Raw genomic sequence first — 127,679 nt, 5'->3', positions numbered from 1 at the left:
TACCACTATCAACTGCCTCAACAATGCTAGAATAAAAAGATAACAAATTTGTTAAACATGAACGGCCATTTATAAAACCATGTTGCGACTCAATTATTAATTTATGTTTTTCAAGATGAAGACGAATTTTATTTGCTATTATAGATTCGAGTAACTTTCCCACAATAGACGTTAGGCTAATTGGTCGATAGTTAGACGCAAGTGATCTATCTCCTTTCTTAAAAACTGGTATCACATTAGCAACTTTCCAAAACTCTGGCACTCTGCCTGACTCTATTGATTTATTAAATATGGTTGACAGTGGGTCACAAAGCTCCTCTTTGCATTCTTTAAGCACCCTGGCAAACACTTCATCCGGCCCTGGGGATTTGTTTGGTTTGAGTTTTACTATTTGTTTAACCTCATCACTTTCACCAAGGAATGTTTAAATGGCTTTAATATACTTAGATATAGTTATGTAAATAAACTATGTGGTAAGCCTGTCACTGATTTGATCATCAATTGTGTACGTGTGTGAATTTCTCTGTTAACAACTAGGATATTGATTTTATAAACATAGTTTGGAAATGTGTTGGTTTCCCATTATCTGGGATAGGAAGTGTGTTTAAGTTATCCTGGTCACCCCCAGGGACTAGGCCAATGATTGACCTTCACCAGGATGCAAACTACAACAGTTGCCTAACTCCCATTTACTGCTAAGTGAACAGTGGCATCAGGTGTAAGTAAACGTGACCAAACATCTTGCCCTTCCCGGGACTCAATCAGCAACCATTGAGTTGTGTTGTAACCCATTGTGATGTGAGGTATGCACTATAGCCTTAGTTCAATGTTAGAATGTACATCTTTGCATATCACTGAATATTTTGTAATGACCATTCATTAAGTGCATGTAGTTGATGTTATGAAGCATTGTAAATAAAATTATTTATGTATCTGTACTTTGCAACTGAGGCATAATTATTCCAAGTAAGACCAGCAGGTGGCTTAATACCTGCTACACTTAGTAGCAGGTATTAATACCTGCTACTGCTACCATACCTTAATACCTGTAACTACACTTAGGTAATTACCTAAGTGTAGTTACAGGATGAGAGCTACGCTTGTGGTGTCCCGTCTTCCCAGCATATAATCCTTTGAAATTACTGACAGTCTTGGCCTCCACCACTACCACCTCACCTAACTTGTTCCAACCGTCTACCACTCTGTTTTTACAAAAATGAATTTTCTTATACTGTAATCCTCCGGCAGCTTTGTTTTGTAAGTTTAAATCTATGACGTCTTGTCCTTGAAGTTCCAGGTCTCAGATATTCTTCCCTATCAATTTTATTGATTCCTGTTACTATTTTGTATATAGTGATCATATCGCCTCTTTTTCTTCTGTCTTCTAGTTTTGGCATATTTAATGCCTCTAACCTCTCCTCGTAGCTCTTGTCCTTCAGTTCTGGGAGCCACTTAGTAGCATGTCTTTGCACCTTTTCCAGTTTGTTGATGTGCTTTTTAAGATATGGGCACCACACAACTGCTGCATATTCCAGCTTTGGTCATACAAAAGTCGTGAACAATTTCTTTAGTATTTCTCTATCCATGTATTTAAAAGCAATTCTGGTTAGAAAGTGTAGCATAGGCTCCTCATACAACGTTCTTAATGTGGTCCTCAGGTGGTATTTTTTTTTTTTATCTAGAACCACCCCTAGATCTCTTTCTTTTCAGAAGTCTTTAAAGATTTTCCACATAATTTATAGGTTGTGTGGGCTATATGTTCTCCTGTTCCACATTCCATAACATTGCATTTATTTACACTAAATTCCATTTGCCAAACGGTGCTCCGTATACTTATTTTGTCCAGGTCTTCTTGAAGAGCATGACAATCATCTAAGTTTCTTATCTTCCCTATTATCTTAGCATCATCAGCAAGCATGTTCATATAATTCTATATTCCATCTGGTAGATCGTTTATGTAGACAATGAACATCACCGGTGCAAGAACTGAACCCTGTGGTACTCCACTTGGCATTTCTCCAATCTGATACATTGCCTCTGATACACTGCCCTCCTTTTTCTGTCTGAAAATTTTTCATCCATGTTAGAAACTTATCTATCACCCCTCCTATATGTTCCAGTTTCCAGAACAACCTCTTATGTGGAACTCTGTCGAAAGCCTTTTCTGGGGGAAGCCCTGTCGGCTCCCCAGAGCTATCCAGCCTGTTATTGCAAATATTAGACATTGGCATTATTCAGTGTAAATGGAGTTCTTTAAGCCTACCGGGGACCACGAGCCAGAACCTGGCCCCCTCAGAGAGGCATGAGGATGGCCTATAGAAACCCCCCCATGTGGTTGGAAGCATTCTACTGTTTAACCCAACAGGAAAATGCGTACCTGGATGGTAAATGATTTTTAGCGAGGTTGTATTCCAGGGAACATAGGATTAAGGACTTGCCCGAAATGCTACACATACTAGTTGCTGTACAAGAGTGTAAGAACTCTTGCATATATAAATAAATAAATAAATGTCTGCCATTGACCGGGTCAGGCACCCAGAAAGGTAAGCATCCCCTATGCTGGTTAAGAAAATTGCTACTAAGAGCTGAACTAGTGGACAGAACTCTACAAAAACGAGCTAACGAGCATGATGTCGCCGCTCTGCAATCTGCACAGGGAGGGCGGAAGGGTGAGCCCCTGACCCCTGGCACCGGCTACCCACGACTCCAGTTCTAAGGGTGATGCACTAGGCCAAAGTCATGTGCTCTGGCTCCGGTTGTTTGTCTTCAGCTATGTGCCCTTGTGGCACATAGGGGGCGCGCGAGCCAGGAGTAATTCGTCAGTACTCGGGCTGCGTGCACCTAGAGCTCCCTTCCCTAGGTGCCCTGTAAGTACTGCCCATGGGGCTTGGGGCCCACCTTCCACAAGTAACTTGGGTTCTGCCTCTGGTCATTTGCTGCTTGGCTTTCAGCCACCCTTTATGTGTTGGGGTGTTCTGACTCCCTTGTTCGCCTTACGGTAAGGGGCAATTTGCACTGGCAGGGAATAGGGTACTGCCCAGTTAGTTTTCACCTATCATGGCGGCCGGCTTTGTCCCGCCTGGGTACATTGTCCTCTTGCAGGGTTTTAATTTTGTTTCTGTTTTCACTGCCAGGTGGAGGGTGTGCCTTTGGATGAGTATGGGGTGCACAATAACTCGCTCACAGGATGAGTATGGGTTGCACAATAAACTATCGATCACAGGATGAGTATGGGTTGCACAATAAACTACCACTCAGGATGAGTATGGGGTGTACAATAAACTTGCAGAATTTGTATGGGGTGCACAATAAACTACTCACAGGACGGGTATGGGATGCACAATAAACTAGCACTCACAGGATGAGTATGGGGTGCACAATAAACTAGCACTCACAGGATGAGTATGGGGTGCACAATAAGCTAGCACTCACAGGATGAGTATGGGGTGCACAATAAACTAGCACTCACAGGATGAGTATGGGGTGCACAATAAACTAGCACTCACAGGATGAGTATGGGGTGCACAATAAGCTACCGCTCACAGGATGAGTATGGGGTGCACAATAAGCTACTGCTCACAGGATGAGTATGGGGTGCACAATAAGCTACTGCTCACAGGATGAGTATGGGGTGCACAATAAGCTACCGCTCACAGGATGAGTATGGGGTGCACAATAAGCTACCACTTTGCCAGCAAACTTTAAGATTAAAGTTCTTGAGGGGAAAAAAAAAAGACTAATCCTCATCTGCTACGTAATACTGCACATATGCATATAGAAGCAAACTCTGCATTTGACAGCTTCACATACTTCACAGATGGATCAGTAGACCAGCAGGGACAAGAAACCAGAGCTGGAGTTAAGGCGAAAATTCTGTAAATAGTTGGAGACACTCAAACGAGTGTTCGACTTTACAAACAGAGATGCTAGCCATTCAAAAGGCTTTGGAACATGATCTTGTTGAACACCATCAACATGTTATCATACATACAGATTCGAGAACTGCCATTGAAACCTAGCAACAAGAACACATAAGTGATAACATCCATCTGATCACAAATGTCATATCATTAGTGCAAACAATCAAACGTCAAGGTCGTTGGGTACTTATCAACTGGGTGCTAAGTCATGTGGGAATAATAGGAAATGACATTGCAGACGAAGCTGCAAAACTTGCAACTAAGCGAAGAAATGTAGACATTTACATACCACAGAGTCTATCACATATTAAGAAAGTAATTAGAAACAGAGCAATGCAAAAGATGTACAGTGACCACAACACAGCAGTTGCAACATCAGGATCTGCGGATTGGTACAAAAATTCAACCAACTATGAACCACTTATGTTGATGCAAGGAAGCCGTAGAACAACAGAAGTACACTTACATCGCATCAGGGTTGGATACCCATGTGCATGGGAAATAGGTTTACAAGTTCCAGAAGATGAGAGGAAATGTCAGAGAGGCTGCTGGAACATTATCTAACACAGTGCAGAATTACAACCACAACAGACCAGTGGAACATTATCTAACACAGTGCACAATTACAGCCACAACAGACCACTGGAACATTATCTAACACAGTGCACAGTTACAAACCCATTAAGATTTCAACTTAGATTCAACAAAGCAGAAGTTGATGTTAAACACAAAGGAGAAAATCTTACTGAAGCGACCATACGAGTCATAAATACTCATACTCCGCCCAAGCAAAACAGAAACAAGCAACACTTAGTGGGCCAGCCAGAGGCTTAGGGCCCGCACAGGAATATCCCTGAAAAAAAGTCTGTTTTAAAATTGGTACAACTACTTCGCAATGTTTTTTTGTGCCAGCTGTTTAAATTCGGTCCTAATAATTCAGATTTTCAGTGCCATCTATTTTTTATATTCAGTACACATACTGGTGAAACTCATAAGAATGAAGTAATATAACATGACTGATCTCTTGACATGTGCTCAAACTTTATCCACCAACATAGTTTGGTTAAACCAGTGTACATCGCATCTATAAACTAGATTGTAGTGTCACTTGATAAATCAATGTCTATTTTCAAATCCAAATTATAATACTGATGTTTATTATAAAGTTACAGCAAATGTGCTCGATACTCCACACTGAAGACAACAGAGGTTACCATAGTCAGTTGTGCTTGATACTCCACGCTGAATACAACAGAGGTTACCATAGTCAGTTGTGCTTGATACTCCACACTGAAGACAACAGAGGTTACCATAGTCAGTTGTGCTTGATACTCCACGCTGAATACAACAGAGGTTACCATAGTCAGTTGTGCTTGATACACTCCACACTGAAGACAACAGTAGTTACCATAGTCAGTTGTGCTTGATACACCACGCTGAATACAACAGAGGTTACCATACTCAGTTGTGCTTGATACTCCACACTGAAGACAACAGTAGTTACCATAGTCAGTTGTGCTTGATACTCCACGTTGAATACAACAGAGGTTACCATAGTCAGTTGTGCTTGATACTCCACGCTGAATACAACAGAGGTTACCATAGTCAGTTGTGCTTGATACTCCACACTGAAGACAACAGTAGTTACAATAGTCAGTTGTGCTTGATACTCCACACTGAAGACAACAGTAGTTACCATAGTCAGTTGTGCTTGATACTCCACACTGAAGACAACAGTAGTTACCATAGTCAATTCACATCTAACGGTAATTACAAGAAGGCACCAAGCTGGGAAAGACTAACTCCGTCACAATTTAAAATGTCCCGAATTTGAATTCCAGGCCAGATTCCCATGCACACTTGGGCATGTTTCCTCTTACCTGGTGTCTTGGTCCTCCTAGCAGTAAATGTGTACCGAGGAGTTAGTCAATTATTGTGGAGTGCTTCCTGAAGAATTGGTCTAGGGAAAACCTTGATAAGCACAAGAGGCATCCTGTTCTTAAAAATTGGGAAACCAAAAGCCATTTCTCATTTCATGTTTAATCCAGCTGATGAGCACCCTATTTTCTGGCAGATAGGACACATTTTTCAGCCAAATATATATATATATATATATATACTTCAAGTACATGGAGAAAATCATAAGTTTTTCATGCAAAACCACTTAAGCATCACTTTCAATTAATATATGATTAATTGAATTATTTACTAAATTATAATAATTTACTAAAAAATGTTGACAAATAATCCTTATGAAATAAGTTCATTTAATACCCCAGAAAATACGATGCTTATGTTCATACTTACGTTCACTCATAGGAATGGGGTACGATGCTTGATACATGCATAAAGTACTGCTTAGAGTACAGTATACATTTTGAGGGGGAAATAAAATAAAGTTCTTCATATAACTTTACAATTCTTACATACACGATGCCCAATATTCATACTCTATTTACATTTAGGGCACTTGTTTAATACAACTCAACTTCTTATCATTTGATACAAATAGTAAAATTAAAAGATAGATTATGAAATACAAATATCCTATGCAAGATGACTATTTGCAACATAAATTATTTTTAATTTGAACATATATAACCCTAAAACAATCAATATTATCTATCTAATATATTGACAAACATACGTACCATTTAAAGAAAAAAAAGTCACCAAGCGTACACTGGGGACATAACACAAGTTCCATACAAGTGTTTCTCGCCACCAAGTTACGTAGATCAAATTGCTGTATAAACTCATTATGTACAAGTATGGGGGTAATATACATACAGTATAAATATAGAAGCTGTGTGGTGAACTATGTGCTAAATGGATTACGACTGGTTGTGTGAAGAGCGCCATTCTCTGCATAAGGTGGCATCGCAATCAACTACCACTGTGATAAGTAAATGAGTAATTATCAAAAGAAGGGCCATGCTGGTCACTGTGATAAGCTTGTGAATAAATCATGTATTAAAGGTTAGGTAATATTGAGGAGAAAGTGCTCGGCAAGTATGACTATAGAGCACTCGGAAATGATACAAGGACAAGATATAAGGATGGTGAGAAGGAGCAGTGCTCGACACCTAGACCATTGGGTGTCATATACTGACAGCAAGACAATATATTGACTGTGCCAACCAGTCCAAGTGAATTGGTTCATGTTCCGAAGGTATTCCCTATATGGTAGGCATATATCTTGAATGTCACCAAAAATGTAAATACCTAAACTATTACTATTATATTTCATTTTTGAAAGAGAATTAAAACAAAACAGAAAAATTAAAAAATATGACACTTGTTTAAAGTCACTGACAATAAATCTTAAACCCTGCTTGACCGATACAGCAAAATCTGCTTGTATACATTCAAATATTCCCATCTTGAATATTGCTCAGTACTCGCTTCCCCTTTCAGAGTAGGAGAGATCTCTGAATTAGAAGGAATACAGAGAACATATACAGCACGCATAGAAACAATAAAACATCTAAACTATTGGGACCGTCTCAAAGCTCTCAAAATGTATTCTCTGGAAAGGAGACGAGAAAGGTATCAAATAATATATACATGGAAGATACTGGAAGGCCAGGTCCCAAATTTGCACAGAAGAATAACAACGTACTGGAGTGAAAGGTACGGAAGAAAATGAAGAATAGAACCAGTGAGGAGTACAGGTGCCATAGGCACAACCAGAGAGCACTGTCTTTACATCAGGGGTCCACGGCTGTTCAACACCCTACAAGCCAGCATTAGAAATATTGCTAGAGCAAAGGTGAATATATTCAAGAGGCACTTGGACAGGTTCTTGCAAGAAGTGTGGACCAACCAGGCTGTAGTGGACATGTGGGCCTGCAGGCTGCTTCAAGCAGCAGCCTGTTGGACCAAGTTATCACAAGTCGAGCCTAGCTTCAGGCCTGACTCGGGAAGTAGAAGAACTCCCGAAACCTTGGGGAGTAAAAGAACTCCTGAAACTGTCTCTAGGTATGCTCCAGGTATGTCTATTTCATTACAATACTTATTTTTAACTTTAAAAACATGATTACATCATGTATAATTACAAGCAATTTAAAGCAAATAGTTAAATATGGTCAGGAAACAGTACATTATAAAAACAAATCTGAGTATTCATTATGGCATTATCCTTTAAACTGCTCTTTTTGCCATCAAGAGATAGAATGATGACGCTCTTGTCAAAAGTCCTAAAGACTGTATGGACGTAATTCAACACCAGAGACCTCTGGCAATTGTCTTCCATATTTCAAAAAGTTTTGAAAGCCTTAGTTGCTTTCCTGGGCATTATTAGGATTTACCAATCATGTCATGCCAATCACACCAAGAGTAGGAACCAATCATGTCATACCAATCACACCAAGAGTAGGAACCAATCATATCATGCCAATCACACCAACAGTAGGAACCAATCATGTCATGCCAATCACACCAACAATAGGAACCAATCATGTCATGCCAATCACACCAACAATAGGAACCAATCATGTCATACCAATCACACCAAGAGTAGGAACCAATCATGTCATGCCAATCACACCAACAGTAGGAACCAATCATGTCATGCCAATCTCACCAACAGTAAGAACCAATCATGTCATGCCAATCACACCAAGAGTAGGAACCAATCATGTCATGCCAATCACACCAACAGTAGGAGTCAATCATGTCATGCCAATCACACCAACAGTAGGAACCAATCATGTCATGCCAATCTCACCAACAGTAGGAGTCAATCATGTCATGCCAATCACACCAACAGTAGGAACCAATCATGTCATGCCAATCACACCAACAGTAGGAACCAATCATGTCATGCCAATCTCACCAACAGTAGGAACCAATCATGTCATGCCAATCTCACCAACAGTAGGAACCAATCATGTCATGCCAATCTCACCAACAGTAGGAACCAATCATGTCATGCCAATCACACCAACAGTAGGAACCAATCATACCAACAGTAGGAACCAATCATGTCATGCCAATCATACCAACAGTAGGAACCAATCATGTCATACCAATCACACCAACAGTAGGAACCAATCATGTCATACCAATCACACCAACAGTAGGAACCAATCATGTCATACCAATCACACCAACAGTAGGAACCAATCATACTAAATTTCCAGAACTTTTATGGACCAGGACGATATTGATGACGATGAGAAATTTATTACAAATGGTTTATACGAAAGTGAGTTGTCAGAAGTTGACGTTTGCAACATTTCTTCACCTCACTACGGCCAAACTAAAATGATTAGAACTATTTCTGACATTAGAAAAAAACAAATTTTCAATTTACAGTACAAAGAAAATATAATACTGTATATATTTTTTATGCACACCAGGAGATCGACCTAAAAACGAATGCACAGTTAATAGGGTTATGGGATGCAACAAAATTAACCCCATAAAACATACTGCTTTAATATTTATACAAAACTAGCATTGCCTGTATTAAAGACTTTTCAAGTACATTACATTTATAAATATGCTGTTACAAGCAGCTTTTTACATAATTATAAATAACTTCAACCCAACTAAGATGATATGTATTTGGATGGTAAAACTGAATTATGCCGCGGAGAGCTTTTTTTTATTGTATATTTGTACATCATTTGCACGTTTCTTCTCCGAATACCACGATTAGATAAAAGTCGGTCCACGTTAGTTTGTCGTCATTATCGTGGCATCCAACTTGAGTCAAAACGGGAAACTTGCGTCTACAACAGCGGGTTATTTGGATCCTTAGGAAAAAGGCCAAGGGACTGAAGATATGCTGCTGCAGCATTAGCTTTTGCCATTTTCTTGGTTGATGCTGCTACTGATGGTTTAAATTCTTGGCCATTCACCATTACCTTTAAAAATAAAATATATTTTGTGTACAGTATATTATTATTATTATTATTATTATGTGATAAGTAGTAGACAAAAATTTTCAAATTGTTATTATTGTAAAAATAGTTTCTTTGATAAAGATGAGAGATGGGCAACAGAACGCAGAGGCTTTACACTGGACATGAGAATACTACCAACACGGGCAGCCTGAGTAGTCACATGGCAACCCTGTCTTTGTGGGTATAATTGTAGTACTCCTCGTGGTACTGTACTTCTCCCCATAGAGTGATGACAGAGAGAGGGGGGAGTGGGGGAAGGAAAAAGAGAGAGAGGAGAAAGAGAAGAGAGAGGAGAAAGAAAGAGGAGAGAGGAGAAAGAGAGAGAAGAGAAAGAAAGAGGAGAAAGAGAAGAGAGGAGAAAGAAAGAGGAGAGAGGAGAAAGAGAAGAGAGAGGAGAAAGAGAGAGAAGAGAAAGAAAGAGGAGAAAGAAAGAGGAGAGAAAAGAAAGAGGATAGAGAAAAGAAAGAGGGTAGAGAAAAGAGAGAGGATAGAAAAGAGAGAGAGAGACTCCAAGTGGATGTTTAGGTAGTACTCCAAGTGGATGTTTAGGTAGTACTCCAAGTGGATGTTTAGGTAGTACTCCAAGTGGATGTTTAGGTAGTACTCCAAGTGGATGTTTAGGTAGTACTCCAAGTGGATGTTTAGGTAGTACTCCAAGTGGATGTTTAGGTAGTACTCCAAGTGGATGTTTAGGTAGTACTCCAAGTGGATGTTTAGGTAGTACTCCAAGTGGATGTTTAGGTAGTACTCCAAGTGGATGTTTAGGTAGTACTCCAAGTGGATGTTTAGGTAGTATGTACTCCATTTGGCCATAAAAGAAGCACAGTTCATCTCACACAAGACACTGGAGCTGGATCATATAACAACTTTCGAAGCATTCAGAGAGATCTGGGAGGCTAGTCCCAGATCTGGGATGGGATGTTCGACAGTCCAAGACCTTTCTTCACTACAAGTTCTCAGGTAATTACAAGAAATAGACAATTTCTTCAGATGCACCCTATGATTAGCACCACTCTTAATGTCTCAATTAATGCCATCTTACATATGAAAATGTGCAAAGAGTAAGTCACGATAATATGGGAGAAAATGAACAAATCAATGCCACACATGAAAAGAAAGAAAATGGCAACGTTTTGGTCCAGCCTGAATGTTTACAATGATGTGTCTGTCACAGGTATTGTTACTCTAAGTTTACATCACTTGAGACTCCATGTATGGCAACATCACTCTAGACTCCACATATGGCAACATCACTCTAGACTCCACATATGGCAACATCACTCTAGACTCCACGTATGGCAACATCACTCTAGACTCCACATATGGCAACATCACTCTAGACTCCACATATGGCAACATCACTCTAGACTCCACATATGGCAACATCACTCTAGACTCCACATATGGCAACATCACTCTAGACTCCACATATGGCAACATCACTCTAGACTCCACATATGGCAACAATACCTAAAAGTTGGGGGTGGTTAGTTGTCTATAATGAGACCTACAAGTGGAATGTGTAGGGCTCTACGGTGAGATCTACAAGGTACTACACTCTACTGATACACACTTTCTCTCACAACTTGTATGCGATAATGAACTAACCTTCATGAGAAAATTCTTTTTGTGATCCGGACCACAGTCGAACACCATCTCAAAGTCGGGCGGGGACCACTTTCTTTTGGAGCACAGCTCTACCAGCGCTGAAACTGGATGTTTACCTGAAAACACAAAGTTAATCACAGAAGGTGAAATGAAGGTAATTCATGTCAGACTGAACAACATCATCTACAGCCTGGTTAATCAAACCATAACCAGAGTGCCTGGTCAGAGACTGGGCCGCAGGAAGATTAGTTGTAGGAACCGTTACAACGTTTACCATTTGAAAGAAACAAGTCCAAAATTGCCTAACACTACAAGCAGAGGCAAGTGATCAAAAAATCCACCACTGAATGTAGTAATAATATGCCATTTTCTGGTAGTGTGCCAGTGGCTCCCTGAAGTTATCTTGCTGAGATTGCTTCCTCCTATTGGATCACATTAGTCAGAGGAGTTGTGTTTGGCCAATTCCCTATCACTAGCACACGACAGGGAATCAATGTACACAAAGCACTAACAGCATGCATCGAGCACAATCGTACATACATACACCATAGGCCACTGTGCATAGAAACAATGCTTTAATGTAGAAAAACGTCACATAATGAAAGAAGTGGCCATCTGCCTTCATAAAGATAAGCAGACTGTGACATGCTCTAGGTTTGGGATGCCAGACACCTCACACGTAGTGTCTGGAGGTGCGTTGGCAGGTTGGCTCAGCCTCGTAACTGAGAGGTTACGAGGCTTTACTTGCCACTTGCTGCTGACACAAAGTAAACATTGGAAGGATCAGAGTCATTATAGATGTGCCTCTGAAACACATTCTGCCTCAAAAATAAGATTTTTCTCCACTCTCCCCCCCCCCCCCCCCCCATCCCCCCATATAACTTAACTGTATATGATTCTTCTGAGATGTTTGTAAAGTTTCCAGTGGTGCGTTCAAGCTCCTGAGTGTCATCCTACTTAACTGTTAATAAATATTGTCTATAAGACAGTAGATTCTTACTTTATGGAGCAACCATATGGATGGGCTAAGAAACATACTTGATCACTAATGTTTGCATCAAAGCTTAGGAATACAGCTTACCAGAGAGATCCTTAGCTAAGGGTATCGGTTGTTTCTTTGGCGTCAGTTCCTCTTGAGCATGAAAACCTGAAAATAAAAATCCAGTGTTGAAATAGAATGAAATGCCTCTTTCTGATGGGTCCCCCCAGACCCCCTATGGAGGTGATAAGACACCTCCAAAGGATACCTGATCAACAAGGCTGTGACTCATACGTCAGGATGCGAGCAGCCGCATCCAACAGCCTGGTTGACCAGACCAGCAACGAGGAGGCCTGGCGAGGACAGGGCGGCGGGAACGCCGAGCCACAAAATCATCGCAAGGTAAGGTTCCCTCATTGGCTTGCTGAGTTAGCTGCCTTGTACATCCCAAGCCTCTTATACTCCACCAGGCTCTTCAGTCATAGGCGCCTACCGCAGCCACAAGGGACTGGTAGGGTATAAGACTTGGAGTTAAGCAGGTGTCTAGCTCACACAGCCTTCCCAGAAAACAAAATATTTTGCTTTATACCAGCTAAAAATCCAAAAATTCAACCTTAAATTTTTAAATACTGCATTACAAAATCAAGAATGTAATGTTTTAAGTTGAGTGCAAATATTGAGGCCGTACAGTGGGATCAAACCTCGCATTACTGGACTCTCTTTCTTCAATATTGTATATACGGGTATTTTATATACAGTCACAAAAGAGATTCTTATTGTTGCATCCCACTCTAACCATCGTCACTACAATATTTACCTTTTTTATCCATTTTGACGTCCAGCAGCAGAGGCTCAATTGTTCCTTCCTTGTTCTTTCCCAAGCCTTCCCCCGGGGACCAGCCCATCTTCTGCAACATCTTGAGACCAAACTGTGGCTTAATAGGTGCAGCTTCTTTTAGTTGTTCCTAGAGGGGTCACCAGGGAATACAAGGATGACGAAGATTAGTGCGTGAAGTATACAGAGCCACAACTCTTAGAGAAGTTGCTTTACTGTCTGGCAAATGCCATGAAGCCTTAGCAAGAATACTGTATACACAGGTTTCACAGATTTAATGTGGTCAACATCATCACAAGTGACAATACTAAGTATATTCAAGCTGCACAAGTTTACTAGGATCAGCACCGTTACCGGAGCAACACTGCTCACATTCCAACACACTGCACATATATACTCAGGTTCTGCAGGTTCAATATGATGATGATCATCATCATGCCAATGTCAATGCTGAGATTCAAGCACTACACAGTACTTGGGTCCCACAGGAGCTCATCATCATCATGGTGATGAGCGATCATGATGATGAGTGACAATGCTGAGATACCACAGCACTGGGTATACTCAGGCTCACAGATGTAATATGACCAGTATTGTTACGAGCGATGATGCTGAGATACCACGGCACTGACAGCTTGGCAGTTCTTTAAGAGTTTTGGTTTTAGACAATTCTCTATCCTAACAAGGTATCAAACCTTTTGACTAACATTTACAATTCAGCAGCACTGATAAAAGCTTTTAAAAATCTACTACATTAACTTAATGTCTCACATTTCAGTAAATAATTTTTAAAAATCATATTTTAGAATTTAACAATTAATAACTACCACATAAATGACACATTAGAGAAAAATCTAGAGAGCTTAAGAATCTCGTCCAAGAACAATGACTAAGAATGCACAAACAATGATGAGAACGATCACGTTGTTAAGAAATATAATTAAAGAAAGAAAAATTCAATACCCTTTCCCTCGAGGATGAACAATTAGCTTGGCTTTCCAAAACTTTTTTTATAGGAAAATATATGCTTGCCATTTAAGAAACAAATTCTTATGTTATTTAAGTCTCATTTGTTAAATTTTTTCCATAAATAATAAAGAAAAATAGTCTAAGTTATGAATAACCTACAAAGAAATTTAATTGCTAATCTCCAAAGCAGCAAATTCTTGCCTACATGAGAAACATGCAACATAACGACAACGTTGTTCAGCGTTATTACATCGTCACAACACCGTAACAATGTAAAAATGATCAAAATAGCATCGTGGTTACATTGCGTGTTTGCTACAATTAACGCTACTTATACCTGGTGACTCACCAAAATGCCGACTCACTCACCCGTCACCAGCCGCCGCCAGACAACACCTTAGGCCCCACAGCTGTCTGTTGCCAGAACCCGGATGCACTAACGAGATGGAGCGGAGGCTTGGGAGGATCTGTAACAAGCTCTCTCTTCACTGGGCCCAAGATGGGAAGCCAGCGGGATTTTCCCTCTTATGATTCATCCTGCCAAGATGCACTCTTACGAACTCTCATATTCTCTCACATTTGTGACTACTCAACATGAACTTTACAAATATTTGATATTATCAGAAAATCCCAATCAATAGTAAGATGAGAGCTTGTTACAGACCCCATTCACGACAGACTAGGGGTCAGTGTACCAATGGTTCCACTGGCCCTTATCCTGCGTGAACACTGTTGAAATAACCATAGATTGGTTCAAATTATTTGAGTGCCGACACTACTAGGAACCAGAATATTGGATCAACTCAGGAGACATTCTAGCAAATAAAAACTTTTTTCATTGGAAAACCAATAAAATTATATATTTTCTTTCTGACAACAGACTGTCATACAAGTGGGAACAATATCTATAAAAAATGAAATTAAACTAAAAATAAATAAAAAGTAAAAATGCTTCATGTCACGACAGAGTCCATCAATATCCTGGTTCCTAGCAGTGTCTGTAGACTCGGGTATCCTCTTGCAGTGCGGCAGGACATCACGGCCCCGGAGCTGATTTTCCCAGCAGCTTCACCTCGGTGACAAGTTGGGACCTGAAACACAACAGTCTAGGGGCTGGAGTGGACCGGAGGCCGAGTCAAATACCCACAAGGGAGCTGACACTTCCTTACTAACAATTAACCATGACCTCTACCCTGACCAATTGAAACGCTAAACAACAGATTACCAAACATCGAGTCTAAGGATAATCAAACAAAAATGACGGAGGAAGCTGGAAACAGTACTTCATGGGAACCAAAACAAAGAAACTGTATCTACACACATCAGTGCCACTCAAATGGATATTACTCTGACCCAATGAATCACTCAATCAAGCTTCCTGTACAAGAAAAAGAGCTAAAAATACAGGAATAATTTTGTGAATCGTACAAATGATATATATATATATAAGTATGCATATATATATCAGACCTCAGTGACACATCCAGCCCCCCTAACATCCCAGCGTGATAAGAGCAAACTCAAGAGTACGCAGCATGCCTACCTTCCTGGCCCAAGCTTGATGACCCGCTGACAGCTCTTCCTGAGATAAAACCTTCACCCCCGTTGTCCCTGTGAACTGACCTGGTGCTGGTTCCTGCTTACTCAAAGCCCAGTTTTGCATCTGTTGAAACAAAAGTCCCTCATCTTCATTCACTTCATGCCCAAAACTGGTACCTTTATATAACAAGTGTTCTCTATTGTCTATTAATAAAGCCGTATTATTATCATTCTTACTCTGATCATTGGATATTCAAACTCCAGCCTAAAAAGTATGTGTGTGTTGCAGGGTTGGTAAAAAAAAACCTTGGTATTTTCTTATAACCCAACCAGCCTGGTTTGGGGTGGGTTGGGTTAAAAATAACAGTGATATACCAGTGAACAATAACAGTGATATACCAGTGAACAATAACAATGATATACCAGTGAACAATAACAATGATATACCAGTGAACAATAACAGTGATATACCAGTGAACAATAACAATGATATACCAGTGAACAATAACAATGATATACCAGTGAACAATAACAATGATATACCAGTGAACAATAACAATGATATACCAGTGAACAATAACAATGATATACCAGTGAACAATAACAATGATATACCAGTGACCAATAACAATAATATACCAGTAAACAGTAACAATAATATACCAGTAAACAGTAACAATGATATACCACCAATAAGTATCCATAACACTACAACAACAGAAGTAATTTGCCGGCAGCAAAACACTCACCTCTTTCTGCACATTATGAAGTGTCTTAATAGCTTCACTATCGTGAGGGTTGTCCTGAAGCTTCCGCATGGCGCTCAGCCGCGTTGACACGATCTGCGAGATGTCCACGGCCTGCTGAAATAAATCCAGGACTGAACGTAATGAAATGCCGCTTTCTGGTGGGTCTGTCGGTGGTTCCTAAGCCACTAAGGAGAGCCTTCAGAGAAACAAGACTGGTTACTATGAATAAAATGTGCGTGTGAATACCAGGAACAGTGTAATACAACTATTGTCTTATAATACATAAATAATCAACCCTCCTACACTTGAAAATATGTAAGTGAATGTGACTACATTTTGGTCCGTTCTGGACCCTTATCAGGTCTTATATTCTTATTCTTTCCTTAATTTACTACAGCACAACCACACACTTTACATATTAATTGCACTTATATGTTGCACTTTCGAGTTCTAGGTTGAATTATTGTTTGATGCATGTTTTAAAGTCTGAATGGAAAATACAATATACAGTACTGTACCACATTTAAGATTATGCATGCATTCAAGCCTTTAACGCGGTCATGGAGTAAATGTTAGAAGCATTAGCATTATTATGATTCGCACCGCTGCACACAATAAGAGACTGGGTGTGCAACCCGTTCTCCTAACAGAGCGTCCCATTTTGACGTTTACTCTACCTAAGGGCAAAAATTGTCATACTAGAAAATGGTAGTAGCTCGCAAAATTGACATACTGTCCTGTTTTCTGTTTTAAGTCCTCTGGTAGGTTAGGATAAGGGCACTTTAGTACGACAGTTTCTTGACGTTGGGGAAACCTTAGGGGGTGCGGCCTGTGGTGAAACCCCAGCACGATCACGGAACACTGAAATAACTGTACACACTAAAGACAAGTAATTTCCTTGTTTAAATTTGCTTTGGATTTTTGTTTTATTTTGGACAGATACAGTATAAGCCCTTCATGTTTGGAAGGTCTTATAATTATTAATATAAGACATTTAACATGGTAATGATTGTGACTGTTAGCAAGCTCTTTCCTTGTCCCATGGTAATGTTTGTGACTGTTAGCAAGCTCTTTCCTTGTCCCATGGTAATGTTTGTGACTGGTTAGTTACAACAATATCATGAAGAAGTTAATATAGGAGGGAAGAGAACAGTACGTCTATTGTCCTTACCTGAGGTTGTGTAAGAGAACAGTACGTCTATTGTCCTTACCTGAGGTTGCCAAGAGAACAGTACGTCTATTGTCCTTACCTGAGGTTGTCAAGAGAACAGTACGTCTATTGTCCTTACCTGAGGTTGTGTAAGAGAACAGTACGTCTATTGTCCTTACCTGAGGTTGTGTAAGAGAACAGTACGTCTATTGTCCTTACCTGAGGTTGCCAAGAGAACAGTACGTCTATTGTCCTTACCTGAGGTTGTCAAGAGAACAGTACGTCTATTGTCCTTACCTGAGGTTCCGATTGAGGAAACACTTTGTCCTCCTCTTTCTTCTCCTTGGGAGGGACGGGAACCCAATCACTCTCTGGAATGCAGCACAAATAGACTTGCATGATGGCAAACCATATTTAATTTATATAAACAAGATTATGTGTTCTCTCGCTACGACTCCTTCAAAGTCACTTTCAATAAATACATCATGAAACCTACTATACTTGATTCTCCACAAAATGCGCGGGTAAATTTGGTGTCTTATATACCAGCAAATACAGTAATTTATGAGAATGGTTATGTTGATCTGATCCTATTTATAATTACTGTACTGTACATGATACTATATGAATAGAGCAATTTTCTTCCGTTATTATAAAGAATACCTAAAACAAATCACACACACATGACAAAACATTATACAATATTGTATTGAATATGAACCCCAAAGGTATAATGATCACAGCTTACCTAAATAATATTACTTGTTCAGCACTGAAAGCAATGTGGCATAAATAAAATAATCAAACAATTCATTTTCTGACCATCGTTATACACTGACGACTCAACACCTGTATCCAAAACCCTGGCTCCAGACTTTTGAAATTTGGCCAACTGACTGTCCAACTCATGCTTGAAACAATCAAGGGACCCCACCTCCACCATGTTACACGGTAATTGGCTCCACAAATCAACAACCCTGTTACTGAACCAGTATTTACGCAGGCTTTTCCTAAACCTAAACTTATCCAATTTATACTTAGAGTTTCGTGTTCTGTCTTGTGTTGATACTTTTAATATCCTATTAATATCCCCTTTGTTATGCCCATTCATCCACTTGTAAACCTCTATCCCTAAATTTTTGTTTTTCTAGAAAATGTAATTTAAGCTTTGTCAATCTTTCTTCATATGACAGGTTTCTAATTTGGGGGATTAACTTTGTCTTCCTACGCTGGATGCGTTCTAGTGAATTTATATCCGTTCTATAGTACAACGATCAAAATTGAACTGCATAATCTAAATGGGGCCTAACCAGAGCAAGATATAGCTGAAGAACAACACCAGGTGTCTTGTTAGTAACGCTTCGATTAATAAATCCCAGTGTCTTATTTGCCTTATCGTAATGTCCCTGATAATGTCTTCATTGTTTGTGAAGACCAGATCTAGAATATTTTTGTTCCTAGTTGGCTCTGATATCTGCTGGTCGAGTGAAAATTTGTCACAGAGTCTAAGTAATTCTCTAATCTGTGGTTGGTTATGTCCAGATAGATTTCCTGGTATAATATTATTGTTTGCTATTATTGTTACTATGTATTATTATATACTATTTTCACCTCTGCCCCTAGGTGAAATACCCTCTGCAGACAAAGGGTTTAATGATACTTTGGAACATAAGAACATAAGAATCAAGGTAACTGCAGAAGGCCTATTGGCCCATATTTAGAATTTACCTACTTAAAATTATCTGTTAGATTAAGGACCTGCCCGAAACGCTGGGCGTACTAGTGGCTTTACAAGAATGTAAATACTATGCTATGTATTCTCACAAACCCAATGTACCTTCTTTGTATATAAATAAATAAATAAATATGAGGCAGCTCCTACCTCCTGAAGAGGAACCCCTCCTCCGGCTTCCCTTCAGCCCCGGAGTTCACACACGAAGACTCAGGAGCAGAGCCATATTCCACATATTTTCCAGCTCATGCCCGACCCATATCCCAAGCAGGAAGGGACCGCTCATCAGTCTCCGACATTGAAGTGGATGGAGCAGACCCCAGGGGCAGCCGAGTTACACCTACACGCGTTGCATCCGGGTGAGCAACCAAGCGAGGGCGTTGCAACAACCAAAACCTAGGATGCAACGCCTGCGCAGCCTGTACCCGAAGATGATCATCCTCAGATTGGGTAAATTGAGTTACTAGCAAGCAACAATACTCACAGGACTCAGGGTCGAAAGTGTCACCGACCCAACAGGCTGCGTGACTAAGGCAAAAACAGTGAGAGTCACCCTGAAACAAGGGGACCGAACAACCCTCAAACTCGTACGAAGTGAGGGGGGACCCCGGGGTCACATCCATCGGACTCACGCATCCCCTAGGGGATTCCCAGGGTCCTGAGCGTTTATTTGAAGAGGACTCGCGCTCAGGTAAACCCAGGCAGGGTACTGCTAACCGGCGCCCAAAACTACCAAACAAACTGTCTAAAGCCGAACCCCAGGGACGTGTACACTCACGGGGACCAAGCAGGGGACACCATCAAGTATCAGGGTGAGGCCAAACACCAGTGGCAAATAGGGCAGAACCCCCCACCAAGGCAAAAAGAAAAAGAAAACCCCACAAGAGGACAACGTACCCCAAGGAACAGAGCCGGCCGCTGTGATAGGCGACAACTAGCTGCACAGCACTCTGCGCCCCTTACCAGTGCAAAAACTGCTTCTTACCCTAAGGTAAACTAGGGAGACAAAACACCCAAGTACCCAAAGGGCGGCCGAAAAACCAAGCAGCAAAACGGACACACAGAGGCAGACCCCGAGGAACTTGTGGAAGGTAACCCCAAGCCCCAAGGGCTGTACTTACAAGACACCTAGGGAAGGGAACCCTAGGTGCATGCAGCACCTAGTACTGAGTACTAAGTGCTGAGGAATATTCCGAGTACTGAGGAATAACTCCTGGCTCTCACACCCCTGGAGAACAGCCGCCACACACAAGGCACAGCGCCGTAAAAATCTGGAGCCAGAGCACACAACTGCTGCCTATAGCATCAGCAGCAAGAACTGGGGTGTGGATCGCCGGCGCGACAGATCTGGGGCCTCCCCCTTTCCCCTCCCGGGGAGGGGGGAGCTGCACAAACGGCAGCGCGGCAACGGGTGACGTCACACTAGTTTGCTCATTTTTGTTTGGGTGAGTTCTATCCACTTGTTCGGCTTTTGGTAGCAATATTTTCACCAAAATAGGGGTTTGTTTTGGGATGCTTACCTTTCTGGGTGCCTGACCCGGTCGATGGCAGACATAGAATGTTTCCAACCACATGGGAGCTTCTATAGGCCATTGCTCCCCTTGCCTCTCTGAGGGGACCAGGTTCTGGCCGTGGTCCCCGGTAAGCCCAAAGAACTCCATACACATGATTGATGCCAAAGTCTGACATTAGCATATCAGCCTGGATAGCTCCGGGGAGCCATAAGGGCTTCCTCCAGAAAATGAAGTTATTTGATAAAATAACTATGACCAAGATTACCATCAAAGTGCCGTCGGGATGATGGGCAAATAGCCTCGGCTACCATCATCTTTTGTACGGTCACTGATGGTCGAGTGGCTAAGGTCTCCTGTACACCAGTTGCATAGTGCTATTGGCAGTATGAGTTTGAGTCACTTCTGGGGTGTGGAGTTTGTTTATATATATATATATATATATATATATATATATATATATATATATATATATATATATATATATATATATATATATAAATATATATATATATAAATATATATATATATAAATATATATATATATATATATATATATATATATATATATATATAGGCCCGATTAGGCAAATCGGGCCTTGCATTGTAGGCTGAGAAGTGCGTTCTGGCTACTAGGTACAACATATATATATATATATATATATATATATATATATATATATATATATATTATTAAATATGACCGAAAAAGTAAGATTAATAATTCTAACACGAATTTTCTCAATCTTTCGTACATTTCTTTTCACTGTTGGAGGTAATTCAAAAATCAATTCTCCAAAATTCATTTTTATTTCTAGTCTGACACGACACTTGAGCGCATTTCGTAAAACTTATTACATTTTCAAAGACTTTACACATACACAACTGAATAGAACTTACATATCTCCGATTTGTTTATATGAATGAATACCCTATTAAATACCACCTCACCCCATCCACCTCACTCAAATGTAGATATAAACAAATCGGAGATATGTAAGTTCTATTCAGTTGTGTATGTGTAAAGCCTTTGAAAATGTAATAAGTTTTACGAAACACGCTCAAGTGTCGCATCAGACTAGAAATAAAAATGAATTTTGGAGAATTGATTTTTGAATTACCTCCAACAGTGAAAAGAAATGTACGAAAGATTGAGAAAATTCGTGTTAGAATTAATAATCTTACTTTTTTGGTCATATTTAATAATATATGTCTACAGGAAAGACTGCTACCAAAATATACTAATATATATATATATATATATATATATATATATATATATATATATATATATATATATATATATATATATATATATATATATATATATATATAAATATGTATGTATGTATAAAATGAATGAGTGTGAGGGTGGATATAAACAGGAGCTGCCTCTTATGGACCAATAGGTCTTGTGCTAACATTACCTTACCTTATCTAACCTAACCACGGTAGCTCCGTTCTGTAACATACCTGGTTGATGCTTTCCATCGTTGTTAGTCAGCTCCCCTGTGGAGTACACATGACACCAGTTACTACAATTACATGAACAAAAAGTAAAATTATACAGCACACCACAATAGTTCACTGTTTTCATGTAGCATTGTAAACTAGTATGCATGGAGCTAGTGAAGTAGATATATAAAAGAATGAAAATATCACGGAGAGATGAGGAGGACAAAAGTTAACGAAGAGTAAGACTGAAAACGTGCCGAGAAGGTTTGTGTCGAACTTAAGAACGATAATAAATTAGCAAGGAGTATATTGGAATAAATGTGAGGGGGGGGTATACCTGGAGCATACCTGGTGAAGGTTTTGGGAATTCTTCTACTCCCCAAGCCTGGCCTGAGGGCAGGCTAGAATCGGGTAGCAGAAGGAAGCTGAGTAAAAGGTGGGCAGACATGGTATGCGTGTGAGAGAGCAGAGAGTGGATACTTGGACTTAATTCCCAATCCAGTAAACAGGAAAATCAGAAGAAAATTGGATGGGAAAATTTGGGGAAATATGAGTAAAGATACAAGATAAAAAGTGGAGTGAATGGACAGTAATCCAACCACTTTATATAATGGAATGAAAGATAGCAAGATGTAGTTTGTCAGCAATTTTGTATTCATTATTTATTTGACAAACACATATACTACAAAATAATGTACAATACAGTAATGTATCTTCATTGTAATGCATCAATGCAACTGTAGGAACTAATCAATTTTTAAATGTTGTACTATAAATAAGTGTCCTTAGTGGCTAAATAATTCCAAGACATCATATAATAGGGGGTTAAAAACCAAAAATATATGTCCAGATAATCTAAGGTCATGTAAAACTGGGATTGGGATAATGGGGGGATTCTACTTTACTCCAGTCCCAGAGGCAGTCCCTTAGGCAGTCCCTTAGGCAGTCCCAGAGGCAGTCCCAGAGGCTTACTCACGAAACAAGTTGCAGTGTGCTACTATTTTCAGGAAAAAGTCAGACTTGCAAGACCTGGCACCAAATGTAGTGAAACACCTCTTTCTGAAGGGGCCTCGGTGGGTCCATATAGTGGACAAGGCCATTCACAGTGGCCTTGTCACTGTGAATGGCGCCGTGCCTATAGTCACATCAGGCCCTGGCAGCAATAAAAGCCTACCAGAGACCACAGGCCAAAACCTGGCCCACTTCACAGAGGTAGAGAGAGAGAAGGGGATTAAATGATCATCCTTACCAGGAAACTAACCACCAGAAAGATGTAGCAAATCAAAACAAACCACACTAAGGTAAACCTAAAGAAAGTAGTTTCTGATACAAGCACAACGACAAAATGAACAAGACCACCCTTACAGAAACCGATGATGACGATGATGATGATGATGATGAAGAAGAAACAAGAGACAATACGAACACCAGGCAACGTAATACTCCCATCATAAAGACAGACGTAGACACATCCAAACCAGCCTCGTGCTCACTATACCAATGGCAATAGACCTGTGACAAAAACTCCAGATGCGTAAACCAGAGAAAGAGTTCGAAGCAGCAAAATGTGGAGGCGGGCAGATCTGCTGATAAAGGTGTAGCCATGGAAAATGGAGCAGGGGGTTCAGACAGTGGGCTAGAAGCACCAGAAACCAAGGCTGAGCCAGCCACCAATGAGCCACAAGGATCACCCTCCCTGAGTATGATTCCAGACAGCCACCAATGAGCCACAAGGATCACCCTCCCTGATTATGATTCCAGACAGCCACCAATGAGCCACAAGGATCACCCTCCCTGAGTATGATTCCAGACAGCCACCAATGAGCCACAAGGATCACCCTCCCTGAGTATGATTCCAGACAGCCACCAATGAGCCACAAGGATCACCCTCCCTGAGTATGATTCCCGACAGCCACCAATGAGCCACAAGGATCACCCTCCCTGAGTATGATTCCAGACAGCCACCAATGAGCCACAAGGATCACCCTCCCCGAGTATGATTCCAGACTGAACAGAACTCGGAGCAACAGGTCAACCAGGGTAAATAGGTAAATGCACCTATACTTCAACCAGTCCAGCTGGAGGGCATTCACCACGAGAGACCCGTGATCTGGGAATGGTGCCTATAGGAGGGAAGGTCTCGCCAAACACACAACGAAACTACGAAGTTTCTACAACATTCGAACAACTAGTAACACCTTCTAACAAGTAGTAACAAGTATCTAGGAAGTTGTAACAACTTTCTAACACATTGTAAAAAGTTTATATCAAGATGCAACAGCTTTGCAGTAAGTTGTAAGGTAACAATAGGGACAGTTACGTTGTGTGCTTGCAGAGGTGCTGGTTCCATGCCGATGTGTAGAGGTCCACATCGGGGTGACTTTGCACACTGCAAAGTGTGCAGAGCCACGAGTGGGATGCGTCGTCAATGGTTTGCTCCATGGAAATATGATGGAAGTATGACAACCAGATCACGAGAACATTGGACACACCCCACTTGTGAACTTTGCAAAGAACAAAATCTCAAGAATCCAGAAACTGAACTACACGAAGTATCCAGTCCCAAAGAAGGAGGGACCTAAGCAAGCCTCATGTTCAGGCAATGAACCAATGGGGAACAGTTGGAGTGGAGTCAGAGCATGGAGGAAGCCGAATCCTCTTTAAGGTATGCCACACAGCTGCAAACTCACACACCATGCTGTGTGCCTGAAGGAATAGACCTGACCACCGACCCTGAGGGACCTGGCAAGTGGTGGTCACAATGCTCCAACCTGTAGCCGAGGTGTTCGTGAACACATTGACCAATGGGTAAACATGGCGCCACAGAACCAAACCCCGAAGTGCCAGAAAAGGAAGCTGGTGAAGCGATAGCCGATGAAGGGCAGAACAGGTCAAAACCCACCAGTCCCAAAAGGGGCGGAAAGGCTGGAAATGGAGAAACTTGAATGATGCCTAGCGAGAAAACCATGCAGACAAAGTTCAAGCTTCTGCACAACCACTCAACCCACTCACAAGTAACCTTGAATCGCTCCAACACCTGACTGGGATGAAGCTGCAGGCTAAGCACTGCTGCTGGAGGCAGGGAAAGAGAGAGAGAGATACCATCATGTCTCAAACAAGCCCAGTCAGGTCTAACTCAGTCAGGAGTCATTTCAATTAAGAAATTCCAGGTCTCACTCCTGAGACCTGGAATTTCAAGAACAAGAGGTCATAGATTTAAACTAACGAAACAAAGCTGCCGGAGAAATATAAGAAAATTCACTTTTGTAAACAGAGTGGTAGACGGTTGGAATAAGTTAGGTGAGAAGGTGGTGGAGGGCAAAACCGTCAATAATTTCAAAGCGTTATATGATAAAGAATGCTGTGGAGACGGGACACCACGAGCGTAGCTCTCATCCTGTAACTACACTTAGGTAATTACACTAGTTCCTCTGATGTACTAATCACAACATAAAACACAATAAATGCAAAACCTATCAGAGGGAAAAATACATCAATATTTCAAGTGTAAATGTGACCGATGACAGCAGAATGATGACACAAAATGTCATGACAAAATGATGACAAAATACCTTTCGTCCGATGCTGCGAGCCACTGGACACTGGAAACTGCTCCCGAAGCTTAGCTTGGCCAGCTAGTCTCTCTGCATTTGTTTTTGTTGGTAGCATGGGGGCATTCTGTAAAGAATGATAAATACATTTTCATTTGCAAATTCTAAATTAAATTGGTTAAAAACAAAAAACATTGAATGTAATGAAATGCCTCTTTCTGGTGAGTCCTTGTTGCAAGTTACCTGGATAGTGCTACCCAATTCAATTCAATGCAGACCCTTGTGAGTCATTGTAAGCCTAACAGGAACCAAAGGCCCCTGACTCTAAAGAGGTACACAGAGCAGAGGATACTAAAGTAGATCATTTAAAAAAGTACTAGCTTGATACCTGGTTGATGGGGTTCTGGGAGTTCTTCTACTCCCCAAGCCCGACCCAAGGCCAGGCTTGACTTGTGAGAGTTTGGTCCACCAGGCTGTTGCTTGGAGCGACCCGCAGGCCCACATATCCACCACAGCTCGGTTGGTCCGGCACGTCTTTTAGAAAACAGTCTGGTTTTCTCTTGAAGATGTCCACAGTTGTTCCGGCAATATTTCTTATAGTTGCTGGGAGGACGTTGAACAACCGCGGAACTCTGATGTATATACAGTGTTCTCTGATTGTGCCTATGGCACCTCTGCTCTTCACTGGTTCTATTCTGCATTTTCTTCCATATCGTTCACTCCAGTACGTTGTTATTTTACTGTGTAGATTAGGGACCTGACCCTCCAGTATTTTCCATGTGTATATTATTTGGTATCTCTCTCGTCTCCTTTATCTCCTCCACAGAGGAGAGGATACTACTGTAGATCACTTACAGCGGTACACAGAGCAGAGGATACTATTGTAGATCACTTACAGCGGTACACAGAGCAGAGAGTACTACTGTAGATCACTTACAGCGGTACACAGAGCAGAGGGTACTACTGTAGATCACTTACAGCAGTACACAGAGCAGAGGGTACTACTATAGATCACTTACAGCGGTACACAGAGCAGAGGATACTACTGTAGATCACTTACAGCGATACACAGAGCAGAGGATACTACTGTAGATCACTTACAGCGGTACACAGAGCAGAGGATACTACTGTAGATCACTTACAGCGGTACACAGAGCAGAGAGTACTACTGTAGATCACTTACAGCGGTACACAGAGCAGAGGGTACTACTGTAGATCACTTACAGCGGTACACAGAGCAGAGAGTACTACTGTAGATCACTTACAGCAGTACACAGAGCAGAGGGTACTACTGTAGATCACTTACAGCAGTACACAGAGCAGAGGATACTACTGTAGATCACTTACAGCGGTACACAGAGCAGAGAGTACTACTGTAGATCACTTACAGCGGTACACAGAGCAGAGGGTACTACTGTAGATCACTTACAGCAGTACACAGAGCAGAGGGTACTACTATAGATCACTTACAGCGATACACAGAGCAGAGGATACTACTGTAGATCACTTACAGCGGTACACAGAGCAGAGGATACTACTGTAGATCACTTACAGCGGTACACAGAGCAGAGGGTACTACTGTAGATCACTTACAGAGGTACACAGAGCAGAGGGTACTACTGTAGATCACTTACAGAGGTACACAGAGCAGAGGATACTATTGTAGATCACTTACAGCGGTACACAGAGCAGAGAGTACTACTGTAGATCACTTACAGCGGTACACAGAGCAGAGAGTACTACTGTAGATCACTTACAGCAGTACACAGAGCAGAGGGTACTACTATAGATCACTTACAGCGATACACAGAGCAGAGGATACTACTGTAGATCACTTACAGCGGTACACAGAGCAGAGGATACTACTGTAGATCACTTACAGCGGTACACAGAGCAGAGGATACTACTGTAGATCACTTACAGCAGTACACAGAGCAGAGGGTACTACTATAGATCACTTACAGCGATACACAGAGCAGAGGATACTACTGTAGATCACTTACAGCGGTACACAGAGCAGAGGATACTACTGTAGATCACTTACAGCGGTACACAGAGCAGAGGATACTACTGTAGATCACTTACAGCGGTACACAGAGCAGAGGGTACTACTGTAGATCACTTACAGAGGTACACAGAGCAGAGGATACTACTGTAGATCACTTACAGCGGTACACAGAGCAGAGGGTACTACTGTAGATCACTTACAGAGGTACACAGAGCAGAGGATACTAAAGTAGATCACTGTTACAAAAAAAAAGAGGAGCAGGGAGGCAGACAAGAGGGACAAATACCAAGCCAAATCTAAGGCTCGGACTAGCACAGCTTGTAGGCAAGACAAATGAGAAGAATAGATGCCCACCTCCGCCTCCCAAAGGAGTATGAACAAGCAACTTGAGCAGTGCTCCCAAGGCCCCTAATGTAAACACAGCCGACAAGACATCCAAGGCACCCTGGAGCTGGTCAAAGAACAGCTCCACCATACAGAGTTCAAATATGCAAAACTGTAGCCAAGTGTGCACGGAGCCCAGAAAGCATAGGCAACTAAACATACAGCTGCCACATGCCCACATCACGGGGCAAGGATGGCACAGACAAGCACAAAGAAGTGCAAAGGTAGCACCACCCAACAATGCCCGCAAGACCATACTCACCTTATGCCGCTCGAGTGTTCAGTTACGGAGAGTGCCAAGCCAGACCCCTAAGGACATGAGAGGGTTGCTTACAGGGCAGGATTAATTAGGAACCTTGTGTAGTGACCACAATTCAGAGGAAGACAGGTCCAGGGGTGAAAATTGGAATTCGGAACCTCAACACACAAGATGCTTCTGGCAATTCTAAGCCAATCCAGAAGTGCACACATGGGGAAGCCATTGAAGAATATATCTTGAACATTGAAGGTGGGTACCAAACTCTAAGTTGCCCCCCAGCCCCCAGATATTCAATAAATGGGGGGCACCAGAGCCGAGCTGAGGACCATGCCAGATGTAGTAAACAGAAAAACATCTCCCTACACGAAAGGATCTATGGCCATAAAACCTCCAAAAAGCAGAAGGCAGCAAGACATGGTGGTTCAACTACTTCTACTGTTGACCAGACCACACACTAGAAGTTAAAGGGACGACGACGTTTCGGTCCGTCCTGGACCATTCTCAAGTCGATCTACTGAAGAAGGGGAGGAGGTGGTTCCCAGAGAATCACCAATTCCAGAGACCAAAACTCTCAGATGTTTTAGTAGACCCAACACCACCAGATCATAGTTAGCCAGAGGTGGTGACTGAAGCAACCACATCAACACACAACACCAAATGACAGAGGAAAACCAGCCCTGTAGTAGCAGCCACCTGATAACCTTCCTCCAGGGACTCAGTTTAAGTTAAGACCAAGACCCAATGACAACATATTGCAGACCTCAGAGTGGAAGATATTCCTCGTCCAGCAGGAGGTATGGTGAAGGCAGTCAGAGTGGCCATTTAAATACAGCAAACCCAAGGCCCACCAAAACTACAAAGGGCTTGCCAGGTTCCGAAGAATACACCAAGTAGAAAACACCGGGCACAGCGGCCGCTCGTCAAATGTCACAGATGCGGAAAGTAGTCTAGGATCATAAGAGGTGTAAACTGCATTCTGTAGAACAAGCACACTGTGTGACCCTTAAACAAAAATCATAACTGCCCTCTATCCACATAGCCTTGTATTGCAAAGGGTGTCTTTCCCCCGAAGGAGGATGGCCTCTCAGAGACAACCACCTAAACTCACCAGGGAAGAAAGCCCTGCCAGCACGGACGCAACACACACCAGCAAAAACCTAGTAGTAGTAGTAGTAGTAGTAGTAGTAGTAGTAGAAGTAACGCTAGGAATAAGTACTGTAGCTTGAAGCAAACGGTGAATCAGTCCACACGAAAAGTGAGACATTGATATACTGTACATGCATGTGAAACAAATATTAAAATAATGAACAAGTACACAAGCAAATGGCCCCAGGAGGACAAAATCCAAGATGGCCTTACTACTCTGAATAACCGGTACTCGAAGAACACGCAGTAGGAATTAGCATAATCGCTGCCGACTGATATAACACGCCATGCAAAATGACCAAGGTGTCTAGCCGAGGCATTGAGAAGCTAGGTGTGTGACCTCGTGGAAGCATGCAGGTGCAATTAGTAAGTAAACTGCTTCACAACCGGGTGGTTCGTCCAGTTCCACATCTCATGCCTCATCTGCCATGTTCATTTATGTCGGTGATTGTCTATTTTTGTCGTTTGCCTTTCTGGCATTTTTTTTTAAAGTTAAAAGTGATTTAATATGCAATGCTCCTTGTGCCTCTATACTCCTTTTTTGTTTTGACTTCTGGTCCCTGATAGGTTCACAATGACTCACATGGGCCTGGCATGGATTGAATTGGGTGAAGCTATTCAGGGAGCCACCATGTGTGCCCATTTAGACAAATAAATAGCCATTAACTATTAAACCATTCCAGTAACTACATGAAATTACCGCCTGTGCTCGAATTGCTAGAAGCAAATTTTTTAATTACGCTTCCCAATTCTGTTTCGTGTGCAACATGTTGTGATAAGGCTTTTAAGAAATTCAGGTGTTTGTTTCTTTTACAGTTTCTCTAAAAGTTTTTGATTTGTTAATTGTGAAGTACTAATTTTTCATGACTATTTACTCGACCAAGTACAGTATAAATTGTCCTTGTCATTACTGTTTCAACATTTATTTTTGTAACTGTTAGATTCTAGTGTTTTTTGTATTCTATATATGCCTGTGCCTTTTCAGTTTCTCTGAAAATGTTAAATATTTTGTTACTTGGTAAATTGCCCAGAGTAGCTATGTTTTCTGGCCTTTTAGATAAGCACCGGGTTCTATCATTCAATCCCCCAGTTTCTACCTCAGAAATCCTTCAATCTGGCTAAGTCAATAAAGTATACAAACATTATTCCAGAAACCAATTTTTTGAATAATGTTATCGGAAGACTATTAAAGAAAACAGCATCTGAGCACAGTTACCATTTTCCTAATACTGTATATACCTAATTTTTTTTTTTTTTAGTTAACTTGTTTTGTTTGAAGGGAGGAGGACAAGCTCTTCCAACTACGAACATTTCACTTTACATTTAATAAAAGTTCATGTACAGTACAGTACTTGCATTCAGTAAGGATGAAACAAAATCCCCGCACCCTTACGACATTTTCCTGGGATGCAGCCTACAGTAATTCTGGATGCCTGTTCATTGCTAGGTGAAAAGCCACATCAGGTGAAAGGAAATGTGCCCAACCATTTTTGTCCCAACAGTAGATCGAACATGGTCCCTTGATTGTGAGCCGAGGATGTAGACCACTATACTATAGCACCCATTTAGTTATTTATTATTAAATTGATTAAAAAACATTCCAGCTAACAAGACAGTTAAAGTTATATGGGATTTTTTCTTTAGAAAAAGGTAGTCAGGTAGGTGGTGAAATTGGATCGAAGTCAAAGTGAAAAGCAATATCATCAACAGGAAGGTAGTCAGAAAATATGCATTTTAGGTGGCACTGAGCAGGACCTTGAGATGTCCAAAACGTGCGCAAAGGTACACCTGGTTGATACCTGGTTGATGGGGTTCTGGGAGTTCTTCTACTCGCCTCGCCCTGCCCGAGGCCAGGCTTGACTTGTGAGAGTTTGGTCCACCAGGCTGTTGCTTGGAGCGGCCCGCAGGCCCACATACCCACCACAGCCTGGTTAGTCCGGCACTCCTTGAAGGAAACAATCTAGTTTCCTCTTGAAGATGTCCACGTAATGACGGGTCTGAATGTTAAAGTGCTAACACAGTCATGGCTGGAAAAATGAGTGATAAACTTAACTAGCAAGACTTATAATTGATATATTGTACAGTACTTTGTTCTGTAACTTATCATAGAGACACCAATTAGAAGAGCTGTAGATGTAACCTATGCTAACCTTCAGAACCAGTGTTGGATGTAATGAAATTCCTCTTTCTGGATGAGCCCCGGTGGCTCCGACCTAATAGGTCACATCAGCCGTAAAGTTCTGTTTGGCCTACTGTGGACCACGAGCCAGAATCTGGCCCCCCTCCCAGAGAAACAGAGTGGATGACATTCCACCACCCTACTGGTAAAGCATCAAGAAATTCATCGAACCAATACAGATCCCTGCTAGGTTCCTGGATCTCACCTGGAGTGTGTCTAGGGAGTTCTTCTATTCCCCGAGCCAGGCCTAAGGCCAGGCTAGACTTGTGATAACTTAGTAAAACAGGCTGTTGCTTGCAGCTGCCCATAGGCCCACATATTGGAGCAAAAGATACGGAAGGAAATGTAGTATAGAACCGATGAGGAGTAGAGGTGCCAGGGGCACAATCAAAGGTCCATGGCTGTTCAATACTCTCCCAGCAAGCATTAGAAATATTGCCAGAACTAAGGTGGACTTCTTCAAGAATTAATTAGATAAGTATCTACAAGAAGTGCCAGATCATCAGAGCTGTAGTGGATATGTGGGCCTGTGGGGTACTCCAAGAAACAGCCTGTTGGACCATGTTATCACAAGTTAAGCTTGGCCCCCATGCTGGGTTTGGGGAATAAGAGAGCTCCCAGAACCCTCTTCCAGTAATCACAAACTAGAAAGTAAACATGCTCAAGAAGCTAAGTAGAGAACAATACTAAGCAAATGCCCCCGTGTAAAGCAAAGTCCAAGGAGGGCCAGCACTCAGCAGCACAGAAGCAGTGGTACCTGTACGACTGGTTGACAACCCAGGGGTGAGTAACCAAGAGTGAGTGAGTAAGCAAAGTGAGTAACACAGTCGATGACCCTAGTCATGCACACACCAACACCAGTGACAGAACTGATTTGAAAGACTAGGCAAAAACCTGAAACTCAGCCCCCCCACCTCCCTCCACGTGGGGGGTTACTGTTAACAAACTTGCACTACTTTTAAGAGATTCAATCGTTTGTTTACATTGTTTCGAGGCTACAGTTCTTTTGAACCCAGCAGTGGTCTGTATTGGTTCGTTGACTTGTTGGATGTGTTCCTGGTGGGGTGGCAGAATGTCACCTGCTCTTTGCACTTGTATAAGTGGGTCAGGTTCTGGCTCATGGTTCCCAGGAGGCCAAGCAGAATTCCATGGTTGGTGTGACCTAGTGCTTGGGAGTCATCTCAGTGAGATAAGTTTCAGGGAGCAACATAGGGCTCCCCCACTAATACTTCTATATTTTAATGCAGGAGTCACAAGACAGTTTGAAAGCTGGAAATGAGGTCAGAAAAAGACACATTCCAGACATATATAAAGACATTAATGATAATGTAAGCTATATATTTTTCAAGACAAAATATATACACACACACAATTTAAAACATGGAAATGAGATAAGAGAAAGACACATTCAAGAAATATATAGAAAGACATTAATGATAATGTAAGCTGATATATTTTCCAAGACAAAATATATATATCACATAATTTGCACTATTACAAAACTGAATGAACTACTGCACCTACAACCATGATTGTTTCGTTAAAGTGAAGCCGATGAAGCCAAAGTGATTTAGACTTCTCATCAACTGAGAATCAAACCCAGAACATTTCGCAAAAATATTTAACAGGACACGACATGGAAGGAACACGAAAAGTAACTAAAGGTAAGGAAGGAAGCTATGAAGTAACAAAAATTTCTTATGTTTAAATTTGCAGATTGAATACCTTAATGGGCATTTGTCCTATAACAGGCCTAACAGTGTGGTCTTAACAACGCACCTTATTACTGGTCTTTACCCTTAAATTATGGTCATCGTAATGTGTTGACTGCCACATAAGTTACTATCAAAGGAAGGCACCTTGCTGGGGAAAACTATTAGGCACTGTCTACGTTGCATGATGTACAAAAAGGGTGTGTTGACTGCCACGTAAGTTACTATCAAAGGAAGGCACCTTGCTGGGGAAAACTATTAGGCACTGTCTACGTTGCATGATGTACAAAAAGGGTGTGTTGACTGCCATGGGTTACAAGGGTGAGAGTAGCGTCGTGATTTTATCATCCGTGCCTGTTTGGATTACTGAGGTGCTCATGCCAATACTGTATCATCACCCAGCAGTCACATGAGGCCACTGCTTGCTTGCTGCCTTAGTAGAAGAACCATCGCAATGAGAGGTGCATATCTTCAGTTGCAAGTTCCATTTTTGTGTGATGATGGCCAATATCAAACATGTAGTGTTAGTCAATGGCCACACTTTTCCATACAGAATTTTAATATTAATGGCTGCTAATGAATATTATAAACATCATACAATTTAGTATAGATTGTCAGAATGTCACCTGGTTAACAAAAATGTGTATACAGGTACATTATATGATTTTGATTTATATTTTCATTAATTTTTGCATACAGGTCTTCCATTTTGTAAGTTTGTTTCAACCTGTCTATAGCCACAGTTTAAGGGTTAAAGACCAAGTTGTAGTGTACATTTAAGGATATATTGTCTCTGATGACCAAACCCCACACCAGAAGATTAAGACATGACGGCATCTTGGTCCGTCCTGGACCATTATCAGGCACAATCGACTTGATAATGATCCAGGACGAATCGTCTCATCATCTTCTAGTCAGTCTAGTGTGTGGTTTGGTCATCATATCTTTAGCCACATTATTGTGACTCATTATCTGCATATCTGCATATTGTCTTAAAAAAAAAAGTTGAGTATAATGAAATGCCACTATCTTGGGGGTTCCTCAGTAGCTGGCCTTAGCTTATGGCAGTGATGATTGGCACCAGTATCTCTATGCCAGGCTCCTGTGACCATCTCTGCCCAACTGACACAACATACACTTCCAAATATTGTCTTACCCCCCCTCCCTACCCCCTCCCCACCCAAAAGGGCATGGAGCACACGGGGAAACATTACTGAATCTACTGCTGAGATGGAACAGCTAAATGAAAGCGAGTTGCAGAGCACACTAATTCTCTCTCCGAGAAACACTGGAAATCCCGATTCGTGAAACAAAACTGAACAAGCAACTGTTACGTATGACACGATCCGCAACGCAGCTCCCCACCCGGCAATCGTGTGGCGACCGAATCCACTGATGGTGCTGGTGTGGTAGCCCCATCACTCTTGAGCCTAAGTGGGGATAGACAGCTACTGAGGAACCGCCTGCCAAGTGACCTTTCATTACGCTCGCCGCAATTTTTGGGCAGGTTCTCTCAGTAACTTCCATGAGCGTTTTCACAACATTTTTACTACAAGACCAAGAAATATTTACCAAGGGCACCAAACATAACAATACATAAAAAAGGAAAAAATTTAAATCGAGAGACTTACCCATGGCGGGTGAAGCCATGGCAGCAGGACCCGGGGAAAGTGGCACCAAATCTCCAGGACGAGATAGTCATCCTAGGGCTATACACCCATGCCGAGTTGAAGGACGTCAGGGAGACAGCGCAGCCTGCATACAGTTTGATTTCCAGAAACCCAGGATCCTGATACAGTACATTATTGGCTGTGGACATGTTCAAAATATCTTTTTAACCACAATGGCATACTCACATACATCATACCCAAAAGGGAAGCATGATGCTGAAACCATGTGTGCCATGACCACCAGATGGCCCCACCAGAAGGTCTGCCCACTATCCAGAGAGTCAGGGAGAAAAACATAGCACATCAAGCCTAAGAACACGGAATCACACCTGGCAAGAACAAAGAATCAAGATTTTGTCTCAAAAAGAAAGGAAAGCCTTTGAGAACAAAACAAAATATATATATATATAATTCTGCATCTATAACTACAGTAGGTATAGCACTCAATGAGCTGATACAAGGCCAGGACCATCATACAAAGCATGGGCAAGAGCAGAACATATAACTACAGTAGGTATAGCAGTCAATGAGCTGATACAAGGCCAGGACCATCATACAAAGCATGGGCAAGAGCAGAACAATCTCTTGGAGAGAATTAACCGCTAAGAAACTAGGCTGCAGCGAGTCCTAGAAAACACCCGGCCAAAAGCCAAGTGTTTTCTAGGACTCAAAGCAGGCCAATGGCCAAGAAAAATGAAAGGGAGGAAAATCAGCCATTAGCACAGTCAAAACAAGACAGAAATTGCAACAATGGACCACAGAGCTGAACCCAGAACAGAAGGCACTCTTCAACATACCCCAGAAAAATATCTTTCGCAAACTAGAACAACTCATGAGGCCATCTTTATATATATAGTGTATATATATAAGCCAAAGTGCACCCTAGAAAAAGTATGACACAGAGCACTCACAATGCCCCAAGAACTTCTCTGGCCAACGTAATGAAGGCATACTTACCAAGAGACCGGGTGAAGGCATGGCGAACACCTTACTCAGTCTCCTGAATAACCAAGCACGAAAATTATGGGTTGGCACAAGGTGCACTACTGCTGAGCACCATTGTGCCTACAAAATATGGAAATGGCCACAACAGCAGCTTGAATGACAAACATAAAAACAAAGGAGAGGTCATGCTTAAGAGTGCACACTGAAACCAACCCAGAGAAGTTCCATCGAGGAACAAAAAAACCCAAACCTCGCTGCAAGACGGAGGACAAAGCTCAGAACCCGGCTCAGAGTCAAACCCAATAAGGGAAGCACAAAGGGAAAGGAAATGTATGTAATTACCTAAGTGTAGTTACAGGATGAGAGCTATGCTCGTGGAGTTCCATCTTTCCAGTACTCTTTGTCGTATAAAACTACTGTTGAAATTACTGTTGGCCTCCTCCTTCCAGAAAGTGAATTATCACCTTCACCTACAAGAAAAAGGAACTAAGGATACAAGAAAGTGGGTTCCAAAACTCTTATAAGGCAGAATGCAACCAGGTCTAATGGCTAATGGAGGAAAAAGCACACAACAATTGTGAGGCGTGCACATAACGTGGCAGGGCTGAAAGTAGCCATCTATAGAGCACAGGTAGAAAAGATGGGCCCCACTGAGACTCCAAGTAGATTTCATTTCACTCTGAGATAAAGGCACCAGAAGACCTCAGCGGAGATAAATCAAGTGGCTGATATGAGAACTAAATCACACATCACAAGATGAGGAGACAACGACTGGTCCAGGACGGACTGAAACGTCGTCGTCTTCTGGTGTGTGGTTTAGTTCTCATATCTTCAAGCCGCGTTATAGTGACTCGTCGTCTGCAAATGGTTGATGATCTCTACTAGCAGCACTAAGAATAACAACCTGGAAATGAAAGAGAAAGCAGACAATAGAATCAAGAGAAATGCAAGGCAACTGGTTAACAAATGCATGCATTTGGCAAAGAACTCCATAAGAGGGAGGGTCTATCTCAAAAACATGCCAGTCAACAAAGAGCAATAAGAGATATGGTTATAGGGAGAGCGGATAAAGATAAATCACGACTGTTGGTAGTCGGCGACTTCAACTCGAAATCCATAGACTGGGAGGCATATGAAGCTAGAACAGAGGACTTTTGGTCCTGTAGATTCGTAAACCTCACCCCTGGAAACAGTCATGTATCAACATGTTAAACAAGCTACGAGGATGTTCTCTCCATGCTGGAGTTGATATTTACAGCATCAGGAAAGAGGAAGAGATATTTGACATTCAGTATCTTCCTCCCTTGGGTAAAAGTGACCATGTCATTTTGGGAATAAATTATGCAATGCGTTATAATCTGGAAGAAAATAAGGAGGTTTAAGCAGTTGAAAACCCTGATTTCAGGAGAGGATAAAATAAGTATATGGAGTACAACTTGGCAAATGGAATTTAATATGAATAAATGCCATGATATTTTTTTTATTTATTCATATATACAAGAGTTCTTATATTCTTGTACAGTCACTAATACGCGTAGCGTTTCGGGAAGGTCCTTAATCCTATGCTCCCTGGAATACAACCCCGTGAAAAATCGTTTAACAACCAGGTACACATTTTACTGTTGGGTTAAACAGAGGCTACAGTTAAGGATCTGAGCCTAATAAATCCTCCAGAGCCAGGATACAAAACCAGGACAAAGAGCTCGCGAAATGCCAGGCGAGCGTCTTAACCACTACACCACGGGGAAATGCCAGGCGAGTGTCTTAACCACTACACCACGGGGAAATGCCAGGCGAGCGTCTTAACCACTACACCACGGGAAAATGCCAGGCGAGCGTCTTAACCACTACACCACGGGGAAATGCCAGGCGAGCGTCTTAACCACTACACCACGGGGACTTGAGTGTTATAATGCCAGGCGAGCATCTTAACTACTACACCACGGGGACTGGAGTGTTATAATGCCAGGCGAGCGTCTTAACCACTACACCACGGGGACTGGAGTGTTATAATGCCAGGCGAGCGTCTTAACCACTACACCACGGGGACTGGAGTGTTATAATGCCAGGCGAGCGTCTTAACCACTACACCACGGGGACTGGAGTGTTATAATGCCAGGCGAGCGTCTTAACCACTACACCACGGGGACTGGAGTGTTATAATGCCAGGCGAGCATCTTAACCACTACACCACGGGGACTGGAGTGTTATGGAATAGGAGAACATAGACCATACACAACCTATAAATTATGTGAGAAATCTTTAAAGAATTCTGATAAAGAAAGAGATCTAGGGGTGGTTCTAGATAGAAAACTCACCTGAGGACCACATAAAGAACATTGTGTGAGGAGCTTATACTAAACTTTCTAACCTCAGAATTACTTTTAAATACATGGATGGCAAAATACTTTTGACTTTTGTTAGGCCAAAGCTAGAATATGCAGCGGTTGTATGGTGCCCATATCTTAAGAAGCACATCAACAAACTAGAAAAGGTGCAAAGACATGCCACTAAGTGGCTCCCAGAACTGAAGGATGAACTCTGCTCTGCTATGACCAAAGGTAAGAGGCCTTAAACATGCCAAAACTAGAAGATAGAAGAAAAAGAAGCGATATGATCACAACGTACAAAATAGTAACAATAATCGATAAAATTGATAGGGAAGAATTCCTGAGACCTGGAACTTCAAGAACAAGAGGTCATAGATTTAAACTAACTAAACAAAGCTGCCAAAGAAATATATTGATTGATTGATGAAGATTAAGCCACCCAAAAGGTGGCACGGGCATGAACAGTCCCTAAGTGGTGGCCCTTTTGAGCCATTACCAGTATCAAGAGCTGATACTGGAGATCTGTGGAGGTGCGACTGCACCCTGCATGATGGAAGAAATAATAGAAAATTAACTTTCACAAACAGAGTGGTAGACGGTTGGAACAAGTTACATGAGAAGGTGGTGGAGGCCAAAACCGTCAGTAGTTTCAAAGCGTTATTCGACAAAGAGTGCTGGGAAGACGGGACACCACGAGTGTAGCTCTCATCCTGTAACTACACTTAGGTAACTACACTAACTACATTTCCTCATATATAAGGCCTTGTTTCAGCAATGTAAGTCATGAAGCACTATCCAGTACAGGGTAACGCTCAAAAGGAGTTTATCTTACGTACGAGCCCGATGGGAAGGCAACCTTGAAACTAAAGCTGAAGTAGACTAGGCAGTAAGAGAATTCACCGACTAGCAATACACCCTCACAAAATGCAATAGGAATGAGTCCCAAAAGCCAGCTCACTCATCTTTATGACACTACAGCAGTCTCAGTTCCTGTATTGAATTCAGCATCATGCAAGAATGTAAAGGGGTGGGCCCCCCACCCCCTTTACCAATCTGGGTTACGTCACCCTTAACCCTGAACCAATCTGGGTTACGACACCCTGAACCAATCTGGGTTACAACACCCTGAACCAATCTGGGTTACGACACCCTGAACCAATCTGGGTTACGTCACCCAGAACCAATCTGGGTTACGTCACCCAGAACCAATCTGAGTTACGTCACCCTGAACCAATCTGGGTTACGTCACCCTGAACCAATCTGGGTTACGTCACCCGGAACCAATCTGGGTTACGACATCAGCACCCGGAGCAGACTGACGCACCACCTGGTGGACGTGGAGAGCTGTTCAGTTAACACTTGTTTGTTTAGATTTATTTGATAACTCACCGATTTCTATTTTTTTTTTTTTAGAGTTAATGTATTCTGTAGCCAGTTTCATCTCAGTAGTGGGTTGACTAAAGCTTCCCAGCATGTTTCATGCCCATTCGGTGGGGGAAGACAAAATGTAGAATGGTAGTTGCTCCTGTTGGGATGAGATAGTCAAAGGAACCTGGCATACTATAATGGCCCCACAGCATTAGGGCCACAAGCTCAGGGAAGCTACTGAGGGCACCTGCCCAGAATAAAAAGCAATATCAAATTGAAATCTTATGTAATCAAAAGCCACAACAGGAAGGGGGGACAACGCTGTCTGAAGGACAAACGTGATAATTAGATCACCACTGGAAAAGGATGACCGTGGCTAAACAACCGTGGGAAAGAGAAATACTGTCTATGCTCGGTAATCCAAATCCCGTGTGACCCTCCCCATTTGAGTTACTGTAGCTGAATTTTTTGCCAGGCATGTCTAAAAATAAACAAAGTTGCAATTATTTGTACCACAACCCAGTAAATCTCGCCATTTACCCCTCATATTTTCATCATTTACCTGCTTATTCCAGCCCTTTACCCATTTACTTCAACGTTTTAATAGCATTTCCATGGAATACCTGCTTATTCCAGCAGTTTAGTTGAAACTGATAAACATATTTTCACTGGGATTACCCGAAGATTGGGATTATCGAACATTGGTGCAGAGTACAAGTCTACAACAGCCATCTGGGAGAATAAACACACACAAGGATCACGAGCTCAAAGAAACACTAAACATTTGACATAGTTTTGGAACTTTGCTTCCAATGTTGATATGTTAGTGCATGAAAAATTAGATGAACTTAACACAAAAATATTACAATAGCATCATTTATCATTGAGAAAATAATTTAGAGCAAAGTGGGGATCTGAACCACCATTCTGACATTCAGTTCGTCATGAACTGAATATCAGAACTACAACTATGGCAAAGAAACTACTTTTACTTTCTCAGAAAAAGAAAAAAGAAAGAAAGTGTGTTAAGTCTTAAATGTAATGAAAAAAAAAACTTTTTGGATAAGCCCTGGTGGCTCCCTGAAGCTATCTTGCTGAGATTGCTCCCAACTGCTTGGTCACATCAATCGCTGAGAGTTCTATTTGGCTTATCTGGAGCCAGAGCTAGAATGTGACCACCTCACAGAGGCAGAGAGCGAGTGACATTCCATCATCCCACTGGGAAAGCATCCAGAAAATCAACAAAGCACTGCAGGTGCAGCCCAGTTCAATAGAACTAAAGCCTCAAAAACTACCAAATGAACACCTCAAAAATGTAAACAAATGATTATTTCTCTCAAAACTAGCTTGAACTCATTAGTACCAAACCATTGCTGCCAGGGGGCCCACAGCCTCCACCAATCCTCCCAAGTCAACTCTGGAGCAGATGTGAAAACCACAACCACCAAGCAATAAGCAGCACTGGGTCTCGTCCGGAAAGTGGCATTTCATTACATTTAACATTGGTTTTCTGGGGAAACCCCTTGCAATTTCCTGAAGTTAACCGACTACAGAGAAGGGACCCAAGGGACTTACTGGGGAGAAGGTGAGATGGCATGTACTATGGCAAGCAAGACAGCCGGTCGAGAGTTAAGGCCCAAGGCAACACACAGGCATGACAAAGCCCAGCAACAATGACAATACCGGACTGCCAAGACCCTGTTAGATCTCCAAAACCCTTGTGCCCAAATACCAGCCTAGGAAATGTTGGTTAAAAACAAATCACAGCTGCAGCATATTTCCGAACATCATGGGCATGAGGGTAGACTGCAGGCTGGGTAGATTAAATAACACTGCAGATGACCCAAGAAATGCGAGCCTTAGAACAAGAGACGAAGGAGATGGGATCAACCCATAAAGCATCCACTGAGGCAGAATCGGTGCCACAAAGGAACCAAGCATCAATAATCAAAGGACCCCCTTCTTCACCAGAAAAGAAGCAGAAGACTGCAAACAAACAAAATGCCCACAAATGTCAAAAACAGTAGAAGCCTAGCGTCTGGAGAGGAGCACGTAGCTTCCCAACCTGAAATCCATAGGCGAGAGCCAACAGAAAAACCACCTTCAAAAATAATCCGAACTGAAGGGAAATTGTAAACCGAGAGGAGGAAAGAAAAGCTAAGACACAATCTAGAGACCAGGAAAGCTCAAGAGATACAAGCAGAAGGTAAGAAGGACCCTTATTGTGTTCCCTCTCTAACACTGGAAGCCTGACAAGAAGGCTATGCGGCAGAACCACGGTCCTTGCCTGATGACTGAGAATAAAAGGTGAACTCCAAAGGTTCCAAAGTAAGATGGTTAAAAAAGCTCAGAAACCCCCGCGCCTGAGTAGGAAGAGGCCACCCCCGAAGAAGGTCATGTCACACTCCGAGCTAAACCTTGCCCTGACTCTGAATCCCTCAGACATTTCAGAAACAGAAACAGAAGCTGGACACAACACATCCACAGGGAAAGGTAGAGGAAGCATGGACACAACTAAGCTGGAATTCACCAACCCCTCCAATTCCAGGTCCCTAAACACTAAACAGGCTAACCCTGGGAAATTAAAACTGGTACAAAGCTATGAACGCTGAAGACAAAGCGAACTCGCAAAGTGGCAGCCGTTCTGATAATCTTCCCCTTCAGAAGCAGGGTTAGAAAGAAGAGTCACATGCCGGGAACAAATGATGCAGGGCTCAGGGTCATTGGTGTCACTGATCCTACAGGAAGAATAACAGAGGCAGAAAGAACGATCATCTCCTCATGGCACAGCTGACAAACACTCCTCAAACTCACAAATAGCAAGAGCAGGTCCGGCATAAAGAGCAATTGGGAATCACACAAAAAATACTGCATGGGATTACCCAGGCCTGAGGGATTGCCAAACATGACACCCAAGCACAGTGGACAATTGCTGAAGGAACAGACAGCGAGCAAAGTCCACAAGACCAACTCTGGCTGTGAAGGCTAGCCCCTTCCCCTTAAAACAAGGGGACAAGAGAACAAAACAAGGGGACAAACAAAGGGACTTCCCCCTTAAAATAATGTGTGCCACATAAAAAAAGCGTGTGAACCCCAGTGCACCCCAACCAAAATGTTCACCTCTAATCATGGGTTTAAACAGAGGGGCTCAAAGACTCTTGAACCACCTGAGGTAAGGCACTCCACCCCGGTGACCAGGCCTCACAAGGGTGACCTCAACACCCCAGAGAGGTAACTGTCAATGCAGAGGCAGTGCCAGGGAGCACCCAGAGAAGTAACCATGAATACATACAGCTCCAGATGCAAAATAAGCCAAGTCCACACAAGATGCTGGAATAAAAACATGCTCACGAAAGAAATAAAAAAATGTAAACACTAAATAAGCAAATAGCCTCAATAAGACAAAGTGCAAGGCTGACCAAGCACTTAGCTCAGAAGCAACGGGACCCGTGTGACCGGTTGGCAACCCAGGAGAACTGCAGTGGCTGACCAAGCACTTCACAAACACAACTGACTTTGCATGCCTGGGGCTCCTGGGTCTCCTAGTGGTGATACTTTGCTACTGATTTCAATCTAGTTTCGGAAGATTCGAATGTTTATCTACGTTGGTTGGGGAGTTAGTTTTGCAGTTTTCGAGGCTTTGGTTCTTTTGAATCCAGAGTGGTCTGTGATGCTTTATGGACTTTCTGCATGCTTTTCCGGTGGGGAGGTGGAGTGTCACCTGCTCTCTGAACCTCTACGAGGGGCCAAGTTCTGGCTCTGGTCACCAGTAGACCAAACAGAACTCCGAGACTGATGTGACCTACTAGTTGAGAGCCATTTTGGTGAGATAGCTTCGTGGAGCCACTAGATCTTATCCAGAAAAAATATTTGCTTTTTGTAAGAAAAAAAAAGTTAAGATAGAGGTGAATGAAGGGGTAAAGAAACAGAAAAAAAGAGAGAAAAAAGAAGAATAGCTTATCACTGTAAAATATTGATGATCCAGCTGTGAACTATTACCTTTGAACCTTAGGTTGGATGATCCGAGAAGAGGGATGCTGCTTTATGTCGATACAAATTTGAAATACACACCAGTGTCATTAGACTGTGAACTTATCGAATATCTAAGTATGAAGTAAACTTGTAACAAAAAGATAAACTTTTATTTACATCAACATACAGAAGCCTAAATAGTGACAACAATGATAACTAGACTTGAATTCACTCATAAGAAGAATTTCACAGTTGAAATACTCGCACACAATTAGTAGACTACCATTTTTGAGATACTGACTGGGAAAGTTGTCGTACAGAAAATGGTCCGAGAAGAGGAACACTTACTTTATTAATGCAGTCAGACACTGCTGTTTTTTTTTTAATCCACATATACAGAAACAAACATAGGAGAAAGGGGGGTGCAAATACTCTTTCAATATCAGACTTGAAGTTCAAAACAAGGATATGGTAAGTGACATTAGCAGAGTAAGTCACAATAACGTGGATGATAATTAATAACCCAACAAACACACGGAAAGGAAGGAAAGTGATGACATTTTAGTCCATTCTGGACCATTATCAAGTCAACTTGATAATGGTCCAAGATGGACCATCATTAAGACTTGATGAGGGTCCAGGATGGACCAAAACATCATTAAGACTTGTTGATGGTCCAAGATGGACCAAAACATCATTAAGACTTGTTGATGGTCTAAGATGGACCATCATTAAGACTTGATAATGGTCCAAGATGGACCAAAAATCTCATCATTCTCTCCAAACGTGTGGGTTGGGTAATTAACATATGTGACAATATTTTTGACTCACTATAAGGAAAGGAAAATTGTTCACAGATAACATTCCCATTCACTGTCCATATAGTTACATTAAACAACAGAAATAAAATATATATATGATCAATTGGACTACAAACATATCAACTAAGACTCGACATATTCTTTAGAAGACTATGATGTTAATGAACAATGGCAGATATTTGTGCAGAATATATACAAATCTGCAGAAACGTGTGTGCCTGCAATTACTGTGAACTCTGAAAAAAGAAAGAGAAAAATGAAAACAGATAGAAAACTTTGCCAAAAACTTGATACTGAATCGATCGCAAATGGGCAATCGAGGATATCCCCATCCCCAGCCTCTCTCTTAAGAGTGACAATTTTACGAAATGATCTTAACAATTTTGAAACACTGTACTACAAATATTTTGTGGATATTTACCCAAAACAGGTACTTCCCCTTTTCCCCCCTGCTCTCCAAAAACCAGTATTGAATGTAATGAAACTCCTCTTCCTGGATGAGCCCTGGTGGTTTCCTGAACCACCTCATTCCTCACCGAGAGGGCTTCCAACTACTAGGTCACATCAGCCGCAGTTGCCAAACAATTGGCAGTTGCGGACCAGTTGCCCTGGTCCGCAGTAGGCTGTTTAGCCTACTGCGGACCAGGGGCAGAACCTGGCTCCTTCACAGAGGCACAGAGAGTAGGTGACACTCCAGCACCCCAGTGGCAAAGCACCAAGAAAGTCAGCAAACCAATACAGCCCACAGCTTGGTGTAAAAAAAAAAGTCTCGGAGATGCCAAACAAATTCCTTATACAATGTAAACAGATGATTAAATTTCTTGAAATTAGCATTAGCTCATTAGCATGACCACCCACCCGTCCCACACCAATTAGTAGAAGTGGCAGAGCTTGAGGTCTCCCCAGACTCCCAAGCAACTTCTGGAGCAGATGTGCAGACGTTAGGACTGTAAACACCAATCGAAGAACCTGGCACCGTGGGAGGGAATCAGAGAGCCACTGGACATGACCCAGAAAGAGAGGCACTGCATTACATTCAATGCTGGTTTTTCTGAGGGGGCCCCCTTGTGTCTTCCTGAAGCCAACTACCCACATAGAAGAAAGAGAAGGGACTTACCCGGGAGGAAGAGAGAATGCGGGTGCTTTTCCTACTGCTGATACCACTACTCATATTAATTTTCTTCATTCTTTCATCTATTGGCTGCCCTGTCCTCTTTAATTGATAATGCCACTTATTTTTTCTACTGTGAAATAGTTCTATCCTCACTCATGTGATACTCTGGCTCTACCTCCGTTTTTTTCTTTAATCATTCACTGTTTCATGGTATTTTATTCTACTTTACTGCCGTCATTTTAAGTTTTAGGGATGATTTCCTCAACACAGAAACTTTGTTGAATTGTCGAGTGGCTGACTACCTCACTAGTTGACCCACGCCTTATCTCAGGTGAGGTACCTGCCTCACCCTGGTCCTGTGGCCACCATATTGAGTGGCTGACTATCTCACTAGTTGACCCACACCTTATCTCAGGTGAGGTACCTGAGGTACTCGCTGGGAATTATATACCTGCTTGATGGGGTTCTGGGAGTTCTTCTACTCTCCAAGCCTGGTCGAGGCCAGGCTTGTCTATAAGTAAATCAATAAGCCTAGTTAATGCCGCTTTGAAGGCAGACCTCAATGTGCCGTATAAAACAAGTATGCGAAATCCCCAGTGTGCCCCAACCAGTCAAAATGTTCGCCCTCAACCAAGGATCTAGACAGAGGCCCCAAAGAACCCTGATACACACCCAAGGTTAAGACCCCACACCAGTGATCTGGCCTCTAAAGCAAATTCCTGAAGACACCAGAGAACTCTATTGACACAGGAGCAGAACTAGGGAGCACACAGGGAAGGTAGCCCCGAGAACATGCAGCTCCACAACCCCTACACGCCGGGTCCACACAACACAAATTCGACAGAAAAACATGCTCCTGAAGATAACTAAAACACAGAATAATGCCAAGCAAATGGCCACAGCAGGACAAAGTCCAAGGATGGCCAGCACTTAGCTTAGAAGCAGCAAGACCCACATAACTGCTAGATGGTACGGGAGTCCTACAATATACAACCGCAGGTGTCCACATCAGTATTAGTGACAGAACTGGTTTTGAAGGCTGTGGGAGACCTAGAGCTCTTCCTTCCCCCCACCACCTTATTGGTACATAGGTTAACCAGCTTGCACTACTGTAGTTTCAAGTCATTTGATCATTTGTTTACATTGTTTGAGGAATTCGTTTGGCAGTTTTGAGATTTTGGTTCTCTTGAACCCAACAGTGGTCTGCATTGGTTCATTTTTGCCATCTCTCCTCATTCTGCCCTAACTTTTCTCTTCCCCCTTTACTTCTGAATCCATAACTTTTTTTTATGTTTTCCCAGTGGGATGGTGTGGTGTACCCCCTGCTCTCTCTGCCTCTGTGAGGGGGGCCAGGTTCTGGCCTTGACCACCAGTAAGCCAAACACAACTCTGACTGATGATGTGACTTAGCAGTTAGGAGCCATCTCAGTGAGACAGCTTCAGGAGGGGGCTTCCCAGAAAGACAGCATTGAATGTAATGGTGTGCCTCCTAGTGGGTTCGTGTTGGCTCCAACAAGGAGCCAACGAGGCTCCTGTTGCTACCTGGAAAGCTCCACCAAATTCAATTCACACCAGGCTCCCGCGAGTCATTGTAAGTTTACCGGAGATCAGAAGTCAAAACTTAGCCCCTTCTAAAGAGGCACAAGGAGCAGAGGATACTTGATGTTACTAACCTAGAAAGTGCCACCAGAAAGGTAGACAATCAACAAAATAAATAAAGCACCGACAATGAGAAAACGAGACCGTGAACCAGACAAACCATCCAGCCACGAAACAGTTTGCTCTTTACTTTCACCTATGCACCACCAGGTGACTGTGCACTCAGCTTCTTCATTCCCTAGATATGACTTGCACTTGTGGAAGAATAGAGCCCTTGAATGGGGGAAGGGAAGGTCCAAGGAACCACCAAGGACTCATCAGAATGAGGCATTTCATTACATTCAATGCTGGTTTTCCAGCAAAAACCAGCCATCACATGCACAACCAAAGAGGAGGAAGACTGTAAACACAAAAACAATCATCAGGAACAAGAAGGGTCAGGAGGAGCATGAGCTGGCTGAAGATGAAGAAGGGTCAGGAGGAGCATGAGCTGGCTGAAGATGAAGAAGGGTCAGGAGCAGCATGAGCTGGCTGAAGATGAAGAAGGGTCAGGAGCAGCATGAGCTGGCTGAAGATGAAGAAGGGTCAGGAGCAGCATGAGCTGGCTGAAGATGAAGAAGGGTCAGGAGCAGCATGAGCTGGCTGAAGATGAAGAAGGGTCAGGAGCAGCATGAGCTGGCTGAAGATGAAGAAGGGTCAGGAGGAGCATGAGCTGGCTGAAGATGAAGAAGGGTCAGGAGCAGCATGAGCTGGCTGAAGATGAAGAAGGGTCAGGAGGAGCATGAGCTGGCTGAAGATGAAGAAGGGTCAGGAGGAGCATGAGCTGGCTGAAGATGAAGAAGGGTCAGGAGGAGCATGAGCTGGCTGAAGATGAAGAGTCAGGAGGAGCATGAGCAGGCTGAAGATGAAGAAGGATCAGGAGGAGCATGAGCTGGCTGAAGATGAAGAAGGGTCAGGAGGAGCATGAGCAGGCTGAAGATGAAGAAGGGTCAGGAGGAGCATGAGCTGGCTGAAGATGAAGAAGGATCAGGAGGAGCATGAGCTGGCTGAAGATGAAGAAGGGTCAGGAGGAGCATGAGCTGGCTGAAGATGAAGAAGGGTCAGGAGGAGCATGAGCTGGCTGAAGATGAAGAGTCAGGAGGAGCATGAGCAGGCTGAAGATGAAGAAGGATCAGGAGGAGCATGAGCTGGCTGAAGATGAAGAAGGGTCAGGAGGAGCATGAGCAGGCTGAAGATGAAGAAGGGTCAGGAGGAGCATGAGCTGGCTGAAGATGAAAAAAACCCAGTGTTGAATGTAATGAAATGCCAGTTTCTGGGTGAGCCCCAGAGGCTCCCTGAAGCTATTCACTGAGACCAGCATTCTGTGCCATACTACTAGGTGCCATCAGGTCTTACCGGCCTACCAGGGGCCAAGAGCCAAAACCTGGCTCCCTAAGAGAGGGGCAAGGAGCGGTGGCAATATGAACACTTTGCACTTAAAGTTAATCATGTCTACCACCACCAGGGAAGCCCCAGAAAGTCATTGAAACAGAACAGACTACTGCAAGGTGTTGAACAAAACCTTAGCCTCAAAAATTACCAAAAGAATCCCCCCCCCCCAACAATGAAAACAATCAAAATTTTGTGAAACTAGCGTGATCTTGGAGGACTCGTTAGCACCAATCCCCCACCACCACCAGCGGGCGGGGGATCCCCAGCCCACCATCAGCTGTCCCAAGTCAGTTATGTAGCAGATGTGAAAACCCACATCCATCAACTGACGATCCTGGAAGGTAGGGAGGGTGTCAGGCAGCCAACGGGGCTCACCCAGAAAGAGACGATTCAATACATTCAATGTTGGGTTTGTGGGGAGCTCCTTGTGATACCTTAAAGCTAACCACAAAGAAGAAAGCCAAGGGACTTATCCGTGAGAAGGAGAAGCAGCAGGTACTATGGGGGAGACGAGACAACTGGCCAAGACATGCTGACCAAGGCAACACAGGCATCACAAGGCCTAGAGACATTAACCAAATACCACACTGTCCCTTGTGACTCTAATACTGTGTCCCTGGTGGGTTTACAATGACTTGGGCGGAGATATCTAGTTAAGCTTGCAACAAGGAACCACCTTAGGAGCCCTCCCAGAAAAAAACAAGTATCAATCACCAACGGACCTCTGAAAGCTGGCCGACTTATTCTTTGCTAGCAAAAGAGAAGGCTGCAAGTGAAAAACTGAACATCAGAGCCAAATGAAAAAAAATCCCCGCCTGTGGAGAAGAGCTAGAAGCTCCCCAACCCTACAGCCGGAGGCGAGTCAACAAAAACCCAGCTTTGAGAAAAATACTGTATGCTGAAGGGGAAACTGTCAAATGGGGCGAGGAGAGTAAGACCAACACCTGGTCAAGAGACCAGGATGGCCCAGGAGGAGCATGAACTAGCTGGAGGTGAAAACGCACAAGACAACTTGCGGATGGCATAGAGGAAGTGTCGACACCAAACATGAGCAACAGTGGCTCTGCCAATGCCGAGGGATAAAAGGCGACAGTATTAGGCATGAGATGCTTACCAAGAAACGACCATGACAAAAATGGACATCCAGTTGTCTGTAAAGCTTCGCTGACTTTCTGCATGATTTCCCCAGTGTTAATTGTCAATTGTTAATTGTCACTCACTCTCTGGGCCTCTGTGAGGGAAGGGGGAGGGGGGGGGGGAAGAACTTGGCTTGGTTCCCTGGTAGACCAGACTGAACTTATACATCTGCTGTCACCTATTTGCATGGAGTATTCTCAGTGAGAAAGCTTCATAGAGCTACTGGGGGCGTCCCCAGAAAAATATAATTATGATCTATACATTTCAACTAAAAGTTTAACAAGAAATATAAACTGACAAAAGAGGTATAGATTGCTAAGCCATATAACACAGTCCCATATGTATTAAAAAATTGGAGCAATTCTGTACCAGTATTAATGATAATATATTTGTCAACATAAACATTACTATATTTGTATTAAATACTTTATAAACACAAGCCAGATTTATTGTAACTCGGAAATCGATCCTCAATGCCACAAAATTCATACCTTATGCAAAATAATTAAAGTAGAGGAGGACTTTGCTCCAATGGACCCCGGCAGACCAGAATATGGTGTTCGTGTCACCAAGCTCTCTCGGTAGACCAGCCTGACTAGGCCAATGAAATACCTAAATTTCAAATTTATTCAAAGTTTTTACTATTCTCCTGCCTTTAGTAAATATTTATAAATAAAAGCAGCATTGAATGTAATGAAACACCTCTTTCTGGTGGCTCTCTGTTGCTAGCAACCTGGATAGCTTCATCTAATTTGAATTACACCAGAGCCTTATAAGTCATTGTAAGCCTACAGAGACACCAGAGGCCAAAACCTGGCTCCATCTATAGAAGCACAGGAAACTGACGATACTAGATCACTCAAACTAGCAAAGATCACACAGGTACAATGAAAAAAAAAACACAGAAAATGAAACGCCAAAATGATCGATCGAGTAGTCCGGTAGTTCTAGTAGCAGCTGTCTGCCACCAGGTGGTAGCCTCCTAAGCTACCAGTTCAGTTCAGCCATCAATCAATAAGCCGAAAAGATAACACCTGATGCCTCTGGAAGGGTAAGGGAGGGCTCTAGGGTGCTGCTGAGGAACAACCAGACAGTGGCATTACACTACAGCCAATGCTATCTGGGAAGGCTCCACCAATGGCTCAATGTTGCTGTGTAACCACGGAGAACCACACACACAGGGAAACTCACCAGGGGCATAGAAAAGAAGATGTCTCTAACCTCCAAAAGAGGGGAAATCAGCACTGGATCATTCTACCCAACACCAGACATCGTCCACAGTCCACTTGGTAACAATGGGATGGAAATGTGAGACTGTCCACCAGAGCATTGGACATGTCTCAAACATGAACCACACAGACCGTCAAAACACAAGCTACCCGCAGTGTCCAGCCCAACAAAGGTAGAGATCGAAGCAGTTGCAGTTGAGCTGGATAATGATGCTTGCAGAGAGTTGAAGCAACTTCGGAGCATGCCAATCTGCAGTGAACTCATGCACCATGTTGTCCGCCTGACACAAAGAACCCACCCAACAGCCTTGAGTGGCCTAATGAATATTGGTCACAAAACCACAACCCAAACCCAAAGTCCGTGAAGAGGTTGAGTGCTGGGAAAGGAAGACACCATTGGACAGATTCCCAAAAGGCAAAAAGTAGAAACTGGTAAACCAGAAGCTATTGATGAGCCTACAGAGCCCACACCCGACAATTACAACAGGAGCATTAGGTATGAACCTAAAGAAAGTGGTACAGAGCCTGGAGCTAAATTCTGCCCATAGGGTACACCACTCAACCAGGGTTTGGGCTCCCAAGCTGTTGCTCAAACAAGTGACAGGTGATCCTGGGACATGCTTCTAATTAGAGACCGGTGCATGATAAATGACAAGAAATATACATAAGGTAAATATTGAAATATGAATGATACACTGAAGATATAATAATATAAGTTGCAGCAAAAGGGGCGAGAATGTACCACAGGTTTGGTGAGCCCAAGGGGGAGCCGGTCGGCCAAGCGGACAGCACGCTGGACTTGTGATCCTGTGGTCCTGGGTTCGATCCCAAGTGCCGGCGAGAAACAATGGGCAGAGTTTCTTTCACTCTATGCCCCTGTTACCTAGCAGTAAAATAGGTACCTGGGTGTTAGTCAGCTGTCACGAGCTGCTTCCTGGGGGTGGAGGCCTGGTCGAGGACTGGGCCACGGGAACACTTAAAAAAAAGCCCCGAAATCATCTCAAGATAACCTCAAGAAGCCCCACTTGAGGACTGACAACAAATGGGACACCCACTGCAAGGCGGGAGTTAACTCAACCTCTCAAGCATCCAACCACTCTGCAATGACTAAGAAGAACTTAAGTGTAGGCTGCTGGCCCTGGACTCCCAACACCAAAGGAGGGCAGAGAATCACCTCCAATGCAGGCCCCAGAACACCGGAAGAACCATGCATCCTCGGTTCAAGAGCTGGCAAAGCGGGCCAGACGTCCACCCACAGTGCCATCAAAAGTCATAACTGAGAAATGGTATGCACAAGAACCTCAATTAGACTGCAGGGACAGGGAGGAACACTCTTGAAGAATGATATAGAAGTTGTCAAACAGTTGCGCCGGTTTTGTTTAGCCTACCAGGAACCAGAACTAGAACCTGACCTGCACCCCTTCTCCTACTCCACAGAGAACAAATGATATTCTACCTTTCACTGGGAAAGCATCCAGAAAATCAGCAAACTCTATAGACAACTTTTGGGTTCACAAGACATGAAGCCTCAAAACTGACAAACAACTCTCCAAACAATTCAACCAAAACTAAATACAGTACATGTAATTCTCTCGAAACTATCTCAAACCTGCTAGTACCAATCACCACCATGGCCTATGTTTCAGACCTTAGCCCTCGTTTCTACATTTCATGGCCTTGGCCCTCCCCAGAGTTTTCATGGCAGTTTCCTGTGACAAGGGAGTCCGAGTTTGGCTCCTGGATGCCCTTCGAATCCTCTTGGTATTTTTTTTCCTTCTGAGAAGGGTCGTATGTTTTCAGAATAAGGGTTTTCTCATCCTCCTGATAGGTATGAGTTAGATATTTCTGCGGCTTCCTCTAGGGTTCATTTCCATTTGTCATTTAGGCCCGTGGATTCATCTTTCTAGAGGTTTGCTCTGTCTTGTGTTTCTCCTTCAGTTGCTTGAGAGAACCTTTTGCAGTACCACTTGTGGAATTCATGTCTCACTGCCATGATGACTCCTACTTTCTTTGAGCTGAGCTTAGATCAGTGTCACTATTTTGACTATTTTATTAAGTTTCCAGATTCATCCTGGCTGGCTGACTATCCTCTTTTCTGGGGGGGGGGGGGGGGAGCTCTATCAGCTCCCCATGGCTATCTAGGCTGATATTGCTAATATTAGACTTTGCCATCAGTATGAATGGAGTTCATATGCCTACTGGGGACCACGAGCCAGAATTTGGCCACTTCATAGAGGCACGAGGAACAATGGACAATAGAAACCCCCATGTAGTTGGAAGCATTCTGTCTGCCATTGACCAGGTCAGGCACCCAGAAAGGTAAGCATCCCAAAACAAACCCCTATTCTGGTTAAGAAATTGTATGGTTTCTAGCTGGACTGGTCAAGATAGGGGTGCATTTACCTTTCTCCCCTGGTTCAGTTGCTACTCCAGGTTCTTTCCAGGCTGCAGTCATTCCCAGGAAAGGTGATCATTCTGATTCCTTGGTGGCCAGCTAAGCTTTGATTAACAGCACTTCTTGCCCATTGTCTAAATCCGAGAGCTTCCAGCACTTCTTGCCCAGTGTCTAAATCCGAGAGCTTCCAGCACTTCTGGCCCAGTGTCTAAATCTGGGAGTTTTCCAGCTCTTCTGGCCCAGTGTCTAAATCTGGGAGTTTTCCAGCTCTTCTGGACCAGTGTCTAAATCTGGGAGTTTTCCAGCTCTTCTGGCCCAGTGTCTAAATCTGGGAGTTTTCCAGCTCTTCTGGCCCAGTGTCTAAATCTGGGAGTTTTCCAGCTCTTCTGGCCCAGTGTCTAAATCTGGGAGTTTTCCAGCTCTTCTGGCCCAGTGTCTAAATCTGGGAGTTTTCCAGCTCTTCTGGCCCAGTGTCTAAATCTGGGAGTTTTCCAGCTCTTCTGACCCAGTGTCTAAATCCGGGAGTTTTCCAGCTCTTCTGGACCAGTGTCTAAATCTGGGAGTTTTCCAGCTCTTCTGACCCAGTGTCTAAATCCGGGAGTTTTCCAGCTCTTCTGGACCAGTGTCTAAATCTGGGAGTTTTCCAGCTCTTCTGACCCAGTGACTAAATGCAGGTGATTTCCAGTGGATTGGTCCGGCAACATACCTAGCCGGTTCAACCTTCTCCTCTTCATGTCTGGACTTTCTGATGCAGGTCTATTGCATTGTTTATGGCATGCAGGTGACTGAGTCTTCATTCACAGCCATCTCATACTTTTTTTTTTTTTTTTGGTGAAGAATGTATTGGAGGACTTCCAGAGGGGTCTGTTCGTTGTTGTTGTTTGGATGATTTGACCAGTACATTATTTGTTGTGTCCAGTGGTGGTGATTCACTGCTCCATGCCACCAGCTCTGTTCTGGTGGATGCTTTGTAGTTTGATCCTGTTTCCTTGCTCCCCTATTCCAAGACTCATATTTCTCACGCTGTCTGCGGTGTTATCAAGTCTAGCCAGCCTGTAGTCTACCCCGGGTCCATAATGTTCACAAATATGCTGCTCTCGAGGAGATATTTTCTAATGTCTTGGGAGGATATGTTTCCCTGGCCATGTCTCTCTCCTTCAAATTAGTACTTGTTGCCTCTCCTCCTCTCGGGCGAGTCCTTCAATTTTTCTGTGGTTAATTTTCTACAGGGAACAACCCAGACGCTTGGTGTTAAATGTAATGAAATGCCTCTTTCTGATAGAGACCAGGTGGCTCCCTGTCTCCCTTTCTCGATCTCTCCCGTCCTTCCAGTTTCATTGGTTTGTTGGCGGCAATATTTACCTGCTCCAGAACACAGTACAGTACCAAGCTGGTGGATGACCGAACTTTTGGTCACCTAGTGGCAGTGTTCAGCACTATTGGGTTTGAGCTAGTTTTTGAGTGAATTATTTGAGGGAGTTATTTGGCAGTTTCGACACCTGTGGATGACTTATCTGGATGCTTTTCCGGTGAAATAATTGAATGTCATTTCCTCTAAGTGCCTCCTTGATGAGCCAAGTTCTAGTTCCTGGTAGGCCAGAATGACCCCCACAGCATATGTGACTTGTAGTATGGAGCAATCTCAGCAAGATAGCTACAGGGACCCACTAGGGATCTCTCAAAAACAGACATTTTGTTACATTCAACAATAGTTTTTTTCAGTGATGGTCATATCCCTATTGTTAACCCACTGTGTCCTGGCAATATTGTTTTCCCTGTCTGAGCGTGTGACATGACCTACCAGTACTAAGTGATTTTCCTTCATGGCCATGTGCCTTTTTCCTGTTGTCCATGTGACACAACATCTAATACCTTAACCCTCTCCAATTTCTCTAACTTTCCATAACCAATAACACGACCTCTAACACCTTAAACGTTCCCAACTTTTGTAACTTACCATAATCAATGACTTGACCTCTAATATCTTAAACCTTTCCCACTTTTGTAACTTTCCATAATCAATGACATAACTTGTAATATCTTAAAACTTCCCAACTCTTGTAACTTTCCATAATCAAAAACATGACCTGTAATATCTTAAAACTTCCCAACTCTTGTAACTTTCCATAATCAAAACATAATCTGTAATATCTTAAAACTTCCCAACTCTTGTAACTTTTCATAATCAAAACATAATCTGTAATATCTTAAAACTTCCCATAATTAATAACACCTCTTAATGTCTTAAACCTTCCCCCGTAAATAAATAAAATTCTTGTCGTCTACAACGGAAACAATCATGGATATGCTAACATAGCAGTAGATATTCAGTCTATTAATGGTCATTGAGAGAAAGTATCCATTATTCAAATTCAGTATTTAATCTAGTTCCATTAATCTTTCTGTTTATGCAAATAAGACATTAATAAGGGTTGCATTTACTGCAGAAGACAGAATACTTACTGCTAAAAAACTGACTGCTTTATGTCCTATAATAAAACATTTCACTGAATTTCAAAACACTGAACATTATCTGTGATTCTACATACCCGAATATTCATGAGGATGGGTTTAGCGTCTCGTATGCTGAAGGGGTGACGTGCGGTGCTAAAAGGCTTGTCTATATTCTCATTGTCATCACCTGAACTTAATGACGGATCACTCAGATCAACGTCACTGTAGTTGCCGCTGGCCACCAGTTGTTTGCAGAAATCTTAAAAAAACAAAAAAAAAAAAAAAAACAGCGTTGAAAATAATGAAATGCCAATTTCTAGGTGAGCCCTAGTGACTCCCTAAGCTACTATGCTGATAATGTGCCAACTACAATGTGCTACATCAGTTGTGGAGCTCTTATTTGACCTACCAAGGACCACGAGCCAGAACCTGGCCCCCTCAGAGAGGCCCAGGGAGCAGTGGCACATATGACAATTTTTATGTAAATTTATTTATGTCTGCCACTATGAAGGATAGGCAAACAAAAAGTCATTGAAACAAAACAGACCACTGCTTGGTTAGAAACAAGACCTCAAAACAGCCAAAAGAACTCCCTTCAACAATGTAAACAAATTATACAAATTTGTGAAATTAGTGCGAGTTAGTTCACCCCACCCCCTCCCCCACTCGTTTGGGAGGAGGAGGAGGGAGGCAGACCAGGTCAGCTGGCTGTTCCACTACCAGTTTTTCTGATGATAGAAACCACCCCAATGCCCTGGGGAAGGGAGGGGGGTCAGGGAGGTTATCTTGAAGTTATCTTGAGATGATTTCGGGGCTTTTAGTGTCCCCGCGGCCCGGTCCTCGACCAGGCCTCCACCCCCGGGAAGCAGCCCGTGACAGCTGACTAACACCCAGGTACCTATTTTACTGCTAGGTAACAGGGGCATAGGGTGAAAGAAACTCTGCCCATTGTTTCTCGCCAGCGCCTGGGATCGAACCCAGGACCACAGGATCACAAGTCCCGCGTGCTGTCCGCTCGGCCGACCGGCTCCCTAGCCACCGAAGCCACCGAGAATCGGCCAGAAATTGGCATTTCATTACATTCAACGCTGCTTTTCTGGGGAAAGCCCCATGACTCCCTGAAGCTAATTATGCATGGAGAAGAAAGAAATAGCATTTACCGGGGGGGGGGGGGGGGAGGAGGTATTAGGACAAAGGAAAGATCAACAGCTGCGACACATGACCCAAGGTCACACAAGGCCACTGAAGACCGGCAACATTCCCAAAACATCTGGCTGCCAAGACCCTGTTCGACTGCCAAAACCCCCGTGCTCGAACATCAGCCCAAGACATATCAGTAAAGACTGCTGAAAGAGCTACATATTTATGCATATCATGGGCACGAGGGAAGACTGCAGGCTAGGTAGACTTTATGACACTGCAGACGACCTGAGAAACACAAGGGGCCTGGAACAGGGAACCAGAAAAACTGGATCAACCCACAAGTAGTCTATTGAAGCAGAATTGGTGGCACGAAGGTAGCAGCCACCAGACACAGCACATGATTCACTCCTAGCTGACTCAACCAAACATAACCCATCAGAGGGCTATGGAAGCCAACTGACTCAACAATTGCAACACAGGACACACCTCCAGCCAATCAAGCGTGCGGGAACAACAAACTGTACCAAGCCCCAAGGGTAAATAAAGAATAGTCTGCCAGCTAGGACACCGGGGCCTCAGAACGCTCCCAAAAACAAGAGAAGAACCGAACTCAAAAGAGGCCAGGTCCAACACCGAGGTAGAATCCGGGTCGCACAGGAGGTATGCACAAAGAGCCACCATCTGGGGGATTAGAGAGAGAAAACCTCCGGAAGAATGAAACCGAAGAACTCAAAGGCACATGGAAACAAACCCCAGGGGGAGCCACACCTACATCAAATGGGGAGGGGATACAAGAAACCCGCCCCCCCCCCCACCAAGCAACAAAAGACCCCCTGCAGAAGGCACACGAGTCCATGAAAAGTCAAATAGGACCCAAGGGCCCAACACCGACTTACTCCCCAAGCCCCAGGAACTGCAGAAGAGGACCTCATAGCAAAGCCAACATGGAAGCTTTTCTATCTCAAGCCCACTGCTTGGGATAGAAAAGCGGAGTCCAAGGAAGAGGCCTCAGAAGAGGAGACCAGTTGGAAACGCCCATAAATCTTGGCGGGAACAGTAGGCTTAATTGCCTCCACACCCAAGTTGGAAGGGGCAAACCCCGGATCCACCCAAGCCCCATCCCAAGCTAAGCTCTGTTCTGACTCCGAACCCCTCAGACACTTTGGAACTGGAAGCAGGGTTGGGGAGGGGGGGGGGGGGAGAGAAGGGCACACCACATGCACCAGGGAAGGAAGAGGTGCACACAGAACCACAATTGAGTCAACCAACACCCCCAAATCTGAGACCCTAACACTAAGCGGGGCAAATCTGGGGCATCCAACTGCGTACACAACCTAGACCGCTGCTACACAAAAAATTGCAAACACAAAGTGGTTGCTGCCAGATACACTTCATCAGGAGAGTGGGTAAGGAGAGCAATGTACAGGGAGCAAGTCCCACACAACTCAGGGTCAAAGGTGTCACTGCAGCATGGTGGAGGCAAAAAGAATGAACGCTTGGTGGCCCAGACGACGGACAACCCTCAAATTCACACAAAGCAAGAGCGGGCCAGCAGAGGCACTCATGCAGCTACATGAAATCCCCTGAACCCACAGGGAATTTCCATGACTTACAAAGTGAGTGTTTCTGCAGGTATGCCCAGGTACTGGGACTGCTACGCCAGTAACCCCTACATAGTTGTATAGGCACCCTCGAAACCCGACACCAGCGGAAAGGACAAAAAGAGAGATCGAATGGGATGATCCACACCAAAACCATAGGTAAAACCCAAGAGGCAGAATGGTAAAAAAAAAAAAAAAAAAAAAAAAAAAAAAAAAAAAAACTGAAGTGGAATATAACACAAATGAAACTAAAAACCCAACAGGACCAAAGAATGAAAACAAGGACTGCGAACTATCAAGTCACCAGACCGTGGAGAATGCGTAAACAAGGAAGAATCGTAGACCCAACCAGGTACATAATGCTGGAAGGATGACCTCGGTGTACTGGCAAGGTCGTGTAAATCACAGTGCACCCCACCAGCCAAAAATACCCTTAACCCGAGTACAGTCCAAGACAACTGACTTACCTGAAGGGCGAGGTTCACCACAAGCGAGGAGACCTCTTAAGGGAGTGAAATCCCAAACACGCCAGCGAACAGAACCCTGACAACGCAAGAGCAGCACTTAAAGAGTGCATAGGGAAGGTAACTCTAGGCACATGCAGCTCAAAGTACATTAAACTCCTGGCTCACGCTGCATACCTGTGCACAGGAAAAACTTCAATGGCAAAACATGACTTCGACTAAGACAGGAGACAAGAGCCAAAGCAAACTCAGAGGGCGACCATTTATAGTACACATCAGTTTAACCCTTAAACTGCGCAAAACGTCATATGATGTGTGACATTGAAGGGGGTATGATTAAAAAAAATATTCAAATTATGTAAAAATTACTTAAAAATGTTAAACAAATCTCCAACTTATTGGCTTCATCTTCGTAAAACTTTCATCAAAATATTTTCAGAAATTGATTTTAGACGAATATTTAAAAAAAAAAAACCGTTTAGTTGATAAGGAGAACAGCTCCTAATAACTGGAACTGAAGGATAATGCAGTAATAGAGAGATGCAAGCACCTGTCCGACACACAAAGAAGAACAACAGTAGTAAGTGTACACAAAGTGGATATACAGTTGGTGCCTTTATATCATTGCTGAGTAATACATAATAACACAAACAACAATGAGTAATTATGTTATTATGCTCTATTTTGTTATATACCTTATAAATACATTGCCCAAACTTATTATCAGTTACTTTCAACAATGCCCAAAATTACTTTTTTAGGGGGGGGAATTTTTGTTTAGGTTTTTAGGGTTTTTTCCTCCTTTGTCTTTTATTTGTATTTGTTTTACCCTTTACATCGTGGAGAGTGCGTACTCGTCCCTCACTATGTGAAGCCAGAATTAAATTGGTCAACAAATAAATCAGTTACAACTCTCAGAACTTGGGACTGAAATTTTTTTTTGCCAATTTTTTCACAGATTTCAAACTCTATTTTCCTTGTTTCTTTAGGTTGTTTTGATGATTAGGGACCAGATTAGTTTTTTTTAATTATATAAAGTATACCCTAAATATATTCCCTAAATCATTATAATTATTATAATCATCCCTATATTTTGTTTTTTGGGGGGGTTATTTTCTTGACTTCATTTCTAGACACATTGCCCTACAACTTTCACATACTCGAGTACGAATGCCAAACAATGTTTATTACAACACACAAGTAAATTCATGAATGAAAACTGCCTTATTCATTTTCGATAACTTCAACTTCAATTATACCTATAACTAGCATTGTCAGATACAATATGCGACATTGCCATTTCAACTTACTTCAGTATCCAATAATCTAGTTTCTGACCGATTCTCACCATTTTTACATATAGTGCGCACAGCTCACTGTTTTACTATCCCCATAGAATTGATTTTTCATAAGCTCTAAATGTTTGGAGCTAAACATTTTTTTTTGTCTAAATTTGCGTACATTTCAAATGCCATATTGACAATTTTTTTTTACAGTAAACTATACTGAAAACCTATATTCTAAATATATGAAAATGAAGATCATATGCTATTGTGAGAGCATAACAACAAATGGACAGTTGGTGATATTTTTTATATTTTTGCAGCTAATTTCAAAATCTGAAGTTTTCAATAATCCATTTTATAATTATTTCTTATTTTCATGTTTTTCAAGTTACACTGGTGTCATTTAGACAAAGTTGGAGCATTTGCCTAGTAGATTATTCACAAAACATTTGAGAGAGATCCAGAAAATGTTAAAACTGAGTTCAGTGTCACACATGATATGAGGTTTTGCGCAGTTAAAGGGTTAAGAACTGGTGGTGAAGCAGCCGTCTGACCTGGTCTGCCTCCTTCCTTCTGCCAAATGAGGGGAATAAGGTGGGGCAAAGTGGGTAGAGGTGGGTAGAGGTGGGTACAGGATATCCCATTGTTTCACAAATTTTCAATCATGTGTTTATGTTGTTGGGAGAGTTCCTTTGGCTATCTTGAGATGAAGTTATCTTGAGATGATTTCGGGGCTTTTTAGTGTCCCCGCGGCCCGGTCCTCGACCAGGCCTCCACCCCCAGGAAGCAGCCCGTGACAGCTGACTAACACCCAGGTACCTATTTTACTGCTAGGTAACAGGGGCATAGGGTGAAAGAAACTGCCCATTGTTTCTCGCCGGCGCCTGGGATCGAACCCAGGACCACAGGATCACAAGTCCACTCGGCCGACCGGCTCCCCTGTGTTGAGGTTGCAGTCTTATTTCTAACCGAGTAGTGGTCTGTTTTGTTTCACAGACTTTCTGGGTGCCCTTCCCTTGGTGGTGACAGACATGATTAATTTGTCATAAAATTGATCATACTTGCACTGCTCCCTGCACCTCCTCTCTGAGGGGGGGGCCAAGTTCTGGCTCATGGTCCCTTAGGTCTATTGCCACTCAATTCCAATAAAATCTAAGTTATATGACAATACAGGAGGGGATCTATGGCATCATTCATGAAAATCTCTCTCTTGTTCTCACCTTCCATTACAAAATTACAAAACCTAACTACCTTCATTATTTAAGAGGAAGAGAGGGAGAAGAGACAGGAGGAGATGGAGGGAAGAGATGGAAAACAGCAGAGGGAAGAGACTGGAAAAGACAGGGAAGTGACAGGAAGAAGACGAAGGGAAGAGACAGGATGCAACAGAGGGAAGAGACAGAGGGAAGAGATGAAAGAAGAGGGGGGGGGAAAAGGTGGGATGAAATGGAGGTAAGAGACGGTTGGAGTCGGAGGTAAGGAAAAGTGAAAATCTCAGCTGGTTAAGGGTATATGATAACCAAAAGGTTTAAACACAAAGACGTCTAGTTAACCTGTGAGCTCGTCAACACTCTTGCCACCAGCCTTAATTTTGACTAGCTGTTCCTGCTCAACGCTCGGGGGCAGACAGCCGTTCTGCATCAAATAAACTGCATTACGACGAGCAATCTCCAGCAGACGTTTTCTCGTCACCTGAAATTTAGGATAAAAAAGATAAACGTCATCTCAATCTACCAACATCTCTTAAGCTTAATGCCTCTTTTACGTGCATGAAATGTGGTTCACAAGTTTTTTCTAGTCATCCATACAAATGCTTGTAAATATAGAGAAAAAAGGTAAAAATAGTCCCAATTTACAAAATGAATGAATGAAAATACCAATATAAGACTACAGGATATCCCATTGTTTTAATTAATTTACAAAATTTGTTCAAGGGGTCATTGCGATTGACATGAATGCAAACGAGAGTTCCAGTCAACAGTCACCCGGAAAATGGTATCAGAAGTGATCTTCGAGATGATTTTGGGACTTAGCATGCCCACGGCCTGGTCCTCGACCAGGCCTCCTTTTTGTTACACATCCCCAGGAAACAGCCCGTAACCACTGTCTAACTCCCAAGTACCTATTTACTGCTAGGTGAACAGGGGCATCAGGATGAAAGGAACTCTGCCAATTTGTTTCTGCCTCTGCCGGGGATCGAACCCGGAACCTCGACCTGTCTGGTCGAGGACCAGGTGCGGGGACGTTGAGCCCCGAAATCATCGCAAGGAAACCATCACAAGGGTTCCAGACCTAAAGGGCATGGTTCTAGACCTATGGGATATGTTTCCAGACCTATGGAGCATGGTTATAGACTATGGGACATGGCTCTAGGCTATGGGACATGGTTGCAAATTATGTGACATGGTTCCAGACCTATGGGACAAGGTTCCAGACCTATGGGTCAAGGTTCCAGACCTATGGGACAAGGTTCCAGACCTATGGGACAAGGTTCCAGACCTATGGGACAAGGTTCCAGACCTATGTGACAAGGTTCCAGACCTATGGGACAAGGTTCCAGACCTATGAGCCAAGGTTCCAGACCTATGGGACAAGGTTCCAGACCTATGAGCCAAGGTTCTAAACCTATGAGACATGATTCTTGACCCATGGGACATGGCTCCGACCTACTGGACACCTGTAGTGACTAAATGGGTGGAATATCTTGGAAGTAAACAATATACAGTACTATACAGTGATAAGGAACAGATAATTTAGTTTTTGAACTGGAAGATCATGCATGATAAATTTACTCAATCTTTACGACATGGCCACTGAGATCTTTCTGTAAAGAGACTGTCAGGCAGCCTGCATCTATCTGGACCTAAAGTAAACATTTTGATCCAGTCCCACTCAAGAAACTGTCCTGGGAATTGCAATACAGGTGTGTCGGGTAGACCACTAACGTGAATTAAATATTTCCTAACAGACAGCATGCCGAGAGCAGTGATAAAACGCAATGAATCGGACAAGAGAAATGTTAATCCTGGAGCCCCAAAAGATCTGGTACTAGTAGCATGTTCATTGTATACATAAATGATCAACCTTAAGGGCTACACAGTTTGTGAACATGTTTACAAAGGATGCTACACTATTGGGAAGAATTCAAGTCCTAGATGACTGTTATATCCTACAAAATGACCTGACAAAACAAGAGCACAGAGCAACATCTGGCAAATACACATCAATGTGGATAGTTGTCCCATAATGGAGTATGGCACAAGTAATACCAGGCCACATTCAGCCTACAAATTATGTACAAATATTCTACAGAACTCGATTCAGTCTATCGAGGTTCAGACATATTCCCAAATGGCGAGTCAGAAAAAGTAATACCGGCACTGCCACACTCTTATCTCAAAGGTGCAAATAGAGTGAGATATACAAAGTTTTAAATGTAGATATGATAGAGCCCAGTAGGCTCGGGAATTTGTACACCAGTTTATTGACAGTTGGCAAGCAGGATCAAAGAGCCAAACTTGACCTCCACAAGCACAACTAGAAGAGTACATCTCATTTTGTGATCTTGGCATCTCCTGTATTTTCAGCACCACAGAAACTATTATAGTATTCCTCAGAGTCTAGTCGGTAGTTCGTGTGCCAGAAAAGTTTAGGGATATGGGTTCAATTCCAATGAATGACTTCAATATTTTCTTCTTATACTATCCTTAGCTTTATCAATACTTCAACCCAATTTTGGTGAAAATCAGAAACAAAAATTAGTAATTTTTGTATTCAGTATAAAAACACACAAATGCTCACAAGCTAAGGGAACAAAGGTACCAAAAAAATATTAGAAAGTTTTCTTTTGCAAACAGAGGTAGAGTTGGAACAAGCCAAATGAAAAGGTGGTGGAGGTCAAAACCGTCCGTAGTTTCAAAGCGTTATACAACAAAGAGTGCTGGGAAGACGGGACACCACAAGTGTAGCTCTCATCCTGTAACTACACGTAGGTATTTACACAATGTCAGTAGATTCAAGCTGTCATATGACAGAGTATTAAGAAGATGCGACACCACAAGCAGAGCTCTCATCCTGCAATTACACTTAAGTACATAACTACACTTTGGTAATTACATCTGATTTGCAATATCATGAGATATAGCAAATGATCCCAAGACATTTTACATATGGGCAACATTCGTACGTCGCTACAAATACAGTGCGCAATAATGCAACCATACCTTGTCCCTGAGGTCTGCTGTCGGGTCCCGCGTTCGTCTGGAGCGAGATTTGGACCTTGATCGTGACCTGGAGTAACTAATAATATCAACAGTTTTAATAACATTTTAGTTAAAATACATGTAGGTATTCATAACAATAGAAGTAAGAAAGCTTTAGTAAGGATTTAGGTATAGATTATACAGCACATACACTATATTGTTTACTACTTTTGTATAAGATGCAACTAAGATGAAATTATAAGGCCATGGTCCTACCAACAGAGCCACTGATGCTCACAATAAGGAAGGGTCTTAGAAATACCTCCAGATACCTTAGTGGTGCTCTAGGTTTAAATTCTTAGTTGGGAATCAGTTACATACTTATTGTAAGATAGCTTCACCCTCACACGTGTGGGGCCCGAGGTTCAAGTCTCCTAGGGCTCAGATGAATGGAAGACTTATTGTAAGCATCCACGGCCTGGTTGGTAGGACAACAGTCTCATGCTCTTGAGGCCCGAGTTTGAATCTCTGATGATTTAGTAGTTCAGTGTGTAAAAGTACATACAGTGGGATATGCCAAAATGGATGGCATACTAAAATTGTATAGTAAATGAAGAACCTAATCTAACCAGCCCAAGGCGCATACATATGAAAGACACATTTTTTTCAAGTACATTCCTGGGAACACAGTACATGCCTAGGGCTAAGATGGTCACTTCAGTTGTCTTACGGTTCGTGATAATACAAACTACTTGCCTAACATGTAAATCATGCCATTATTCTTGCCTTACAGACAAGCTCCCTTTAATTATATCAACCATGGTAGATGCCATAGTGAAAAGGATATACAAAGTTGGCAATACATCCATAATATCAAACCTTCAATTAAATATATAACTATTACGACCAAACAACACACCAAAAGATGGAGCAACGACGACGACGTAACGGTCCGTCCTGGACCATTATCAAGTTCGTATGTGGTCATCATATCTTCAGTGGTATAGTCATCCTATCTTCAGCCACATTATTGTGACTCATCATGTACACACATAAATATTGTATGGACAAGCCCATACTCATGGAAAAGAACATGTCAAGTCCTATATAAGGCCCATAAGGAATGAATAACCCAACACTCACATATGACATTAAAGTGGTGACAATTTGCTCCAAGGTGGACCCTTATCAAGTCCTCACTCTCATCCCATTTGCTGGTTTGGTTAATTATTTCAGCCACATTATTGTGACATTCTCTGCCCAACCGAATCATCACTCATACGTCAGGCTGCGAGCAGCCGCGTCCAACAGCCTGGTTCATCACTCCAGCAACCAGTAGGCCTGGTCGACAACCGGGCATCGGGGATGCTAAGCCCCGGAAGCACCTCAAGGTAACCGATAAGATAGCAAAGAAAATTTGCATAACACTGTAACTAGGCAAAATATTATTTAACATACAGTACATTGTCCCAATTACACATTCGTGTGTAACGTTACCTTTTACGATGCAAGCGAGAAGAGCGATCCCTAGAGCGAGAACGGGAGTGTCGCCTGTGACGTCGATCATAATCCCGATCCTTATTGCGGGAACTACTGAAAAGCAGAATTAATTACTATTACCTTTAAAATTAAGATTTTCACAATAATAGTCATGTTCTACTTGGTTTTATCTCTCAATTTATGTTACTGTCAATATAGTATTAGGCAAAACAGATTTAAATATTATATTGCCTAAATATTGTGACCATTTATTGTATACATATATCAAGATTAACAATATAAATTTTAGAAAAAGCTACATAATTATGATAGAGGATTGTGATCTTGTATGAGTGTTGAGTGCAACTAGCAGGGGAATGAGAGTTCTTGGTGGACCATAATGGCACTCACTTAAGGAGCATCTGAGAACCTCAGCTCACAATTGCAGCTACACAACCATCAGAAATAAACAATGAAGAAAATGAAATCTTAGAGAACTTACCACATTTTTAACAACAGTCCAGAGATACTGTATAAAAGATGCCAAATCGCCATACCATCCTTTATGTTGAGTTTAGCAGTGCATAAAATAAACTTTGCATCGTTTGCAGATATATACAAAAAATAGATAACAGAAGGGAAAAGTTGCCAGGATCCAAAGCCCATAACTGCTCAAAATTATTTGAGACATTCCTAGAACCCAAAAACACTAAAAAAAAATATTAAAATTTAGTTTTCAATGTAATAAAATGCCACTTTTATAAAAGCACAACACTGTACACACTCTTGTATAAGAGGAATTCCTGAAACCAGCAACTTCACGAACAAGAAGACACAGATTCAAGCTAAGGAAACAAAGGTGCAGAAAAAATATTAGCATTATTTTTTGCAAACAGTGGTAGACGGTTGGAACAAGCTAAGTGAGAAGGCGGTGGAGGCCAAAACTGTCAGTACAGTAGTTTCAAAGAGTTATACGACAAAGAGTGCTGGGAAGACGGGACACCACGAGCGTAGCTCTCATCCTGTAACTACACTCAGGTAATTACACAACCAGTATCGGCGATCAGTTATCCTGGATATTATGTACAACCAAAGTGGGGATCTTCAGTGACCTACAACACATGTTAGCCAGCAATCATTTGGCCAGAACACTATACATGCTAAAGGCTTCACAAGAGTGTAAGAACTCTTGTAACGTGCGCTCTCACCTTGAACGTCGTCTAGATTTGTGCTTCTCTCTTGACCGCGATCTCGTTTTGTCTCGCTCGTGGCTTCTGCTTCTTTCACGGCCTCTCTTCTTGTCATCTTTGCTCTTTTCCTTATCTTTTCGAGATTTCCGCTTCTCTTTACTCTTATTTTTGTTTTTCTTAGACTTCTTCTTGCTGTGGGATTTTAGAGCTGGTTTGTCCTCTGGCTCTTCATCTTCACTAGCTATCTCTCCTTCTTCCATGCCTGAAACACAATAAAACTATTTATTAAACTGACTCATTCAAGATTCGAACTCAGGCCAGAAAGATAGGAAACTGTTGTCCTACCATTCAGACCATGGATGGTCACTTAACCCTTAAACAACTCAGCTAATTAAAAGTCCTATATTGTGGTGCACATGGAAAAAATAATTCAGAAGCAGTGGCAAAAAAAATTACATTTGGCAATTGCAGCACAGGAGTTAATTGCAGAGAGCATTTGGATCTGTTTAGTGGTAGCGGTTTTCGTGGGGGTTACTAGGCGGAGGTCAGCTGCATCAGCACCTCATCCTGCAAAATGACATCGTCTGATGTCACATGGGCATATATGTGATTTCTCACATAATTTATAGGTTGTGTGGGGTCTTTGTTCTCCAATTCAACATTCCATAACATGGCATTTATTCACATTAAATTCCATTTGTCAAGTGGTGCTCCATTTACTAATTTTGTCCAGGTCTTCTTGAAGGGCATGACAATCATCTAGATTTCTTATCTTCCCTATTATCTTAGCATCATCAGCAAACATGTTCATATAATTCTGTATACCAACTGGTAGATCATTTATGTAGACAATGAACATCACTGGTGCAAGAACTGAACCTTGTGGTACTCCACTTGTGACATTTCTCCAGTCCGACACACTGCCTCTGATTACGGCCCTCATTTTTCTATCAGTTAGGAAATTTTTCATCCATGTTAGAAGCTTACCTGTCACCCCTCCAAAATGTTCCAGTTTCCAGAACAACCTCTTATGTGGAACTCTGTCAAAAGCTTTTTTTTAGGTCCAGATATATGCAGTTAACCCAACCATCTCTATCCTGTAAAATCTCTGTGGCTCGATCATAGAAACTGAGTAAATTCGTTACACAGGATCTTCCAGATCGAAAACCATACTGTCTTTCTGATATTATATCATTTTTCTCCAGGTATTCTACCCATTTAGTTCTAAACATTTTTTTCCAATATTTTGACTATTACACTTGTCAATGATAAAGGTCTATAATTAAGGGGGTCTTCCCTGCTGCCACTTTCGTAGATTGGAACTATGTTAGCCTTTTTCCACACATCAGCTACAACTCCTGTATACAGGGATGCCTGAAAAATCAGTTGAAGTGGAATGCTGAGCTCAGGTGCACATTCTCTCAGAACCCATGGTGAAACACCATCTGGGTCAACTGCTATATTCTTACTTAGCACCTTGAGCATTTTTTCCACTTCGTCTCTAGACACCTCTATGTGCTCTATGTGCTCTAACTCAGGCAGAAAACCAAGAGGCATGTGTTTAGTCTTGCTGTTGTGCAGCAGTTGCTTGTAAAATTTGGTCAAGGAGGACATGTTACAAAAAGAGTTACAAGCCTAACAATGCCTCAAGCTGCTCCAACCAGACTGGCTTTTAGTGACGACTTTATGATACCAGCTTCAATATCTAATTTATAAAGGAAAATGGGCAAAAGGCACATGTGAGTGCATTGTCTGTGAGTGTATGCCCAGGAGAGGGAGGGAGGGAATTATCAGCGGAAAGTGCCAAGCCATTACGACTATATAGCACTTGGAAGGGGGTCAGGATAAAGATTTTGGATGGGAGAGAGAAGGGACAGATACAGTAGATGAGAAGTCATCCAATTAATCTCTAGCAAAGATTCCAGAAACAAACAACAATTGTATTTATGATGATTAAACCACACACACCAGAAGATGAGGAGACGACGATGTTTGGGTCCAGGGCAGACTGAAACGTGGTCGTCTCCTCATCTTCTGGCGAGTGGTTTAATCATCATATCTTTAGCCATGTTATTGTGACTCATCACTTGCAATTGTATTTATGATCCTAGCATACTGCACGGCAAGCCAAGAACTTAACCTACACACGATATAATTATTATGAAAAGCTGCTTTTACATGTTTCTTGTGTCAAGATCTGATAGTGCATAAGCTTCACATGGCATCAAAAGTGTCACAAGCTTTTCTAATTGTTTCTTATGCCATGATCTGATATAGTCTAATCTTCAGACAATGTCAAAATTATCACAACAAGCTTATCTCAGCTTTTTTTTTTTAAGATGTGATATACCTATGATCCTATAGCATTAATATTATCCAATATAGATAGAAACCACAACAGATGGAAATTATGCAAGGAAGAGTCACACTTGACTTCACATCTTACTAATTTGACATTTAATTAGACATGTTCATCTCAATGATACTGGCTCTATATGGAAATAACATTAAATAAACACTATTTCTTATACAGAAATAACATTTAATATGCATATTGTTTGATAAATATAATTAAGTAAGCTTACCGTTTTCTATACAGAAATAACATTTGATAGGCTTACCATTTGCTATATCATCATCTTTCTGTTCTCCGTTTTTCTTCACTTCTTCAGTGACTGGTACTTTGCTTTTCTTTGTCTCTTCTTTATCTTCCAGTTCCTCTGCTTTGTTGCCAACTGCTTCCTGCTTCGTTTTAATTATCTCCTTTTTGTCTTTAATCACTTCTGTTATTTCCACTTTTAGGTCATTCACAATATTTGAGACGTCCTTTTTTGCGCCTTCCTCCACATTCTTCTCTTGGCTCGTCTCTCTTTTATCATCATCTTTCTTTTCTTCCAAATCTTCGGTGCTCTTCTCGTCTGTGTCTTTGGGACTATTCTCGTGATGGTTGGCTATTTCTTTAGCTCGTCTCTCCGCCTCTTCCTGAGCCTGGAGGAACACCAGGCTGTCCTTTAGACTCTTGATAATGATTGTTTTGGCTTTTCCTTTTTCCGATCCTAGGGCAAAGGAAATAAGAAAATGGTTAAAAAGGTTTAACATAAAGCATTTCTTTACAGTGAAGAAAATTTGCACTGACATTTAACTTAAGAAATCTATATTACATTTAAGATACAATAACTATACAGTATTAAAGTCAAGACATCTATAATGTCATGAACAAATAACCTAAATGTATTGTAAATTTTTTTCCTGTGGAATGAAGACCAAGTGGGTGAGCCCAACCCTGCTTTGCATGAGTCTAGTTCATCTTATGCTCCCTAGCTCCAGTTTGTTGTTGTTGTTGTGGTTAGCTTGGGGGCAGTTACAACACGGGACCTAGATTCACTAGGCACCATATATGTCTTCTTAAATGGCTGTGTTATAATATAAAGGTTCTTATACATTTACTAACAAGGCTCCTACGCATGATTCAACAAAGTGTTCAAGCACAGTTATTAGGGATTTTATTCTGGTTCACCTACGCCTCGACAAATGTCACTAGTGCTTTTCGTTTGACCAATCGGAGAGAAGGTAACATTGTTCATCTTACTGTAAAGCCAATCACGCTGCTGGCTCAGTTGGAGAACATGCCATTTTGAAACAAAGTGAAGATACCTTCACCCTAAACTGTGCAAACTCTCAACTAAAGAGTGGAAATGCTATGATCTCCAATGCCCACATTTCCATGAGGGGGAGGGTCAGGTTCTGGCTCGTGGTCCCCGACAGGCCTAGAACTCTACCCACATCGACTGATGCTAAATAGTTAGGGTATCCATATCAGCCATGGATAGCTCCGGGGAGCTGTAGGGGCTCCCCCCCCCCTAAAAAACATTAAAATATAACCTAATTAAAAAAAAAAAAAGCACAACTCTCAGTGCCTTAACCACTGCACTACGCCAAATGCTGTTTTGAGAGTTGTCTGGTTTTTTTTTTTAATTAGGCTATATTTTAATGTTTTTTAATGTTTTCATCACTGTGTTTTAAAATGAAAATAGTTGAGTTTCTAAACATTTTGACATTAACTTTACCTGAACATTTATAAAAACAACAAAAATATATCCTTAACAATTGCACTATGAAGTTTTTGCCAAAAACAGGTGCGCAGTGCAGGGGTTAAAGCGCTCTGTGCAGTACTGTGGTTAATACAAGCAGAAAAGTCTCAGGAGGATAAGCTGTAATTACATAAAAAATAACCCATTGTGGCACAGTGGTAGCACACTCCCACCATTCCTCATGACCGATTTTGTCTGGGTTCAAGCCCTCTTCAAAGATGATTGACTGGGTACAAATCCTTAACCGTTTCTTCCTGTTCCCCTGCAGTAATTGGGTACCTGCTTGTTAACCAACTGGTGATTTTTATTCCAGGCAAAACTAATAGGGTAAAGCTTAGCATGAGTTATGGGAAGAAAAAACTCTAAGCTTGGTAACATAAATCAGAGGTCATCTACTCTTGTATCCACCTGTGGGGGGGGGGGGGGGGGGGGAAGACAGCCACCAGGACCAGGTACTGTAAGTGGTTTGAGCCTCAGCACTACCGATCACACCGGTACTAGAGCGAGTTAAGCGTGTAAAAGCCAGAGCCATAAGGACCAGTCATTCAAGCCTTAGTAATACAGGTACTAGAGTGAGCTAAACTTGTATTTTGACTGTCTTTTAGAACAGAAAAATCGTACCAATACTGTGTTTCCTCCTTGTTATGGCATCAATGGAGCTCTTAGAGATTTGTGCTTGTGAATACATTAGTCAGAATAATGTAACTCTGGCTGAATTGATTCTCCAGAGGCTCTCAAGCATATTGAGTGATCCTGTAGTGATGCCATAGCTCTTGTGGCATTGATGCCTAAAAAATCTGCTAACTGTCCAGTGATGCTTTGACAGTGTTGTCTGATCACATATCCCACCTGTGGGAGTGGGGGGGGGGGGGTACATTGGAAGGTAAACAAATTCAGCGTTGAATGCAGCAATACTACTTTGTTTTTGAGGGTCCCACAACACACAACACACTAACCACTACATGTAAGGAGCATAACTGACTGGCTTCTCACAGTGTTCAAGAGAGAAGTCAACAAACACCTCCAACAAATACCTGACCAACCAGGTTGCGATTCATATGTTAGGCTGTGAGCAGCTGCATCCAACAGCCTGGTTGATCAGACGACCAACTGGGAGGCCTGGGTAGAGACCGGGTCACTGGGCCATTAATCCCCAGAAGACCACAAAGGCCAACATAAGGTAGTCCCTCAATGGCTTTCCAAGTTACTGAGGAGTCCTTTCAGAAACTCTAAGTCTATAGTTTAGAAAATGATCTACCATATAATACAGTACATCTAATGGTCTCCAAAAATTATCAAAATGTATTAGAAATACACTGTGTATAGTATTGTACATACCTTCTTCCTGCTTGGCCTTGTTACAATCTTTAGTCTTACAGCTGTCTTGCTCTTTGTTAAGCACGTCCCCAGACACAACCGGAACGGGGATTGCTTTCAGGTCCAAGTCAACACCATCTACGGACTTCAGTTCCTTCAGCGACCCATCAAGCTCGGACAATGGCTGAGGTAGAGGAATGGAGCTGGGATCTGGGATAGTTAGGGTTGGGATCGGGAGTGGTATGCTCTCCAGTGCAATCACACCCCGAGAACTGTTCCGTGCCTTGAGTCCGGGATCCGGCGGTGGGATGCAGTTTAGATCCAGATTTTTAGCATCGACGCCTTTAAGCTCTCCAGCTATAGTGGAATTTTTAGCTATTTTATCTAATAAATTACACGTTTCATTTGAAAAAGAAGATATTTTAGGAGATTTTGAATTTGACCTCTTTGATTTTGATACTGATCTTCTTTGTGACCTTGACCTTCTCCGGGATCTAGATCTTGATTTTTTGGGAGATTTGGACCTGGATTTTCTTTTGGATCTTGATCTCGAGTTTCCTGTGGACCTTGACCTTGAATTTCTTTTGGAGTCTGATTGTGATTTTACTTTTGATTGTGATCTTGATCTAGAGTTTCTTTTGGATATAGACCTTGAGTTTATTTTGGATCTTGACCTTGAGTTTCTTTTGGAGCTTAATCGTGAGGTTTTATTTGAACCAGATCGTGAGTTTCTTTTGGATCTTGATCTTGAATTTCTTTTGGATCTTGACCTCGAGTTTCTTTTGGAGCTTGATCGTGAATTTCTTTTGGAACTAGACCTTGAGTTCCTTTTGGATGTACACCTTGAGTTCCTTTTGGATCTCGACCTTGAGTTCCTTTTGGATCTCGACCGAGAACTTCTTTTGGATCTTGATCTCGAGTTTCTTTTGGATCTTGATCTCGAGTTTCTTTTGGATCTTGATCGCGAGTTTCTTTTCGATGCCGACCTCGAGTTTCTTTTGGATCTTGATCGCGAGTTTCTTTTCGATCTTGACCTTCTTCTTGAGGATGACCTTGAGTGTGATTTAGAAGATCGCCTTTTTTTAACGTGCTTTGGTGTTAACGATCTTGAATGTGATCTAGACGATCTCTTATGGCTTTCTGATGCTTTGGGCGACTTTGTTCTTGATTTGTGATGCCAAAATTTTGACTTGGAACGTGATCTTGAATTTTCAGTACGTCTCGACTGTGACCTGGATCTCGACTTGGGTGACCTCTGCCTAGCTTCCCCGAGAGGCTCTGGCCTCGAGTGGATATTATTCACCGTCTGGGATACGGGCAGTGCAGGTGACCGGGACTTGGAGGGTCTAATTTGATCATTCTTGCCATGCTTTGCCTGTGATTCATCCTTGTCTACATCACATCTCGACAGAATTTTATTTTTGGTATCAATTTCTACGCTTTTTAAGGAAAAATTTAACTTCAGCTTTTCTGATTTGGATATATTTTTTTGCCTTTCTTTCACATCTGGAGACAGTGCCTTCTTCATTTCTTCCTGTACAATCAATTTTTTTATCAAAATTTGATTTTTTAATTCAGTACCAAACACAAGGCAGGAGGAGAGGTCCTCGTCCTCTGGGGGCTTATGCATAAGATCGGCAGAGAGACGCTGGTACTCAGGAGATTTTTGTACAGTGTTGGCAGAGAGATGCTGGTGCTCCGGAGGGTCTTGCACGAGACTGTCAGGAAGTACACGCACAAGGTCTCCAGAGATGTGTTGAGTGTCACGAGGTTCTTGCACAAGTTTGTCAGAGACGTGTTGAGCGTCAGGAGCTTCTTGCTTATGGTCATCAGGGGGCTCTCGAACAAGGTCATCAGAGACGTGTTGATCATCAAGAGGCTCTTGCACAAGGTCACTAGAGATGTGTTGATCAACAGGCTCTTTAAGTTCACCAGAGATGTGTTGATCCTCAACAGGCTCTTCAAGAAGGTCACCAGAGATATGTTGATCATCAAGAGGCTCTTGCACAAGGCCACCAGAGATGTGTTGATCATCGAGAGACTCTTCAACAAGGTCGTCAGAGACATATTGGTCATCAGGAAGCTCAATATTTTCCTTTTTCTTCCTCTTCTTATGTTTATGCCGTCCTCCATCCCCTTTCTTTCTGCGCCTTCTCTTCTTTTTCTTCTTGTCTTTTTTCTTTCTTTGTGATTTTCTTTTTCCAATCTTTTCACCGTGTACCTCATCTTGAGCTTCACCTTGAACGGTCCTCGATGTGCTTTTTACCTCCTCGTCGCTTCCACTGGACTTAGAGTCACTTTCATCATCCTCACTGTTGTCCGAGTCTGCTATATCTATGGTCAATTTACCTTCTTTGTCATGGTCTTCCTTGGTTTCTTGTGGTTTTGGTGATAACGGGACATTCAGAGAACTGAAAAGCTCGTTTATGATTTCATCAGATGTTTTGTTGCTTTCTGTGTCCCCCATCTGCAATATTAATTGTTAAATGTAATTAAAATCATTTTGATTATGTAGTATATTCTTCAAATAATTAGCATATTTAGAGAAAAAAAGCACACACCTGATTGAAAAACTAAAATTTCAATATTACTCTTATTACAAACGTACACACACATGCGCGCGCCACCAAATTATGAGGAAATGAATGAGGATCTCGACCTGCCTGCGGAGGGTAGACTAGGTAGCCCTGAACATGTCCCTCCAGTAGCTGGTGATTATGACTAATGAGTACCACCACAAGTCAATATAACTATCATTGCTATGGCTGTGTTTCACATTCCTTGTCTAGTAACTCTTGCTGATCACTGAATGTATTGATAACACATTGTAACACGATTTTTGTCCCTGGGTTAGTAAGTGTTATTTGCTAATTGCTTATGCCTAAAAATGATAGAAAATGTCTATTAATTCCTCCCTCAAACTTTGCTTTTGTGTCCAGGACAGTCATGTTTTGAAATTGACCTATTTCCAATATGAAAATAAACAAATTTGTGTCTTTGTTCACATAAAGTAAGAAAATACAACATGATTAAAAATTAACATATATTTATACTAAAGTTATACAAAAATGCCAAAAGGTTTAGAAGCAGATAGTTTTTGAGATTTACGATTATATTGTAAATTATTTTCACGAATCAACCCCCAAATGCAGTCTCCCATTGTGATCTTGTTTTACTGTCCTTGGTAGCTGCATTCAAAGTCCAATATAACACTTGCCCGGCTCCTCCGAGAACGTTCCCTGGGTTTTTAATTTATCGGGATATGGACATTGAAGAACATCCTGCAGTCCATTGTGCCACAGTTCTTCACCTGTCTCTAGTCCAGTTCCACATAATTTTGGGCTTTGTGACTGCCAAACAAACCCTAAACTATGTGGCAAAGCTATTCAAAGCCACTTTTTCCGTTCGGGTGAGCTTCTTGAGGAATTTCTTGCACTCCAAGATTTTCTTCATATGTGGTCGTCTAACAAAGACACCGGTTTTCACCTACGCCTCTGACAGCTTACGGATTATTCTTGAGGGCACTTGAAGGAGCTGCAAACTCCTTACGTTTGCAGCCTTAACAATCGAGCTGTGACAAATTGTTTCATATGGCCCAATCTGATGTGCAGTGGTGCCATCAGCACCTTCCAGGGGTCCACGAGTGGCTCTCACTTGAAATTGTTTTTCCCCACAGAGAACCCTGTGGGAGAGGAAGAGATAACTCTGTGGGGGAGGAAGAGAGAAATCCGTGGGGGAGGAAGAGAGAACTCTGTGGGGGAGGAAGAGAGAACTCTGTGGGGGAGGAAGAGAGAAATCCGTGGGGGAGGAAGAGAGAACTCTGGGGGGGAGGAAGAGAGAACTCTGTGGGGGAGGAAGAGAGAAATCCGTGGGGGAGGAAGAGAGAACTCTGTGGGGGAGGAAGAGAGAACTCTGTGGGGGAGGAAGAGAGAAATCCGTGGGGGAGGAAGAGAGAACTCTGTGGGGGAGGAAGAGAGAATTCTGTGAGGGAGAAACAGAGAACTGTATTGGGGAGGAAGTCTGCTGTTGCCAATCCTGCCTGTTGTAGTGCACTTTGGGGAGATTGAGAGTAAACTTTACTCCAGGATAATGTTCAGGATTAATGTGTACTTGCTGGTTGGTCAGTAATCTATTGGGCTTAATAAACGTGCAAATATTGTATAGGTGTTTGGTTGGGAAAATGAGAGGGTGGATTTAGTTTTTGGTAGGTGAGTGGGTGGGGGTGTGGATATAGGTTACCAAAGACAGTTTGGCAACAATTTTTAAAACCTACCTAGGCCAATCCAACCAAACAATATGTATGGGTTAATTAGAAGTAGTTTTTTAGTAATGCTTATTTATGATTTAACCATATTGCCCAGCTCCCGTTCCCTGGCCACAACTTCCAGATGATAAATTTTACGACAATCTGCCGATACTTGGAGATCTCGGACGATAAGGTATCCGATGTCCTCCAGACCCTTGTACAGTTTAAACAACTTTTTACCTCGAAGCAGAGTATAAATATCCCTCTTGTAAAAACAATTAAATTTGGGCAATAATTTATTACACTTTGCAGTGGCCATCGGTGCAGGTTCCTGAAGTCCACCACATACTAACAAGCGTACATCCGGAGCGCTCCTCATGCCTCTCTTTTAACCCTTAGACAACGGCTATTGACAAATGGTCATACCCGTCTATGGCCATAAAATAAAAATCCAACAAATCATTTTTGTTATAGAATTATTAACTTGTATGAAGAATGTAAGAAAAACATGAAAATAAGTGAATATCTATCGTTTCAGTGGGTGGAGGCGCTCTGCAAGGCTGCTGCTGTCACGTGTCAACACCCGGTGCTTGATCTTGTTGACTCTTCTGTTTTATCCTTTGATGTTTCACTGAATGTTTTATCACTTGTTTTTCTTTTTTTACTTCCACAGAGAGCTTTTATATCCATATTTGCATCATACATGTCGAACATGTCAAACAGACAATAATTGTTTAAATTATCATATGATGATAACAACATTCCCCCTAGGAACATTTGTGACAATAACCGCATTTGTACCATGAAATTGTAGCAGGACTTTTTCATGGGTCAAGGTAAACTACATTACATCCAAATAGCCGAAAAAGTACCATGGTAAGGTAATGTAATTATCAAGAGATAGCACTAAGCCATTATGCCCTTATATAAAGGATTATACCTGTACTAGTATATACAAAAAGTCTCAAACTGTTGGCATATTCTCAAGAATCAAATATTACGTTCCCCACTCTGCTCGTCTTACACTGTACTACGTACTTGCTAATCTATCCCTATCTTACATATGGTATCTGCGCATGGAGCTCAACCACTGCAAATTATCCCAAGCCCATCATCACTCGGCAAAAATCTGCTATCAATACTATAACAAACTTTGTCTTCAGACAACCCTCAGTCCCTCTGTTTAAGTCCTTAACATGCTAAACACACACTCACTCCACACATTCTCGTGCTATCTATATGTACAAAACCTTGTTCCTAAATGCTAATCTTGATCTGAAACTCTTCCTTGGTAGATATAATACAACCCATGAGTACCACACCAGAAATAAATTTCTCTTTGATCTCCCCAGAGTCAAACTAAATCTGTGCAAACACTCTATGCAAATAAAAGGACCCAGTTTATGGAACTCATTCCCTGATGATTTAAAAAAAATTCAGCCAATACTTTATTCAAAAGCAAAACCAAAATATACCTACTTTCATCCACAAAGTTTGTTACATTGTGCTTCAAACTCACCCAAATTATTACTCAAAACATGCAGCTTCACCAGTTTAATCTGCACTATCAATTTCTAATGCGGTTATCATGTTGAACTCTAATGTACCTATCACAACATTTATTGCTTAGCCTAAGGACATACAGGAAATGCTGTGTGTGTTAGTGGCTTTGCAAGAGTGTACTATTCGGTGTACTTCGACGCTATGCATGTTAGTGCCTTTGCAAGAGTGTACTACCCGGTGTACTTCGACGCTATGCATGTTAGTGGCTTTGCAAGAGTGTACTACCCGGTGTACTTCGACGCTATGCATGTTAGTGGCTTTGCAAGAGTGTACTACCCGGTGTACTTTGACGCTATGCATGTTAGTGGCTGTGCAAGAGTGTACTACCCGGTGTACTTCAACGCTATGCGTGTTAGTGGCTTTGCAAGAGTGTACTACCCGGTGTACTTCGACGCTATGCGTGTTAGTGGCTTCGCAAGAGTGTACTACCCGGTGTACTTCGACATTATGCGTGTTAGTGACTTCGCAAGAGTGTACTACTCAGTGTACTTCGACATTATGCGTGTTAGTGGCTTCGCAAGAGTGTACTACTCAGTGTACTTCGACATTATGTGTGTTAGTGGCTTCGCAAGAGTGTACTACACTGTGGTGTACTTCGACGCTATGCGTGTTAGTGGCTTTAGATGTGTACCACTCAATGTATTCACCTAGTTGTGCTAGCAGGGGTTGAGCTCTGCTCTTTTGGTCCGCCTCTCAACTGTCAACTGTCAATCAACTGTTACTAACTACTTTTTTTTCCTCACACACACACACACCACTTGGCAAATGGAATTTAATGTTAATAAATGCCATGTTATGGAATGTGGAATAGGGGAGCATAGACCTCACACAACCTATATATTATGTGAGAAATCTTTAAAGACTTCTGATAAAGAAAGAGATCTAGGGGTGGTTCTAGATAGAAAACTATCACCTGAGAACCACATAAAGAATATTGTGCGAGGAGCCTATGCCACGCTTTCTAACTTCAGAATTGCTTTTAAATACATGGATGGCGAAATAATAAAGAAATTGTTCACGACTTTTGTTTGGCCAAAGCTAGAATATGCAGCGGTTGTGTGGTGCCCATATCTTAAGAAGCACATCAACAAACTGGAAAAGGTGCAAAGACATGCTACTAAGTGGCTCCCAGAACTGAAGGGCAAGAGCTACGAGGAGAGGTTAGAGGCATTAAATATGTCAAAACTAGAAGACAGAAGGAAAAGAGGTGATATGACCACTACATACAAAATAGTACAGTAACAGGAATTGATAAAATCGATAGGGAAGATTTCCTGAGACCTGGAACTTTAAGAACAAGAGGTCATAGATTTAAACTAGCTAAACACAGATGCCGAAGAAATATAAGAAAATTCACCTTCACAAACAGAGTGGTAGACGGTTGGAACAAGTTAGGTGAGAAGGTGGTGGAGGCCAAGACCGTCAGTAGCTTCAAAGTGTTATATGACAAAGAGTGCTGGGAAGACGGGACACCACGAGCGTAGCTCTCATCCTGTAACTACACTTAGGTAATTACAGTTTGGTAATTACACACACATACACATATAAAAAAAACAAAATATAAAAACGGAAACCACGTACAAAACTCAGGCAAATCATAACATAGAACGAAGAGGCAATGTAAAGGATCTGGGTGTACTCATGTCGGAAGACCTTACCTTTAAAGAACACAATAAAGTAGCCGTCACAACTGCAAGAAAAATGACAGGTTGGATAACAAGAACTTTTCACACTAGAGATGCTATACCGATGATGATACTTTTCAAGACGATTGTGCTCTCTAGAGTGGAGTACTGCTGCACAATGACAGCCCCTTTCAAAGCTGGAGAAATTGCTGACCTGGAGAGCGTGCAGAGATCCTTTACTGCTAGAATCCACTCAGTAAAACATCTAAACTATTGGGACCGACTAAAGAGCCTAAATCTGTACTCCCTTGAGCGCAGGCGGGAGAGATACATAATAATTTACACGTGAAAAATATTGAAGGGGCTGGTCCCAAACCTGCACACAGAAATAACATCAAATGAGACCAGACGACATGGCAGGATGTGAAGAATACCCCCGTTGAAAAGCAGAGGTGCAACAGGTACTCTGAGAGAGAACTCTATCAACATCAGAGGTCCGAGACTGTTCAACACGCTTCCACTACACATAAGGGACATAACTGGCCGACCCCTCACAGTGTTCAAGAGAGAACTATCAACATCAGAGGCCCGAGACTGTTCAACACGCTTCCACTACACATAAGGGACATAACTGGCAGACCCCTCACAGTGTTCAAGAGAGAACTATCAACATCAGAGGCCCGAGACTGTTCAACACGCTTCCACTACACATAAGGGACATAACTGGCCGACCCCTCACAGTGTTCAAGAGAGAACTATCAACATCAGAGGCCCGAGACTGTTCAACACGCTTCCACTACACATAAGGGACATAACTGGCCGACCCCTCACAGTGTTCAAGAGAGAACTATCAACATCAGAGGCCCGAGACTGTTCAACACGCTTCCACTACACATAAGGGACATAACTGGCCGACCCCTCACAGTGTTCAAGAGAGAACAATCAACATCAGAGGTCCGAGACTGTTCAACACGCTTCCACTACACATAAGGGACATAACTGGCCGACCCCTCACAGTGTTCAAGAGAGAACTGGATAAGCACCTCCAAAGGATACCTGATCAACCAGGCTGTGACTCATATGTCAGGCTGCGAGCAGCCGCGTCTAACAGCCTGGTTGATCAGTCCAGCAACCAGGAGGCCTGGTCGACGACCGGGCCGCGGGGACGCTAAGCCCCGGAAGCACCTCAAGGTAAGGTACACACCCCCAGGAAGCAGCCCGTAACAGCTGTCTAACTCCCAGGTACCTATTTACTGCTAGGTAACAAGGGCATCAGTGTGAAGGAAACTGCCCATTTGTTTTCCGCCAGCAGCGGGGATTGAACCCCGTCCGTAGGTCCACGAATCAAGAGTGCTGTCCACTCAGCCACCCCTAGTCAGCATACTCAAGTGTACTGTGCATGTACTATCCCAACCAACTGCACCTTCATGTATAATCTGAAAATAACCCCAAGGTTAATGGGGTGGGGGGGACCTTCAACAAGCCGCCGGCTTCCTGTCCTGGTCGAGGGCACTAGTGTGGCCCTCAGGTAAACTCAGCCCCCCGCCAGCCAGCCAGACTCCACCACCACAACACCGCTAAACCACATTAACCACACTCTCCTACATAACATCTCAAGAGCCCAAGCCTCCGCCACACGCCCGAGGCCACATTAGGCCAGAGGAGCCAGCTCCACGTGTCAAATACTCCCAGAAACTTCTCCAAAAATGCTGAAGAATGCCATGACTTACCAGGCCGCTGTTGGCTTTTGTTGACAACTCTAGCCGCAGTAAACATCGACATCCGCCTTCCACAAATAAGGACATTTTTTGTGCATAAACCTAATTAAAGATATGTAATAAAATTCAGTGAAGTACATATGGAGAGAATTGTGTAAAATAATGCATATTTGGAACATGAAGCACAACGAGCCTGCTGGTGCTGGTTGTGGCGGGAGGTTTGAATTATGTCCCCGAAGCGGGTCAAGCGTCCAGAGCTGGGTCAAGGGAACAAATCCACAAGGGCCGTGACGAGGGTTCGAACCTACGTCCGAGAGGATCCCAGACGCTGCCTTAATCGACTGAGCTACGACATGGTAGAAGTGGGTCAAGTTCAAAAATCAAGTATGAGCAAGTATGTTCAAGGATTATATGGTATTAGGATAATATCTAACTCTGGCCCCAGACAGCACTTGGTACCCCTACTCAAATCTCTGAATATGTTAGATATTAAGTCACTGCACATCCTCTCATGTGTATTATATTTATATAAATAAATAAATAAATAAATAAATAGGCAATAAATAAATCTAGGCAGTCTCCGTGGTGTAGTGGTAAGACACTCGCCTGGCGTTCCGCGAGCGCTATGTCATGGGTTCGTATCCTGGCCGGGGAGGATTTACTGGGCGCAATTCCTTAACTGTAGCCTCTGTTTAACGCAACAGTAAAATGTGTACTTGGATGAAAAAACGATTCTTCGCGGCAGGGGATCGTATTCCAGGGACCATAGGATTAAGAACTTGCCCGAAACGCTACGCGTACTAGTGGCTCTACAAGAATGTAACAACTCTTGTATATATCTCCCAAAATCTCCCAAAATAAAATAAAATGTTTATTCAGGTAAAGTACATACATACAAGAGATTTTACATAATTTGATCGATTTATAGATAGAGCTAGTACATACAATGCCTAAAGCCACTATTATGCAAAGCGTTTCGGGCAGGAAAAACATTAATGACTAAAGCTTAATACTAATTGAGATTAGAGTATAAAAAGTGTTGAGAAAAAAAAGGGGGGAACATTGCTGAAAAACAGCACAAATACAATTAGGTCGACAAACAGCGTTGTTTAAAAAAACAGACATTGGTTGACATTAGAGGGGTAAGGTAGGTTACAGGGAATTTATTAGGTAGTGCTTCGTATTTGTCTTAAACTGGTTGAGAGAGGTACAGTCTTTAACATGGTTGGGAAGGTCATTCCACATTCTGGGCCCCTTGATTTGTAGAGCATTTCTAGTTTGATTAAGTCGTACTCTTGGAATATCAAAACTGTATTTATTTCTGGTGTCAGATTTTCACTGACATCAACACCGTATTGCCAGATATATTTGTATCCTAATCTTAATCTCATGTAAATTGAATCCTTCCAAGTAGATTTTCCTTTACCACAGGTGAAGGACGAGTTTGTATTTATTATTAAATAATTTAATATAACTTTAACGTTGACCTCTGCGAGCCTGATAACCCTCCTGCTGCTAGTTACCTCAACTGTATGAATTCCTGCTTCCTCATACCCTTAATCACTAGACCTACTAGAATCACTGACAGTACTGCCACGGCTCTTGATCACATCTGGACCAACATAACCTCTCCACTTACTTCAGGGATAATCACTGATAGCACCACAGACCATTACCCCACATTTCTCCTAACCAACATTAATAAACCACCTCTAGATACAAGGAAGATAAGCTTTAGGCTGCACGATGAAACTTCTATAAGCAACTTTATTGCTGCTGCTGCTGCTAACATCAACTGGGAGGCTGTATTAGGTGACATAGTGATCATCAACCTAACAGTGCAAACATTTCTTCAGAAAACTCTGAGCCTGTATAACTCTCACTGTCCTATACTAACGAAACAAGTCACAACTAAAAGGCTAAACAATCCATGGCTTACAAAGGGTATACTTAAATCTATTAATAAAAAACATGACCTTGAGAAGAAGTATAGGCTAGGAATCGTCTCCAAAGAATTTTCAAATATTTACTCATCAGTTCTGTCTAAAATAATTAGAAGAGCCAAAATAAAATACTACGAATATAAATTTACTCAAATTAAAGGCAACATTAAGAAAACAGCACTATCTCCCAAATATTAGGATCAAAAAAAGATTTTGAATAAAAAACAAATTCTCCTGTCCAATGGCGATGGTGTGCTTTCGGCCTCAGACACTGCTACTGAATTCAATAGGTTCTTCTCAACCATTGGGACATCCCTTGCTCATGATATTCCATCCTCACTCACTAATATTAAAGACTACCTCTCAGGTAACTATCCAGAGTCTCTGTACCTAGCTCCTACTAATTCATCTGAAAAACAAAGTCTAGTGCCCTTCAGGAGATACCAACTTTAACTTACAAAAAAGCCTCCAGATCTTTAGCCCCTGCTATTGCATTGCTCTACAACAAGTCACTTGAACTCCAAACCTTTCCAGACATTCTAAAAAAAAAAAAAGCGAGAGTAACCCCTGTCCATAAATGTGGTGATCTCACTGATGTTAATAACTTCAGACCTATATCAATCCTGCCAAACTTGTCAAAAATATTTGAAAAACTAATCTACAAGCAGCTTTACTCTTATCTAGCTAAACTCAATATACTTAGCTCTTGCCAATATGGCTTCAGACCCAATAAAAGCACTAACTATGCACTTATTAGTATGATTAACTTGATACATGCCGCTCTTGATAAAAATGAGTTCCCTGTTGGGTTATTTGTGGACCTGCGTAAGGCTTTTGACACTGTCAACCATCAAAACCTTCTTAAATTACATCATTATGGAGTCAGAGGACACTCCCTGCAGTACCTTCAGTCTTACCTTACTGACAGGCTCCAGTATGTTTGCAGGCGATGAGTCACAATAACGTGGCTAAAGTATGTTGACCAGACCACGCACTAGAAGGTAAAGCACGACGACGTTTCGGTCCGTCCTGGACCATTCACAAGTCGATTGTGAGGAGGAAGTAGAGACAGGCAATAAATAGGCAAGAGAGAGCTGAGGAGCAAAGTAAGGTGTAGTAAAGGAGGATAGTAATAATAATAAGAGCTGCAGAGGGCCTATTGGCCCATACGAGGCAGCTCCTATTATAACCACCGAATGAGAAGGAGATAGTAATAGGAATAAGAAGATGATAGCAAGGGAGCGTAGAAGACAATGAACAGAAAAAAGGGAGAAGAGAGAAAGAAAAGGAAAGAGAAAGAAAGATAAATAGAAGGGGTAAGCTTATGTTAAGTCACGTTTGTTAGAAAGATTAGAGCATTTGAGTATATACTGTGAAAGGGAAGAGTCCACAGCAACAAAGCCAGGACTCAAGTTCATGTTGGATACATTGTGTATTAGAGCCGATTCTACAAGACGGCGTCTGTGTAGAGTAGAGGCAGGAAAGATTATTTTGGAGGAAGACCAATCAATGGGATGATTAGAATCCCTCTAATCATTCTAATGATTATTGAGGGATTCTGGTGTGGTGCTCATGGGTTCTGTTACAACCTTCAATGACGCTTTTGAGGTCAGGATTGGCATTACAGTTCAGCGTTATATATATATATATATTTTCGTATATTAAATACATCTTCAGAAGGTCCTTCAGAAGAAGGACCTTCTGAAGATGTATTTAATATACGAAAGTACTTAAGGAAATTTCCTGTTTCATTTTTCCTCCGTGGTCTGACATTGTCATATATATATATATATATATATATATGACCGAAAAAGTAAGATTAATAATTCTAACATGAATTTTCTCAATGTTTCTTATATTTCTTTTCACTGTTGATGGTAACTGAAAAATCAATTCTCCAAAATTCATTTTTATTTCTAGTCTGACGCGACACTTGAACGCGTTTCGTAAAACTTATTACATTTTCAAAGACTTTAGTTTACACACACACAACTTTAACTGAGTTGATTGATTCATGAAGATTAAGCCACCCAAAAGGTGGCACGGGCATGAATAGCCCGTAAGTGGTGGCCCTTTTGAGCCATTACCAGTATCAAGAGCTGTGGGGAACAGAGTTGATTGATTGATTGATGAAGATTAAGCCACCCAAGAGGTGGCACGGGCATGAATAGCCCGTAAGTGGTACAATTTTTTTTTCTCAGTATTCTGAGTTTGCATTTAACCATCAAGCTGTTATCGCGGGGGAGGATACTGCTTCACAGTCTTTATGAGGGTGTCCAGCTGCTGGACACCTTTGTTGACCAGGAGAGTGGCTGTGTTGATGGCTTCAGGGTGGCCACTGCATGATTCAGGAACTCTTAAAGCTCTTCTAAGGTCATTGGTTGCTTCACATTCCAGAAGATAGTGAAGTAATGGCTTTTCTGTGACAGTTTGGCAGAAGATGCACTCTCTCTGTCGGGGTTCACCAATCTCCCAGTTGCATCTGTAACCTAGACGTAGTCTATATAGCCTAACTGCTATTTTCCTGTGGATTCCTTTTGGGATATTTAACCTTTCTAATTTGGTTGCCTGAAGATACCATGTTGCAGAGGGCGAACCTTCAGCTATTCTCTGGTGCAGGTAGGCTTTGTTGAGATGTGAGAGTTTTTTGGTGATGATGTTTTTTATGTTCTCTAGGCTGGGTTGAATTTATATATATATATATATATATATATATATATATATATATATATATATATATATATATATATATATATATATATATATATATATATATATATATATATATATATGTCGTACCTAGTAGCCAGAACGCACTTCTCAGCCTACTATTCAAGGCCCGATTTGCCTAATAAGCCAAGTTTTCCTGAATTAATATATTTTCTCTAATTTTTTTCTTATGAAATGATAAAGCTACCCATTTCATTATATATGAGGTCAATTTTTTTTATTGGAGTTAAAATTAACGTAGATATATGACCGAACCTAACCAACCCTACCTAACCTAACCTAACCTATCTTTATAGGTTAGGTTAGGTTAGGTAGCCAAAAAAGTTAGGTTAGGTTAGGTTAGGTAGGTTAGGTAGTCGAAAAACAATTAATTCATGAAAACTTGGCTTATTAGGCAAATTGGGCCTTGCATAATAGGCTGATAAGTGAGTTCTGGCTACTAGGTACGACATATATATATATATACTAAAAATATATTAAGAGAATTGTATATTTTAATTTCTTTATTTGTTTCTCACTAATATACAGAAATAAATGCAAGCACAAGTTAATAAGAAACGAAATATTCATGTCTGTAAACCTCAGTATAATACACGTGTATACCTAAGAATATACACATACTATGCCAACGTACTGTACATACAGGTATATATCTTTTTTATCAAAGCAAGTTGTAAAGTATATTGCACAACATTAATTTATCTGCATACTCAATATTACACCTTGAAATCAATAATAAATATTTTCACTACACACATATACATACCGTAATCAAAATGTTTGTACGTAAATAAATATACAATATATATACACAATAATACATCATTCATTCCTGACAATATGAAGCCTCAACCGATTTTTCAAAGAGATATAATTTTGATCGTAGAATAAGCTATTACAGACTGTAACAGTTTTTGCCCCAAGGGGCAGTAAGTTTTACTTCCTAATGATTTATGCCTAAAACGTATAGTTAAGTAACATTATTCAACTCATACTTTGCTTTTGCGACCAGGAAATTCATATTTTAAAATTTATGTTTCCAATGAGAAAACGGACAAATTTGCCTTTTCATTGGTGTTGTCCCAAAGGGAAAGATATCATAATAATATAATACTAATTTTTATTTACAAGAAGGTTCAATGGGTTTGTGAGATAACATAAGATTGGTATTTTTACGTTCTTACAAAGCCACTAACACGCATAGCGTTTTGAGCAGGTCCTTAATCTAACATATCAGGTAAGGTGAAAACTTGACAACAGGAAGACATGGCGGTACCTCCTTGGAGATTCGTCTGGAATGACACCATTTTGAGGTCTCCGGTGACCTTCCTACGGGTCATTCAAAGTGTTGACCCATTCTGTCCTAAGATTTGCCAACGTCAAGAAAATGGTCAATTTGAAGTGGTCTCTCCTAACCCGCCAGATGACCCCAAACAGAAAACCTGGACAGTACGTCGCTTTCGCCAGCCGATCCATTTTCTAGTACATTTTTTTGCCTTATGTAACGCCTACGATCGAAAAGCGACGTTCTTTGTAGGAGGACAGGTTGCTTTGGTAAGGGAAAGTACCCGTATTACTTTGCTAAGGGGAAGTAAGGGGGGTGTACCCATTAGCTGTGGCTTTACAAAGAGAGCTAGATAGATCTACATGAACTCAACAAATGGTAGGAAGACTGGCAATTTTTTTAACATTGGGATATGCAAGCTCTTGCATGTGGGGTATAACAATGACCACCACAACTATCATATCAACAACACTACCATGCAATAAACAGACGGAAGAAAAAAAGAACATTGGAATCAGAATGAACCAGTCATTGCAAGTTGCACAAGAAGTGGAAGATGCAGTCAGAAGAGCCAACCAAACCCTAGACATAGTCAAATGAACCTTTGACTTCAAGAAAAGGAAAGTGGTTATTTAACTATATAAATCTCTGTCCCACCCACATCTGGACTACTGTATCCAAGCATGGAGACCCCATCTTCAGAAAGACTATCTGCCTTGGAGAAGGTGCAACACCAGGCAACAAAAATCATTCCAGAGCTAAGTCATCTCTCGTATCAGGAACGGTTGAGGACCTCAGGACTACCAACACTGTAAACCAGGCATGGCAGATCTCATTGATAAATATAATCCAGACAACAACTTCTAAAGGTCAGAAGTAACACAAACAAGGAACAACAGTGTCAAGCTCAACAAGCCACAATGTAACACAAACAAGGAACAACAGTGACAAGCTCAACAAGCCACAATGTAACACAAACAAGGAACAACAGTGACAAGCTCAACAAGCCACAATGTAACACAAACAAGGAACAACAGTGTCAAGCTCAACAAGCCACAATGTAACACCAACAAGGAACAACAGTGACAAGCTCAACAAGCCACAATGTAACACAAACAAGGAACAACAGTGACAAGCCACAATGTAACACAAACAAGGAACAACAGTGTCAAGCTCAACAAGCCACAATGTAGGACTGAGAACAGTTGTTTCTTAACCCACAGGGTTATAAACCCGTGGAACGGCCTACCCGCCGGAGCCCTTAATGCAGTTCAAAATCCAGTTGGAATTTTTATTTAGGAAAACTGGGGGTATCTTTAATAAGCCGCCGGCTTCCCGTCCCCGTCATGGCCACTAGACAGATGCAGGCCCTGAAGAATAAATACTTGTGGTTGGGATACGATTAGCATGTCATGGTTCAGCGGGGAGTACACGTATCTGGGGAGGCCTGGGACGAAAGTTTAATCCCATCGCATCGCTTCGATATTTTCTCATTGATGTCGGTATAGTACATATATCTGACCTTAACTTCTCCCAGGTTTACATTACATATACAGATCAACATTTATGTGAGAATAGTACATATATCTGACCTTAACTCGTCTCAAGTTTACATTACATATATACAGATCAACTATTTCCATCAACCATGAGAAATATTTCTCTTAGTATATCTGGTATCAATTTTCTTCACATTTACCAGCCTCAACATTCACCAAATTTTATGTCTTATTGAGGAGTTCTCTTCGTCAATGTTTCCGCTATTTACATGGTGAACAGAACATTTTGTATCCAGGGATAAGTGGTTTAAGTTGAGGCTATTATCCTGAAACTGGAACCCCAATAACAAACAAATTTCTGGAAGTGTGCGGAGGTTGTACTAGGCTGCGTAATTTTAGTGCCCTGAACTAGGCAGCCTAGTCTAACGGAGAGCAAGTAAAGCTAGTGAGTCTGGCACGCTAGCAAGTGCCTGCTAGTACTTCATGTCACCCGAGTGGTAGTAATCATAGTTGTCGACAGTGTCGTAGATGTCAGATGAATGACGAGGCTTTGTGTCGTGAACCTGGTCGTAGGTGGCGTCGACAGTGTCGTAGATGTCAGACGGTTCGCGGTGGAGGCGGACCACCCCGTCCTCAAGCCTAACGTTCATGTAGTTGGGTTCGTCGTCCTCGTTGTTAAAGTTGCTGTTGTAATTATGTGTTGTGTCTAATGACTGCTGTCGCGAGATAGTGTGATGCGAGGCTCCAGAGTTCTTGCGTGACGCTGGATTGTGGGAGTGAGTCTGTGTCGACCACGGCGCAGCCTGGTCAGAGTTCTTGCGTGACGCGGGCGTCGACCACGGCGAAGTCTGGTGGGAGATTTGACCCAAGATTACATTTTGTTGCTTTAGAATTTCCACCTCTAAAGGTTTGACGGCTTGCGGGGTCACATAGTCGACTTCGCAGTCGCCATGTGATTCTTCTGCTATTTTGTGTAGTGGGTCAGCGAGTGTGTTGGCGGGTCGTGGTGGTGGTAGTGGGAGGGGCTCCACCTTGCTGGTGGTGCTGGTAGTGGGGGGTTGGGGGTGTTCTGGGTACACCTTGTTGCCCTCAATCCTCAAACTTCCAACGCCAGATCTCTTACACGTCAGGTACGCCTGAAATGTTATACACTTGAATTTGTACATTTATTTAAACAATAATGAGTCACGTTTACACACACACACACACACACACACACACTCCCAGGAAGCAGCCCGAAGAAGCTGTCTAACTCACAGGTACCTATTTACTTTTAGTTAAACATTGGCATCAAGATGAAAGAAACTCTGCCCATTTGTTTCCGCCTCCGCCGGGGATCGATCCCCGGACCCTAGGACTACTAATCCCGAGTCCATTCAGCCGTCAGGGCCCCCCCTGTGGAGGGGCATTGTCTGCCCCCCGGGTCCGTAGACTTTAGCATTAGTTTAAATTTCAGTGACATCCCAAATTGACTTTGAAAATGTATGTTTATATGATAGAGTTGCATCCCGAGGTCACCGCCTGGTTACAGTGATGGATACAGTGTACATGAGAAATGTTTACAGTGACGGGGGATGAGAGAGAGGGTGGGGGACAGGGAGACAGAGGGGGAGCAGAGGAGTAAGGAAGGATGAGAGACACAAAACAAGAGAGTCACAATATACGTTAAAGAAGAGGAAAGGAGTGTACATAAATGTGGTGACCATTGGAGGTGGACTACAAGAACTACATAGCCACCAACGCCAAGGACTAACCTTAACCACATCAGGAGGAAGATGTCTGTGAACGACCAGGTGACTAGGGGAACACAGACGCCGGGGTGGACATATACAGACTGACTTACACAGACATCTGTGTCGTGCCACAGACTACAACAGAGAGAGGATGACTTACACAGACATCAGTGTAGCGCCACAGGAGACACAGCAGGATGATCGCCTGCACTGCCACAATCACAGACAGCGTCACCACAGCAGCAGACACCACTGCAGACAGCCATCAGCAGCCACAGAAGACAATAATTATGTCAGTTATTGCAAAGATTGCGTCAATATTGTACCTGCAGTGGTGTTTGAATTTTGAATTTTGAATTTGAATTATTTTGCAGGTGTGTGTATTGCTTGTGGTACACACCTGAGCTCTGCCTCGTGTACTCACCTAGTTGTGCTTGCGGGGGTTGAGCTCTGCTCTTTCGGCCCGCCTCTCAACTGTCAATCAATCAACTGTTACTAACTACTAACTAATTTGTTTTCCTCACACACACACAGACACACACTGTGGGACCTGGTAGCCTGGTGGATAGCGCGCAGGACTCGTAATTCTGTGGCACGGGTTCGATTCCCGCAACTGGCAGAAATAATTAAATAGGCAAAGTTTCTTTCACCCTGAATGCCCCTGTTACCTAGCAGTAAATAGATACCTGGGAGTTAATCAGCTGTCACGGGCTGCTTCCTGGTGTGTGGTGTGTGTGTGTGTGTGGAGAGAGAAAAAACTAGTTAGTAAACAGTTGATTGACAGTTGAGAGGCGGGCCGAAAGAGCAAAGCTCAACCCCCGCAAACACAACTAGGTGAATACACACACACACACACACCGAGGAAGCAGCCCGTAACAGCTGACTAACTCCCAGGTACCTATTTACTGGTAGGAAACAGGGGCATAGGGTGAAAGAAACTCTGCCCAGCGTTTCTCGCTGGCGCCCGGGATCAAACCCGGGACCACACGATCACGTGCCCAGCGTGCTGTCCGCTCAGCCGCCGAATTCCCCCATGGTCAGGTTACGTTAAGGTTACATCAGGTTAAATTTAGGTTTCATTATGTTAGGTTACATTAATACGATGTATTATTTTGAAACGTGAAAATTAAATTCGAAAACTATTTGAGTTCCTCAACGAATTTTATTTACAGAAAACCAAATTCTTCACATCGTTTCAAAGAAAACAAATTAAGCATAGACTATTTTATATTTATAACCAACTATATATACAACAATAAAGTTATAACTTGAGAAAATTCTGTTTAGGACAAAGGTTCACTTGCTAATTAACAAGTAGGTGGTGTAAGAATGGGTTCGGTGTCTTGTGTTAATGACTTGAGGACGGGCTCGTTAGATAGTGATCCAGTGGTCTGTTTGGTCTGTAACTGTGCACCGTGTTAGATAATGATCCAGTGGTCTGTTTGGTCTGTAACTGTGCACCGTGTTAGATAGTGATCCAGTGGTCTGTTTGGTCTGTAACTCTGCACCGTGTTAGATAATGATCCAGTGGTCTGTTTGGTCTGTAACTCTGCACCGTGTTAGATAATGATCCAGTGGTCTGTTTGGTCTGTAACTCTGCACCGTGTTAGATAGTGATCAAGAGGTCTGTTTGGTCTGTAACTCTGCACCGTGTTAGATAATGATCCAGTGGTCTGTTTGGTCTGTAACTCTGCACCGTGTTAGATAATGATCCAGTGGTCTGTTTGGTCTGTAACTCTGCACCGTGTTAGATAATGATCCAGTGGTCTGTTTGGTCTGTAACTCTGCACCGTGTTAGATAGTGATCAAGAGGTCTGTTTGGTCTGTAACTGTGCACCGTGTTAGATAATGATCCAGTTGTCTGTTTGGTCTGTAACTCTGCACCGTGTTAGATAGTGATCAAGAGGTCTGTTTGGTCTGTAACTCTGCACCGTGTTAGCTAATGATCAAGAGGTCTGTCAGACATCTCTCATCAGTTCTGACATTTCCTCTAATCTTCTTAAACCTGTAAGCCTATTTCCTGCTGAGGCATTTCCCCAGAGTATGAGAATACCTTCAGCTTATATAGACAAGATATGGACTGTTGTGTATTTATAAGGTCCGCGACTATACTTTTTGAACTCTACATTTGGTTGTTACAACGTCACGACTGTGGGGGAGGGGGGGGGGGTGCTGGGGGGCAGGTGGTGGGTGACGTACCTGGTGGGTGGTGGGGGGCAGGTGGTGGGTGGTGGGGGGCGGGTGGTGGGTGACGTACCTGGTGGGTCCTGGGGGGCGGGTTGGTGGGTGAGAGGCAGGTGGTGGGTGACGTACCTGGTGGGTGCTGGGGGGCGGGTTGGTGGGTGCTGGGGGGCGGGTGGTGGGTGAGAGGCAGGTGGTGGGTGACGTACCTGGTGGGTGCTGGGGGGCGGGTGGTGGGTGGTGGGGGGCGGGTGGTGGGTGAGAGGCAGGTGGTGGGTGACGTACCTGGTGGGTGCTGGGGGGCGGGTGGTGGGTGAGAGGCAGGTGGTGGGTGACGTACCTGGTGGGTGCTGGGGGGCGGGTGGTGGGTGGTGGGGGGCGGGTGGTGGGTGAGAGGCAGGTGGTGGGTGACGTACCTGGTGGGTGCTGGGGGGCGGGTGGTGGGTGACGTACCTGGTGGGTGCTGGGGGGCGGGTGGTGGGTGGTGGGGGGCGGGTGGTGGGTGAGAGGCAGGTGGTGGGTGACGTACCTGGTGGGTGAGAGGCGGGTGGTGGGTGGTGGGGGGCGGGTTGGTGGGTGGTGGGGGGCGGGTTGGTGGGTCATGGGGGGCAGGTGGTGGGTGGTGGGGGCGGGTGGTGGGTGAGAGGCAGGTGGTGGGTGACGTACCTGGTGGGTGAGAGGCGGGTGGTGGGTGGTGGGGGGCGGGTTGGTGGGTGGTGGGGGGCGGGTTGGTGGGTCATGGGGGGCAGGTGGTGGGTGGTGGGGGGCGGGTTGGTGGGTGAGAGGCAGGTGGTGGGTGACGTACCTGGTGGGTCATGGGGGGCAGGTGGTGGGTGGTGGGGGGCGGGTGGTGGGTGAGAGGCAGGTGGTGGGTGACGTACCTGGTGGGTGAGAGGCAGGTGGTGGGTGAGAGGCAGGTGGTGGGTGACGTACCTGGTGGGTGAGAGGCAGGTGGTGGGTGAGAGGCAGGTGGTGGGTGACGTACCTGGTGGGTGCTGGGGGGCGGGTGGTGGGTGAGAGGCAGGTGGTGGGTGAGAGGCAGGTGGTGGGTGACGTACCTGGTGGGTGCTGGGGGCAGGTGGTGGGTGGTGGGGGCGGGTGGTGGGTGAGAGGCAGGTGGTGGGTGACGTACCTGGTGGGTGCTGGGGGCAGGTGGTGGGTGGTGGGGGCGGGTGGTGGGTGAGAGGCAGGTGGTGGGTGACGTACCTGGTGGGTGCTGGGGGGCGGGTGGTGGGTGGTGGGGGGCGGGTGGTGGGTGAGAGGCAGGTGGTGGGTGACGTACCTGGTGGGTGCTGGGGGCAGGTGGTGGGTGGTGGGGGCGGGTGGTGGGTGAGAGGCAGGTGGTGGGTGACGTACCTGGTGGGTGGTGGGGGGCGGGTGGTGGGTGAGAGGCAGGTGGTGGGTGACGTACCTGGTGGGTGGTGGGGGGCGGGTGGTGGGTGAGAGGCAGGTGGTGGGTGACGTACCTGGTGGGTGCTGGGGGCAGGTGGTGGGTGGTGGGGGCGGGTGGTGGGTGAGAGGCAGGTGGTGGGTGACGTACCTGGTGGGTCATGGGGGGCGGGTTGGTGGGTGAGAGGCAGGTGGTGGGTGAGAGGCAGGTGGTGGGTGACGTACCTGGTGGGTGCTGGGGGGCGGGTGGTGGGTGAGAGGCAGGTGGTGGGTGACGTACCTGGTGGGTGCTGGGGGCAGGTGGTGGGTGGTGGGGGCGGGTGGTGGGTGAGAGGCAGGTGGTGGGTGACGTACCTGGTGGGTGAGAGGCAGGTGGTGGGTGACGTACCTGGTGGGTGCTGGGGGGCAGGTGGTGGGTGGTGGGGGGCGGGTGGTGGGTGAGAGGCAGGTGGTGGGTAACGTACCTGGTGGGTCATGGGGGGCGGGTTGGTGGGTGAGAGGCAGGTGGTGGGTGACGTACCTGGTGGGTCATGGGGGGCAGGTGGTGGGTGGTGGGGGGCGGGTGGTGGGTGAGAGGCAGGTGGTGGGTGACGTACCTGGTGGGTCATGGGGGGCAGGTGGTGGGTGACGTACCTGGTGGGTCATGGGGGGCAGGTGGTGGGTGACGTACCTGGTGGGTCCTGGGGGGCGGGTTGGTGGGTGAGAGGCAGGTGGTGGGTGACGTACCTGGTGGGTCCTGGGGGGCGGGTGGTGGGTGAGAGGCAGGTGGTGGGTGACGTACCTGGTGGGTCATGGGGGGCAGGTGGTGGGTGGTGGGGGGCGGGTGGTGGGTGAGAGGCAGGTGGTGGGTGGCGTACCTGGTGGGTCATGGGGGGCGGGTTGGTGGATGAGAGGCAGGTGGTGGGTGAGAGACAGGTGGTGGGTGACGTACCTGGTGGGTCCTGGGGGACGGGTTGGTGGGTGAGAGGCAGGTGGTGGGTGAGAGGCAGGTGGTGGGTGACGTACCTGGTGGGTCCTGGGGGGCGGGTGGTGGGTGAGAGGCAGGTGGTGGGTGAGAGGCAGGTGGTGGGTGAGAGGCAGGTGGTGGGTGACAGGCAGGTGGTGGGTGACAGGCAGGTGGTGGGTGACGTACCTGGTGGGTCCTGGGGGACGGGTCGGCGGATGAGAGACGGGTGGTGGCGGATGAGGTAGGTTGGCTTCATAGTACCTCCCACTGACAAAGTGACGGTCAGTGTCTTGGAGAGAGTGTTGTTCCATGTCTCATTCCTTATGACCTGCCCGTTAGTGAAGACCTGCGGGTCAACACAGAGGTCACTGAGCGAGCCAGGCACAGTACAGGTCGACACTCATCACATTATAATAGTAACCCCTAAGAAGGACCGGGAACCAATGGATGATAGTATAAACATGTTTAACAACCAAGCCCAACCTCTGGCAGAAGTATCATTCCATTAGGAATCACATAGATTCATGCAAACCAGACAGGACCGGGCTGATCTCATCGAAACTTTTAAAATACTGAACATTTTGGTATATATAGATCCCGGGTATCTTGTTCGAAAGGTCAGATGTAACACAAACAAGGAACAACAGTGTCAAGCTCAACAAGCCACAATGTAACACAAACAAGGAACAACAGTGACAAGCTCAACAAGCCACAATGTAACACAAACAAGGAACAACAGTGACAAGCTCAACAAGCCACAATGTAACACAAACAAGGAACAACAGTGACAAGCTCAACAAGCCACAATGTAACACAAACAAGGAACAACAGTGTCAAGCTCAACAAGCCACAATGTAACAAACAAGGAACAACAGTGACAAGCTCAACAAGCCACAATGTAACACAAACAAGGAACAACAGTGACAAGCTCAACAAGCCACAATGTAACACAAACAAGGAACAACAGTGACAAGCTCAACAAGCCACAATGTAACACAAACAAGGAACAACAGTGTCAAGCTCAACAAGCCACAATGTAACACAAACAAGGAACAACAGTGACAAGCTCAACAAGCCACAATGTAACACAAACAAGGAACAACAGTGACAAGCTCAACAAGCCACAATGTAACACAAACAAGGAACAACAGTGTCAAGCTCAACAAGCCACAATGTAACACAAACAAGGAACAACAGTGTCAAGCTCAACAAGCCACAATGTAACACAAACAAGGAACAACACAAAGTGTGTGTCCAGCACAAAGGGAACCTCAGTTGTGCAGACCTGACAACAGCCAAAAACGCCCAGATGGAGTCACCCTGCAGCCATGGAGGGAAGGTAAACAGGTCGTGTGGGACTACCCCTGTGCTTCCACATTGGCTGACACCTATCTACCTTACAGCACAGTTGAGGGAGGCGGGGCGGCCACCTTCAGGGGGACACTGAAAACTAATGAGTACAGGGACTTGAAATTCAGGTGGACAAATCCTCAGGACATGTTGCTGGCTTCCTGTTAAGGCCACTAGAAATGGTGCCCCCCTCAGGTAAATTTAGGTAGGAATAAGGGGAACTGCAGAAGGCCTGTTGGTCCATACGAGACAGCTATTTATATCCAGCCAAACTCACTCCCATACATGTCTAACCTTCGCCTGAAACAATCCAGTGATCCCACGACAATTATGTAACCAGGTGAATACATACTAGTACTAATATCATTTTACCATTATGTAATGACCATATATATCACATATACACATCTTGCCTGATAGCCGGTGTCAGCGAGCGTAAACCGGAGCCTCATAGCAACATAAGGCGCCAGTCCCTTGCGAGCATTATTACACGGCTCTCGGTGGTGGCCCTTGTAACAAAGAGTGAAGGAACTGTTGTGGAAGGTCACATGGAGAGGGACTTCCTCCGTCATCACAATGGTGAAGGTGGCAGAGTCGTCCAACTCAAACTTCCGCACTTTGTTATTGTTCGTCATCATCCATATGGACTGGCCTGACACAAACAAGATATACATTCAATACAATTTATATAAAGTACAGTTCAACCTAACCTAAAATTACTGCGCATTCATCATAGCACCAAGTGAGCTAGCATGAGCAACACAATGATAGTTACCTTGAGTACAATTCTTCATGATGACAACATTCTCCATAGAGAACCCTGCTGGACTTTGGGATTCTGTTACATTCACAGAGTCCGAGGAGTTCTTGGACTTTCTGTAGGAGACACGCAAGGTGCCGAGGCCCCAGGACGCGGTCATGGCCTCCGACTCGCTCCCCGAGCCTGGCCACAGTTTCCAACTGGCCAGAATAGGACTTTGCCCAGTGTTGTTTGGCAGGAACTCCGGCAATGCGTCCAGGGTCTGATCACGTACACGCTGATCCGGAACACGTGACACTATACAACCTGTAATGAATCACATGAATCACACGGTGGGACCAAAGAGCTCGAGCTCAACCCTCAGAAGCACAACTAGGTAAGACAATCTCCTTCTCAAACAAAGTGGTAGACGGTTGGAACAAGTTAGGTGAGAAGGTGGTGGAGGCCAAAACCGTCAGTAGTTTCAAAGTGTTATACGACAAAGAGTGCTGGGAAGACGGGACACCATGAGCGTAGCTCTCATCCTGTAACTACACTTAGGTAATTACACTTAGGTAATTACGTGCTCAGAGGCCTGGCTACAAGGTCTTGTGGCTTATATGATATTTACTCAATTAAATTCCCTGAGTTAGTTCTTGAAACAGTATGTAATTTAAATAAATATATGAGACGACTTCAGAATAAAAAAATATTAATTTAAAACAACTACCATCATTACTCTAGAAATCTATTGTCAACAAATGAAATGCAAAAACAGCTGATTTTCGCATGTAAACTTTCTCATGGAGTTTAGTTGCTATAAAATAGTCAATATGAGGCTATAATCAATGGTTGCATTATCAAGTCCCTGTCCTTGGATATCTGCCGAGGAGTTCCACATTAATTATTGTTTAGTTATATAAATAAACAATTAAATTAATACTGTGAAAACAGTGATTCATCTTGGTGCCGTGAAGCTGTCCAGTAGACAACAAGGAGCGAGTATAGCCTAGCCTCAGGATCTAACATTTCCACAATCATAAATATCATTTACTGTCAACATTTCCAAATAGTTGTACTCTAAATTTATTACCACAACAATAAATTAATGCAAAGGTTCTATAACTTACTTGTTTGAGGTAAAGCCGCCCCCCCCCCACGGCTTAACGCAGACACATGAACTAATTTTTCTAGAGTGTTCAGGGAGGTAACTCCATTAGACTGAACATTCACTGTTCTCAAGATTACCTGATTGTCTGGGTGGATGAATACTACTTTACTTAATGACCAGTCAGACCTTGGCTCATCACTGTCTACCAAGACAACATCTCCAGGTTGTAGATTTATTCTGTTGTAAGGGGAAGGTTGGCCCCATAATGATGTTCTCTTAAGGAAGTTAAGTATTCTTCAGTTCATGCTTTATTCCAACTGAGGATAATGTCAGAGAGGTGTTTATAAACCTTAATAAATTCACTATCACTCACGTACGAGGATCTCTGGTCTCTTCATCTCCAAGAGTGGTTACTGGAGCTAGAGGCCAACCATACAAAAGATGAGCTGGTTTAATGGGACATGTTGTGAAAAATCATTTGACATATCAATTAACGATCTGCTGTTAACTCACGATTCGACCTCAATGACCACCGTCTGGAGTTCAGAAAGGTTGATAATTTCTTAGGTAATGATTTCCTCAAACATGTTTTGACAACACCCGCCATTCTTACATAATATCCGCCAAGCCACGGTCCTCGTGGTGGGATGAATTTCCATTTGGCAATGATGATGTTCCACTGTTGTACGGACTGTTGAATGGAAATAAATCTCCAAGAGACAAGGTGTCCCAGCTATAAAGCTGGTTCATGGATAGAGATAATTATATTGTGACAGATACAGTCTGCCATGTTACCACCAACACTAGCACAAGACCAGGGTGTGACACCATCAACACTAGCACAAGACCAGGGTGTGACACCACCAACACTAGCACAAGACCAGGGTGTGACACCACCAACACTAGCACAAGACCAGGGTGTGACACCATCAACACTAGCACAAGACCAGGGTGTGACACCATCAACACTAGCACAAGACCAGGGTGTGACACCACCAACACTAGCACAAGACCAGGGTGTGACACCATCAACACTAGCACAAGACCAGGGTGTGACACCATCAACACTAGCACAAGACCAGGGTGTGACACCACCAACACTAGCACAAGACCAGGGTGTGACACCATCAACACTAGCACAAGACCAGGGTGTGACACCATCAACACTAGCACAAGACCAGGGTGTGACACCATCAACACTAGCACAAGACCAGGGTGTGACACCATCAACACTAGCACAAGACCAGGGTGTGACACCATCAACACTAGCACAAGACCAGGGTGTGACACCATCAACACTAGCACAAGACCAGGGTGTGACACCATCAACACTAGCACAAGACCAGGGTGTGACACCATCACCACTAGCACAAGACCAGGGTGTGACACCATCAACACTAGCACAAGACCAGGGTGTGACACCATCAACACTAGCACAAGACCAGGGTGTGACACCATCAACACTAGCACAAGACCAGGGTGTGACACCACCACCACTAACACAAGGTGTGACACCGTACCCTAATAATATCCCGCTTTGTTATGTCCATTCATCCACTTGTAAACCTCTATCATGTCACCCCTAACTCTTCGCTTTTCCAGTGAATGCAATTTAAGCTTTGTTAATCTCTCTTTATATGACAGGTTTCTAAATTTGGGAATTAACTTTGTCATCCTACGCTGGACACGTTCAAGTGAATTTATATCCATTCTGCAGTAAGGCGACCAAAACTGAACTGCATAATCTAAATGGGGCCTAACCAGAGCAAGATATAGCTTAAGAACCACACCAGGTGTCTTGTTACTAACGCTTCGATTAATAAATCCCAGTGTCCTATTTGCCTTATTACGAACATTCATGCATTGATCCTTTTGTTTTAAATTCTTACTAATCATAACTTCCAGATCCCTTTCGCAATCCGACATCGCAATCTCAACACCATCTAGCTAGTATCTTGTAACTCTATCATCATTACCTAGCCTCAAAACTTTACATTTATCAACATTAAACTGCATCTGCCAATCTTTTGACCATTTCAAAACCCTATTTAGATCAACTTGAAGTGATAGCGAGTCTTTTTCCATGTTTATTTCCCTCCTGATTTTTGTATCATCGGAAAATTTTCAAATGCTGCTACTCAAACCTGAATCTAAATCATTTATATATATTATAAACAACAGAGGTCCCAGGACAGAGCCCTGAGGCACTCCACTAACAACATTATCCCACTCTGACATAACTCCATTTATACTAACTCTCTGTTTCCTTAGGTACAGCCATGCCCTAATCCAAGTTAATATAGCACCCCCAATACCATGAGCCTCTATCTTTTTAGTCAGTCTTTCATGTGGCACTTTATCAAAAGCTTTGCTAAAGTCAAGGTACACAACATCACAATCCTTACCACTATCAACTGCCTCAACTATGCTGGAATAAAATGATAGCAAATTTGTTAAACATGAACGGCCATTTATAAAACCATGTTGTGAATCATTTATTAATTTATGCTTTTCAAGATGAAGACGAATTGTATTTGCAGTTATCGATTCGAGTAACTTTCCCACAATAGACGTTAGGCTAATTGGCCGATAGTTTGACGCAAGTGATCTATCTCCTTTCTTAAAAATTGGTGCCACATTAGCTACCTTCCATAACTCTGGCACTCTGCCTGACTCTATTGATTTATTAAATATGGAAAACAACGGCTCGCAAAGCTCCTCTTTGCATTCTTTAAGCACCCTGGCAAACACTTCATCCGGCCCTGGGGATTTGTTTGGTTTTAGTTCTACTATTTGTTTAATTACATCCTCCCTGGTAACTGCTAAACTAGTCAACCTGTCCTCGTCCCCACCCACATAGACTTGTTCGGCTGAAGGCATATTGTTAAGTTCCTCTTTAGTAAATACAGAGATAAATTATTTATTAAAAATACTACTCATCTCTTCATCATTATCCGTTATTTGACCTGTCTCAGTTTTTAATGGACCAATCCTTTCCCTAATCTTTGTTCGATATAACTGAAAAAAACCTTTAGGATTTGCCTTTGCTTGCCCTGCTATGCGAACTTCATAGTTTCTTTTTGCTCTCCTTATCTCTTTTTAACATTTCTAACCAGTTGTACGAATTCCTGTTCTAAACTGACTTCCCCATTCTTAATCCTTTTGTACCAAACTCTCTTTCTACCTATAAGGTTCTTCAGATCCTTTGTTATCCATTTCGGGTCATCAGAATTCGATCTATTCAATTTGTATGGTATACTACGTTCCTGTGCTTTGCTTAGAATATTTTTAAATAAGTTATATTTTGAATCCACATCGAAATCTTTTTTTACATCACCTATCGCTGGGTTCATGTCTCGCCCACCTCTATACCCAAGACTTTCCAATTTATTTGACTCAAAAAATTTCTTAGGCTAATAAAATCAGCTTTTCGAAAATCTGGCAGTTTAACAGAATTTTCTCCTACTGGTCTATTCCATTCTATGCTAAATCTGATTTCTTTATGATCACTGTTCCCTAGCTCACTCCCTATTTCGATGTCATTAATTTGTGTTTCCCTGTTAGTTAACACTAAATCTAAAATATTATTTTCCCGTGTTGGTTCCTTAATGTGTTGCGTAAGAAAGCAATCGTCAATTAATTCTAGAAAATCTTCTGCTTCATTATTCCCTGTTTTGTTCAACCAGTTTATTCCACTAAAATTAAAGTCACCCATGACATAAATACTGTTAGATGTAGATACTCTAGATATTTCATCCCATAGATGCTTTGCTTCCATTCTGTCTAAATTTGGTGGTCTATATATAACTCCTATTATAAGATTATTTGCTTTTTCGTTTAATTCTTGCCAAATAGTTTCTGTGTGTGGCTCAGTTTTGATTCCCTCTTTGAGACTACATTTCAAATTGTCCCTAACTTATATGGCTACTCCCCCTCCTCGTCTAATATATCTATCTGTGTGAAATAGTTTAAATCCATTTATTTGATATTCAGCTAATAGTTCTCTATTTTCTACATCCACGTTTCGGTAAGTGCAATAATATCTATTTTTTCTGTGCAGACAAGAGCATTTAACTCGTTTATTTTGTTTCTTAGACTTCTACTGTTAGTGTAATATATCCAAAGTGAATTGTTATTTTGAGGCCCTTCTCTTTCCCTGATCATTTTGCCAAGTTGTTTCTCCCACGAACACATACTTTTATTACTTCCTTCCTCCCTATCAATTCCCATACCACTATCTACTAACAGTTTAAACCCAAACAAACACCTCTAACCACTTCTTCCAACGAGTTCGCAACAGCAACAACCCCAGCTCTCGATAGATGCACCCCATCACGAGCATACATTTCACTTCTTCCATAGAAGTGTTCCCAGTTGTCTATGAATGTACCAGTACCATCAGGGGAACTTCAACATTGAGCTTCGCAAAATTATTTGGCCAATTGGTGCCTGGGAGGACCTCTTGACAAGCCGCTGGCTTCCTGTCTCCATCGTGGCCACTAGAGTGTCAATGGCTCTCAGGTAAATGAACGTAAGTAACTTTCCATGTAGTAGTAGTGAGAGGAGAGGTAGAGGAAGAGTGAGAGAAGTTAGAGAGGCGAGTGAAAGAAGGTAGAGGGCCAGTGAGAGAAGGTAGATGGCGAGAGAGAGAAGGTAGAGGGCGAGTGAGAGAAGGTAGAGGGCGAGTGAGAGAAGGTAGAGTGTTAACATACCAGGAGACGAGAGAGAGAGATATACCACAACATACTCTGGGTGAGAGAAGATAGAGTGTTAACATACCAGGAGACGAGAGAGAGAGATATACCACAACATACTCTGGGTGAGAGAAGATAGAGTGTTAACATACCAGGAGACGAGAGAGAGAGAGATATACCACAACATACTCTGGGTGAGAGAAGATAGAGTGTTAACATACCAGGAGACGAGAGAGAGAGAGATATACCACAACATACTCTGGGTGAGAGAAGATAGAGTGTTAACATACCAGGAGACGAGAGAGAGATATACCACAACATACTCTGGGTGAGAGAAGATAGAGTATCAACATACCAGGAGACGAGAGAGAGATATACCACAACATACTCTGGGTGAGAGAAGATAGAGTGTCAACACACAAGTGTGGGAAATCCGACACATAACATGTTACCACAGTAAGGCTCATCGATGTCTCACAGCAGTCTCCGTGGTGTAGTGGTAAGACACTCGCCTGGCGTTCCGCGAGCGCTATGTCATGGGTTCGTATCCTGGCCGGGGAGGATTTACTGGGCGCAATTCCTTAACTGTAGCCTCTGTTTAACGCAACAGTAAAATGTGTACGTGGATGAAAAAACGATTCTTCGCGGCAGGGGATGGTATTCCAGGGACTATATGATTAAGGACTTGCCCGAAACGCTACGCGTACTAGTGGCTGTACAAGAATGTAACAACTCTTGTATATATCTCAAAAAAAAAAAAATAATAATGTAGTAATTTTGTAAAGTTAACCCTTAACAGAAACTTAATACATAAGTATTCACTAGGACTGGACTTAATTAAAGATACTATAAAGTATAGTTTAGCTCCCTTAATCCCTAAGATAGAATATTGGGGAAAAATAGTATTGGAACGAGAGAGAGAGAGAGAGAGAGAGAGAGAGAGAGAGAGAGAGAGAGAGAGAGAGAGAGAGAGAGAGAGAGAAAGAGAGAGAGAGAGAGAGAGAGGGGGGGGGGCGCCTGTGGGGGAGGAAGTTAGTCATGCTCTCGGCAGAGAATCAAACCACACAGAGACAAGAGACAAATGTAAACAAGACATTAGACAAACCAAAGAATCTGCCTTTAAAGGACCCGTTGAGTGTAACCTTGGATTGTCAATGAGCAATCTGAGAGCAGCAGTACACCGAGAACTTCAACAAGATCTTGTAGATCTGAGGCAAAGTGAAATTGACACCAGTAATTCCATATCTATCATCTTACTATCATGCAAGAGGAGCCACACATCTATGGTTCATCCAATAAAATCAGCAGACTTCTAGATGTTACTACTGCTCGGCTTAGACTCGGTTACAAGTATCTCTGGGAATTCTCATTATCTGCTGATGTAGACCTGACCAAATGTAAATTGTGTCAACAAAATTATTCGCACACCCTCCGTCACTATGTGATGGAGTGCGAAAAGATACGTGAATTTAGAGACAATTCTATAACCAATGTTCCAGCGATGTGTCAATATTTCATTCAAAATGATCTGCTACCAGAAATTTTAGCCAAATATCCCCAGTTTGCTAACTGTAGGTAGTAACTGAGTGACTGTAACCTATCCACCGCTGCCCACTGGATGGGGGGGGGGGGTGTAACCTATCCACCGCTGTCCACTGGATGGGGGGCGGTGTAACCTATCCACCGCTGCCCACTGGATGGGGGGCGGTGTAATCTATCCACCGCTGCCCACTGGATGGGGGGCGGTGTAACCTATCCACCGCTGCCCACTGGATGGGGGGCGGTGTAACCTATCCACCGCTGCCCACTGGATGGGGGGCGGTGTAACCTATCCACCGCTGCCCACTGGATGGGGGGCGGTGTGCAGGACAAACATATCAATTGTGACACTAGCTCTCCACATATGTCAGTTGCTTAATTTAGAACCTGTACTTGAGGTCGATCTCGAACCCATTGTTGATGTGACGACTTATATTGAATTTTGTAACTAGTTCATCAAGATTGTAACTTGCTTAGCTAAATGAATTGTGGGGTTCAGTCCCTGAGCCCATTATGTGCCTCTGTAACCCTTTCCGCTACCGCCCACAACATGGGTATGGGGGGCATAATAAATGAACTAACCTCTCTCTGTGAGGTTCACACACTGTAGAGGTCTGAAATTAGACCAGCCAATAGTGATCCAGCCACAGCGACCCCTACATCAACCATGGGAAGTATTGTAGCCGATGAAACAAACTGTGTATATGATTGTAGTGGCCATTACAAATTACCTGGTTGATGGCCTGATTGATGGCCTGGTTGATGGCCTGGTTGATGGCCTGGTTGATGGCCTGGTTGATGGCCTGGTTGATGGCCTGGTTGATGGCCTGGTTGATGGCCTGGTTGATGGCCTGATTGAAGGCCTGGTTGATGGCCTGGTTGATGGCCTGGTTGATGGCCTGGTTGATGGCCTGGTTGATGGCCTGGTTGATGGCCTGGTTGATGGCCTGATTGAAGGCCTGGTTGATGGCCTGGTTGATGGCCTGATTGATGGCCTGGTTGATGGCCTGGTTGATGGCCTGGTTGATGGCCTGGTTGATGGCCTGTTTGATGGCCTGGTTGATGGCCTGGTTGATGGCCTGATTGATGGCCTGGTTGATGGCCTGGTTGATGGCCTGGTTGATGGGGTTCTGGGAGTTCTTCTACTCCCCAAGCCCGGCCCGAGGCCATGCTTGACTTGTGAGAGTTTGGTCCACCAGACTGTTGCTTGGAGCGGCCCGCAGGCCCACATACCCACCACAGCCCGGTTGGTCCGGCACTCCTTGGAGGAATAAATTGTGTGCATGGGTTGTCGGGTATGATATGCCAGCACCACCCAGCACGGGTCAGCCGGGGTTGACTAATACCATAAAGATTCCTTCCTAATAACACACTTATGAATGCAATTTATTTCTCCGTAATGTATTGACAGGTTCAAGGGCGAGAAGTTAGTGAGCTGACCACCTATAACCTGTGGCGCTCCCATACAAGATCTAGCTTTGATAACTTATCATCATCACCAATTATGGGATAACCTGTAGTCATTTGCTCTCAACTATGTGCAGGTGAAACTGGCCGCCTGAATTTATAATACAGTCCACTTAGAATCATAATTCAATACTGAAGTAAATTATAAAATAGAAAATAAATGATCACATGCTGCTAGGATCACCCCGGAGCACCAGGAGACGTGAGAGATATACCACGACATACTCTGGGTGAGAGAAGGTAGTGTCAACATACCAGGAGACGTGAGAGATATACCACAACATACTCTGGGTGAGAGAAGGTAGTGTCAACATACCAGGAGACGTGAGAGATATACCACAACATACTCTGGGTGAGAGAAGGTAGTGTCAACATACCAGGAGACGTGAGAGATATACCACAACATACTCTGGGTGAGAGAAGGTAGTGTGTCAACATACCAGGAGACGTGAGAGATATACCACGACATACTCTGGGTGAGAGAAGGTAGTGTCAACATACCAGGAGACGTGAGAGATATACCACAACATACTCTGGGTGAGAGAAGGTAGTGTCAACATACCAGGAGACGTGAGAGATATACCACAACATACTCTGGGTGAGAGAAGGTAGTGTCAACATACCAGGAGACGTGAGAGATATACCACGACATACTCTGGGTGAGAGAAGATAGAGTGTCAACATACCAGGAGAAGTGAGAGATATACCACAACATACCATCAGACCAGTCCTGGGAGTGGACGGTGGAGGCGACAATCACTGTAGCCAACACCACCCTAATGACCCCGGCCATTTGGTCCTCTTGCCCCCAAAGACCGCCAAGTAAAACAGTCCCGCGATGTACACTACTCGGTCGCTGTATCCACGTCCCCAGCCAGGCCGCTGTAACAAGGTTCCAGTGGGCTCAACACCCGTAGCGTTATACGGAGGCGTGTACGAGGAGTGAGAACACAGGGGACGACCATGACAGCCTGGAGGAGCAGCAACATCCACCCTCCACCACGTCCGGATACACACTATCTTTCCTACACGGCTCACCATGGCTCTTGTATCCGGCGCCAGCGTCTCTGTGTCGTCTCTTGGCGGCCACCACACTCTCCACTACACTCTCCCTCGAGGGCAACCATTAGCTGCTCAGGGTACTACCTATGGCCACCATCTGGGGTACCACTGAGCACCCGTACCACAGCTGTAGCTTAGGGCACCATCTGGGGCACCACTGAGTACCCGTACCACAGCTGTAGCTTAGTCAACAAAATCAAATCCATCCCATCAACCGTGAAGAGCTCAGTCCCCCAGGGTACTGTGCTTGCTCCAGTACTTTTTCTCATCCTCATATCGGACATAGACAAGAACACAACCTATAGCACTGTATCATCCTTTGCAGATGACACTAGGATCTTCATGAGGGTAGGCAACATAGAGGACACGGCAAACCTCCAATCAGATGTAGATCAGGTCTTTCTATGGGCTACAGAAAATAATATGGTGTTTAACGAAGATAAGTTCCAGCTCATGCGCTATGGAAAAAATCAAAATATAAAAACGGAAACCACGTACAAAACTCAGGCAAATCATAACATAGAACGAAAAGGCAATGTAAAGGATCTGGGTGTACTCATGTCGGAAGACCTTACCTTTAAAGAACACAATAAAGTAGCCGTCACAACTGCAAGAAAAATGACAGGTTGGATAACAAGAACTTTTCACACCAGAGATGCTATACCGATGATGATACTCTTCAAAACGCTTGTGCTCTCTAGAGTGGAGTACTGCTGCACAATGACAGCACCTTTCAAAGCTGGAGAAATTGCTGACCTGGAGAGCGTGCAGAGATCCTTTACTGCTAGAATCCACTCAGTAAAACATCTAAATTATTGGGACCGACTAAAGAGCCTAAATCTGTATTCCCTTGAGCGCAGGCGGGAGAGATACATAATAATTTACGCGTGGAAAATATTAGAGGGGCTGGACCCAAACCTGCACACAGAAATAACACCACATGAGACCAGGAGACATGGCAGGATGTGCAGAATACCCCCGTTGAAAAGCAGAGGTGCAACAGGTACTCTGAGAGAGAACTCTATCAACATCAGAGGCCCGAGACTGTTCAACACGCTTCCACTACACATAAGGGACATAACTGGCCGACCCCTCACAGTGTTCAAGAGAGAACTATCAACATCAGAGGCCCGAGACTGTTCAACACGCTTCCACTACACATAAGGGACATAACTGGCCGACCCCTCACAGTGTTCAAGAGAGAACTATCAACATCAGAGGCCCGAGACTGTCCAACACGCTTCCACTACACATAAGGGACATAACTGGCCGACCCCTCACAGTGTTCAAGAGAGAACTTGATAAACATCTCCAAAGGATATCTGATTAACCAGGCTGTGACTCATACGTCAGGCTGCTCGCAGCCGCGTCCAACAGCCTGGTTGACCAGTCCAGCACCCAGGAGGCCTGGTCGACGACCGGGCCGCGGGGACGCTAAGCCCCGAAAACACCTCAAGGTAGGGCACCAACGGGGTACCACAGCTGTAGCTTAGGGCACCAAAGGCCCGGGTTCGATTCCAGGCCGAGGCAAAAAAACGAACATAGTTTCATTCACCAGATGCCTCTGCTCACCTGGCAGCACGGGCATTCTAGGGAGTTAAACAAACGTAAGGTGAACCGAGGCATCAGATGAAGAGAAACGCAGCACAAACGTTTGCGAGCGGAGCGGGGACAGGAAGCCGTAACCTTTGGGTAGGAAGGAAACCAACTCCTTGCTAGTGGAGAGTTAAGCAAGAGATTAGCGGAGTGTTAAGACAGAGGACGTGGCTAGCCAGTACAGTCTTATCGCTCCAGAGTGTCATGCTGGCCACACTATCCCTGAGTGTGTCATGCTGGCCACACTATCCCTGAGTGTGTCATGCTGGCCACACTATCCCTGAGTGTGTCATGCTGGCCACACTATCCCTGAGTGTGTCATGCTGGCCACACTATCCCTGAGTGTGTCATGCTGGCCACACTATCCCTGAGTGTGTCATGCTGGCCACACTATCACTGTGTGTGTGTCATGTTGGCCACACTATCCCTGAGTGTGTCATGCTGGCCACACTATCCCTGAGTGTGTCAGGCTGGCCACACTATCCCTGAGTGTGTCATGCTGGCCACACTATCACTGTGTGTGTCATGCTGGCCACACTATCACTGTGTGTGTCATGCTGGCCACACTATCACTGTGTGTGTGTCATGCTGGCCACACTATCACTGTGTGTGTCATGCTGGCCACACCATCACTGTGTGTGTCATGCTGGCCACACTATCACTGTGTGTGTCATGCTGGCCACACCATCACTGTGTGTGTCATGCTGGCCACACTATCACTGTGTGTGTCATGCTGGCCACACCATCACTGTGTGTGTCATGCTGGCCACACTATCACTGTGTGTGTGTGTCATGCTGGCCACATTATCACTGTGTGTGTCATGCTGGCCACACCATCACTGTGTGTGTCATGCTGGCCACACTATCACTGTGTGTGTGTCATGCTGGCCACACTATCACTGGGTGTGTGTCATGCTGGCCACATTATCACTGTGTGTGTCATGCTGGCCACACCATCACTGTGTGTGTCATGCTGGCCACACCATCACTGTGTGTGTCATGCTGGCCACACTATCACTGTGTGTGTCATGCTGGCCACACTATCACTGTGTGTGTCATGCTGGCCACACTATCACTGTGTGTGTGTGTCATGCTGGCCACACCATCACTGTGTGTGTGTGTCATGCTGGCCACACTATCACTGTGTGTGTCATGCTGGCCACACCATCACTGAGTGTGTCATGCTGGCCACACTATCACTGTGTGTGTGTGTCATGCTGGCCACACTATCACTGTGTGTGTCATGCTGGCCACACCATCACTGAGTGTGTCATGCTGGCCACACTATCACTGTGTGTGTGTCATGCTGGCCACAATATCACTGTGTGTGTGTCATGCTGGCCACACTATCACTGTGTGTGTGTCATGCTGGCCACACTATCACTGTGTGTGTGTCATGCTGGCCACACTATCACTCTGTGTGTCATGCTGGCCACACCATCACTGTGTGTGTCATGCTGGCCACACTATCACTGTGTGTGTCATGCTGGCCACACTATCACTGTGTGTGTGTGTCATGCTGGCCACACCATCACTGAGTGTGTCATGCTGGCCACACTATCACTGTGTGTGTGTCATGCTGGCCACACTATCACTGTGTGTGTCATGCTGGCCACACTATCACTGTGTGTGTGTCATGCTGGCCACACTATCACTGTGTGTGTCATGCTGGCCACACCATCACTGAGTGTGTCATGCTGGCCACACCATCACTGTGTGTGTCATGCTGGCCACACTATCACTGTGTGTGTCATGCTGACCACACTATCACTGTGTGTGTGTCATGCTGGCCACACTATCACTGTGTGTGTCATGCTGGCCACACTATCACTGTGTGTGTGTCATGCTGGCCACACTATCACTGTGTGTGTGTCATGCTGGCCACACTATCACTGTGTGTGTCATGCTGGCCACACCATCACTGAGTGTGTCATGCTGGCCACACCATCACTGTGTGTGTCATGCTGGCCACACTATCACTGTGTGTGTCATGCTGGCCACACCATCACTGTGTGTGTCATGCTGGCCACACTATCCCTGTGTGTGTCATGCTGGCCACACTATCACTGTGTGTGTCATGCTGGCCACACCATCACTGTGTGTGTCATGCTGGCCACACCATCACTGTGTGTGTGTCATGCTGGTCACACCATCACTGTGTGTGTCATGCTGGCCACACCATCACTGTGTGTGTGTCATGCTGGCCACACTATCACTGTGTGTGTCATGCTGGTCACACCATCACTGTGTGTGTCATGCTGGCCACACTACCACTGTGTGTGTGTCATGCTGGCCACACTATCACTGTGTGTGTCATGCTGGCCACACTATCACTGTGTGTGTCATGCTGGCCACACTATCACTGTGTGTGTCATGCTGGCCACACCATCACTGTGTGTGTGTCATGCTGGTCACACTATCACTGTGTGTGTCATGCTGGTCACACCATCACTGTGTGTGTCATGCTGGCCACACTACCACTGTGTGTGTCATGCTGGCCACACTATCACTGTGTGTGTGTCATGCTATCCACACCATCACTGTGTGTGTGTGTCATGCTGGCCACACTATCACTGTGTGTGTCATGCTGGCCACACCATCACTGTGTGTGTGTGTCATGCTGGCCACACTATCACTGTGTGTGTCATGCTGGCCACACCATCACTGTGTGTGTCATGCTGGCCACACTATCACTGTGTGTGTCATGCTGGCCACACCATCACTGTGTGTGTGTCATGCTGGCCACACTATCACTGTGTGTGTCATGCTGGCCACACCATCACTGTGTGTGTGTGTCATGCTGGCCACACCATCACTGTGTGTGTGTGTCATGCTGGCCACACTATCACTGTGTGTGTCATGATGGCCACACTATCACTGTGTGTTCATGCTGGCCACACCATCACTGTGTGTGTGTGTCATGCTGGCCAACACCTATCACTGTGGGTGTGTCATGCTGGCCACACCATCACTGTGTGTGTGTCATGCTGGCCACACTATCACTGTGTGTGTGTCATGCTGGCCACACTATCACTGTGTGTGTTCATGCTGGCCACACCATCACTGTGTGTGTGTGTCATGCTGGCCACACCATCACTGTGTGTGTGTGTCATGCTGGCCACACCATCACTGTGTGTGTGTGTCATGCTGGGCACACCATCACTGTGTGTGTGTGTCATGCTGGCCACACTATCACTGTGTGTGTCATGATGGCCACACTATCACTGTGTGTGTCATGCTGGCCACACCATCACTGTGTGTGTGTCATGCTGGCCACACTATCACTGTGTGTGTGTCATGCTGGCCACACTATCACTGTGTGTGTCATACTGGCCACACTGTCACTGTGTGTGTCATAATGGCCACACTATCACTGTGTGTGTCATGATGGCCACACTATCACTGTGTGTGTCATGCTGGCCACACTATCACTGTGTGTGTCATGATGGCCACACTATCACTGTGTGTGTCATGATGGCCACACTATCACTGTGTGTGTCATGCTGGCCACACTATCACTGTGTGTGTCATGCTGGCCACACCATCACTGTGTGTGTCATGCTGGCCACACTATCACTGTGTGTGTGTCATGCTGGCCACACTATCACTGTGTGTGTCATGCTGGCCACACCATCACTGAGTGTGTCATGCTGGCCACACCATCACTGTGTGTCATGCTGGCCACACTATCCCTGTGTGTGTCATGCTGGCCACACTATCACTGTGTGTGTGTCATGCTGGTCACACTATCACTGTGTGTGTCATGCTGGCCACACTACCACTGTGTGTGTGTGTCATGCTGGCCACACTACCACTGTGTGTGTCATGCTGGCCACACTACCACTGTGTGTGTGTGCCATGCTGGCCACACCATCACTGTGTGTGTGTGTCATGCTGGCCACACTATCTCTGTGTGTGTGTGTCATGCTGGCCACACCATCACTGTGTGTGTGTGTCATGCTGGCCACACTATCACTGTGTGTGTCATGCTGGCCACACTACCACTGTGTGTGTGTGTCATGCTGGCCACACTATCACTGTGTGTGTCATGCTGGCCACACTATCACTGTGTGTGTCATGCTGGCCACACTATCACTGTGTGTGTGTGTCATGCTGGCCACACCATCACTGTGTGTGTGTCATGCTGGCCACACCATCACTGTGTGTGTGTCATGCTGGCCATACTATCACTGTGTGTGTCATGCTGGCCACACTATCACTGTGTGTGTCATGCTGGCCACACCATCACTGTGTGTGTGTGTCATGGTGGCCACACCATCACTGTGTGTGTGTCATGCTGGCCATACCATCACTGTGTGTGTCATGCTGGCCACACCATCACTGTGTGTGTGTGTCATGCTGGCCACACTATCACTGTGTGTGTGTGTCATGCTGGCCACACCATCACTGTGTGTCATGCTGGCCACACCGTCACTGTGTGTGTGTCATGCTGGCCACACTATCACTGTGTGTGTGTCATGCTGGCCACACTATCACTGTGTGTGTGTCATGCTGGCCACACTATCACTGTGTGTGTGTGTCATGCTGGCCACACCATCACTGTGTGTGTGTCATGCTGGCCACACCATCACTGTGTGTGTGTCATGCTGGCCACACTATCACTGTGTGTGTGTGTCATGCTGGCCACACCATCACTGTGTGTGTGTCATGCTGGCCACACCATCACTGTGTGTGTGTCATGCTGGCCACACTATCACTGTGTGTGTGTGTCATGCTGGCCACACTATCACTGTGTGTGTGTGTCATGCTGGCCACACTATCACTGTGTGTGTGTCATGCTGGCCACACTATCACTGTGAGTGTGTGTCATGCTGGCCACACTATCACTATGTTGTAACACTGTAAAAGTGTTTGGGTTAGTTTATTTAAAATATATTTAGAATATGAGTCACAGACAGGGATTTGGAAAGGCGCCAAGTTGTCGGCGGAGATCTCACACCTCTAACCGTTAATGACCCCAAGTGACCTGAGGTCAGATCATGAGAATTTCACCTTGCTTCCGCTAAGCTTATAATTGTAGTCTGGTAGCCTTCAATCATGCCGACGTTTAAGGAGTGGCTTGGTAGTGCCGGAGGCTATCTACTTGTGGGCGGAGTTAGTACTAGGGTCCCCAATATAACTTGGAGAGCTATCGAGCATTGGGCATTAACAGACAGAACAGCAGACGAGCCAGTAGAGAAGACGTCCCTAGCAGGGAGGCTGTCGGCCGGCAGGGGCGAGACAGTCTCTGTCAAGCTACAGACCCCCCCCCCCCCTCTCTATTCAACTTAGACTCAGTCCTCGGTGAGTGAACAGTAAGGTGACTTGGTCGTGTTTTACAAGTGATGTGTGAAGATCAGGGGCAGTCAATTGTAGTGTTCTCAGATTCTTGGAGGATGACTCACTTTGAATATTAATCTTTAACATTTTAAGTGGATTGCTTATATTATGATACTTAGTATGTGAAATATATGAACTTATTATTTAAATCGTCTTTGTTCCCTAGAGCTTTGAGTTGAGGTGAGAAAGCCTCGGTGGTTACTAGATTCAAGATATTAATGAGTACATGTTTGGAGTTGATACATGGTATAGAGGGAACATACTAATAATGAACTCATGATAACATCCTTTGAGAATTTTGTGATACAGGCAAGTTCCATTCCTTGTCTTGTATGTAATGATCATGAATGGATGGTGGCAGCATTTCGTCTTCTACTATCTACTTTCGACTTCTACTATCTACTCTTCTCCTGCTACCTATCTACTCCTCTCCCTCCACCCCTCTCTAAACTCTCACTTTCAACTAATGACCCTCCTCGCTCCTCCCACCTCTCTGCCTCTCACCCCAAACCCTCACTAATTACTTCACTATTCATTTCTTTCCTTTCGTTTTCTCTTATACGTTTGTGGCAATGATTCGGTATTCTAGAGTTCTTTCTGGAGTTTCGGGTAACTGATCAAGTGACGGCGCCTTGTAGTCTTAGCACCTAGGTAGTCGAATACCTAGGTTACAAGGTGTTGAACGAGAGAGGTTGCCTTAGGAACTCTGGAGGGTGCTCTAGAATAGTTAGCTAACTGAGGACGGGATAACGGACTAGAGAGAGCTGTTTCCCCCGGCCTCGTTAGTTAACTGGGGGGTGGAATAATGGACAAGATAGAGCTATTTCCCCCACCCCCCGTTACAATGTTGGCAGCGGTGTTGAACAATGTTGTAGGTAGATGGTGTTCTTTTAACATTGTTCAGTCCCACGTGTCCTTTTGCCGCTTAGGCGCTATCAGGGAGATCTTGACAGGTGTTTTACTTTCGCGAGTTAGCGAGTTTTTCAGGTTAGGAGATAGTGATTTTCTGACGATGTATTTTAGTGAGTTTGTGAGTTTTGTGGTGTTCAGGGAATGTTCCCCAGAACTTGCGTGTGTAGTGATTAATGTTAGTGATAAGATTTGGCGATTTGGGAACCTAGCGGTTGGTGGGTAGTGGAGGTCAGCTGAGTGTGACAGGTGACCTCGCATGTCCCAGGGGGACACCCAGCCACCGCTGGTCCCCAGGTCAGTGGGGAGTGGCAGGTGTAATTCTTAAGTATTAAGTGGTGGTTCTGCTCAGATTATTGCGATCGACTGTTTTACTCCATTTGAACGCAATAACCCGAGGTGTACTGGTATTGTACAGCATGCTAGGGGGAGGCTTAGTATGTCAGTAGACTTCACGTTGGGGACGCTCGACGTTAGATAGTCTGGTCACAGGGGTGGCAATAGTTTTGAGTTGTTTACCAGCGGAGAAGCTAGGGAAACACTCTGGGTCACGTAGGTGGCTGTAGGTTAAGGGTGGGAGTAATGGATATTTATGTACTTAAGATTAGGAACGGTACAGTTAAGTTTAGGCTAGGGTTTTGTCTATTAGTGCTGATTTTTTTGTGACAAGTTAAAAGTAGTGATGACCTTATTCTCTCTTCTCTAAACTTTACTCTGTTACTGTCTTATGTTCCACCAAGTCAATATCATTCAGGGTCAATTGGATTATTTAAATTTAAGTGTAGTCGTTGCCAGGAGGAGAGCGGTATGACTGGACTGTGTAACCCTATACAAACTACAGGGTCACATAACATATCTTGGGAGCACGATATTGTCGCCTTTCTGTTCACCCACAGGTGGGAGCCAGAAGAGAGGAGAGACGCACATACAAAAGAGGGAGACGGCTGCTGTGTACCATACTCACGGGCGTTTATCACCACCACCACGACCAGCCCACTACCTGGAGGTCATGGCTCCACCACCATCACCACCCCAGGGGACCCCAAGATGCAGCCCTCTCGGTCAGTCAACATTGGTCTACCCAGTGGACCCCAGGACGGACGGACCCCAGCGGACCCCAAGACGGACGGACCCCCAGTGGACCCCAGGTCGTTCTGCAGACGACCCCAGACGACCCAGTAAAGATGGAAGAGAAGCAACAACGACTCCAGTCTGTCCCACCAACATCGGTCTACCCAGGATGGACCCCAGGACGGACGGACCCCAATGGACCCCAGGTCGCTTGTCAAAGACCCATGGGAGGAGGAAGAGAGAAGAAAGAAGAGAGAAGAAAGAAGAGAGAAGAAAGAAGAGAGAAGAAGGAAGAGAGAAGAAAGAAGAAAGAAGAAAGAAGAAGAAGAAGAAGATAAGACAAGCTGAGTGAGACATGATGCCTCGTGTCCCTTGCTGGTATCAGCATCATTGCATGGAGCGTAATTGCAAGACAGGATCGTTTGCCTTAACTGGCCGCCCCTCCTGCAAGCATGTTGCTCTGTTGAGTGATTCATCCTGTGTCGTGCGGACTTGATGTGGCTGTCAGAAGTAGCTCTCTGAAGGAGGCGTGCTGGAGCAACAGGGAGGAAGAAGAGTAGGATGGGATTTCTACTGTTGGCAACTATATGAAGGTCTCGAAACTTGTAGTCCCTATAGCTGTGAAGAACCCCAATATACGTCTCTCATGGTGACTGACGTAGGGCCAATTACAGATCAGCTGGGACAAGCGAATTCCACGGTCCTGTGCGCAGTTCAAGTAGTAACGGCTTTCGGGTTGACCAAGGGTTGTTGTGCGTTAACGACGGAGAAGCGACGGAGGCAGTTGTGTTGAAGAAATGTGGTACAGGATTATCTACAAGACCAAGCAGTGACGTCGCCCAGCCAGAGACAATGGACGTCTGTCTATATATTTCATTTTTTAGAGTAGGATGATGTATATTTGTTTAGCTAGGATGTATTTTTTTTCATTAATAAAGTTGTTGCACACAGCTAGCTTGCTTTAGCAGTGTTGCAAAAACTTTATTTCGGGGAGAAGGGGAGATGTAACACTGTAAAAGTGTTTGGGTTAGTTTATTTAAAATATATATAGAATATGAGTCACAGACAGGGATTTGGAAAGGCGCCAAGTTGTCGGCGAAGATCTCACACCTCTAACCATTAATGACCCCAAGTGACCTGAGGTCAGATCATAAGAATTTCACCTTGCTTCCGCTAAGCTTATAATTGTAGTCTGGTAGCCTTCAAACATGCCGACGTTTAAGGAGTGGCTTGGTAGTGCCGGAGGCTATCTACTTGTGGGCGGAGTTAGTACTAGGGTCCCCAATATAACTCGGAGAGCTATCGAGCATTGGGCATTAACAGACAGAACAGCAGACGAGCCAGTAGAGAAGACGTCCCTAGCAGGGAGGCTGTCGGCCGGCAGGGGCGAGACAGTCTCTGTCAAGCTACAGACCCCCCCCCTCTCTATTCAACTTAGACTCAGTCCTCGGTGAGTGAACAGTAAGGTGACTTGGTCGTGTTTTACAAGTGATGTGTGAAGATCAGGGGCAGTCAATTGTAGTGTTCTCAGATTCTTGGAGGATGACTCACTTTGAATATTAATCTTTAACATTTCAAGTGGATTGCTTATATTATGATACTTAGTATGTGAAATATATGAACTTATTATTTAAATCGTCTTTGTTCCCTAGAGCTTTGAGTTGAGGTGAGAAAGCCTCGGTGGTTACTAGATTCAAGATATTAATGAGTACATGTTTGGAGTTGATACATGGTATAGAGGGAACATACTAATAATGAACTCATGATAACATCCTTTGAGAATTTTGTGATACAGGCAAGTTCCATTCCTTGTCTTGTATGTAATGATCATGAATGGATGGTGGCAGCATTTCGTCTTCTACTATCTACTTTCGACTTCTACTATCTACTCTTCTCCTTCTACCTATCTACTCCTCTCCCTCCACCCCTCTCTAAACTCTCACTTTCAACTAATGACCCTCCTCGCTCCTCCCACCTCTCTGCCTCTCACCCCAAACCCTCACTAATTACTTCACTATTCATTTCTTTCCTTTCGTTTTCTCTTATACGTTTGTGGCAATGATTCGGTATTCTAGAGTTCTTTCTGGAGTTTCGGGTAACTGATCAAGTGACGGCGCCTTGTAGTCTTAGCACCTAGGTAGTCGAATACCTAGGTTACAAGGTGTTGAACGAGAGAGGTTGCCTTAGGAACTCTGGAGGGTGCTCTAGAATAGTTAGCTAACTGAGGACGGGATAACGGACTAGAGAGAGCTGTTTCCCCCGGCCTCGTTAGTTAACTGGGGGGTGGAATAATGGACAAGATAGAGCTATTTCCCCCACCCCCGTTACAATGTGTGTGTGTCATGCTGGCCACACAATCACTGTGTGTGTGTCATGCTGGCCACACCATCACTGTGTGTGTGTCATGCTGGCCACACTATCACTGTGTGTGTGTGTCATGCTGGCCACACTATCACTGTGAGTGTGTGTCATGCTGGCCACACTATCACTATGTGTGTGTGTCATGCTGGCCACACCATCACTGTGTGTGTGTCATGCTGGCCACACCATCACTGTGTGTGTGTCATGCTGGCCACACTATCACTGTGTGTGTGTGTCATGCTGGCCACACTATCACTGTGTGTGTGTGTCATGCTGGCCACACTATCACTGTGTGTGTGTCATGCTGGCCACACCATCACTGTGTGTGTCATGCTGGCCACACCATCACTGTGTGTGTGTCATGCTGGCCACACCATCACTGTGTGTGTGTCATGCTGGCCACACTATCACTGTGTGTGTGTCATGCTGGCCACACCATCACTGTGTGTGTGTCATGCTGGCCACACTATAACTGTGTGTGTGTCATGCTGGCCACACTATCACTGTGTGTGTGTGTCATGCTGGCCACACTATCACTGTGTGTGTGTCATGCTGGCCACACCATCACTGTGTGTGTGTGTCATGCTGGCCACACTATCACTGTGTGTGTGTCATGCTGGCCACACTATCACTGTGTGTGTCATGCTGGCCACACTATCACTGTGTGTGTCATGCTGGTTACACTATCACTGTGTGTGTGTGTGTCATACTGGCCACACCATCACTGTGTGTGTGTCATGCTGGCCACACCATCACTGTGTGTGTGTCATGCTGGCCACACCATCACTGTGTGTGTGTGTCATGCTGGCCACACCATCACTGTGTGTGTGTCATTCTGGCCACACCATCACTGTGTGTGTGTCATGCTGGCCACACCATCACTGTGTGTGTGTGTCATGCTGGCCACACCATCACTGTGTGTGTGTCATGCTGGCCACACCATCAATGTGTGTGTGTCATGCTGGCCACACCATCACTGTGTGTGTGTCATGCTGGCCACACCATCACTGTGTGTGTGTGTCATGCTGGCCACACCATCACTGTGTGTGTGTGTCATGCTGGCCACACCATCACTGTGTGTGTGTGTGTCATGCTGGCCACACTATCACTGTGTGTGTGTGTGTCATGCTGGCCACACCATCAATGTGTGTGTGTGTGTGTCATGCTGGCCACACCATCACTGTGTGTGTGTGTGTCATGCTGGCCACACCATCACTGTGTGTGTCATGCTGGCCACACCATCACTGTGTGTGTGTCATGCTGGCCACACCATCACTGTGTGTGTGTGTCATGCTGGCCACACCATCACTGTGTGTGTGTGCCATGCTGGCCACACCATCAATGTGTGTGTGTGTGTGTCATGCTGGCCACACCATCAATGTGTGTGTGTGTGTCATGCTGGCCACACCATCACTGTGTGTGTCATGCTGGCCACACCATCACTGTGTGTGTCATGCTGGCCACACCATCACTGTGTGTGTGTCATGCTGGCCACACCATCACTGTGTGTGTGTGTCATGCTGGCCACACCATCAATGTGTGTGTGTGTGTGTCATGCTGGCCACACCATCAATGTGTGTGTGTGTGTGTGTGTCATGCTGGCCACACCATCACTGTGTGTGTCATGCTGGCCACACCATCAATGTGTATGTGTGTGTGTGTCATGCTGGCCACACCATCACTGTGTGTGTCATGCTGGCCACACCATCACTGTGTGTGTGTGTGTGTCATGCTGGCCACACCATCACTGTGTGTGTCATGCTGGCCACACCATCACTGTGTGTGTGTGTGTGTCATGCTGGCCACACCATCACTGTGTGTGTCATGCTGACCACACCATCACTGTGTGTGTGTGTGTCATGCTGGCCACACTATCACTGTGTGTGTGTGTCATGCTGGCCACACTATCACTGTGTGTGTGTGTCATGCTGGCCACACTATCACTGTGTGTGTGTCATGCTGGCCACACTATCACTGTGTGTGTGTCATGCTGGCCACACTATCACTGTGTGTGTGTCATGATGGCCACACCATCACTGTGTGTGTCATGCTGGCCACACTATCACTGTGTGTGTGTCATGCTGGCCACACCATCACTGTGTGTGTCATGCTGGCCACACTATCACTGTGTGTGTGTCATGCTGGCCACACCATCACTGTGTGTGTGTGTGTCATGCTGGCCACACTATCACTGTGTGTGTGTCATGCTGGCCACACTATCACTGTGTGTGTGTCATGCTGGCCACACTATCACTGTGTGTGTGTCATGCTGGCCACACTATCACTGTGTGTGTGTCATGCTGGCCACACTATCACTGTGTGTGTGTCATGCTGGCCACACTATCACTGTGTGTGTGTCATGCTGGCCACACCATCACTGAGTGTGTCATGCTGGCCACACTATCACTGTGTGTGTGTCATGCTGGCCACACCATCACTGTGTGTGTCATGCTGGCCACACTATCACTGTGTGTGTGTCATGCTGGCCACACCATCACTGAGTGTGTCATGCTGGCCACACTATCACTGTGTGTGTGTCATGCTGGCCACACCATCACTGAGTGTGTCATGCTGGCCACACTATCACTGTGTGTGTGTCATGCTGGCCACACCATCACTGTGTGTGTCATGCTGGCCACACTATCACTGTGTGTGTGTGTCATGCTGGCCACACCATCACTGTGTGTGTGTGTCATGCTGGCCACACCATCACTGTGTTGTAACACGGGGCGGAGAAGCATGCGCAAGCTTTAACGCTGATGACCGCAACGCGTCCGGAATAACTAGTTGATATACTGCCCTATTATTCTGGCTATTCACATAATACAGGACGCCCTGTTTCATCTCAAAATCATGAATAGGTAAATTCTTTTTCGTTTTTGGGTATTTTCCTCCTTCTAAATACTCAATAATTTCTTTCCATCTAGGCTCGCTCATCTGGTATTCTCTCATTTCATCTGATGGAATGGTTTCAATATTTTCATTAACTTGAATTGGCGCTATATTTCTACTTAGCGTGTCTGGCACAACATGTGCTGGACCAGGCTTGTACAAGATCTGGAATGAGTGGGCCGAAAGTTCGTGAGACCAGCGTGACATTCGTGGGCATTTTGTTCGCTTTTTAAATATGTGTGTTCACGCTCGATGGTCTGTGTAGATTACAAAGTGCCGCTGAAATAGGTAAGGCTCGAAATACCTAACTGATTCTACCACTGCCAGTGCCTCCCGATCCGTAGCTGAATAACGAACTTCAGGTCCTTTGACCTTCCTACTGAAATAGGCTACTGGATGGGGTAAATTATCCGCATCTCGCTGAATTAAGCACCCGCCAATAGCTATACCGCTGGCGTCAGTGTGCACTTCCCACTCTTTCTCAAAATCAGGAATAGCCAATACCGGTGTCGTGATTAGTTGGTCCTTCAGTTTGCGATAGGCCTCGTCATGCTCAGATTTCCACACAAACTTCGCATTTTTCTTTGTCAGATCAGTCAGGGGTGCTGAAATGCCAGCGAAACCTTCAATATGACGACGAAAATATCCGGCCGCCCCCAAAAACCTACGCACGTCCTTTGCTGTCCTTGGAGTAGGCATGTCAGCAATGGCGCGGCAAGAATCTGGGTCAGGTCGGATACCGTCTGGGCACACCTGGAACCCCAGAAATTTGAATTTCTGAGCCGCCAAGGTGCACTTCTGAACATTCAGCCTGAAACCTGCCTGATCTAACAACTTCAAAGTCTCAGTCAAGTCCCGCAGGTGTTCCTCAAACGTCCTGGAATATATCACCACGTCATCCAGGTACGCTAAAGAATGCCTACCCAGTACCGGACTAAGGATAAAGTTGATGGCCCTCTGAAACGACGAAGGCGCTGTCTTCAAACCAAACGGCATCCTACGGAATTGATAAGTGTGCCTACCATCCGAGAATGCTGTTTTTTCCCTATCCTGTTCTGCCACCGGAATCGCCCAATACGCCGATTTTGCGTCAAGAGTTGAGAAATACTTAGCAGCACCAAATTGATCTATTATCTCCTGTATTCGGGGCAACGGATACACATCACCCTTAGTTAATTCGTTCACCTTCCGGTAGTCAACACAGAAACGATAACTACCGTCCGGTTTCCGAACTAGCACAACAGAAGAGAGCCACGGTGACGTACTAGGCTCTATCACGCCTTGCCTCAACATTTTCTGGCACTCCTCCCTGATAACATTCTTTGCCTGTTCCGGCAACCTCCACTGTCTCGTGTACACAGGCAACTGATCACCAGTTGGAATGGTGTGCTCGATCTTATCAAGGAGACCAATCTGGTCATCCTCTGTCGCAAACAATTTTGGGAATTTCCTCAAAACTCCTCTCAGTGCCTTCCTATCCGCCTGTGTAACATGTTGCAAATCAAGAGCTGAAATTAATTTTTCTACTTCTTCTACATTCTGTGCAACATTTCTCGTCCCGTATTGTACTGTGGATGGAGTTTTCGTATCTACCATGTGCAATGCACTACATTGTGCAGTGACGGCTGGCGTCTCAGCTGACTCATGGTGAAAGATTTCTGTGTCCTCCACCATGGTTCCCCGAGATACCCTATCACCTGCCCTGAAGCGAAAAGTCTTATGTGAAAGATTGACAACTGGAATGAGTGCACCTTTATCGAGCATTACAATTAAGTGATGAGGAATTAATAAGCTATCACATCTCCCAGCCACCTGAAGGGTGGTACCTGGTTGTATGTGACGTCCCACGGCTACTTTAATAAATTTAACAGAATGTGGGGGGCAACTCTGTTTGGTCAATGCATGCAATGCACATGACCTCTTAACTGTGTCTGGAAGAGACTTAAAAATCAATTTTGGATCAATGGGATGATTAGAATCCCTCACATGGCAGAAGAGAGCATTGTTAGTGTCTGCAGACTTAACACTTCTCTTGTGTTCTTTAAGTCTGCCATTCAGTGTACGGCCAGTTTCGCCAAAGTATTGGAGAGGACAAGATGATCAGGAAATAGAGTAGACACCAGCAGCATTAGAAGCAGGAGGAGCAGTGTGAACTAGATTACTACGAAGTGTGTTAGTTTGTCGAAAGGCGAGTTTAATGTCAAGAGGACGAAAGGTATTGGTAAAAGTTTTGAGTTCAGATATGAAGGGAAGGCATAGTACAGTGCTACTAGTGTTGGAAGCAGGTTTAGGATGAAAGAAATTTCGTTTAGCTTGAGAGTAGACACAGTTAATGAAATGCAAAGGATAACCAAGGCGAGAGAATGATTTGTAGATAAAGGCAATTTCAAAATCAAGAAACTGAGGGTCGCTGATGCGTAGAGCGCGGAGGAAGAGAGAGACGAGGACACTTTTCTTAACAGAAGGAGGATGGTAGGAAAAGAAGTGAATGTACATGCCACTATGCATGGGTTTACGGTAGACAGAGAAAGAGAACCCAGACACAGAGCTGTGAACATGAACATCAAGAAAAGGAAGGAGGGAATTAGATTCCCACTCAACTTTGAAATGGATAGAAGGAGCCAGATTGTTAAGAGAGGCGAGGAAAGGTTGGAAAAGAATAAGGTCATGAGGCCATAAAGCAAAAATGTCATCAACATAGCGAAGCCAGAGAGAGGGACGAGTATCAATAGAAGGAAGAAGAACAGTTTCCAAGTATTCCATGTAGAAATTAGCAAGAACAGGGGAGAGAGGGAACCCATAGCGACACCGAAAGTTTGAGTGTAATATTTACCGTTGAAAGAGAAAGAGTTAGATTCAACACAGAGTCTAATGAGATCGAGGAAAACGTCAGTGGGAAGTGGGAGAGGAAGGAGGCCTTCTGACGCCTTCTGTCTGAGGAAAGAGAGAACGTCATCGAGCGGAACATTAGTGAACAGAGAGTCGACATCAAGACTAAGCATCTTACAAGAGGGTTGCAGGCGCAGTCTTTCTATGCAGTCCTGAGAGTGTCTGGACTGGACCAGACAGCTTGTGTGAGGCCTGGACCAGACAGTTTGTGTGAGGCCTGGACCAGACAGCTTGTGTGAGGCCTGGACCAGACAGCTTGTGTGAGGCCTGGACCAGACAGTTTGTGTGAGGACTTGACCAGACAGCTTGTGTGAGGCCTGGACCAGGCAGCTTGTGTGAGGCCTGGACCAGAGAGCTTGTGTGAGGACTGGACCAGAGAGCTTGTGTGAGGACTGGACCAGACAGCTTGTGTGAGGCCTGGACCAGACAGCTTGTGTGAGGCCTGGACCAGACAGCTCGTGTGAGGCCAGGACCAGACAGCTTGTGTGAGGCCTGGACCACACAGCTTGTGTGAGGCCTGGACCAGACAGTTTGTGTGAGGACTGGACCAGAGAGCTTGTGTGGGACCTGGACCAGACAGCTTGTGTGAGGCCTAGAACAGACAGCTTGTGTGAGGCCTGGACCAGACAGCTTGTGTGAGGCCTGGACCAGACAGCTTGTGTGAGGCCTGGACCAGACAACTTGTGTGAGGCCTGGACCAGACAGCTTGTGTGAGGCCTGGACCAGACAGCTTGTGTGAGGCCTGGACCAGACAGCTTGTGTGAGGCCTGGACCAGACAGCTTGTGTGAGGCCTGGACCAGACAGCTTGTGTGAGGCCTGGACCAGACAGCTCGTGTGAGGCCAGGACCAGACAGCTTGTGTGAGGCCTGGACCACACAGCTTGTGTGAGGCCAGGACCATAGAGCTTGTGTGAGGCCTGGACCAGACAGCTTGTGTGAGGCCTGGACCAGACAGCTTGTGTGAGGCCTGGACGAGACAGCTTGTGGGAGGCCTGGAGCCAAGATTAGAGAACTTTTCGGTTGATTTTTTTGGGGCTGGGGGGGTGTTGGTGGTGGGAGTGTTTGGAGTGGAGTTTGGGGTTTACAAGTAAATATAATTATTAATATTTATAAAAATATATATTACTTTATAACAGTAAACGATTCTTTTACTTTTCTTAAAGATGGTCAATAGATAGTTTACAATAAATTTGAATATTTAGAAATATAGTATAAGAATATATAAAGTTTTAATTTTATACGCAGTCAACTAATTAATATAATTTGAGAGTTTCATCAAAGTTATCAACTTCGTTTATGTAATAAATTTTTTTAATCGCTCTTAGAGCTACTTAATTGATTGCTCTGTGGTCGGGTCCGGATAGCTGAGAGGATTGTGTTTCGGATTCTTAGTTTTGAAGTTTGGGTTCGATCCCCGGTAGAGGCGGAAAGAAATGGGCAGTGTCTGTCACGCTGATGCCCCTGTTCACCTAGCAGTAAAAAGGTACCCTGGGAGTTAGAGAGGGAGTACAAGTTTGATATTCCTTATTAGTGTTTTAATTTATTAATAAAGCTCTCATTATAAGAGCTATATATATCGTATTACTGCAAGTACTATAATTGCCACAACTGTCCCAAGAACATTTTCTGAAGTCACCAGCATAAGTCCTATTGGTGGTGCCTGAGAGCTTGAGTAGAGAGCTTGAGCGAGGCCGGGAGTTGAGAGCTTGAGCGAGGCCGGGAGAGCTTGAGCGAGGCCGGGAGTAGAGAGCTTGAGCGAGGCCGGGAGTAGAGAGCTTGAGCGAGGCCGGGAGTAGAGAGCTTGCGCGAGGCCGGGAGTAGAGAGCTTGAGCGAGGCCGGGAGTAGAGAGCTTGAGCCAGGCCGGGAGTAGAGAGCTTGAGCGAGGCCGGGAGTAGAGAGCTTGCGCGAGGCCGGGAGTAGAGAGCTTGAGCGAGGCCAGGAGTAGAGAGCTTGAGCGAGGCCGGGAGTAGAGAGCTTGAGCGAGGCCGGGAGTAGAGAGCTCGAGCCAGGCCGGGAGTAGAGAGCTTGAGCCAGGCCGGGAGTAAAGAGCTTGTGTGGGGCCGGGAGTAAAGAGCTTGAGCGAGGCCAGGAGTAGAGAGCTTGAGTGAGGCCGCGAGTAGAGAGCTTGAGCGAGGCCGGGAGTAGAGAGCTTGCGCGAGGCCGGGAGTAGAGAGCTTGAGCGAGGCCAGGAGTAGAGAGCTTGAGCGAGGCCGGGAGTAGAGAGCTTGAGCGAGGCCGGGAGTAGAGAGCTCGAGCCAGGCCGGGAGTAGAGAGCTTGAGCCAGGCCGGGAGTAAAGAGCTTGTGTGGGGCCGGGAGTAAAGAGCTTGAGCGAGGCCAGGAGTAGAGAGCTTGAGTGAGGCCGCGAGTAGAGAGCTTGAGCGAGGCCGGGAGTAGAGAGCTTGCATGAGGCCGGGAGTAGAAAGTTTGAGTGAAGACTGGAGCCATGAGCAGAGAGCTTGAGGCCAAGAGCAAGAGCTGGGGGGTAGACATCTTGATATATGCAGATGATGAGTCACAATAACGTAGCTGAACAATGTTGGCCAAACAACAATAGAAATTGAAGAGACGACGACGTTTCTGACCGTCGTGGACCATTATCAAGTCGACTGTGTATCAGAGGTGATACACAACATACCCAACATGAACCTGAGTCCTGGCTTTGTTGCTGCTGACTCTTTCCTTTCACAGTATATATTCAAATGTTCTAAACTTTCTAACAAACGTGACCTAACATAAGCCTTCCCTTCCTTTTATCTTTCTCTTGTTTTCTCTTATGATCCCTTTCTTATTCCCATTATTACATTCTTTATTACACCTTACCTTCCTTACCTTTTGCCTTGCTCTTATCTTCCTCTAAGATTTCCATCTCCTCACCTCTCTCTTGCCTATTTATTGCTCTTGCCTCCCTCGTCTCATCACAATGGACTTGATAATGGTCCAGGACGGACCGAAACGTCGTCGCT

At 44.1% G+C, this 127,679-nt stretch overlaps 4 protein-coding genes across 14 annotated transcripts in view; 1 reads left to right on the top strand and 3 right to left on the bottom strand.

The window, feature by feature from the left end:
• Positions 1-6,319: 6,319 nt before the first annotated feature.
• Positions 6,320-82,064, bottom strand: LOC123770466 (NK-tumor recognition protein). Of its 11 annotated transcripts, none has more exons than XR_011228471.1 (18): positions 82,001-82,064; positions 72,858-75,303; positions 70,050-70,484; positions 67,447-67,690; positions 66,257-66,352; positions 64,781-64,856; positions 62,111-62,249; positions 56,159-56,322; positions 25,932-26,037; positions 22,378-22,413; positions 17,959-18,032; positions 16,512-16,625; positions 15,767-15,886; positions 14,593-15,314; positions 13,237-13,384; positions 12,522-12,587; positions 11,441-11,556; positions 6,320-9,793 (listed from the first exon to the last, which is right to left on the bottom strand). XR_011228471.1 is itself a non-coding variant. In XM_069324484.1 (18 exons), exons 3-18 carry the CDS (start codon positions 75,301-75,303, stop codon positions 9,659-9,661), a joined length of 4,515 nt encoding a protein of 1,504 aa, XP_069180585.1. In that variant the 5' UTR covers positions 80,003-80,143; positions 82,001-82,022; the 3' UTR covers positions 6,320-9,658. The 11 variants fall into 11 exon arrangements, 8 of the variants coding, with proteins under 8 accessions (XP_069180585.1, XP_045618287.2, XP_045618316.2 ...); XM_069324484.1 differs by lacking the exon at positions 14,593-15,314 and adding an exon at positions 80,003-80,143 and having other exon boundaries at positions 82,001-82,022; XR_011228470.1 differs by having other exon boundaries at positions 13,237-15,314.
• On the top strand, positions 78,787-79,296 carry LOC123772667 (uncharacterized). Its single transcript, XM_045765949.1, has one exon. The coding sequence runs from the start codon at positions 78,787-78,789 to the stop codon at positions 79,294-79,296; it is 510 nt and encodes a 169-aa protein (XP_045621905.1).
• A 5,089-nt stretch (positions 82,065-87,153) lies between the features above and the next one.
• On the bottom strand, positions 87,154-107,617 carry LOC123770460 (uncharacterized). Its single transcript, XM_045762319.2, has 6 exons — positions 107,312-107,617; positions 97,820-98,110; positions 97,458-97,696; positions 95,881-96,040; positions 91,339-91,430; positions 87,154-90,581 (listed from the first exon to the last, which is right to left on the bottom strand). The coding sequence occupies exons 1-6, from the start codon at positions 107,385-107,387 to the stop codon at positions 89,919-89,921; spliced, it is 1,521 nt and encodes a 506-aa protein (XP_045618275.2). The 5' UTR covers positions 107,388-107,617; the 3' UTR covers positions 87,154-89,918.
• An 8,370-nt stretch (positions 107,618-115,987) lies between these two features.
• The window catches only part of LOC138364794 (uncharacterized), a 20,599-nt gene continuing 8,907 nt past the window's right edge, over positions 115,988-127,679 (bottom strand). The window contains exon 3 of the mRNA XM_069324768.1: positions 115,988-116,061. Coding sequence (XP_069180869.1) covers positions 115,988-116,061 — 74 coding nt within the window. The remainder of the gene's footprint in view (positions 116,062-127,679) is intronic.

This window comes from Procambarus clarkii, chromosome 14 (assembly GCF_040958095.1).
Source record: "Procambarus clarkii isolate CNS0578487 chromosome 14, FALCON_Pclarkii_2.0, whole genome shotgun sequence".
Lineage (NCBI taxonomy): Eukaryota > Metazoa > Arthropoda > Malacostraca > Decapoda > Cambaridae > Procambarus > Procambarus clarkii.
Note: the sequence above shows the minus strand (reverse complement) of the source record. Positions and strands in the feature narration are given on the sequence as shown.

Coding starts and splice junctions, on each gene's coding strand:
- LOC123770466 (XM_045762331.2), bottom strand. CDS start 75,303: ATGGGGGACACAGAAAGCAACAAAACATCTGATGAAATCATAAACGAG. Junction 67,691..70,049: donor AGATGATGATATAGCAAATG/GTAAGCCTATCA, acceptor ATTGTGTTTCAG/GCATGGAAGAAGGAGAGATA. Junction 12,588..13,236: donor CGTCAAAATGGATAAAAAAG/GTAAATATTGTA, acceptor TTTTATTTTCAG/GTTTTCATGCTCAAGAGGAA.
- LOC123772667 (XM_045765949.1), top strand. CDS start 78,787: ATGCATGTTAGTGCCTTTGCAAGAGTGTACTACCCGGTGTACTTCGAC.
- LOC123770460 (XM_045762319.2), bottom strand. CDS start 107,387: ATGGCCGGGGTCATTAGGGTGGTGTTGGCTACAGTGATTGTCGCCTCC. Junction 97,697..97,819: donor CATGAAGAATTGTACTCAAG/GTAACTATCATT, acceptor TGTTTGTGTCAG/GCCAGTCCATATGGATGATG. Junction 96,041..97,457: donor TCGCTGACACCGGCTATCAG/GCAAGATGTGTA, acceptor GTTGACCCGCAG/GTCTTCACTAACGGGCAGGT.